The 125,983-nt window shown below is 37.0% G+C and overlaps 7 protein-coding genes across 15 annotated transcripts; 2 read left to right on the plus strand and 5 right to left on the minus strand.

Annotated features, from left to right (window-relative positions):
* Nucleotides 1-32,439: 32,439 nt before the first annotated feature.
* Nucleotides 32,440-38,180, minus strand: LOC143342678 (uncharacterized). Its single transcript, XM_076766801.1, has 7 exons — nucleotides 38,000-38,180; nucleotides 37,568-37,779; nucleotides 37,315-37,488; nucleotides 37,026-37,227; nucleotides 36,650-36,842; nucleotides 35,429-35,514; nucleotides 32,440-35,349 (listed from the first exon to the last, which is right to left on the minus strand). The coding sequence occupies exons 2-7, from the start codon at nucleotides 37,752-37,754 to the stop codon at nucleotides 32,487-32,489; spliced, it is 3,705 nt and encodes a 1,234-aa protein (XP_076622916.1). The 5' UTR covers nucleotides 37,755-37,779; nucleotides 38,000-38,180; the 3' UTR covers nucleotides 32,440-32,486.
* A 327-nt stretch (nucleotides 38,181-38,507) lies between these two features.
* On the minus strand, nucleotides 38,508-58,933 carry Rhogap15b (RhoGAP_ARAP and RA_ARAPs domain-containing protein RhoGAP15B). 3 transcript variants are annotated; one of them, XM_076766738.1, is made up of 15 exons: nucleotides 58,483-58,933; nucleotides 56,924-57,128; nucleotides 55,619-56,077; nucleotides 51,704-52,487; nucleotides 49,364-50,171; nucleotides 48,556-49,021; nucleotides 47,798-47,987; nucleotides 47,228-47,360; nucleotides 45,918-46,157; nucleotides 45,229-45,441; nucleotides 41,006-41,427; nucleotides 40,167-40,406; nucleotides 39,488-39,690; nucleotides 39,367-39,408; nucleotides 38,508-39,289 (listed from the first exon to the last, which is right to left on the minus strand). In XM_076766738.1, exons 3-15 carry the CDS (start codon nucleotides 55,708-55,710, stop codon nucleotides 39,151-39,153), a joined length of 3,972 nt encoding a protein of 1,323 aa, XP_076622853.1. In that variant the 5' UTR covers nucleotides 55,711-56,077; nucleotides 56,924-57,128; nucleotides 58,483-58,933; the 3' UTR covers nucleotides 38,508-39,150. The 3 variants fall into 3 exon arrangements, with proteins under 3 accessions (XP_076622853.1, XP_076622852.1, XP_076622854.1); XM_076766737.1 differs by having other exon boundaries at nucleotides 58,375-58,933; XM_076766739.1 differs by lacking the exon at nucleotides 55,619-56,077 and having other exon boundaries at nucleotides 58,375-58,933.
* A 2,320-nt stretch (nucleotides 58,934-61,253) lies between these two features.
* LOC143342710 (uncharacterized) lies at nucleotides 61,254-83,758 on the minus strand. 3 transcript variants are annotated; one of them, XM_076766862.1, is made up of 7 exons: nucleotides 83,728-83,758; nucleotides 76,358-76,687; nucleotides 75,045-75,188; nucleotides 74,134-74,294; nucleotides 72,741-73,028; nucleotides 72,155-72,395; nucleotides 61,254-71,260 (listed from the first exon to the last, which is right to left on the minus strand). In XM_076766862.1, exons 2-7 carry the CDS (start codon nucleotides 76,685-76,687, stop codon nucleotides 71,018-71,020), a joined length of 1,407 nt encoding a protein of 468 aa, XP_076622977.1. In that variant the 5' UTR covers nucleotides 83,728-83,758; the 3' UTR covers nucleotides 61,254-71,017. The 3 variants fall into 3 exon arrangements, with proteins under 3 accessions (XP_076622977.1, XP_076622978.1, XP_076622976.1); XM_076766863.1 differs by lacking the exon at nucleotides 83,728-83,758 and adding an exon at nucleotides 81,899-83,076 and having other exon boundaries at nucleotides 72,747-73,028; XM_076766861.1 differs by lacking the exon at nucleotides 83,728-83,758 and adding an exon at nucleotides 81,899-83,076.
* Nucleotides 83,508-88,229, plus strand: LOC143342713 (polyisoprenoid diphosphate/phosphate phosphohydrolase PLPP6). 2 transcript variants are annotated; one of them, XM_076766868.1, is made up of 4 exons: nucleotides 83,508-83,698; nucleotides 86,656-86,787; nucleotides 86,931-87,030; nucleotides 87,139-88,229. In XM_076766868.1, exons 1-4 carry the CDS (start codon nucleotides 83,678-83,680, stop codon nucleotides 87,519-87,521), a joined length of 636 nt encoding a protein of 211 aa, XP_076622983.1. In that variant the 5' UTR covers nucleotides 83,508-83,677; the 3' UTR covers nucleotides 87,522-88,229. The 2 variants fall into 2 exon arrangements, with proteins under 2 accessions (XP_076622983.1, XP_076622984.1); XM_076766869.1 differs by lacking the exon at nucleotides 83,508-83,698 and adding an exon at nucleotides 86,064-86,238.
* Nucleotides 84,490-85,793, minus strand: LOC143342712 (uncharacterized). Its single transcript, XM_076766867.1, has 5 exons — nucleotides 85,638-85,793; nucleotides 85,504-85,541; nucleotides 85,107-85,421; nucleotides 84,747-85,014; nucleotides 84,490-84,670 (listed from the first exon to the last, which is right to left on the minus strand). The coding sequence occupies exons 1-5, from the start codon at nucleotides 85,685-85,687 to the stop codon at nucleotides 84,604-84,606; spliced, it is 738 nt and encodes a 245-aa protein (XP_076622982.1). The 5' UTR covers nucleotides 85,688-85,793; the 3' UTR covers nucleotides 84,490-84,603.
* LOC143342711 (alpha-tubulin N-acetyltransferase) lies at nucleotides 88,190-112,642 on the minus strand. Of its 2 annotated transcripts, none has more exons than XM_076766866.1 (8): nucleotides 111,724-112,642; nucleotides 102,292-102,441; nucleotides 99,687-99,858; nucleotides 93,581-93,722; nucleotides 92,548-92,653; nucleotides 92,324-92,411; nucleotides 91,776-91,822; nucleotides 88,190-89,522 (listed from the first exon to the last, which is right to left on the minus strand). In XM_076766866.1, the coding sequence occupies exons 1-8, from the start codon at nucleotides 111,825-111,827 to the stop codon at nucleotides 89,240-89,242; spliced, it is 1,092 nt and encodes a 363-aa protein (XP_076622981.1). In that variant the 5' UTR covers nucleotides 111,828-112,642; the 3' UTR covers nucleotides 88,190-89,239. The 2 variants fall into 2 exon arrangements, with proteins under 2 accessions (XP_076622981.1, XP_076622979.1); XM_076766864.1 differs by having other exon boundaries at nucleotides 88,190-89,534.
* Nucleotides 112,643-114,832: 2,190 nt separating this feature from the next.
* Cyp4aa1 (Probable cytochrome P450 4aa1) lies at nucleotides 114,833-120,914 on the plus strand. Of its 3 annotated transcripts, XM_076766858.1 has the most exons (8): nucleotides 114,862-114,909; nucleotides 115,479-115,539; nucleotides 116,797-116,965; nucleotides 117,139-117,516; nucleotides 118,605-118,680; nucleotides 118,804-119,339; nucleotides 119,540-119,719; nucleotides 119,799-120,914. In XM_076766858.1, exons 2-8 carry the CDS (start codon nucleotides 115,516-115,518, stop codon nucleotides 119,984-119,986), a joined length of 1,551 nt encoding a protein of 516 aa, XP_076622973.1. In that variant the 5' UTR covers nucleotides 114,862-114,909; nucleotides 115,479-115,515; the 3' UTR covers nucleotides 119,987-120,914. The 3 variants fall into 3 exon arrangements, with proteins under 3 accessions (XP_076622974.1, XP_076622973.1, XP_076622975.1); XM_076766859.1 differs by lacking the exon at nucleotides 115,479-115,539 and having other exon boundaries at nucleotides 114,833-114,909; XM_076766860.1 differs by lacking the exons at nucleotides 114,862-114,909; nucleotides 115,479-115,539 and adding an exon at nucleotides 116,560-116,651 and having other exon boundaries at nucleotides 119,799-120,913.
* The last annotated feature ends 5,069 nt before the right edge of the window (nucleotides 120,915-125,983 follow it).

Genomic DNA, 125,983 nt, shown 5'->3' on the forward strand with positions numbered 1-125,983 from the left:
GAGGCACGGGGCTCTTTCATTGCGTGGGCGGTTTATCGATCATTACTTCGCCGAGAGACGAAATGATTTTCCGGTAGTATCGGTTATTGATTGCGTATCGCGATGATTACACGATCGTGAAAGAACTGAAGGCACGCTTTCATAGAGAAAAAAATATTCATCGGCCTCGGCGTGTAATACAGAACTTATTTTACTTCGGCTTTTTACTTAATGAAACCATAATCCACGGCTGTGGTTTTCGTCCATACGGGCAACTTGAAATTAACTACTAAATTCAGCGCGAGCGTGCCCCGCAGCGCCGCGTAATGAACTAAGGCTAAATTACAGTGCGGACATACCAAGTAATTACTTCAAAATAGGTCTATCCCTTTTAACGTGCCACGTCTTGAATTTGAACGATGCGATGTTGCAAGCCGATAGCAAAAGCTACGTGAAAGAAATTTTGAATAATTCTTGAAAGCACTCTTCCGGAAAAATAACTGTGTTTAAACAACACGCTTTGCAGAATTAGTTTTTAAGGGAAGCATGAAGAGACGAGCAATTCAATTTACTCGAAGTTTCTGCCAAAGAGAACTGACATGAAATATATGTTTTAACAAACTTCTATTTTCCAATCTTCATCTAGAAATAAACCGAAGAGCAACGTTACGAATCCAGACCGCGATCGCCTTAGACTTCGTCATCGACAACCATATATCGTTCAGATCTAATTTATGTGCATTGTAATCATGCAATTAACGATGACAAATTCTACAACTGTTTATATTTATTGCCCCATAGGCCGTGTCCCTGTAAAGTAGACGAGTAAAAATCAATTCCGTAATCGAACATCTCTATCTTTCGATACCTTCATTATTGCTTTTCCAACTAATACAGATATCTTTCCGTTCGATAACTCAAATTGTCAGCTATTAAGAACCGAGCCTATTTTGATAATTGAACAACATTATACCTCCGGCTCGCGGTGGTAAAAATCGTAACGCTTGTAATAAAGCTTCTCGCATTAAACCCACTACGCGGACCGAGTTATCTCGATAGTAAAATGAGCGTAACGTTTATCTGCCTACGCCGAGAATTTTGCGTCTTACAGCCACCATTCAAGATGGTTGTTTTATACGACTTCCTGTTATGTCTGCTGTCGTTACGTTCCTCGTTGCACCCTTCCTTACCGCGCGAACATCATCGGATCGTCCATCGTCAATGAAGATCTCCATCTACCGACAAATGGAACCGGATTAAATCATGATACTATCGTGACATCTTCGCTCCGCGGGTAGACTCGTAACATTTAATTGATTTCCACCAGCGATATATATACTCATAATCGTTAATGTGAAATATTGAACGGTTTAGATAAAGCGTCAAAATACTATGTCTAACGTCGGAGTCGCTTAGGTTCTCGAAATCAAACGACACGGAACGGACGACCGTTTAGTGCCTTCCTCGGAGCAAGTCATTGTCGTTACACAACCTGAATTATGAGGAAACATCTTGATAGCTGAATGACCCCGCGGATGAAACGCTCAAGATATATATTACATCTGTGAAAAATGATCCGGTTTGACTTTATGTTGTTTTGAACGCGCCTGGCGAGTTACCTGACCATCGCAAATGTTTCGAGGAAAGATAAACAAGCCGATGGAAACTTCTGAAACGCAATGTCGCTCCTTTAACTATTTTTCAAGACGATAATCTACGGCTATGCGAAATGATATTTTTCCCTCTTCGGTTTATATCTGTACGGTGACTCGAAAGCGGAAGATAATCAAAACATATTCCACGGTTGATTTGTATGTGGTATGTTGAGTACAACTTGCGGCTAAATATAGAACATACGGAACAACGTAACATCCTGGTTACGTTTGTCGTTAGATTGTTTTCAGGAATTTCTCAATAAAATTTTGAACGTTTCGCGAACAATGAAAATAATTAAGGTGGACAAGTTATGTTATGCACTCTATGTACATACAGACAAGCACACGTGTTTCTGGAATCGAGCAAATCCTTGTACACCGGCTGTAAAGCATGCGTTCGACTAGCCAGTGTTAGTGGAAACATGGTCTACGTTTACACGGTTAGAATTTACGCCAAAGTTATAACATGAATAACTGGGGACCATTAGATACTTTCTAGGAAAAGTCAATAACTTCTTCTTCTCGAAAGCGTTTTGGTTGGTGACTTTCTTCTAGAGGACAAGAATTAATGTCCTAGACAAAAGAATGCGAGTTTAATTAATGTCTAAATCCCTACTCTAGTTTAAAATACAATAATTCAACAATGATTAGTCGTGTGACGTGTGCTAGTAAGAACCTATATAGGTGAGGACTATACGAGTATCAGAAGTGGGGTCAGGCTCAGTGAACAGAACTTCCTCTTACGCTATTCTACTAGCCATCTTCTCGAGGATGAACAATACATCGCAATGGCGCACCCATGAGAGAGTACAAAGGAACAATTGCACCTTTTTCATTATAAACATCTATTTCTTAACCTTTAAACGACGAAAGCAGACACTAGTTCACATTTACGTTCGTAAAACATCTAATTATTATATCTCTTGTATAACTACCCGAGTACTTCAGTTAGCAAACAAGTATAGAAATATGTTTAAAGCTTCGATACTATTATAAATCGATAATCCAGAGAATATGGAAGATAAACAAATGAGGGTTGAGCATGATAGCGCCAAAATCAAGAGAAAATCGCCGGCATTCCGGCGCCTATGGCTGCGTGAATGGTATCGCCCACGTAGCCGGCATTACCAAGCGAATGGCAGATTGATGTTAACACTGAAAAATAAGTCTCGTGGGCGAAGAAGTCAGGAGCGGCGCGTTATTTCGTACGAGGCTTGCATTGTGACCGTTTGTACGACCTGGTAAAACCGTGTCTCGTAAGTAACCTACGAAACTGCCGCGGGTTTCAGCCTTCCGTCGCGATACGGATCTGCCATTTTCTCATGAAGCGTACAACATCTCTCGACGTTGCGTGCAACTCCACCCACAAATCCGCGGGTACGAGCGTAATACGAATTGCGAAATTCGTGCCAGGTTTGCGTAACGCGCGGCTCTCCGCGTTCACGCCATTGTTCTAGACCGATTGTCGGCTCGTATCTCGCCAAGTATATTGCTCGGACAGGTAAATGAAGAGGCTTGATATTTATTAGACGTGGCCGTAACGTATTGCCCACACGTACTCGTAAATTCATCTCGCGCCAGTTATGAAACCGGAAGAATAAGGAGCCTTAAAATTTACGATCAATAGATCCACAATAAAGCGTATTTAAATAAGCTGTTACCATTTCTTCTCGTTTCTTCGTGGCCTCTTGCGTATTAGAGCCGACCAACGCTGGTATTATTATAAGCGTTCCTGGGACATTCAGAAGTGATTAATGATTGGCAACGCGGGATCGCATTATACGTTCGCTGAAAAGACACTTCCCTGATTAAATGCGTTCGTTTGTACGGCGTAACGATACTTTCGCTTCTTCCCGCGGCACGCCAACCTAACATAACGCGACTAGTTTGGCTGAATACCAATAACTTCGGCGTACGATATAATTTATCCGCAAGAGAGGCCAGTTTCTGGCTCGCGTGAGCACTTGCCACGTTAACTCGCGCGATTGTTTGATCGTGGGGCCTAAATGCAAGTAATTTATGGAGTTAGAAAAAGTGGAAACGCGAGTGATTAGTTTCAGACGGTTGACTCACGCTGTCCGTCAGCCAACCATCCGTTGACCGTCTATCAAGACGTTCTTCAAAGAGACCGCCGGACAGAACGGTGACGGACAGTGTGAATACCTCCATGCAAAACCCGGCGAAGAATGCCCCGGCGAACGGTCGTCTGATGGATAGTGTGAACGCGCCTTAAAAGTTAAAATACAAGCTGATCCATTAGAGATTTCGTATCGGTTAAATTATGGAATGCAATTGACTCTGACGGAGACGAACGTACTGTTCAGACGGAACATGCGCATCAACGACTGCTAAACGTTTTCAATTTATAATTTCTTGCTACTTATGCACCCACAAATATTCATTTTTTAACCATTACAATCTTGTACCCCACATCTATTCTTCATAAAGAGTACTTGAAAGATATTTCGAAAATAATCCTTGGAATCATTTTACAGAAACTTTGTAACAAAACATTTACGTTATATATCTATGCACTAATATATATCTAACGAAAGCGTTTAAATAAATTTCAGTGAATAATGTATCGTTGTCAGGCGTGAATTTGCAATTAAGCGGCGCTTGGATCGCGTCTCGGGCACAAATCATTCCCGTACGGAAGCTGCACTCTTCTTTTTCGAAGCTTGCTATTTTGCTACCACGCGAACGACTCTCCGGTTTCGCGCGGAGGGCAACGTCTGAAGATGCAAAGCGAGACAGAAAACCGGTCAGCGTGAAATAAGGTTCGCGTTTTAATTCTGCGGCGCTGCGCGGCGTAAGTGAATTTAAAAGTCGCGCCTTATACCTGCATTTACTGCGCAGTAAAAGGATGCGCCGGGCCTCTAATACTACGCGTTCGCCGACTTCCAAGTTCCGAGGCCCGAGCTACACGGCATTTAGGGTTGCGCTAGCAAGTACCCCCAATCAGTCGATAGGATATCTATTAAGGCATATTAGAGCCACCGGGCTCTCTTCGATAAATTGCTGCTTCTTTTGGTGCCCTTCAGCCTCTCTTCTTATCATCTTCACTTCGATCTATTAAGATCGATGCATCCCTTTACCCCTTCACCGCGAGTAGGTAGTTTCTCGTCAGATTTTAGGTACCTTTATTCCCGACTTTAGCCGTTTTCGTCGAAAAGCTGTTTAATATCTTGGATCCTGTTATTATTCTTATCTCGAAGCTATAGTCAGTGAATAATGCATTCGTACACCGTGTTACGTATGTTATATTTCATATGTGTTTCATAATACAGATTTCCATATTCTTTTAATACAAATTTCCTATTTTTATTTCTGTAAGTTATTTATTGGGAATGACTTTTTTTCTATTATTTTCGGTAATCAACGATCTGTTCTGCATCGAATTTCTAATCTAGTTTTCCAACAAAATAATTCTAATAAAAGCGAGATATACAGATAAGACTGATAAAAATATAATTAGAACGATGATTTATAGTATACGAAAACGAACGATTAAGTTCCGCATATAAATTGCCCTATAATCAACTGGTATTCGTGAATCTAATCATAACACTGTTTTTGTATCATTCATAATTTATCTCCCGTTTCGATATTAAATATATTGTTTACAGCGGTTCTTCCACGTTTGCATGTTAATTGAAAATTCTAATACAAAACGTATAAATTAGAGACTTTAAACCTACCGCATAAATTGTTGCGAAATACTAATGAGTTTCATCTGTTGAAGATCGTATCGAAATTTTTATACGCCGCCGCGCACACCTTTATTCGTGTATTAGTAGTTAATTATCAACGCTGTAGAAAAACGATCTGATATCGCGAAATAATATCCTAAAAGGCAGGTGCAGCTGACGAAGGACATCTTCGCTGTGAATCGTAGGATGAACAGCGTTATCTGCGAAACCGCGATCGTCGAACTGGAACAACGTGTACATACGTTCATATTCGTACGATTCGATGTCATCCCGACTCGCGTAGACAATGAATAGAGCACGAAAAGGGTGTCCGGTGTTTAAATGGCGACAAAAAAGTATCAGGGCAATTAATCTCGTATTTTATACGCAGTAATGAATCTAGATAGCTATCGTATACGTAGGATCTTTCAGATTCGTATACAGGAGTAATATAAGACAGAAACGACGCAATTAAGAATGCGACCAACGGAACTCGGGGGCAAGGGGAGACGAGTTAAACGAGAAAACGACCGCGACATGATTTTAGAAAGAAATTTCACGACAACGAACAAGAAGAAAACTCGTACCGACGCTTTATATGCTAATTATAACATCGTAAAATGAGCGATAAAAGCGATCGAGTATAAATTAGCGACGCAAATGAGATACGACTAGGAATGATAACATCATTGACAAAAAAAATGCAAAGATTTTGAGGAAGGAAGCCATAACTCTGACGTGTAACGAAGTCTGCCATAGTCGATACGACGTTTATGCTTTGTTCGGCGTGTCCGGTGTAATAAAAGAATGCAAATCTTAGCCGGACGAGGATTTATCTGGGCGCTGCCTCCTCCACCGGATCCACGGTATTTCCGGTCTCCAATGCCATCGTTTATCGTTTAATTAGGGACCGAGAACATTTTAGGCGTGCGAATTTACAGAACCCGTTCCTACTCTTTTCGAGGGGTTGAACGACCTGTTCAACGATCGCGATGACGGCTTAGATCCACCAAAAATATCGTTTCCTCGCGACCTCCGCCCTCTTTTTATTCAGTTCTAAGAAGGAACAGATGCACGTGATAGGACAGCCGAAGAAGAGGATCCACCCAGGATGAGATACGTTTGACGATAACCGCCATCCGGTTCGTAAAAAATTCATAGGAGGACTCGTTTGGAGCTGTGCTATCGACACCGAATACACGACTCTGACATTCAACAAGAAACTACGCTTCGAATTTTAGGCGACAAATAACATAAATAAATAATGTATAATAAAGGGAACTTTTCTCTCTCGATTTTTTCTAAAGATGACTTACCGATTCCTTTATTACTAACAATGAAACTTTTCATACATAAAATTAATTTTCGTCATCCGTAGGCCGAGCGTTGTTCTAGGTCTCCCTGTAAAAAGCCAGATAACTGTATTCGCTTTATTTAAAAAAATTTACCAAACGTCCGAATGCGTCGCACGAATCAGCTTTTCACGGTAAATACTAGAGAAAGAAGAATAGTTTCTGTTTCCTAATAGCCGTCTAAGAACGTGCCAGTATTGCAAACGCCCCGGGAGAACGTCTCTTCTAAGACGTGTATTTACCGAAAACAATTGGCGAGGTGCATTGCACGGAGTACAACGCTCAGGTAGACGCACGGAAGCGTTTAGCGGCAAAGTGCGAAAGACTCGGTTGCTTTCGCGCGCCTATGGTAAATTAACGTCGACCCCTTGGCAATTAAGGCGGAACTCGTCTCGAAAAGAGCGAATATAACGATTAGCAGGCGTGTTTTACGAGTGCGAAGGGATGGTCGAACCTGTGTTTCTCGGGTGATGTAATTGCAGGTACGATGAATTTATCTGATAGTTATAACACGCCTGGTAAATATCACGAGCCGAACCACCTACATTTTATTGTCAATCTTACTGCCGCTTAAACGTAAAATGTCACACAGCCGCCACAACCGTGCAAATTGTCCTTTCAACCTCTCGATAACACTTAAAGAGCATTGGGTGTGGTGGCATTAACTTTATTATCCGATCTATAGCTTGCTACTTAACTAGTATATCGTGTATAAAAACTATGCGTAACTAGTAAATTCCCCCGTGAAGCATGATGGATTGAAATTAAATTTTCAGTAAATTAAATTTTACAGACTTCGACTTGATTTAGCTAATGTCACTTAATTCGCTGGAAATTTAATAAGAAACGAGGGGACGCGATCTCGCGCATATAGATCATCGTCCGCGTAACGTTTGATTCTTCATTGGTTTTTCATCGAACGGGATGACCCAGTTCCAACGATAGGGTTAACAGGCACGCTATTCCTTGAGGGAATCTCGAGGATAATTGGCAGGCGAAAGCGTCCAATTAAGACACCTTAATTACAGGGTTCCTGCGGACGGCCGTCTTATTCGCTTCTCTTTTTTTCCCCCCTTTTCTCTTCTTTTTTTTTGTCACGACCGAACCTTTTCTTCATTTCTACACTCAGTGGCGACGGTCCTCGGTCTTAATTACTTTCGCAGTCGGTTAATTGCGATTAAGGAACGTGCCCCGGCAGAAGCCGGATTCTTAAAAACGAGGTAGTTGAAACATTCCCTTTCATTACTGTTAATTATGACCACCTTAATTAATTTGCGGCCGCGGCCTGTCGTGAGTTTTGCGGCTGCCGTTCGTTTCGGTGTCTTTACGTCTGGCTTAACAACTCACGCCATTAACTCACTTCCACTCGAATTTCGCGGGAATTCGGCGCCGTACCCCTTTTAAGAATGTTAACCGATCAGGACTATCGAGGGATAAATTCACTGCGTTTTCTGCTGCTGGTCTCCTGATGCTTCGTCTCGCGTTTATTTGTTCGATTCTCATTAATATATCTCATTAGCAGCGAGAACAACAAAAATTAACACAAGGGTTAATAACTTCGTAAATACACTTTGGAAGCAGCAACAACTCGAGTTAGACGAGGTAAATTGCGTTTTCCTACTTGTCAACCAACTCGTATCGATTGTTGTTTGCATAAACATGACACACTAGTCATAACCTATTAGTTCTCATTAGGATACAGTGAGCCAACAGATCATGTTAATGATTCGATACAGTGACGATGTACATAGAGGACACATTGATCCTAATTTTATACTATATATCTTTGAATTTTATTACAAGAATATATATATTTTATTAGACCATTATTCTCAAAATACCAATGAAATGTAACCAGTCACAGAGTGCATAATGCCAAAAGCATTTTAGAAAATAGGGGAAAAGAATGAGTGAAAAATAAGGATTGTCACCAAGTGCAAGTGTGAAACGTTACCAGGTGGTCTTCCAAAGTTCGTGCATACCTATTCAGCGCTCTAAGGAGCAAAACTGACCATTACTACTGTTGAATGAAATCAATGCAAAGGTTATCCAACCCGAAGAACTCACGAAGCGTGGCAAGCAGACCATCTGTTACAAGTTACACCGTTTGACGGCACCACATTAGTAGTGAATTATAGAAAGTGACTCAAAGCAGGCAATGTCAATCTTCGGTTAATTCACCGAGTCTCGTAAGATACGAGCTCTCGGATAGCGTAGAAGTCGCGGCGCGAAACGAGGGCCGACTTAATAAATTATGCATCGCTCGCCCTTCTGACATTAAGCCGACTTTAGGCATTGTCTTCGACGGCCATTGGAAGCGCGCACTTACAACCATTGTCGGCCCGCGAGCCTAACCTTTGTCTTCGGTAATAAATGGCCGTCTCGTACTGGGAACTGGTATCACGTCAGTCGGTGTCTTGCGCCAAATGAAGGAAAAAAGAGCCCTGCTTGTGATTTTGAATAATGCGGATCGTGAAAATCCGTGTTAACGCACGTGGAACAATAAATGAACACGTTCGCTTGAACTTTCCTTGTCGGAATCATGCCTGCACGAACACTTAGATAGGAACGAAAATCCATGTTAAGCGTTACTTTCGCGTGATCGTTCAATTACGTAGCGAGAAAATGATCACCCACTAATCAAATCGAAATGGTTTTGTCGCTTATACTCCTTTTATATCGCTTTGATAAATTATAAAAAGGGATTATAGTAGATTGGCCTTTGCAATGTTTATTCAGTGATTTATTTGTATCGAAATTCCCCTATAAAATGACTTTTTCCTATAACGAATGAGTCTCCGGAGAAAATAGGATCTCTCTATGTATAATAGGATAGCTCGTGGAAACATAATACGACGGAAAAAGGTGCACCGGACGCGTGGATATGCAAATCCACGTGCAAATAAGATTGCGTGCGGCAATAAGCCAAGGTAAATGGTTTTCAATTTCGTGCAGCACGATGTCTTTAGCCGGAAAATTGTTTTGCTCGGACCCATCAAAAAGGCATGATGTCTTCATGCATGCAAAACAGTTTCTTCCCCGCGAGCCGTAGACGAGAGATTTTTTTTTCTCCGTTCGTCGGACGATTTGTAGATGATCGTAAACCGTATATACATCCGTCGAATTTTTTCAGGCTGCCGATTGTGAAAGGGACGTACGAACGACAACGAGCAGCAACCTTAGGCGGCAACGAGCCCAGGAACGAGTTCGCATTTGTTTTACAAATGGACTGCGCACGGCGAGGGCAAGACGCGCGGCAATAAATGCCATCGTGATTTTATGGCACGATCAAATGATTTTTCGCTGCCTCGAACGACACTGCGAAACAGTGAGCTCCGCTTGGACGCGCTTAGAGAACAGCGCCGCAACGTCTCGACTCGCGCGGACGATTCTTCTTTGCGTGCCTCGAAACGACCAACGAAAAACAACTAACAAGTATCGATGCTCGATCTACTTTTTATTTTCAAGACTATTACTAGCCAGGAGCGGAGAAATTTTATTCGCGACTAACGAACAAGAATTTTAAATTCAATGCTTTGCTAATATAACTCATTAATTGTCATAAAATATTTCTATATAAAAACATACGAAGGTAACACTTAGTATTAATAACTCGAGCAACCCAATTAGCCTGTATTTGATCATCGATAATACATACATTGGTGAATGAAATATGTATTTCTATGGCGGATATAATTATTTAACTGAAGCACATTTGTATCATCCTTCGCGGCAATTTTGTTGCCGTTTCTGTAATGGTACAATCGGAAATCTCCCCCAACGATCAGTTTGAACACGTTTCGATGTTCCCGTGCCACTACGATAGCCATTAAGAAAAGTGACAGCTCACGAGTATAACGTGGTAATCGTAAATTTAATAATTTAACGCGTACATATCATATTCAATATATATTTCGCGATAACTCTAATTGGACAGGCATGATTCCGATTACGGAGGAGTCCCTAATTGCCTCCTCGCTCGCGCGCGAATGATAAATGTGTTACGTCGGGTCAGACTTCGGAAAAGTGTGATTCGCGATAATTATGCGCTCGCGTATCAAAAAAATCGCGCGTACTCGTACACGAAAAGTGGCAGTTGACAAAACTCGTTGGTTCGAAACGTTGATGATCTCGAAGAAGATCGCCGATGCTGTACACGCGTGACCCGTTTTAGCCCCGACGATATCGCGATCGATAACAATCGTGACAACAGTTTCGCTCGCGTTCGAACTCAAACGGTTTGTCGTTCGACCGCACTCCGATACCTCTGCTGTCTAATTATGTCCAGTTAGTGTCACCTGCTATGCAGATAGGAAACACCAAATGGCAAACGATCAAAATTTGTATCGTCCTCTACGGCGAATTGAATTTTACCCCATCGAATCGCGTTGTCGGTCACATATTTCTGTCCTGTCGATGTGATCGTGCACGTTGCTGTTCATAAATCACCGGAAATTTTGCTTGTCTTGAAAAATACAAATTAAGATACAGATACAATTTTCTAAAGCAATCTTATTACCTTTCTTTCGTACGTTTCGTTCGTTTCAAAGCTACAACTTTACTATAAATTTTTGATATGTTCTCTATTCTTCAAATAGAGTTACAGTTGATATACTTTGCTCTTTTTTCGATACAAAATAAGAGTGCACATAAAGTATGCACAATTTAGTTATACAATATTACCAAAGTATCAAATGAGGTAAATAAATATATTTGAATTATTTAAGACTCTTCAAAAACACAAAATACTGTCTTATATTCCATACTATTTCTATCGAAACCCATCTCGTTATGTACTATTAAATTTTGCATATAAATTGCAAGATCATATTATTGCGGTATCATGATAAATTCGTTATTAAATGGCCTTTATATACTAAAATGATCAGGAATTGGATTCCTAGCGGTAGTTTTGGGTAGGATAATAAGTTAAAAATAATTTTCAGCTAGAATGGATGAAATTGTAAAACGTTATGGGCCGGATGTCGTATTTACGTCATGTCTGCGCCGACAAGGGACACGTTTGTCTCTGAACAGCCGTGGAAGGTACCGATGCCATAAGGCTATATACGTGCCTGTTCCAACCGGACATGGTAGCACAGGGAGCGTACCGCATTTTATTTCACCTCTAATGATTCCTCAAAACAAGCTTTATGTCCCGGACGACTCGGCCGTATTTGGCGCGGCGCTTTTATCGCAATGTTTTCTGCCTGTTCGTGTCTCGAACAGAACGGCGAAAACCTCCGACAGGTGGCAACTATCGATCCCGTAACACGAAAAAGAAGGACTGATCGTCGTTATGATATTTTTTTCGTCACACCTTTTGTTCGAAACCTGAGAAGACTCGCACCGCGAAGGAATACCAATTCACCTCCGCTCGTTATTTGCAACCTGCGCCGCTAAAAAACGTCCAGAAGGAAACGTTAGAGCGCTCGATACAAGAAAGAAGACACTCACCCGATCGAAATTTCACTCGATACTACATTTACCATATTTATCAACGACCTTACAAAGTAGTAAGTACTAAGTACGTAAAAAGACTGCAAAAGGCCTTGCACGAGACCCATAACAACCCTTTATTATTTATCGACAGTATGTCGATTTTCGGATGTAATTAATGCAACATATCGATTTTAGCTCAGAACTTATACAGATATAAAGAAACGTAATTAAAATTCTATTTACAATCGAAGATCTATTGTTTCATTTTTTACTGTTCTCAAGGTTATATTCTAACGGATACCTATATTTGTATTAATATCTCGTGTGTCTAAAAACGTTGAGGGGGGTATTTATTGTCGTGCGTTTCACGAATAAGGGTGGTCGATCGATCAGATTAGAGAAAGCAACGCGACACGTCAGGAGGACGATCAATTAACGTGATTTTTCGATAATTAATTGCACGTCCAGTTGTCGCGTGCTCTCGAGCACGGCGATAAATACCAGATATTCTGCAAAAGGCGAGAGTCGATTCGTCAACGTCCGATACCGGAGGCCTGGCTTAGAGGAGACAGGCCCTGCTCGTTTGTATAATCAAGCGGCAGGTCGAACGATTCCACGGCTACGGAAAAACCGCGACTCGAAATCGCGGAAAAGGCTAATGTGGTAAAGAAACGAGACGAACCCGTTCCCATCGGATATGGTTCGACAGCGTACAGTAGGGCCCGACCGGGAAAAACACGCACTCTTTGACGGAGAAAAAGTTGATGACAGTCAAAGAGCAACGTCTATCCTTTTTGTCGCGGAACTGCGACAGATGGTAAAGTTTTTCTTGTCGCTTCATTTAAAGTAGTGCCGACTGTCCTTAACGGACGATTGGAATACAGATTGAGTCGCTTCTAATTTTCATTGAAAACACACTAATGACAAGAAGAGCGCAGGTTATAGGAGGACTACATTCATTACTAAGCGACTACATTACGTTTAAAAGGAGCTGACTACCGTTTTTATCCTCTGAGACCTAGCGAACGCATGATTCTTATTTGACGTTTCGTTCCGCAAGAGCGAACGGATATCTGCAATGTAAAAAACAGCGCGCTTCGTTCGTAATTAAATTAGATAAAATACTAAAAAACATCTGGTACGCCCCGACCTTCCATTATGAAAAGAAACAATAGAAAATAAAGTAATTCCTAAGCCATTCTATGAATTCTATTATTCCTATGAAGCCATTTTATTAGCAATGAAAAATATAGAAATATCTTACTAAATTGATAATATAGAAAACTCAGCAATTCTCAATGAAATTTTTAACTCTTACATTAATAAATCACCAATTCGCAACGTACAATGTCAACTACAAAGGACTGACAAAGGAAACTAAAGGACCAATAAATATATGTAGATCTTAATGATACAGAAATCCCAAAGAAAAACGCATAAATATATTTGGTTAGAGAAGCTTTCGAAAAACGAAATTAAAGTATAGTCTAAACAAGACACTAAGTTCATGTACCAAGAAAAGACGAACCTCCCTAATGTACAAATAAAATACTAACAATAAAGCTCACAATAACAGAGTGTCGAGTCTACAGAATCATCCTAAATAAGAGAAACCTACTAAAATATAATTAAAAGGAAAAAGATTATGACATCGCAACAAGGGGAAATTCCTGGCGCGTCTTATTATCGGGAGAAAGAAATGGTGACGCGGAAAGCGGAATCCAAATACGAAGAAGATATTCATTCTTTTTTTTGACTCCGGACAGAGTTCACGAGGTTAATCGAATACTCGTGTCGCGGACGGTTTAGCGCCCGGTCGCCAACCACACGGTCGTTTACTCTCCCAAGTAACATTCCTTTTTTTACCGGAGAATCCCAGCTACCGGCGCATAGACACCGGTGCTCGATGAACAACTCGCTCCCAAGGATGAACGTTGATTCATGAGATAAGCTGAATTGTTTGCCTAGGCCCTGCCGATTCACTTCTTCAGACCATCTTCGGTATACATTCGCCCACGTACACCGCTAAGGAAACTCTTAGATATTTCTCTTCGAACCGCACAACTCTACGGTCTCTTCCAAGACGGAAGAATAATAAAGCGAGGCCTCTATGCAACCGGATGTGCTCGAGCTCGACTATAGGAGACAGCGCGTGGTTGGCTCGCGAAGGAGACGAAAGTCCGGCTGAAGTTTATGCAAGTACATTGATTAAATATTGTTCGACCTACAGAATTATTTCATGTGTCTCTAACGACCATCCAAAATATTTATTTTACGGCAAAAGAAACATTTTCAAGCGAACACTGGCGCGAACGATGGTGCTAGAGGCGAGTGAAAATTCTATCTATTTGCGATGGTTGTAATTCACTTAAACTATGTCAACATCCCGTGAAATGGTCGACGTTACGCTCGACGCGAAATAAAACTAAATACGACTTAGAAATTTTCTCGACTCGGCTAGCTATTTAATTTGATAAACAGAATTCATAAAAATGAGAGTGATATTAATCACTCAAAGCTCAATTGGGCCACTATTTTACACTGTATAAAATTTTAGGCTAAGAAGAATATATATAATATATAATACCATGATTAAAGACGATGTTTCGATTAATATTTACGGCTAAAATGTTTGACCCAATACGGTTTGCAATTCCTTCGAATCCTCAATACATTTGCTTACTGTTATTTTTGTAACAGATTGCAAACATACTTGAAAATTATTTTTAAAGAAGACTAGTCTTAAGTACACCGCCTTAGTTTTAACGTTACTTCACGTTAAACTGCAAATTAAAAGTTCCTTATTTAATGAAACACAGGTTAAGCGATCATTTTATCCTTTGTTCTTAAAGACGAATGCAAAATATTGAAAGACATACTTTGTTGGTTGCATATAGGTGCAAGGGGTAAGGTTGATCGTAAAAGTCCAGATTGGATTCCTGACGCGGGGGAAAAGGGGGGAGTTCGTTAAGATTTAGAAAAATCAGTTGGCTCGACGAAAGGAATGCGATCGCGCGATTTCATTCCCGTGCGAAACGATCTCTCTCCGCGTCTGCGTAATTATTGCGTGTTGCGTAAGTTCGACGGACAAATGTGTAAAGTATATAAGCGACAATAGCGGTGTTCTCGTCGGTCGCCTCTCACGCACCCGCAAACCTCTTGCAACGGGTAGCTCGTTACAGCCGCAAGCTGATCGATTCTCGCATTCACCATGAGAAGCGATACGTCAATAGTTAATTGCCAGCACTGTCGATTAACACCGGTCCCCGGCTTAACGTGGCTCCCGCGAAAATAGAAATCGAGCCGCTGCGGATGCGTTACCGTGGGAGAAAAGAAATTCAACCGGCACCGATGGAATAAATACGTCTCGTGTTTACCATCGTCCAGGACTACGATCCTGTCTCGCCGCCGGGCTCTGGATGGCTCTCGAGAAGGCACAGGAAGGCTGAATGGATCCGGAAGATCATTTAGACGATAATTAACAAGGTACACCGAAGGTCGAGCAGAGCGCGACTAATTAACGCTAACCAGAGCGCTTTGGAGTCAGCGGCTGATCCAGTACGAGCTGGATTCGAGAAAAGCCTCCAACTCTATTAAATAAGCTGCTGGTGGTAATTAGTCTTTAATTACGATACGCTATCAGGGGCGCACGGGGTTAGTCGATGGAACTCGATTCAAAGAACGAACTAAAAGCGCAAGAATGGCGTTTCCGTTATTCGGATGATAAAGATACGCGATTTAACCACCTTGCTTCGTGGAAACGACTACGATAGGGTACATCAGAGGATTCTATCATTGACGTTATTTGATAAGATCTGCTTGTTACTAGTTAAAAAAAAGTAAAAATTTCAATTATGTGATGGAATATTTCACAATCATTACGTAAAAATATAATTGTCCAATTGAATAAACGTCAGGAATAAATTTTGTTATACGTTGATTTTATTGGTCATCTGTTACTTGAATTAATTCTGAGGCAAAATAAGAGAAAAACTGGGATTCGTAAGAAATAGGAAAAATATGTGTACAAGACTACGAAACAACCTGTAGAGGAACGTGTAGATAAACGTATAAGATGCTTTTTAATTAACTTACTACTACTAACTAACCTATCAAGAAGGCTGCACCAGAATAGACGATTCTACTGATTTGTGAAACATATAAATATAGAAAGACGAGCGTAGAACAGGAGAGATCAACTGTAAGACAAATATAAAGAGCAGTGGGCAAGATTGAATAATCAACCTCTATTTAAGAGCAGACTTGTAAAATATAATATTAAAGGTATCTTTCGAGGGATAAGGCTAGTAAAACTTGGCCTTGCTCGCAGGTATACAGGACATTTCTCGACGTTCTTCTGAATGAAATTCAGAGCTGCTGAAAAACGATAAAAATCACGTAGCGCAAGAAAGAGTATGACAGAAAGAAGAATGCTCTAGCCAATCCAATAACATTAACTTCGATTTTCTACGAGCAGAAAAAGTGCAGCAAAAGTGCTTTCTCACGAAGAGTAATGTGATTCATAGACGTCCGCAGAAGAACCAGGCGTATTTGGCATTTAAACTGCCGGCAATAACTTAAAAGCGGCAAGAAAAGGTAAAATCTGGAACAATGAGCAATTTTCCTTTCTTGCGGTTAGCGCGATTCCAAATACGTTCAGATCTAAAAGCGCCGAGCTCGTCAGCATTTACGAGCGCGAAGTCCCAGAGTAGTTCACAGAAAACTTAAGTGTACCGGTCGTAAATTACCGCGGTGCGTAAGTAAGACAAACGCATAATAAACAACCTGCACGGCGATCGCGAGCAACGGAATGGCGCGGTATCCGACGTGGTCGGTGAAGTTAAAGTGAAAACTCGGATCGATGCGCCAGCAATAACTCAGGGAGCAACCTTTCGCTGCGAGAGTCCAGGAATGTTAGCCACGATGCCCGCGTATCTCGTTTCTAGGAAACGATGTATGAGTGTCGTGACATCTGGGAAATATTAGCATCCAAATCTGCACGGATGAAATAGGATCCGGATAATTTTATTCGTGCTTGATGAAGACTTATCGTCGGTCGTTTCGAGTATATTTAACCGAGTATTAACAGTCGAGCGAAACAAACGTTAAAATTGTCGTTAAATCAAGCAACAACCTCTCCATGAAAACGCAAATTTATTCCTCGCAAGAGAACGTCACGAATCCGTAAATTCAGAAAATTTCGAAAAAGTTTGTACGAGTAAATCATCCATGACACAAAACCTTCGTCCAGAATTCCGATTTGAAGCAGCGAGAACATCCCAAAACCTTTTTAAAAAGACATATTTTTTTTTTAATGTCAGAATAAAACGTTACTACGAGATAGAAAATATATCAGCGCCAGTAACGAAGGGTTACTAAAATAATCATATACCCGTGGTGTGAAGCAATTCGGGACATGTTTACACGATAACTCTCCGATGTTTGTCAACGCTGGAAATAGAGTTCTAATAATATAAGACTAGTGAACAGGATTTAACACGAGGGATTTGTCGTCTTGTGTTGCACGCTATGGTGTAACTTGCGTTAATGATGGGATAAATTATGCTGGATGATACCAGAGACTGAGGTGTTAGAATCTACCTTCTAGCAACCATGTTTCTTTGTAAATGCAGCAATATATCTGCAAAGAAATCTTATGTGAACGCGGTACTTGGTGATAAGAGAAACGACAAAGTAAAAGCGACTACAGAGTGTGTTTACTGACTATTCTACGTGCTAAAGCACGATGAAAATCAAGGATGACGAAATCGTATTTGACTAACCTTAATAATATGTTCACACACCGATACTTAATCGCAAATTAGAAGCGAAAAATTCAAAATTCCACACATGCATTTATAAAGTACAATTGCAATTTTTTAAAATCGTACAATTTATTTGTATAAATATAGAGAGACAGAAACGCGATACTCGAGCAAATTTACTTTAAATTGAATGTCCCATATTTTACGTCAATGTTTCGCATTAAATCGAACATACCAACAAACACTGATGCTGCGGATTATTGATATTTATCGATTAAGTTATAGTAAGCATCATCTTTAACGCACGTATAGAGAACGCAGACCGTTAAACAGATTTTACCGTTTTCGATAAATCAAGCGATCATCTTTCTCGCTAGGGACGCGAAAACCAGTCCAACCTCGAAAGTATAAATCTTCCCATGCCCGCTAATAGCTTCACCTCTCACCACGCTTAATTTCGCGTGCTGTCGCCTGCTAATGGATTCGCTCTAAAGTTCTGCAAAGATTTCGGGGAACCGCATCAAAGTACACAGCGCTCGGTAGCGCGCGTCGAGGGAAGAAAAAAGAAAAGGAAACGGGAGTTCACCCTAGCGGCAGCGGCGTCATGAATCTTGCATCTTTGAGGACGAGCTTGCGGCTCGTAATGTCGTGGAAAATTACGCGGCCCTGAAATTATGAGATTATTGTAGAACGAAGAGTACCGAATAAGCCGGCGATCCATCATCGCCTTCTCGCGCCCGGTTCGGCCGGAATTTCCGTCAAAAATTTTACGACGGAGAAACCCGGTCTCCATCTCTTCCTCCATTGTCTCTTCTTGCGCGCCGCGATTTTCCTCGTTTCGCGTGCAATGCCCAAAAGAATCTCAGAGTTACAGCTTCAACTAATACACTACCCGCGAGAGGATGACCGTACATAAACCGATATCGCGGCAAGATTTATCGTACGGGACGCGCTAAAATTGTTGGTCCAAATTTGTTTCAAATTTGTCACGATCGCGATACTCTTGATTCCTCGTAATTGTTATTTTATTTTGGTCCGTAGAATCACTCTCTAAAAGACTATTATTAGTAACCAAACATCCTGTATATGGTTACAGTTGGGAACATTAATTTTGGCGTACCCTATATAGTCGTGCTGGCGTGTTCTACCGCCACCACCGTCGACTATACGCGTGCCTTGCGCCAAACTTGAACGCCTGGACGCGACCCGGTGAATTATGGGAGACTCGGCTCTATCAACGCTTTTAGTTTTCGTATACTCGTCAGCGAGAGACGTTAATGGACAAGAGCGAAGTAAAACTCGACGACTTTTAAAAATACTTCGTTAAGAGGTACGCTATGTTGACAGAATCCATCAATTTTAGAAATGTAAACCCTCTACGGAGGGTGTCAGAATATTTTGGGTCACGTTGTAAAACAACCTTGTTCATTGAATTTACATTTTAGTATTACCTTGGCATTTTGATTTTGTGAATAAAGTCGTTAAATAAGTAAAAAATCTCGTTCGTATCATCTTGCGAGTACGGGACGACGCAAAACGTATCGTATCCGATTATTTCGACGGATATTTCGGACAACGACGATGGTTGCGCGATACCATCGAAACACGTGCGCGCGCTCTTAATAAAATGATGAGAAGGCGTAATTTAATCGCAACGAAAATTGATTTTAACTCGCAGAAACGTTCCAAGAAAAGAGGAAAAAACGCGTCCGGGCGTGCCGATTCACAGGCACGGGAATAATTTCGAGCGACACGCTTACGAAGTTTGGTGCTCGGGACTGATTACGGTAGGAGTTAACGAGATACGCGATACACACCAGGAAATTATGAATTTACAATTTGGCCGGTATCTTTCTTCCTGCGATCCGATCGGAGATCGAAAAAAGAAAAGAAGAGAAAACGGAGAAAAAAAAAAAGAGCACGATCACCGGGCCTCGGGGCCGATCTTATCCCCGGCGTCGTCCCATCGGCTGCCTACGCACGAACGTCCCCCGTCTTGACGGACGTCTGAATGTGCATGCGCGCAGCTGCATTTCACGCGAGACACCCACCGGCAATTATGCGCATGGTGAAACGCACGAGGGTGAAAAAGAAATCGCTAAAGCCCATGGCGGGAGCGTATAACCGCGCCAGAAGGCTCGGACTCGGTATACGTGGAAAAGACCACGACGACTATTTGTCAACGGCTGAGAGACGGCAGCAGATCTTACCCACGGACTCCACTCTTCCCGTGGAACGGAGAAAAAGCGGTGGAAAGAGAGATAGGAGGAGCGGAGGCCTCTTCCCTTCGCCAGGCCAAGAGAACGGGGCACGTTCTTCTTACGTGGATCGTGGGTACAAATCGTCGCGGTAAGATCAAAAACCGCCGTGTGTTCGCTTTCAGTGGCCGCGCCGACAACGAGCCGAGCAGATAATCCGCCGTATAATTTCGTCGTCCGAGAACACTGGTCGTATTTGAAAACCCTTTAGGTCACTGGAAACATCGATCCCCGTGTAAATGTTCCGAACGCGACCAAAATATGAACCGGGACACAGTGGGATACATTTCCCCGAACGTGGTCAAACGTGATCAAATGTGGTCAAACGTTTGGTAGAGTTTGACTCTGTTAAACTCCAGTCGACAAACATTGCTGTGTGACTAATAAATGTGGACTAGGAAACATCTATCCCCGTGTAAATGTTGCGAACGCGATCAAAATATGAATCGAGATACAGTGAGACACATTTCCCCAAACGTGGTCAAACGTCTGGTGGAGTTTGACAGAACCCAGTCTTTTAACCCTTCATCGTTTAAAATTATTTAATAATCATACAACGAACTACAAATTAATTTAATAGAGTGCTATTATGAGTATAAAATTATCCAGTAATGAATGTTTTTTAATTAAATTAAAGTCTTTATACAGTATGCAATTGCAAAAACTTACAGTGATCTTTCAAAAATTTACACACGATGAAATTTAGCATAACTCATAGCTACCAAACAGGCCAATGCAGAAACTGAAATCCAACGTAAAGGAATTGGAAATAATTCAGTGTACTTGCATACCAAGAATTAAATTTTTATCTCGATAAACAAGGTTAAAAACTCTGGTACCGAATTGCTTTATCATCGATACGTAATCGTGTAGGTCCGATCATTATCATGGTCCTCGCCCCATCGCGAAGGAACGTAAAAAACGGGGCTTGTCTCCCTCCTTTGGCCGCTTGACCAATCGAACGCAGCGAATTTTCTCTCCTGTCTCGTATACCGCGCTAGTGGGAAGCGATTTTTCTCGCGGGAGTTTAAATAACCGTTCTCCGCGTGGGTATATTGACGCGGTATCAGCCTTGCAAGGCTGCTTCTGACAAAACGACCTCGCTCCAAGTCAGACAGTAAACTCGTTGTAACGCGACATTCCTGAACGCGCATTCAACGAATCGCGGTGTCCAGCCGGGCATGAGGATATTTTGTCGTAATTTTTATCAGGATCGAATATAGAGTCGCAGTCAAGCATTACGATCTGAATGATACAATCATTCAGAGGCCCGAACCACGCAGCGAAAGATATACGAATATAATCTCTTTGATTTCGATCTGCTCTAATACCAACGTAATCTATTGACAATAAATGCTCCAGGAAAACGATAGTGTTCATACGATTGTCTTCGTATTTCAATCGCGTATAGCTTCGCTTTAAATGTGCCGGAATGGCACAGATAATCGGTACAGGAAGTATGCGGTAGTAAGCGATGAAACTTTGTTCTGTATTTCGTACTTTTCCACGGAATCGATACATAAGTAGCGGCGATCAATGGTTTAAAATACACAATTTTACGAGTCGCAGCCTGGAAAGCCGGAGAGACAAGATGTCTGTTTATATATCGGACCATTCCACTAGCGATATCTGTGCGTAAAAAGTACGCCAGTGGATGGTTAATACGATTCACTTGTTTCGTACCACCTGGTGCCGTGCAATATCTCAACGTGTGGTATGTCCTGCAGTCTACTATGCATGCATAGGCCATGATACACAACAGAACCGATGGTTTTTAAGATCTTGTAACGTTGGAGAAAATATTGTTTATCAATCAAAATATGATCAGTTAAAATTTTACTTTAGTATTTCAAAATAGCAAAATCAATAGAAATTAATATTGGCATTATAAATGCAATTACCTCGCATCAAAAACAAGGTCATTCTTTACAGTTGATAGGAATTACCCTATTTTGTTATTTATTACAACTTTCATCAAGGCAATTCCGACCACTCACTATCTCTTTTTAAATTTAACCCAACATATTTTTGTTACTTTTAGTACGTTGTTTTTTAATTTTGTACGTAGTGATTAAATTTTAATTTTTAAACAAATTCGTCTGAATTAGCAAAACCACCCTACCTCGAAGAATTATTGAAAATTGCATCGGTTAAACATACTGTTGATAGCTCGGTGCGCTATACATCATTCTTATTTATACCCGTTCCGCAATTATATCCTTTCCGCGACTGCAATTACAACGGTTGCCCATTCCGTGCAGCATTTTCTTTTCGATATGGTATCCCTCTCGTATTCGCCGAGATATCATTCACACCATAAACACAACTTAATTCTGCACACTACACTTCAGGGACAGATGTACATATTTACCGTCCGTCACGATCGCAATCCCCATCACCATCATCATCATCATCATCATCATCCAGATCAGACCTCCCGGCTATACACATATCTCTGTTCAAGAATCTAAAAACGACTCATGCGAACGTATGTAATACCGAGAATCGAATGTAATTGGGGGAGGAAACGCGAGGCCACTTGTGCAATGCTCGTGGCAACGCAGACTTATACATTATTGTTCGCATTAAATGTATCTGTAATTTCTTCGTCTTGCATTTACGAAAGTTTCGTGCAGCGCGTACAGTACCTTACTTAACTAACATCTGCTTGGGCACCGAAAGATCAAGCGCCCCTTTGCCCGTGCATGCATATCCAGGCATAATTATTTTTTACATTTTGAAGTACAGACATCCGCGCTTCCTGCGTATTTTTGTCCACGTATAATTGGACACGAAAGACCGTAGCGTCTCCTTATTACATGCTTCGTAAAAGATGATAAAATAAAAGACATTTCTTTCGGCTCCCTTTGAATTCGCACGAATGTACAAATTGATAATATATCAACTGTCGTTGATTCCCGTGACGGTACGCGTTAAAAGACATTTTCTTCCGGCATTAAAATTTCCTTAAACATTGCGTGATTCTTAACGCACGAAGTTGACGCCCGAATAAAATGTAATTCTTTTAAAACTTTCAGATTTTAGTTAATGAAACCGATTCCATTCTGTTTTTGTTCGATTCAACATTTTTACAGACGAGTTTGCAATCCAATTGCTCCGCGCTTTCGAGGATTCATTCTCGTTGTTTGTGCCCTTCGTTAGGCGCAAGTGAAAAGTGTATGCTAATTATTATAAGTTGCAGATGAGTAGTAATTAATTCGAGTATGCGATCGAAATAGGCCCGATTGTTCGCCGTAACGAGCGAAAGTTGCATAACTCATCGAAACTATAGTCGACAGGCACTCCCCCATTATGAAATTCCAGCTTAATAGGCTTCCGGCCAAGCGTGCGTGCCTGATCGGACCCAGCGGCCTAAATTCCATCCGAACCTGCTCTAATTGTCATTCAAGTTGCCGCGCTGTAAAGTTTTTCCCGTCGTGTTTTTCAACCGTAATCTCGCAACGAGACAGCCTAGGCATGCGCGTACTTGCTAAATACTGAAGGAACAAGACCGAGAAGTCCGGCTGACAAACAATGTTAGAACTTCCAGTATAATTATCCTGCCTACATCGATCTACGAATTTATCATTCGAACCGTACGCGATGCTAATCATAGTCATTCAAAAACGTTTGAATATTACACCCTGAGACGTAACTTGAGCGTGAAATTGTACGTCGAATCGTGACAGAGTTTTACACAAAATATTTATTTCACACTTTGAGTGTTTCCTTCAGGCCTAACAGAGATAACAATCGACAGTTTCCAATACCTCCCTCGATAACGTTCGCGAGCCAGCTACATTCAAAATCATAAGTTCTTATTTTGGAAATATAAATGAACGTAGAATTTCGATGAGAACGTTAAACAATTTTGAACGAAATATGAAATACCCGATCATAGACACGAGAGTTTAGTTTTAGATACCGAATCCATCCAAAATGTGGTCAATTTCTACCACTATGTTTTATTTATTTGCATACGTACGAATGTGTTACGATAAAATTGTTCCTTCGGGATAGCAACTGTAATTAAACGAGTTCGCGACACCCGATTAACTCTGTTAGGAAGATCTCACGTGTCGTCCGATCGAGAACGTTCCGAACAACAGATTCGCGTCGGTGTTACGTAGCAAATAATCAATTAGGAGCGAACCAGGACGAATCAATCGGCCGAGAAACAAGAGCGGGAGGACGCGGAGAAGGGGATGGAGGATCGCGATCGAGGACCCGATCACCGCGAGGTCGATGTTAATTCTTCGGGGTCGAATCGTGCCGCGACCGAGCTCGCGATTGGTCCACGCCGATGGCGGCCCCTTTTGTTCTTTTCGCTAAGAACCGCCGATATGTGTAGAGCAACCTGACGACGATCGTGATATGCCAACTGGCGCCCACGCTCCTGGGACTTGAGACGTGTTCTTGTGCCACCTTCCCGGCCCTGACCTGCCACCACCTCGGGCACTCTTTAAAGCTACACCCTTTTATTCCCCCGGTACTGATTACGTCGCCCCCGCAGTAGAATAGGTGTTACCAATTCGACCCGTTGCCCTTACATTTCTCAAAATATACTTGTACACTTTCATCTGGGAGCGTTAATGATGATGAATGGTTTGAGTGATGGAAACAGATACCAACTGCTATGGGAAATAATTGGAATCAGATAGGCAACTGGATGCGGCGATACGCCTGATCGCTGAGCCATTAAATCTGAACCGTATCGATTTCTGCAATAAGGAAGTGATAATTTCCGCGAAACCAACCGATACATAGGACGTGCCGTGGAAGGCGATAAGAAAAATGGAAACTGGTGATCTAGCGCAGAATTTTTCAAAGTATACTTCTCTGAGCCCTGATGGTTCGTAAGACCCCTGTTATAACGAATATTGCAGTGACGATCGATATAATTGTTTTATATAAGCAAAGTTTTAATAAAATATTGTTACAATACTTGCATCTTTTGCAAATCTATCTCCAGACTCAATGCAATAGATGAAGCTTGTAATGGGAAATCGAAATGTTTTGATGGCTGACTATTGCATTCACCATCTACTGTAATTTCCCCCACTTCGGTGCAGCCAATCCTGTTACTTTGATACCAGGTGGGCCACCTCTTCCTGGAAAGTGTACTATCGTCGACTATTGGATGCCACGGAATTCAAGGCTACCAATTGGACGACACCAACCTCTAACGTTCACCTAGGAATCTTGCGACCTCACGGAACGAATTCACCGCGCGGCACACGCGATGCACGTGCAGATGTAGACTGATGCAGCCGCGATGCATTATCGGCTCGAATCTGCGTCGTCACACCTTCGGGTTGCACGAAGCATTTATGTTGATTGCGAGTGATCCACGTTGAAATTGATAGCATCGAGTCAGCTGTAGAAAAACTGGTCGATCTATCTCGCAACGTTAGACACGAGAATAAAATAAAATCACCAGTTTTATGTAATCGTGTAATGTAAGTACCTATATTGTTTGAATGCATGAAATAGGATTAATTCCCGTGGCAAAAATTGACTGAAAGTTCGAAAACTAATAAACGAGAGCACAAGATGCATCGCGTGTACTATTCAACATTGCATAAAACATCCAACTGCAATGATATACACGCAACGAATATTTCAACACAAGGTAGCCGTAAAACCAAAAAAGCTGCGGCAACCCTCGTGGAAAATCTAATTAAAATTAATTTCCCGTGTCAATTTAATGGTTTCCGCCAGCAATTATCTAAGTTTAAAATACGTGTAAACTGTAAATAATTCTGCAGTAGGGGCCGTAACGCGACAAGGACAGACGCTCAAATAGCGAAGAGCAATTTGTGCTCTACAACCCGTGAACTTTCCTCTGGCGTTTCTGATGCGGCGATAAACGTTCCGCGAGGGAAAAAAAGCAGGAAATATGTATAAGCCGCGCTTACATTACCAGGAACAAGTTATGCGATTAAGACACCGGGTGAAAATCTCGACGTGCTCCTACCATACCGGTATTCAAAGAACCGGGACACGAGTCGAATCTCAGCCATGGCAGGTATTTACTACTTGGTATGGGGAGACATTACGCCGATCGCGTATTTCGTGACATCGACGCCGTTTTTTCCCAGAAATTCGAAGAATGCTCAGGATCTCTAGACTCGGTACCGGACATAAAAAGAGAAAGGGTCCATTACGTAAGTGCTTTCGCGCGAATCGCGTTCCAAACATTCCGAAAACCATCGTTATCGTGCGCTTTCAACGATCTTTTACGCGAACGTAGACAGCTCCTCAAACGGGAAAAGCTTGTGGCTGAAAAAAGTGTCAGGAAACTTTCCCTTCTGACACAAAATAGTGAAGGAATTTTGAATTCTAAACTTCCACTTTTAAATTACCTATTCAGTGAATTTAACGATGGAAAAATATTATACAAGATGTTTAATAAATGCTTAATACTTGCGTAAGCAGCTTCCTTGAATAGAATTTATTTAAACAAAAATATGGAAAAACGTATTAATTTTTTTTGTTATTATTTACTGTAATTTGTGCTGTCGTTTTTACAAACTGTTGTAGCAATAAAATATAACCTGAATTGGTTGGTTTAGAATTGGTCGTACTTCCGTGTACAATTCGTCATGGTCTCCTGCCTCCAAAAAAAAGCTGAGACCGTTTCGCGTCATTGCAGATGTTATGCACAATTGTACACCTCTTGCCGTTGAACATTGAGCAAAAAGGACGCGCGTTGATCGAATAACTGTACCCAGATACAAAATAGCGAAGGTCAAGTCATTCTACGGAACACAGGGAACTTCCTTACTCGACACTTTCGCATAAGTAGGTGATTCAGATTCTTGCGTTCGCATAACCACGAAACGTGAAATACGGAGCAGAAGAGCAAGCCGCGGGACGAAGGGAGGGGCACGCAAGGAAGCCGAGTTTACGAGATGATTGTCCTAGGGGCCCTATTCATTCGGCATGGAATCTCCAAGCGGATCTCTATTGTAGATTATTGCGCCATTGTCCATTGTCGCGATCCCCCACAACTGAGCTTCTTGGACCTTTCCTTGACGACGAAAAAGAGAGTCACCGACGTATGAAGCCGACGAAAAATCAAAAACGCGTCGAAACGATAAAAAAAACACCGCGCAAATTTAATCGTATACCCTTCTCACTCGATAGGACAAAGTAAAGTAATTCCTGTCACGAGTTGTTTACGACTATGTACCTCCATTTATTTCGATACCCTAAAAAATATTACTGACCTTATATGTAATCTACGTAGAATAGTTGATGATGGCTTTGCAAATTCACGTTTCTAATTACAAAAAATATATTTTCAAAATAAGGAAATTAAAAGGTAATTGACACGATCGTTCCATGTCTTCGAGTTTTAATCGATAGGGATATCAGTGACGAGGCGCACTAAATTACATTAGGAACGAGTAGGTACGTCTCAAATACATTAAACCCACTGCAAGTTAGTGAATCCAGTAATTACCTACGCTACGTATAAAAACCATTCAATTCCAAGTCCGAGTTGGTGCTCTTGTCGGAATTCACACATTGACTTTAAAAGGCAACGGCTCCGAACGTTAGTCCCCAGTGTATGGTTCAATAAAAACATATTCATCCTAGCGCTTTAATGGCGTGGTCTTTGCTCTCTTTGCGGCGGTTTCTCGGCAAAGGACGGTGGTTATGCGGATCGGTAGCGTTAAGTCATTAAAAAGAAGACGCGCAGAGCATACAAAACGCCAAGGAATAACGAAAGTCCTGCATCCTGCGGGCTCCGACGATGCAAATCGATCGTTCACGATCGGCACCTGCGCGTGGGTACACGCGATTACGTATGTATAACTTCGACGAAAAACGGTTGATGCCATCATATTTTAGATCTTATCACGGCGATATTCTACTCACGGTACCCGATCATGCGGCTGAGCAATTATTAGTAATTGGCAAATTTTTGTCTCCGTCGTAATTCACTTTAATGGTTACGTATAGTTAATGTTCCAAGATTCTAGCAAACATTCTGTTCAATAATAGCAAGATAGATAACTTTAACCCTTACGTGGACTCTCAATCTCAACTGAATTATTTTAACAGAGGAAATAAATTGTATTTATATGAGGCTAGTTGCGACAACTACAAACATCGATGGTTTTTTAGAAACTTTTAATTGAAACCTTTGCATCGAAACAAGTCACTGGCTAATCGTTAATAAAGTAATCGCCCAGAGTTGCAAAATACTCGTCGTTGAATATTTCTACGACTGTAAGTTCTCGTTCGAATATTGAAACGTTCTAGATTGAAACGTTTTGCATGTTTCTGGACGCATCTAAAGTTCTAAGCGATTGATTGTAATCAAAATATGCGTTCGTCGAATGAGGAATTAGCGGGAGCCATAAGTGCACAGAGAAGTCTTGACAACGGCATAATTCGCGTGCTTCACTCACGGTACACGGACATATATCCACGGTAATTTGAGAAACATAACTCAAGTCCCGGCGGAGCGCTACATCACGGCCACCAGTTTCTTGGCAGATATCGCCGCGACGCACCGTGTCGGCTTCCCTTTGCTACTTTACCAGCCTTTTTCCTTTTAACCCCTCTTACTCCACCCCGCGCACCCTCGTCTTGTCTACCAAGTCCTACCCCTTCCACGTAGATTAACCGACTGTGACAACTTTTCATCGCTGCGCGTGTACCATCCTCCAGCCGTGTAAACTGATATTCAAGATGTCCGCGGTGGTCAATAAGGGAGCCGAAAGTCTATACTCGTTTCGACAACAAGTTCATAGAAGCGAAAAGAAACACGTGGTTGTCGAGATTTTAAGTCAGTGGTTTCTAAACTTTTTGCAAGATGTTCCCCCACCCTAAAAAAAAGAGAATCTATGGTCCCGAGATTCATAAACAATGCATTTTCGTTATGTTATATTTCAATCGTGGTCGAACCTTGGTGTGAGCCACAAAGAATTATAATTACAAAGAAGCACTATATTTTTCAAATAAAGCAAACAAAATTCTTCTACGTCACGAATTGTCACAGTTCTTGTACCCTCCCCCACCCCTAAAAACGTGGCCTAATTTGCGAACCCTAATAGAACAGTAACGCGTTATAGTCGGAATATAATCGTATCGTAATCAAATTATAAAATATGATATTATACCATTATTTTCGCAACTTAATACATACATCGAGTTTAAATGTCTACATCAGACCTTACGTTCATAATGGAAGAGCAGTCATTCATATCGTCGAGTGACGCACATACAAAGTACCATGACAGAACAATAAAACCCGTATACGTCGTGAATCATGTTCAAACGTTGTGGTACGTTATGTACATTACACTTGCACGATGCGGTGTTATGACTTTCAATACTTCGTTGTTGTATCGTACACCCTTTGTGTTGCATGCAATGATATTGCACGACTTTTATCGTTGCAAAGGTCCGATTTCAGTGCTTGTACAACGCTCAATAATGCGGTTGCAACAACGCGTAACAATGATAAACAATTCTGCGTAAGATGTATTAAACAACCCATTAACACCGCTTGCCGCTGTATTTGAAATGAGAAACACGTTACAAACGCCTACAGTTGCATCTAACCAACTTATGGGGTAATCTTAGACCTTGAATCTCTGATTCTGTTGTTACAAGTCCTTGGATCTACAGAATCACAACATAATCAGCTATTCCTTTGGATTATGTTTCATTTATTTATATTTATTTGCAGAACTATATTTCTAAGTTTTGTCTCAATGAATACTATTACATACATTTATATACATTTCAACGTCTGGTAACTCACTTTGTGTAGGGGGACGTTGCTGATAATGACGTTTCAATTAATTGCATCGTTTTATTTCCCACAAAAGAATTGTCATGTGAATTGAGATCACGCAACGGCGAAAGTGAGATGCAACTCTTGGTACCAAAGCTGGTACCACCTGTCACCAATTTTCTGATGCTTGTCTCGGTACGGGAGGACACATGTAACGTTGCGCTACGGCTATCCCAAATGTACACCAAGTGGCGTGTTCGTGTATGCTAATCGCCGCGAGAGCAGACACTTCGCTCCTGCTCTTTTCGCGAGTGAAAAATAATTCTCGGTTTAAACGCCCTGCAGCGTCAGCACACGGTTTATCCATAGCTCTATCTTCATGTAATGTACGAATTGCAAACTACGTATTATACACGCATAGGACGCATCTTATAATTAAAGAAGATCGTACGGGCTCGCTTTCAAAGACATAATTCTTCCGGTATTTTTATACACGGTCTCGTACAATACAAAAACATTACAACTCACACCCTATCACCTAATTGTATTCTCGTGAAAAAATTTATTTTAACAAGTATTTGGATTTCTGACCATAAGCAACAAGAACATATAATTAAAAGATTATTTAATGGTACGTCTATAATTATGTGTTCAGTCTGACAGATGGTGAAAATAAAATAATGCGTTTTTGAACTTACCTTATTTGACCGCTGCCTTATGCTTGCCAATAAAGAAGATTGTCACGCTATCGTCCATTTGATTCACCCTCGGTACAACACGGATCAAGTGCATAAAGTGGCCAACGTGCGCTACTGGGAAAATCCAATTCTCCATACTAATTTCACTACAACAAGAACGTGCGATTTGATGTCTTTAAAATTATATTATTTACATAAAAGAATACTACTGTCACAGAAATAATTGAGATACAATCATAATCATAAATTTTTTATACTGATAATAACTGTCTACGTAATCAGATTACATTTTGTCTAACTCTATTCAAAAGATATTAGACTTTATTATTTTATGAACAGTAGTATCTTGGAAACTAGCTGAAGTTTAGGACCGAATCTGACAAATTAAAGTACGTTCACAGACGAGATATACGAGTAGACCTTACACCTTACGGGCTTTCGTGGCCCAATTTCACTACCATATCGACCTGACAATTCGGAGGTGATTTTAGCGTTCTCTTTTCATGGATAGTGATAAAAAACAAATTTTAAAGAAAACTCTACAGGGGTTAAGTGCAACAATTTTTCGGTAAAATTAAAAAATTTCAAATCATTCTGAAAAAATTATTTTTGGTTGAGGGGGTCAATTACGATCATTTTTTGTGAATAAACATACCTCCAAAATCCTACGTACTTTCAAGAAAAAAATTCAGGAAGGTGGGCAAATTTTTCGACAAAATTAAAAAATTTCAAGTCGTTCTGGAAAAATTATTTTCGGTTGCGGGGATCAATTGCAATCATTTTTGGTGAATACACATACCTTCGAAATCCTACGTATCCTTGGATGTTTAACATAACCTGTATCATTAAAAGTACTAATAACCAATAAATTTTTCTTAAAACATCGTAATAGTATCACTGCTAATAATCAATATACATATAGAAATTACATACTACCTAACATTTTATATTACATCTACTGCATATAATAAATAAATGTAAATAAAATTATATGTATTTTTTAATGTATTTAATAAATTATAATTACCTGAACAGCTGACTTTTATCCCGTACTCCGTCCGCTGGCATTGTTTTAGGTTTAAACATATCTTGATGAGAATCTAAATGTCCGAACCTATTTTCTTTAACCGAAAGACGTTTCGATCCGAGATAACGATACACAAATAATAAAACCTAACGAAATAATATAAATTACACAAAAACTTCGAAACTTTCAAACGCACTTGACTACAAAATCTTTCGATTCTAATTTCAATGGCTTCAATCACGTGACCAACGTCATTGGTAGTTCAAACGCTTACAGCGCCTCTAGCATACAAGAGTAGAAGTTGTGGCAGTATAAGTTACAATTTAAACAAACTAGAATGTACCGAACATTCAAAAGCTTACTTTTTTGTATTATTGTATTACACAAGTCGAGGCCCTCTTAAAATATTTTCTATAGAATAACATAAGTTTACCGTGTACCGTTACGTATAAGTTTTACGGGCAAACGTAATTTGCAGAGTGAAAAAGTGATAGATTTGATAATTAACACAGTGACGATACTCGCGAACGCGATCAAGAGACTCCTTCACTCGATAGCATGTGGTGACCAACTGAAGTATAGTAGGTGGGTTGCTCAAACGATTATTTTGCGAATAAAGGACGGACACAACAAGCGCGTACCCCAAATTCTCACGAGACGAGTTTCGTAAGGTGTTTTTTTGCCTCCCCCCCTTAAAGAAACGCCTTAGAAATCCGATTCCCCTAACTCACAGCCGGCGGATAACATTCAAATAAATAAAATCATTTAACGTTAAAATGTAACGTATAATAGTCCAGTATATTATTTTACATATAAATTTTTATTACAAAATAGCTATTGTTTCTATATACAATTAATAATTTAACCATGAAGCATTTGCAATTTGTACAGTTTTAAATGCAATTCGTCAGTTTCAACTCTTAGGGATGATAAAAATTGTTCAATATGTTTTTCATATTCTGTAATATTTTTGTTTGATGAATGATCAAAATTATTTTTATCTTTTGACAAATTATGATTCAAGCTATCAGAAAAATAGGTACAATTTTCTGCTTGAGGAATATGAGTCACATTGTGTGCATTATTAGACAAAGGAATATGATGTTGTCTATGTTTAGACTGTCTTTCATGTTCATATTGTTGTAAATCCTCATTAAGGTGCCTCTGTAATGCATCATTTTCATCTACATTAGGTTCAGAAGATTCATTATTTATGCATGAATTTTGAAAATTATGTGCATGTTGGATATTTTGTTGTACATTATTTATATGTGAATTTAATTTTGTATTTAGCAAACACGTCTTGAAGTAATCACTTGTTGTAGATTGTAATAATGCATCTGGCTGAATTTCTGATTTAGATTGCTTTTCAAATATGCCAGAAACATTAGATAGTACACTATCCTGATTATGTGAAATACTATACTTGGGAGTTGTTGTTGTATATTGTTTATTGTATGTCTCTTGTATAGACATATTATTATTTTGTTTCTTTTTCTTCTTCAACCTATGAAATTTACTTTTAACGAGTACTTTGCTATTAGGCATAACATGTTTAAAATCGTCACCTTCACTTGATAAACTACATGATGAGTTACTTCGTAAATTATGATTTTCATGACATACAAAGTCTTGAATGTTAATAGAATCAGCCCTAACAGATTCTGTTGACACTGAACTAGTAGAATTATTAGAAGAATTATATTTGCTACTTATTTTTTCCAAATTATTTTCATATGTAATTATGTTTCTTTCCTCAGTAGTATCTTCTATACTTTGAATGTCAGCAGGCTTGTTATGCAAAATATAATCTCTGGAATGAGTAGCATTTTTTACGTGATTTACATCGTTAATATGATCTGATGAATTAATTTTTAGCTCCATGCATTTATTTTCATCCGATTCATTGCCTAGCACTTTACCTTGTATTACTGTTAATAATTCATCAAACGACCTGCCTCTTTGACCCTTCAATTTTTCCATCAACTGAAGTTTTTTGTTTTCGCTAATAAACGCTACAAAATCTATTATTTGCAACAACTTTTCTCTAGGATGAGGATTTGATTTCAAATATCTCAATGCATTACGATAACTTTCTATATCTTCTTTTGAGATCATAAGACCTGGCATATATGAATCTTCTTTAATGGGATATGGAAAATATGCATCAAATTTTTGTCCATTTATTCTATGTAATGTTTTAAAATCTTCTATTTCTTTGTATAATTCTAATAAATTTTCATTTACAGCACATCCAGAATACAAATATGTGTCATTTATTTCATCATCATTCCGTATTTCTGGGTAAGTACACATGACAGCTTGTTTTTGCACATTATAAAATATTTTGAGCATTTGTAAGTGTTCATAATATATTAATTTTTGAACAGATTCTTTCATGTATTGCATTAAAGAATTTAATAATGTAATTTCAAAATTAAGTTTTTCTTTCCAAATGACTGCTTGTTTTATTAAGTTCTCTTCATTTAACAATAAATTATTATCACATTTACTAAAATCTGTCATATATTCGGAGATACGTCCGATCAATTCTTTTATAATCGAAGCATCTGTAAAATCATGTATTTCATCTGAAACTACTCTAGAATCGGAAATTACATTATTATCATCTATAAGATGAATCTCCTGTGCTGATGCTATTAATTCGTCTGTTCTGTCAATCTCTCTAAAAATAGTATTTGCAGAACATAAATCGATATTTTCAGAATTACAACATGCAGAATTTTCTTCTAAACTCTTTTTATGAGGGTTGTATCTCAAATAGTCTATGATATCCTCGGTGTTGGAAACAGATAAATCATCTCCTTGAATATCTGTTAAATCGACTTTAAATTCAACATTTTCATTAGCTTTTTGCCATTTGGATAGATTATCTGATAAACGGTTTAATTTAAATTTATGTATAATTTTTGGTTTCAACGAACTATATGACCTTGTAACTATTGCTTCTGCCTTACTTTTTTTAGTATTTTGAAGTTCGTATGTGGTATCAGTGTTTTCCACAAATATAGAACTAATTTTTATTTTATTACTTATATTAAACGAATTTTTTATCCCGGGAAAATCTTTATAGAAATTATCAACATTTGTAATTCTGTTATTTTTTACACCTTCTACCTCAGAAATTTGTGTATTATTTACAGTTTCGTTATTTACATTGTCTGATGACAAATTATTCTCTAAATTTACATTATTCTGTAAGTCTACGTCTGCAACTGTTATAGCTGAATCATTTGTGACTTTAATATCATTGTCAATTTCAATTTGGTTTTCGTTAAAAATATTAGATTTTGCATACAATTTTTCAAACTTTGTACTGGAAGTACTCCAAATGTCATCTGGATAATTTGAAAGTTTCAAAACGTGAAAACGTGAACCCCCGACAGAATCTAATAATTGTTGGAATATTTCAAGTTCGTTTTCTGCAATTATTGTTATAGAAATACCATAAGATCCATAACGTCCAGCTCTTCCTATTCTATGTAAATATGTTGCTGCATCTACAGGCACATCTAGATTAACAACTAAATTTACATTCTCTGCATCTATACCTCTTGCAGTTAAATCAGTTGTTAACATTATTCTACATTTACAAGTTTTTAACTTATTTATTGTCTCAAGTCTTTTTGCCATGTCTTGATTTCCAGCAATGTATGTTGCTTTAAAACCCATAGAATTAATTTTATTACACACTGATTGAGCTCTATAATTCAAAAAAATTTTAATTTTGGATATAAATTTTGTATACTATTAGCTAAATTTAAATACACAAGTATATTTACCTTGATTGGTAATTTGAAAAAACCAAACTTTGTTTGAATGGAATTTTATTAAATATTTTAATTAATTCATCTACTTTTATTTGAACCTAAAATATAAGGTACATATAAAGATCTTGTAATTCAAAAATATTTAGGTAAATAAGTTTTGAATATTCTTCCGAATGACACCCGCGACCAATCAACATAAAATTTGAAGGCGAGGAGGAGGAGAAAGAATAGATGCTAAATATACAATTTTAAATTCGGGAATTAAATAGTTTCCAAGACATTAATAAAAAAATGTTATATATTAATAAAAGAACGCAACCAATCAACATGAAATTTAGAGGCGGGGAGGTGATGAAAGAATAGATGCTAAATATATAATTTTAAATTCGGGAATTAAATAGTTTCCAAGATATTAATGAAAAAAATGTTAAGAATTATATGTATATGCCGCCACCTCGCGTCATCATCAATCAGATTCTCGCTAGTACGGTTCGAATTAGGGCGGTATTTAACCTCTAACTTCCGTTCTTAGTTAATGAAAACATTTTTGGCAAATGCTTTCGCTTCTGTCCGTCTTGCGACGATAAAGACATACAGTAATGCCTCAGATATTGGCCAGTGTTGGGGATTAAAAGTGACCAAAGTTGAAAGGACATAGATCTTTCAGGAAATTCCGAGTCTCTTTTTAGAAAATGTGAGTGAGATAAAGTTGCATAATACGGTACATCGAAATCTCATAGATTTATAAATATAAACATATTTTGCCATCGAGGCAAGCGGGAAACCAATTCGATGAATTGGTAGAGATAGCAATCAGCCAATTTTCAAGACATTGCTGTATGTACATTGTACAATGTTTCAGCGGCGGTACGATTTTTACTTTCGAACAAGTCTATAAAGTATTCCAAGGAAAATGAGCTCTCGCTTTTTACATTAAATTCTAATTTTAATGTCCGGAAAAGGTTAGTTTGCGATATATTATACTAATCCAATCTAAATATGTATAGTATCAGACCATTTTCGAGCCGCGAACGGTTCTCTGCTCCGCGACGAAATAAAAAATACTTAAACCTAATTAAGTATCTCAGAAACTATTAAATTACTGAAGATAAAATTGTATGGTTGGCATCAATTCTGCATTCTCTTTAACCCCTTCAAATTTCATATTGGTTGGCTATAAGTGCCATTTGGAAGTACAACCTAGGTTTTAATGAAACAAAGGCCAAATCTTACCTGTTTCATGGCATTTGGATGAGAAGTAGTAACTGTTACAAACTGTCGTAGTCCAACAAGTAGTGGTCCATCATCTGGGGATGCTAAAATTGGCGAACACATGTATCTTGATAAAAATGTTTCTAAGTCCCCTGGATAAGTTGCACTTGATGCTATAACTTGTTTATTTAATGCCAATTTTGAAAAGATATAACTGGAAATTTAAATATATTATATATAATATGGTTATATCTTTAATAACATCCATATACAATTTTCTGTTAAGTTGTCACCTTGCAATAGCAACAAGCAAATTACACATAAAAGTAGAAAAGATAATCATGTAACAACTTTTCAGAAAATACTATAATGATGTAATTATTATTATTATACTAACTTGATGTCTTTCTGAAAACTAGTTTCCAATAATTTGTCTGCTTCATCAAGTACAAATAACCTAACATTTTCAACTTTTAAAAACCCCTTGTCAATTAAATGCTTAATTCTGCCTGGGGCTCCAACAGCTATATGACAACCATTAATTTTTTTTTTATCATCATCTATAGCCATCCCTCCAATAAATACTTCAACTTTTAATCCTAAAATAATAAAATAATTTTATTTATAGCATAATTATAACAATTCAGGAGACAAGAATATTTTATTAAATATTTTAAAGAAATTACCTTTTATTTCACAACCTATAGATGAACAAACTTGTGAAATTTGTACAGCTATTTCTCTAGTAGGTGCCATTATTAATACTTGTACAGATGATATTAGTACATCAATCATTTCAAGTGCAATTACACAAAACACTAAAGTTTTACCAGTTCCTGACTTAGCACGCATTATTAAGTCTATAATCAACATATGCAATTATAAATTTAAGCTGTTAAAGCTATCTTAAACATAATATAAATCTGAAATTGTACATACCAAGTCCACATCGTCCTAATGGAATAGCCTTTAACTGTATTGGTGAAGGCTTTTGAAAACCACAAAATGCTAATCCATCTAAAATCTTTTGACTAACACCCATTTGAAAAAATGTGACATCTTCTTGTATTTTGATGTCTTCTGTACGAGGTTTTTTATATATATCATGTGCCTTAATGTGAGACATCCTTTTTTTAAGAAAGATTACATATCTGTAACAGAATTAAAAAATACCGTTTAAATTGAAAGATACTGTTAATATTAAACAGAATCAACATCACGATTATCCTCGTGAAAACGCATTAAAGTAATCTTTATCATTCAGTTTATAATTATTATAATATATTAGTCAAATTTGTACTTTTTTGAGTTAATATAGAATTATGCAAACCGAATATACCTACATACACAATAAAACACGTGTATACTCACCTTCAAATTATAAGGTACACAATTAATCGCCCGGCGTTTTTGTTTTTAATTGAACAACGTCATACCTAATGTCTTGTTTTCATGTGAAATCCCATTTTATACACATAAAAATTCAGATTCTGAGTCTCGGAATATAATACATTTTCTCAATACATGATGCATAAATAATAATTACCATAGATAGGTATCTTTTGAAGTTTAAGGGGATGTAGGGACTTTAACTTTTTTCACTATGTTTTTAGTTACATATTGTTGGTGCATCCACATGAAACCTCAGCGACACAAAAATTAGAAGAGTGTACCAACTGTATAAACTGTGACGATGGTGTTATGATTATTTATACAGGGTGGGGCATTTAAAACAGATCACTGAAACAGATTATTTTATTTTAATGTTCAAAAAATTTCAAAATAGACGTTTTTATAATGTTCATTATTATTTGTAGACAATTATAATGTCACTAAGGAGGAACTATTATTATAGTTTCGCGTTAATTAAGATTTATTCTGGGTATTTATTTAAAAATAGAAATGACAAATTTCATTTACAATTAATTTGTTATTTTACACGTCAACATTTGCATAAAATATAATACGTACAAAACTATTATATAAAGTTTATTTAAATGTACAACTTATCTGAAATTAGTTTTTTTCGTCGAAAATTGATTAAGTTATTTGAACCATTGAAATGTTCGAGCAAGTTTTAACATTATATTCGTTTGCTTTAAGAATTTTCTCAATGACATCGTTTATTTTGATACACGTACATAGATTACGATTTAACAGTGTTATAATCGTGTTCGTCTTAAGGCAAGCATGGGCACTAAACAAAGGACAAAATCGTTTAATATGTAATACAAAAATATTATATATAAGAATTAAGCCGTATTTTATTGTTACTACTTTTTGACTTTAGAATAGAAACCATCTCTTATATCAGAATCACATGTTTCACCCACGCTTACATAATTTTTAAATTTACAAGAAATGTTTCCAATAAAAATAGAACCCCTTTTAAAGTCAGAAATTAGTAGCAATAAAATAATAAGTCGTAGTTCTTAGATTTGACCTACATTTGTGTAAAGTTTCATTAAAATCGGCGTCTAATGGTTCGTATTGTACTCCTGTGAGACAAATACGTTAGTCATTTATGGATCCATAAGATTAATTGCGGAAGGACGGAGATTTTGTTGATATTCTCCAAAGATCATAGCTGCTAACCATTTGTATTGATCGTCCTTTAATGTTCCCGCCAATGTGTTTCCAAAAAATGGGCTTTCTTTACACCTAAAACGTAATTTTAATTTGAAAGATTTAAGTTTGATATATCAATGGGAATCTCTTAAACTTTATTTCAATGTTACCTTGTTGGTTTTTTATTTTTTGGTAAGAACGTGATGGACCATCTGAAACAAGGAATGTACATACATTTCGTAACATTACGAACAAAATTTGTTCAATACAAATAGAGAATAAAACGCTTACCCAGTTTGCGGATTTCGCTTTGGTTCGTGGCCCAAATACCAAATGATTTCTTCTATTTTCCATTCATACAATTTATTAGAACAGACTTTGTCTTTGTAACAGCAAAGCTTCGCTTGACTAAGTTCGAAGAGGTAGGTTTTGAAATGTTTAGTCTTTCTATCCGCAAATTTAAGTTCACCGGATGGTGTTAATGGCGGTTTTATCTAAAACAAAAATTTCTTTAATGAAAACGTATATACATAATGGGACGAGTATGTTTAATGTATAACGTAAATAGTTATATAAAACGAAGAAGCTAAGGAGAGAATAATATGGTCATTTTTATGAACCAATTTTTACATTAGCAATGTGAAGTGAAAACAACGACCGCGATCAAGTCCAATTAAATTACATCCTGTTTTTGTGTCGGGCAAATATGCATTTATCTTTCCCTTCTGACTCACGCAATCTGATCCGCGCCGGGCAGATCGCTATGGAAAATAGTTTCAAACATGTACAACCTTGAACCCGTCTAACACAAAGAATATTACGTATTCAGGTCGTGTTAAATGAGACGTAAAGTAAATTTACAGACTTATAATTTTATAATAAATTAATCATTTATTCGTTGACAACGGGACGTTCGTTTTCATCTGGAAAATTATAATTTGATTTTGATCTAACATCGTAATATATTTACCAGTGGTACTATATCCTTGTACAGTTGATCTTTTTTAAGAATGAGGACGTTGTCCTTCCTATCCTCGGGATCCCAGTATCCCCACCTTGCCACTGTTTCGAGGACACGCTCGGCATGATGCAGTGGTCGTTCCAATGCACCAGACAACGTATATTCTTCTAAACATAATTCATGTGCCGGCAAATCCGTTTTATCGGAGAGTTCCTGGCAAATGTCGAACGCGGTCTTTTGTGGCCCAATCTATGACAAATATTTCTGTATTACATTTCCTATTATTAAATATATTACGCGTATGGTATTATTATACATATATTATGATCTCGAATTCCGTTACAAAAAAAATAGAAAATCCCTTTAAAAAATTCAAGTTGACCATCAAATCTATTAAATGCCTTAAAGTTAGGTGTCTGAATCTATTTGCTAAATATTAAGAGATAAAAGGAAATGTAAAATAAAGAAATATTCACTCCCTGACTTTCAAGGTCACTTCAAGATTAATTTCTGCCTTTTTAATGGAATTCTATAGAATTTTTGAACGAAAACATATTCTTGGTTTGAGAACGTGAAGATACATAAACGAAAAAAAAATTCAACAAACTTGTTTTATAGGAACGCGTTTAACGTCATTCTAAAAATAAATCAAGGTGACGGCGAAGCAGAAGTTGCTATAACACACGAGAATCGAAATGTCCGTTGCTTTTTATACAATCAATCGGTCAAGAGATCACAATTACGTTTAAAAGAAATCTGATTCTCAAATTTCTATAACGCTGAAGTGTAGATTGTCATTGATTGAATAATTCTTCAAATTTAGAATAGAACTAAGGAATGATTCTCACGGTCACATTGACGCATTCTCCGTCTATCGAGAAAATGTATATCCACATTTTCAGATCGCCCGATGGCGCTCCCCGTAGTCCATTGTTCGACACGTGATGCTTCTCGAGGACCTCCAAAATTTTCGCCTCTTTCTCTAGATCGGCAGCTGTTACTTGATAGAGCTTCGGATAAAGCCTTATTAGATCACCGACAACTCTGGTCTCGGCTCTGTTCCATTCCTCCGCACTGTTTTCACCGGCATGCATCAATGTCGGTCCCCAAATCGCGGATAGATTTTCGACAGTCATCAGGTTCCTGGAACACTGCTGACTCAAGCAGTGAAGGTGAGCAAGAATCCTCCTGAGTGTCGCCGCAGGCACAGGACTCAACGGAGCTAACAGTTTTCTGTACGTCGAGACTTTATCGTTCTCATTATTGTTCTCTGAAAAGCAAAATACAACTATATAAGTATCTCACTTTTATGGAAGCAATTTGGTATTTTGTAATTTGTTGACATCTGGATTCTTTGTCATTTTTTTTTCTATGTGGAAGAACAATGTTACTAGTTTATTATAGTTCATCTGCTTCAGAGGCATATAATAAACCTTCTTCAGTAAAGCCTCTTTTACTAGCAAGTTTCTTTAACGATCGTGTCTTGCGCGTCAATTTTCGCACTTTGAAATCGCCTGTAGTGATTCGGTGGAGTTCTTCAATGTCGTAGTATTTTACAGCCATTTGTCCAATTTTAACAGTTAATCCTTGTATAATGAGTACTGCAGACCTTGTTCTATCATTAAATATGTAAGTAGCTAGGTAAATTGCGATTTCTGCAAGAGTATCGTTCGACGTCGTTTTTGAAGCGAATTTTCACATAGGAATGTTCAAAGTTTTGCTGTTATTATTATTAAAACTGCGAAGATAATGGTGATATAAACGTTAATTGTCAACAATTAACTTTATTTGTGAAGATACATTGCAAAAATTTGAATTTAATCATTCAAACATGATATCTTGCACTTAAATATTATTGAATTCATGGTTACTATTATCAATTCATTATTATTTTACTTAATTAATGTATTCCTTCAATTGTGCCTGAATGTGATCGCAATATATTTGAAATATTGCTGCAATGCCATAGGAATACTACACAAATAGCAGGCATAGAAAAATTATTACAGGGTGTTCGGCCACCCGTGGGAAAAATTTTAATAGAGGATTCTAGAGGCCAAAATAAGACGAAAATCAAGAATACCAATTTGTTGATGGAGGCTTCGTTAAAAAGTTATTAACAATTAAATTCAAAAATTTCAAATCGTTCTGGAAAAATTATTTTCGGTTGCAGGGGTCAATTAGAATCATTTTTGGTCATTAGACATACCGTCGAAATCCTACTCACTTTCGAGAAAAAAATTCGAGCAAGTACTGAAAGTTTCGGTAAAAAAAAAGACTTTCGAATCGTCTTGGAAAAATTATTTTTAGTTGCAGGAGCCAATTGCAAGCATTTTTGGTCAACAGAAATACCCCCGAATTCCTACTCAGTTTCGAGAAAAAAATTCCTTACCGAAAATATAATCTGAGGGCTGAAATGTCTGCCCGAATTTTCATGCGAATCTTCAAAACGTCATAACTTCTGAACGGATTGGATGATTTTAATGTTTAAAAAAGTAAACTGCGCGTATTTTGATGGAGAATATATACAAATTGCAAAAATATTCGAAAAGTTGGTCCTTGACACCGTAAAATGAGAAAAATCCAATAAAAATGGTCCAATTTTCAAACAGCCATAACTCCTACAATAGTGAATATATTTCAATGAAACTTTTTTCTGGAATAGAGCTCATGGGTACCTACAAAAAAGTATTAGACAACTTTTCTGCAGGGCGTCAAATAAAATTACTAAAAATGAAAAAGTAATTTTTAAGAAAAATCGACAGGGGGTAGGTGCCTAAATTTTTCGGCGAAAAAAGAAATTTTTAATTAATTCTAAAAAAATTATTTTCGGTTGCAGGGGTCAATTACAATCATTTTTGGTGAACAGACATACCCCCGAAATCGTTCGCATTTTCTAGAAAAAAATTCAGTACTGTCGGAACTTTAAACGTTAATAACTGTTTAACGAAGCCTTCATCAGCAAATTGATATTCTTGATTTTCGTCTTATTTTGGCCTCTAGAATCCCCCATTAAAATTTTTCCCTGGGGTGGCCGAACACCCTGTATATTGTTTTAGAAATATTTCAATTTTGCAAGGCAATATTTCATACCCGTCTCAGCAATTGTGTCACCACTGAAATTTATATCAGAGCTATCGAACGCATAATGTTATCAGGGTCGTTCAAAAGTATGCGATATCGTATAAGCAATAACAATTTGATAACTCCCCCCTTCCCATACTAATAATAAGATTATTATTTTTTAGATTTAGAATTATTTATTAGTATTATCATTTATTGATATCTTTGGATTTGCACTCTTTACGAACTTCTGAAAAAAAATGGTATTACTAAATATTTAATTAATAAGTAAACTGATTTAATTTTTATTTTTGTTGATTCTATAACACATATTTAAACGTTAGTATAGTTATGATTTTATCGTCATTAATGAATAAATAAATTGGTTCGAATGACCCTACATTTTTATATTATAAAAAAATATTTAATTGTAGCGGCACTTTTGTAGTTTGAATGTTAGGAATTTTTAATATTTATTTATTCTGTTTCTAAATTTTCGACTCGTGTACTGAAATTAATACGAGCCGTACAAAAAGTGTGAGTTCGATTTGGCCTATATCTTCAGTCTGATCTTTATTAATCCCAAAATCCGCGTCGCTTCTTTAAGATATCATTATCGGTGAGACAAAAAAATCACGTGCGGTTTTTATTGGAGATGCACGTACCTGTATGTACGCACACCGTTGCTTTCGCTAACATGAGACGTACGATAGCTCCTTATGAAAAACCATGATTCATCGACGACCTCCGTGCGATTCTCACGCAACATTCCGCCGTAAGTAGATTGAAAATCTACTGCAAACATCGAATAAATTCGAGTTCAACGTTCCCTCGTTATTATCATACTGGGATCTCGTTTCATTTTCAAAGTTTTAAAAACGATTTCAAATTCTACTAACATTGAAAAGATATGCAAGCATTACAGGATCTTTTTCCTGCATTGTCTTGAAAATTAATATTCATTGTGGAGAATTCTGATGAAATTGGAAAAATATGCAGGTGTTACAGGACTTTTTTTCCTGCATTTTCGTCAAGGTTGAAGTTTTGAGAACATTTATAAAGTGCTCTACATCATAAATGTGTGAAATATGTTCCGTATATTTTGTATCGCGTATTGCGCGAAGATGGCTAGTGTACTAATACCGCAACTACATTAAAATGCAGTATGTGCAATCGATTTGTATGTAGCAAACATTCTACAAATAATATACCATGTTTTTCCTATTTATAAACACTGATAATGAAAATATTTATTATCCCACAATGTTTATTTTATTCGTTTAAATAAATATTTTGCATCTATTTGACACGCAAGTTAAAATTTTAATAACACCGGAAACAGTTAGCAATAACACCGGAAATTGAATGATATGCTTCCTGATGAAAGGGGACCACAGTATGTGAAAGTGTACGTGGGAGTAAATACGGGTCAATTTGACATTATTCCTGATTTATTTGCACGTATTAACCGAGGGGTCGGTCGAGCGCTTGTGAGAGTGCGACCCTTTTGGTGGCGAATATGGGAGGCGGCGCCACAAACATAAGTTTTAACTTCTGTGTTAATGTGACAGACGGCTTGAGAAACCATTTTTAAAGTAGGCAAGTTAGCATTGTTTTGACGTGCTCCAATATGCATTATGTCAGATCCAGGATGAGCAAAATTTATTCAAAAAATAAATAACAAATTGTATTTCTATAGAATTATAGTTTTGCTTCCAATAATGGCACAAAAGCATGAAATATTCTCTCTGAAGCGTCTGTTTAATTTTCAAAGTAACAGTTTTCACTGAATTATTCTCGAAAGGTGATGATAAATCGATCGTCTGATCATAAGAGGATTAAATCGTTTATAAATGTAGTATTGAATAGTATTTTTCGTTCGTTAACGTTCCGTCGAATTCAGTTATTCGCGTTTAACTAGTAGCATTCAAGCGGTTTCATTGTCAAAGCGTGGTGTTAGTAGATTGAGACCGTGCGCGGCGAATCAAGGACAGTGAATGCTCCTTACCTGAGTTCAGACAAAGCCGATCGTGTATCTTGACGGGAAACAATGGATTCGGTAGATCACGGAGAAACCTTCTGAGAATCGTGGCGACATCGTGCTCTGTATACGCGCTTTTTGTAATTTGCGTCGCCCATGCGTCCCGACGAAAGGCCTGCAGCAATCGAACAACGGCGCTGTTGGATCCACTTTGGCGATAAATGCCCTCCGACATAATACCTTCAATGTGACATTAATATTCTCAAAGTAACGTATTTTCAAATATCGTCCATCGTAGCTACTCAACAACCGCATAATTAATATCCTTTTACATAAATATACATTAACATTCATGATCTGTTACTTCTATAATTTTTGTAAGTTTGTAGTTACATTATCTGTTTAAAATTCGATTTATATAGTAATTGCATTTTGTATCAAGTAATTTATGTGTTGATTTAATAAATTGAATAAGTATACGGGAGCCGTAGCAAGGGTACCGAACCGAAAGGGTAAAGAACCGCACGTGGGTTACGAGCTAGGGTTCACCAACATTTCGACCGTTTTTCGTGGTCCTCTCGACGTCTATTATTCAAAATAGTATTTGAATATTTTTTTTTTTTAATTGACTCAGCTCTGAAGAAAGACAGGACACGGAGATATCTTTATTAGTTTATCAATTGTGATAGTGTACAATCACATACTGAAAAATTTACCGTGTACATATATAAAATTGATGCATTTGTCGAGGATCACAGGTACGTCGTCCTGCGTGAGTTGCTGCTGTTCCAAAGCAGGGCCGCAGGTGGTAGCTGCTTGGTATAGCGCGTGCCTCCATGCAGATCCTTCGTGTGTACCTGGTGCAGCCATGTGTAATGCACCACTGCCACCTGTGTCCACGACCACCACTGGAACGGAACCGGCACCGGAATTCGGCCCTTCCTGTTCTCGTAAAACTGTAACACAACGTACGAAACTCTCCAAACCTACTACTGCTGCAATAACTCTCCAAACAGGTACTAACTACTCATATTGTATGTTTTATACAGGGTGTTCGGCCAACTCTGGGAAAAAATTTTATGGAAAATTCTAGAAATAAGACGAAAATCAAGAATATCAATTTCTTGACTGAGGCTTCGTTAAAAAGTTATTAAAAAATTTCAAATTATTCTGAAAAAATTATTTTTGGCTGCAGGGGTCAATTACAGTCATTTTTGGTGAATAGACATACCCCCGAAATTCTGCGCATTTTCGAGAAAAAAATTCAGTACGGGCGGAACTTTAAACGTTAATAACTTTTTAACAAAGCCTTCATCAACAAATTGGTATTCTTGATTTTCGTCCTAGTTTGGCATCTAGAATCTCCCATTACAATTTTTCCCAAGGGTAGCTGAACACCCTGTATATCGTGTCAAAGAAATATAAAAATACACGTAGAATTCCTGGTAATGTATCGTTACTTTTTCCTGAGACTGTAAATTAAAAGATAATGCTTCTTTTAAGTCAGCCAAACGAGCAATTAGCGTAACAATAATTCGACTGTTTCGTAACGAGTATGTTGATACGTTTTTAATTTGATGTTAAAATACATATTAATCGCGGAGAACAAAATATTAATTGCATCTCTGGTCAGTTTCAATGAGAAATGCTACGAAATAAGTTTCATGATTTACACTCCCATTGTCTGTCCCCTTTCGGTTTGCAAATACGTTAATTCTTTTATTTACTGGGATGTATTACTAATATAACCAGTGACGTCATTACATGGTAGATCAAAATATTGTTTCGACTGTAAATTTGATTAAATACCGTCTGCTGATGCGCAGTTTAACGAAGTCAATGCTTGTCATTTGCAGTCGGAAAACATACACTTACAATTAATTATACGTGACTACAATCTTGTATCATAAGGAAGCAACGAGTCCTTCCGACAGGCATTCAGAAAATGTCTTTAACGATAATTATAATTTGAATAAACAGTTCCTCTATGGAACTGTAATTTTTTTTTATAATAAAGATAACATACCAATGCAACGCGCTTTTCGAAGGTCGAGTTCTCCAAAAGTTATAGCCATGAGAGGATCCAGCGATTTCGTGTAAATTAGAGTTCTTTGGTGCAGGAGAACCCAAGCTGGAAACCATGTACCTGTTATACCTTCCTGAAACATGCATTAATTAATGTTAATTTCATCATAATCAAAACGTTACGGTGAACGTGCATTTAATTTAATAATATTCTTAGTGAATATATAAGTTATGGAATATGACAGACAATAATTATTTTGACTGTCAGGTTGATTCTTAACTCAGTGATGAATAAATAGATGGGTGATCCTATTTAGAATAGTGTTTGTTTGTGCTTGATATCTTTTCAATAAATATTGCAAAAAATTCATTGTATACAATAGAATGCTTCGATGCTCATTCGAGAAAGGTTTCCAGAAACTACGTATGTGCAAGTTAGGTATTCAGCAATGTAAGTACGTACTTTAAGTTGATGATATAGATGCTCGTGAGCTTGGGAATTTTAAAGATTTATTGAATTGTTAGATTTTAAAAATTAGAATTTCGATATAGCGCTATGGAACTTTTGTACCTTTAAGTAGGCCCATCCTGCTCTCGTTAGTTCGGCTGTATATTTCGTGAGAAAGACTGGAGTAACGGCCTCCAAGATTCTTTGAGCCCACACTCTTCGTTCAGCGATGCCCTTCGCGTAGAATACGTGAACGCTTGGCCTTCCTTCCACGCTAATTGCTATGCAATGTACTGTTTCGCCATCGACTACCCTGAACATTTTAAATCGCCTTCGTTATCCTCCTTTTCCTTCAACATTTAATCTCATTATATGTAAAGTACGCTTCTTTTTGCAAAATGCTGGGAATAGGCAGGTTTAATTGCGAAGAGTCACGAACTGGATTTAACAAATGTATTTAAAAATAATTTAAACCATGAAGTATCAGTATTTTATGTATTTCTTTTACTAGCATTATTCGACTATCATATTATATTTAATATGGATTCAGTAAGGATATTTAAATCGATAGAATTATTTAAATATTTATCAAATTCAGTACAGTTAAATTTTACATATCAAAATTCTTATGGGATTTAAAATATTATTATACAAGTATCTCCACTTTGGAGGTAGTTTTACACAAAATGTTTCTCCACATTTATCTTCGCTTCGAAAAGTGGTGACCTTCATTCTTTTTCGGAGATTCACGATGCAAAGATCAAAATAGAAACTTTGTTATTCTCGATCAGACTTTATGCATTTCTGGATCTCGCTTCTGCGTGGATCTAACATCATTATCTCAAGACGTGTTCTTTTATCGTACGAAACAGTGGACTCACTTTACATCCTGCAGAAGATGAATGCTGTATACTGTATCAAGGTGAATGACCTCCTTCAGAGTAGACATGCCCTTATCGGTGTAAAACGAGAGTTTCTGGTCAGCCAACACTGTCGCCCTCGCCACGAGGTCCTTAGCCCTTTCGATCCCAACGCCAGTCCTGTAAACAACTCCCCTGTGCGTCGCAGAATTCTGCGGTACGTTGACCTTTGGCCTTTCCAGTTTCGTCGATTTAGAGCTCGACACTCCGCCGTGGTCACGATTTCTGGACAACAGTTTGCTCCCGCTCTTCACAAAACTGATCATGTTCGGTCTGATACCGTGGCTGGTGGATTCGTGCCTGAGTTTTTTTAGTTTCTGTATCATGCCTATGCGTCGATGCTCCTCCGTGGTTTTTCCTTTCGAGGGACTGGTCACAGTTTCTTCGGTGCTTTTCGCCGTCGAGGTGGCGGTTGCCGTCGTTGTGACTGGAATATGCGAAAGAGACGAGCACTTGAAAAAATACGTTTGTCGCCAAAACGTGATGCCGCAACTAATTGAGAGTGAAGTACACTCCGGTCCGTAAGTCATCAGCCATTTGTTAGTAGGTAAATAAAATTAGCGTTTCTCATCCTATTAATACGATTTTAATAACCGAGGCATTCAATTTTTTAACGTGCTTGCAGAATTGTATATTATTCTTCTAATAAATTCAAGTTAGGAATTATATTCGTAGACTTGAAATATAATTTCCCGAAAATGTAGGTTTTGGTAGGTTTTAGAAGTATATTATAGGGACCACTGTATAAAGAAAAAAGGCAATTGTTTACCTGGTGAGGTGCCATCACTGGTGGTCGCTGTCGCATTTGTTGGCGTATCGTTGGCGCGAATTTTCGAAGTTAATTTTCTAGGTGGCACGGCGGGTTGTTTCCGGGTCACCAGGTGCGCCAATTTCGGCAACAGTGCCGGATTTTTGGCTATAGAGGTCTTGTCTGGCACCGAGGTGGTATCCGCGATCCCGTCGTAGTCGCTTTTTGGCAAGGAATCGAATCTTTTCGGCGGTTCCGGCGGCACTGCGGAAATTTGCGGATGCAGCATATCTTCGTCGTCCGCTTCGTCCTGCTCTTCCTCATTATCAACGGTTTCCTGGTAATCGAGAATGCTTCCAGCACTGCTACGCGAATCATTCGTGGCGAGCAGAGTCTCAAGCAACATCAGATCGTTGTTTTCGAAATTGCTGTAAACATTCTCGTCGGAGGTTCGCGCGAATGGATCGAATTCGAACAATAGCGACCTGCTGTTTAACTGTCTGGTCTCTGAGCTGGAGGACGTTGGCTGTTTCTCTTCTGGAACAGCTTTTTGGGGCGATAGATTTTCGTACAACGAATTTTGCACGGACGCTTGACTCTCGTTCGAAGTTGTGGATGTCCTGTCCAAAATGGGCACCTCTTTGTCCAGAATATCTTCCTCCGCGCTGGATATCCTGTCCAGCTCGTCGATCCCGTCGGACTTGCCAGCTGACGCGGTGTCGTAAAATATCCAAGAATCGGATCTGGATAGCCTTCTTGTATCGGTTTTGTCGTGGGGCAGGGTTACGTTAACATCCGACAAATTTAAGCTTTGATCAGAATCGCTGGCCTGATAACAAAGTGAAGGGAATTCGTCCATAAGTACAGAAAAATTTGACATTGCGTATGTCATATTTTTTATAAAATTCAATAAAAATATATTAATCTTTATTAACCCTGAACCTAATAATTAACGAGATATGTTTCTCGATAATTTGTTCCGTGTATCGTCAAGTTGGAGGTCAATGTCGTCAAAGATTTCGGTAAGACAACTTCCATATCTTCGACACTGATTGTGAATGACAAACGTAACAGGCGATTAGAGTGACGTAATATTACTTGCTTCGATAAACACTTTCAAGAAACTACCGCTGATATTGAATCTCTAATTTGATGTTACGCGAAGCAAATCGTCGAGAAATAAAAAGGTTAATATATTTTTACTCAGATGTGACATCCTTTCGATTTCTACTACGATATTTCGTTAAAAGAAATATGGTTGGCTATCAAATCTTCTAGCCTATGTAATGCATTATAAAAGCTCTCTTAATAAACAACGAAATTAAACAAAATATAAAGAATAAACATCGCATAAAGGCCATGTACATATACACGACTATGACATACATTTAACTATTCTGATAAATGAAACTAACTATTCTGAATGAAACATTTTGCATTTACTCAACCATTGAATATGAAATGCTAATGTATTCGGCATTCACTGACCAAGCAATTACAAGATATACGTGTTTCCTGTATTAGAGAGTGAAACTGAGTATAACAAGCGAATACTCGTAAGCATTAAATTTCGAATAGAGTACAAATTTGTAAATATTTGTCGTTCGAGTATTTTTTTAAATTCATTTTGCCCATCCCCGTTTGAAGCATAATTTACGAAAATACACTCCCGTCCATAAGTCACCTGACACTTAACGAAGCAATGTAAATTATAAAATAAAACTAACATTTATTCTTTACGTTATAAAGGAATTTTACCAAAATGTTAGCGACCAATTCAAAATCTTCGTTTTATAAATCAACCTCATATTTAATCTGGTAGAATTTTATCAAGAATTTTTTAGTATCTGTTTCATTAATACCATTCCAACCTTTATGTAATATTGTCTACAAGTCCTCCTTCAATTTTAAACACGTTTTCATATTTATTTGAATTCCATACAAGTTTTATAAAATTTATAATAAAGTGGTAACTTAACCCTTTGTATTCTGAGAGTCTCTATTAATATGAACAGCTAGTAATAACAATTGCAATTTTGTAATGTAACCTCTAAAAACAAAAAAATATTCCCTTTTCAACAAAAATGTATAAATACCTAGAATTTAAATTTTATTCATATATTTCCTAAATTCAATTTGTGTTATCATAAAAGAAACTTGAATCGAGCTATAGTACGTATTATGTTTACCGCCATCGAGGCGCCAATGAGTGCAAAGGGTTAAATGACTAAATTGTAAGAAAGTCGAGATAACAAAGTAGCTTCAGAAAATTGTATCTGTACCTTAATTTGCATTATCTAAGACTCACGGACGGTAGCTCAGGCGAAATGAAATCAAATGTTAAAGGAATAGAATTTTTACCTGATTGAGGGCGAAACTGAGAAGATTAAACGATTCTGGGAAGTCCCTCTCGATTTTGTCAGAGATGGTCGAGCTGATCGTGTCGTACCGACTGCTACCCGATGTGACGGACTGCAGCTCGTTGTAGATAAACTCGTCAGGATGCGGAGGAGGAGGATAAACTGGAGGCGGTGGACTGGGTCGCGTACCGGATAGGTCTTCCTCGTTTCTGACGCTCCTCAGATTACTGTTCAAGGGACTGTAGAACGAGATACTGCTGAAAATATCGTCGGCGGGCATCGACACGCATCTCTCGTCCTCCGCGGGATCCTTGAATTTTTTGATACCGTCGGAACCATCGCGGAAAAGCTCGTCCTGATTTAAAGACGACAATCGTCTGGTTAGGAGGTTCTTCACCGACTTTTCCAGCCGGATGCTGACGTTTCTCGTGCTAGAGATTACCGCGCGGCCCTTGGTCGTCACCTTCTCCGAAATCTCGTCTTTCAGTTGTCGGGAGCTGGTGCTCAGGTTGCGAAAAAATTCATTGTTCCCGGTCCGTGTCTCCGGTATCGATTTCGAGTCGTCGCTTTTCTCCGATTGACTCGAATCGCTGTGACTGCTGAGTCTAGCCGCTGGAACGACCAACGGTAATCTTCTTGGCGCTGGTACCGGTCGATCCGTCACCGACGTTCTAGGTTTCGGGATTGGTTTCACCTCCATCTCGATAGGAAATTTCTCCGCCTCGGCGCTCTCTTTCAACCGTACGATCCAGGAACGTAGAAGCTGCGCCACATGCTTCGACCCCCTGAACAATATTTGTACGTTTTAAACAAATTTTTTCCTACGAGAGCGCTTTTTTGGTGATAATTTTTGTAAAACGTAACGATAAATGGTAAAATTTGGGAGATAGATTGACTTCGTTTTTGTTACAACTTGTAGATTTCGATGAGAAGAATGAAAAAGATGTGGTTTCACTTTAGGATTGATAATTTACACAGAATATTATATGTTTCGTTGTTAGTTGATTTTATACAATTTGGCATGAAGGGTTTATGATAAGTTATGATAAGACGAATGAAGTGGGAGCTTTATAGAAGGTTGTCTTAACTCTTGAATATAAGGACTCGTATTTTATTTTAAATCATTCTTTTTTTTTTATACGTTTACGTTCGTACTGTTTAGTAGCTGGAGTTATATTGTATGGAATAGAAGTGTGTAGAAGTATCTAAGATGATGTATTCAAGATGTATAATCTTAGAAAAAGAAGAAAAAAGGTGACAAAAAAGAGAAAAAGTTTAAATGAGAGCATTAAGATTCGGGAAAATAAAAAATGTAGAAGGTAAAGAGTTGGTTAAGAAACGTCTAAAAGAAAAAGAACGAATCGTCGAGACCCAGAAACAGAGGGGGAAGAATATCTAATGAGAAACAGATTAAGTCAAGCAGGAATAGACGAATTAAGAACGGAGGAAATGAACATAATAGAAATGCTAATAGAAAGACGCAGAGAAGTAGAAAAACAAGTACGATTTGATAGAAGAGAAGCGAGCCACGAGAAAAGATATAAATATGAAATGAAACACTATACTGGGAAACTGTATATTTCAATCATGAATACAAGTAAAAGTAGAGTTTAAATGATTGAAAAAAATACTGTTATTAACATGAACAAGTCACGAATATCAGACGAAAATCACGATAGTCCGTTGAACCTTTCTGTAGTGGGTTTTGAATGAAAGTATTTGCACTGTCCATTGTTTGGTCGAAGAATGTGCTTACGGATGATCGATGAATTTGCTTTGCTTGATAAATGGTTAAATTAGCTTCTATTCGGATATCCGTAATATCGTACAGACCTGACAAATAAATCTTCTATAGTAGATTAAAGGTGTTAAATAATTTTTGAAGTTTCTAACAACCCTTTAAAAATTATTGTATGCTCATATTATTATTATTATTCATTTATCAACGGGAAAACCCCTTTAGTACAAAAAGAAGTAATATGTAAGAAACAACAAAATAAAGATTATACAAAGAAAATATTATTACTTATCAAATTTTGTAAAGTAATTAATGTAGACTGCAAAGCTAGTGTTAGATTTCCTTCAGATTGCCTGTACATTTATAGGTATATCTTGCCTTACATGGCGATCTACTAGACTAATCCTTACTTAGTAACCGGTCCTGAGCGAGTTAACCCGCTTTTCCTAGAATTTAAGAACCGTTGTCTCGTGGTTAGTAGGAATTGCAGTAACCTTTTTTGAATAGGCAGGTTTGGATTAATGTTAGATGGCTGTTAAACTCCCTAGTTTCTTACTTAAACATAAAATCGGCAAGGAGGCGGTGGCATTGTGTCCCAATCAAGGTTATTTCAGAGAGAAATTCCCATCGTGGAGGCAGGGGTTCAAGTTCACTTCAAACCTTGGTCTAAACAGGTCACAAAGGAATCAGAAGCAAAGGATTTTATGCCTGGTTTATGACACGGCAATCGTTATTCTTTGAAAGGTGTGGTAGAAATTTAGAAAATCGGTAACAATAGATTCACTTCTATGGTCTGAGATTTGAAATTTGTTTAACAAACAATATTCCGTTACGTAGTCACGTTATGTTTTTTCTCTTTAATATTTCTTCTGTTCTTCGAATACATCTTATTAACTTATGAAGAATTAAACAAAATAGAAGGTATCATATCTTTCGTATCACCGATGTAATAAGTAATAGTTACGACAAAGAAATTTTATTAGTGCTGTTTGCAATTCATTTTGACTGTATTTATGTTACAACTTTCGTTTATGCACCAAACTATGCAGGCTGCTCCAAGATATGCAAATCAGTAATAGCGCCAAAGAAAATGGCCATGGGGGCTTGAGCCCACCCCCATTGATAAAAAAATCAAGCTACGAGTGATTTCTTTATTCGTTGACAAATGTTAGCATCAAAACTTTAATATTCCTATTTTTACGAAATTTTCTCAACGATTTTTCCTTAAAATCTTGAACCACCAGCACGAATATTAAATAAAACTATTCGTAAATACTAAATAATATTTATGTTAATGTAAAGCCATTCACAGACTTCATTAATTTACTTTCTGAATCGATGTGATCATTCTCTGCGAACGTAATTATCAATTATTCCAGTGTTATCGTCAACCTGTCGCATAGAATGACTTGATAGTTGATACTGTCGCGTTCAGTGAAATTTGAGACGCAAAGTAAGTCATATGCGTTAAGGTGAGACAGACAACTAACCAAGTGTTTTAATTTAATAATTTCTTAATTCACTGTTCTTTACTCTTAACAACCACTCGCGTTTAATGAACAACAGTCTGTTGAAATTGAAGATTACTTTTAATGGTGTCGCGTCATTCAGTGTTATAAACACGTGAGTGTTGTGACTATTAAATTACATGGAATTCTGTCTCTGTCACGAAGAAATTAGAGAACTTATTACGAATAGCTTCCGGATCAATACGCGAATCGAAACGCCTTTAATCAACTCTGAATTACTATTTAAAAATTTCCCGATACATTAGTTTCAACCAACAAAAAACGTTGACTTGTTCATAGTGCTGTAGCAAAGTAGTGAAAGTACGGTAAACTCGTTGAGTAAACAGAACTCATACCTGCTCTTGCAACATACACGCGCAGCATACTGATTTTTTAAACGACTTCAAAAATACATAAATCAATGTCCTGCTTAATGAATTAAATTTAAAATTAACACCCAGTAACGTGTTGGCGGAGAAGAACATAGAATGTTGATTTGCGCAAACACGTTAATGGTATACGGAAAATGTTATTAAAAAGACTAGTATAAGAAAAAGTCCAACGATTAGTATGATTCGACGGTTAAGAAAGGTTATGTGTGCTTGGGAACAAATTGTTAGACACAGAGTAGGTGGAAGTTATATAAAAATGAGTACAGAATTAAGCATACTTTGCAAGACTCGAGGACGGTCCTTCAGTTTGGGTATCTCGATGAAGCGTCGAACACGTACACGAAGAATTATTAACACTTGCTTCGTACATTCCACCAACGACAGTTACTTTAGTAATAAAGACAGCTCAGCGCGAAGCACTTCTGTGCGGTTGAATCACCGCATCCGAGTCACGTGATTAGCAATGAGCAGTTGGAATAAATCATGTTTTATAATTTCAATTGCTCTAAATTATCGTTTCTGTACTTAATTTTTCCAAGGTGCTGCGATCTTTTAATAGACGAATCTCTGGCAAATCTAAACGATTCGTAAATTTATATTTATATATTTTTTTTTCAACGATCTTGTCAACAAGGGTAAGATACCCAACCCGGAACTTCAGAATATTATGAAACCTTGAGGATGCGTAGAGCAATTTGTTTGCTGCCCAATTCACTCCAAGGGGTTGAAACGAGCCCCTGAAAAATAGGGGTTAAATTAATAATAATTTTCACGAGTTAATTTCAACCCCTTAGGGGTTAATTTGTGCAGCAAAAATAATTGTATATTAATGCATATACTCTATGTATCTTTGTAAATTTTCTAAATTTCCGGTCCAGGAATCTCCCTCGATAGGCATATCGATATTATTTAGAAAGCAAATATTTTGCTTTCTAAGCGTGCGAATTATCAAAATTATTTCATTCAAAGCCCAGTTTGCACGTTTCGCGTGTAACGTAGTAAACATGAAAATGAAGGTGCATAATTAAGGAAATATTTGAATAGTAATTGTGCGCGTACATTGCGTTTAATATTCCGAGCACAAGTGCTAACGATGTCATCGTACTCTTAACTGGAATCATTAACACCTTTAAGGTCACGAATAGATCGAAAACGATTCCCAATTAAGACGTTTGTTTAACGCCTTATTGCTAGACTCCTAAGATACATGCAATTAGCGACAAAAATTTGGGTTAGGAAACCGCGCGCGTATTTCGAATTCAAAATGGCCGATCGTAAATCACAATTCGACGACTTATTTGATATTAGGATGACAAAAAATATCTGGTAATCGTAGGCATAGCACGTATACCTTAATGTGTATGTATAACTGCAAATGAGTTTACGTTCCGAGAGAGAACAAACGACTGTTAACGTATGGCGTCTCTGGCGCGTTTGAATCATCGTATCCGAGTCACGTGACAGAAGCTGAAGTCTCGGAACGTAAAAAAAGCCTTAAATTGACATGACAATTGTTTTGTACCCGTGAATCACCGTTTGGAAATTCGATACAGACGCATCGAGTTTCCGGTTTCTGCACTAACCGACATTTACGTCACGACGACGTTTCCATGGTTCCTCGGTTCCGATCCGGGGATCGACGACTGGATCTAGTTTCCCATATTCCTCATTGTCGGACAAAGGAAAACGGTTCGTTGTTACTTCTGCTCAATCCAGGACGGCACGTGAATCATAGTTAACTCGCGTTAGCAGATCTATCAGAGTTTCTAAAATTAACTGATAGCCCCGCTGAAAATGATAAGTATTACTCGTTATCCTCCAAACACTCGGAACGTCCTTCTACGATATTAAGAAGCAAGCAAACTTTTATTCTGACGTTGAAATCACTGAGAAGTACACTTTACCATTTAACACAGTTTCAGAAAACGTTAATCTCTAATCTTGGTACATTAGTCTTTTCTTCTTTCAATATTTATTAAAATATTGTCAAACAACAAGGTCAAATAGGGCAATTTTAAAAAGAAAATTTACAAATTGGAAGATATAGAAAAAGATATACATATAATAAAATAAAAATGCTCCAATACAAGTAAAAATGAAATTACAGTAGTCTTGGATGTAATAACAGCATTGATGTTAATTATTTAAAGTTTCTAACTACAGTAAAATGTCTTTGTTTATACACAATCCGTTCCAAATTCCAAATGAACGATACTCAACAAAGCAACGTTACCAAACTCAAATTATTTAAAATTTTCATTATTATTTCATCTGTATCATCGGAGCAAATAATATATTTAAAATTTGTAATTAAAAGATAAATTACGCGCGGAGTTACTTTGCCACTATCATCTGCTCCATTTCGAATAATTTGCAAGAGCGTCGTATTATTTTTACCAGAGTTTAAACAGGGAAGAAAGATGATGCCATGCGATCATTAATCATGCAACATTAATGCCCTTTCTCATAAATGTTATAATACCGATGCATCGTGCACGAGATAATCGGTTCAACAGTACGATTCTTTGTTCGACCCCAGTAACGAGTAAAAATATAGGCAACGCGAATAGTCAATAATAAAGCCGCTCCAATTACTCCTATCAACCGGGTGGCACACTTGGCAACTGTTCATTAACGAGGCAAATATTTGCCAAAACGTCAATGGGCTCTTGCGTTTTGTATAGACACATCGTCGTTGCTCGCGTAACGCGTCTACTTATACACGGCTTCGAGTATCGAAAGATGACATCTGCTTCCGATAACCTTTTTTCGACGTATCTGCGAGTTATCGTTCGAATCTCCTAAAACTGTGCCGTCCACTTTTCACTGTACATACAGTAAAAATTGAGCAGTTATAAAATTTCGGTTACTTCGAATTATCGATAGCTCGCCAACGTTTATCACCGATATGCACACGATCTCCGTTGCATCGAGTTAAACTAGTTTCGATACGCACACATCGTGAACAACTTGTTGATTCTCGGGTATCGTCGGGGAGAAAAACACGATGAGAGAGAACAACGGACACACGTACCTCGAAGTGCTATTTCAAGTCGGACTCCGCGAAACGATTCCACGATGTTTGAACGTTCTTCGCGCAGTGGCGCAGAATAATCCCGTAAAATACTGTTTAAACCCGGACCTGTTTATCGTGTCCGGTGGGGTCAGAGACCCACTTGGTCAATGGTCGTTGCCACAGTCATGATCTCTCTCCGCGTCCTCTTCTCTGTTCACCTTTGAAAAGGTACACTGGCAAGTCCCACGGCACGCACACTAACGAGAAATAGTTTAGAGGCACACACGGGCAAGTCACTCACGCACAACGTGGCAGCACACACTCGTAGAATTCACTGTTCACGATCGAGCTTCTCCTTTCTCTTCGCATTCTTTGACATCTGCGCTGAGGCCTTGTCCCTTGGCAAGTAAAAGCCTGGTCCGCCGTCGCGAGAGACGCACGTTTCACGGAAACGGTGCTTTCTAATGGTATTTGGTCGACGATAGAACGCGATACGATAAGATAATGGTTAAAAAACGCTGGCACAAATTCACTTCGACGACTCCGATCGCACGTCCGCCGACGAACGCTTACTTCCTACGCGAGACGCGCGGCTGGTTCTGCCACACGATGCATCCCTTCTCTCGCTACTGTCCTCCTCCACCTCCACCACGGACACTCCGATTTACAGACAATACATGCACATCATATACAAGGTGGGGCATTTAAACTCGGATGATCGCGTGTGTCTGTTGCGTTAAAAAGACAGCGTTAAAAACAGACGAACTTTTCAAGTGATCAGGAAACAAACAAGGTACTTATGAAAGACACTGTAAACGCCAAAATTGAAAAATTCGATTTGTTTTTTTTATAGTCTGCGTGTCAAGTATTGTAATATACAGTATAAGTTTGGCCAATAAGTAATGTTGAACTTGAAAATATATTCTGAAAGTCAATACTTCCACATTTGAGACCTTGTTTTAAAATGAATGATGGCATACAAGGCGTTCGGCCACTCCTGGGAAAAATTTTAATGGAAGATTCTAGAGGCCAAAATAAGACGAAAATCAAGAATATTAATTTGTTGATTGAGGCTTCGTTAAAAAGTTGTTAAAAAATTAAATTAAAAAATTTCAAATCATTCTAGAAAAATTATTTTCGGTTGCGGGGGTCAATTACAATCATTTTTGGTGAATAGACATACCCCCGAAATCTTACCCATTTTCAAGAAAAAAATTCAGTATTGGCGGAACTTTAAACGTTAATAACTTCTTAACGAAGACTCCATAAACAAATTGGTATTCTTGATTTTCGTCTTATTTTAGCCTCTAGAATCTCCCATTAAAATTTTTCCCAGGGGTGGCCGAACACCCTGTATATCCATACACGTTTGGTGCTATAAACGAAAGAATGACTCAAAATGATTTACAATGTTGCGTGATGAAGATTTTTATCTGATGATAATCGCTCAAGTAGATTTACTAAGATTGATAACGACTAAGGATCCCTTTTAATTAAAAATAATCAACGTTTTACAACAAGGAAGATGTTTGAGAAGTCCATTATGAAAAATGATATAATTTATAATATAAATTGGTAACGTTGAGAAATAGGACACAAATAGAAATCCTAAGGGCAGAGTACACTGGGTTTTATAAATGGATAATATTTCAGCACACGATTTAGTATTGTAGTAAGCGAGATAATGTTTTATTGCATTGTATGCATTCAGTGTTTACTCTTTCAACTGCTTTTATTAACTACTGTGCTGTATGAGTTCGACATACACATTTGCATAGGGAGAAACGCGTTGTTCATGTGCTAATTTCCCAGCTCGTTTTGTAACGTAGGATTTTCGAACTTCTATTTTTTATAAGTCTTCAAATACCGAGTGTTGTTGCGTCCCCTTCGAGTTCCATATACGAATGTGAATGGAGTAAAATTGCCTGATCATACGGGTCATGAATGAGTCACACTATTGTCAGTCTTGCTGGCGAGTCGATAATTTTTATCAACTGTAACACAATTGGATACGATTATGTGTATAGAAGATAAGGATGGTTTCTGTTTTAAAAGCTGGTCGTTAACTGCATACTTCATTCTGCCATCAATTAGACGCAACTATAGATTTGGAATCAATGAGGTTCAGTGTGATAATCATTATTCACAATTCATGGAAGCTGTGTTAGCTATTTGATCGAAAGACTCTAATGCATAATATGAAAAATACTTTCAATGTGAATTACTATAATTTCAAATTGAACGTTTTTGTAATTCGAATAGTGAGACCATTCAAGGAACTTATTACTGATAACAGATTATTGCGCAATAAGTATTAAACAAACTTATTTCAATGACAGTTTTCAAGACATTCTGCACTGTTGATTAGTTACATACAAGGTACATTTTTCACGTACGCATATATTTATTATATTCCTCGAATAATAATGGAGCAAAATTCTATTTATAGAGTCTGAAATTAGATGATTAATTCCATGATAATTCACAACATTATATAACCAAAGTGAAACATGTAATCAATCGTCATGGATGAATAGAAATTATGATTTTATCTTTGCGATTGATAAGATACCAAAATATTTGCGAAACTTACTACTTGTACATTCTGCAATCTCTTAAATAGAGTGTACAAGATTCACATAACAACAACAAGAAATTAAAATCAAATAATGTAATACATATGGTTTGTAATAAAGCACCAATTCTTGTTTTTATACAAATACTCCTGAGTGGTTTGAGCGTTTATAAACTATTTGTTATATAATATTTTAGTCTTATTTTGACTCGTAGAACGCACTGTCGACGCTCGAACGGGAAAAAGTGGGAAAGCTTATATAAAACGCTAAAAAATCTCACTCGATGAAAACACGGGAACGCCGGCTGAGTATTTTAATGAAACCTTTATTAAGACTTTATCGCGCCAAAGTCAAATAGTGACTTTGGCAATACAAACAGGTAAACGTTGCCCCGAGAGTCCTCGATGCAGATGCATACCCGACGATCTGTTTTCCGTCAAACGAATGTACATATAATCATGAAGCGTTGGTTCAGCGAATCGCAAATAATATCGGTATCAAGAAATAGAAGTCGTATGAATGAACGACCGAGGCCCGAACAAGCGCTATTAACGATGATTACGGAGCAGTCAATATGAATTGGCCACTTTGTCGTAAATTATAAATAAACAGGCCACGCTCGCCGGTTAGATCTGCATATTGAGCGACACAACGCAGGGCGGATTCTACTACCTTAAATCACAATGGCGACGACAAGTTTATTCATTTACTTTGTTTTTTTTTTTAATAATATCCTTAAGATTGATCGTTACGTACATCAGAAGGCGAGACCGCGACACGCGCGTGCACGGGCTTCGAAATCCGTATACGTGTGTGTATGTGCATCGCGACGAGAAATTCTTGTTAACCCGCGTGTAAAATAAGCCAAACGTGTCTTCGACGGGGGGAATTTTCGTCAATTTAAGGACAACGTTGAAGAAATCGTTATTTGAAAGTTGGCGATTATCTAAATTGTATTAAGGTAATTGTTGGATCAAAGAAAACCGTGGTACAGGTTCAAATTACGAAAAACACAATGTTTACACATGTATGACACACTGTTTGACTCGAAACATTTATGTTGTTAAAAAGCGTTTTCGGCTTAAAAGAAAATTTATTTTAGAAGGTTCTTTATAATGAAAGCGAAACAAAAGACAAACCGAATGCAATTGATAGTTTCAAAGATACAAATTCATTTAAATAGCCCGTTTTACGTCTGAAATTAACTTTGAAGATTAAAAGAAAAAGTTTCTTTCTTCAAAAATATCTAAATTTTGTGTTTCTCTATAATTTCAAATACATGGGAGCCATTTCTACATAATACGACTCACCCTGTACGTTCTTCTCCGATCATTTCAAAGCAGTGCTAATATACACGTCTGAAATTGACGTTAACTCATCCTGTACAGTTTTCTAGGAATCATAATTACTCAATTAATATTTGCACCGAATAAGTAAATGTGACTCTGTCGTTACGAAAGGATTTCTCAAACAGTGATCGTTAACATTTTCGGCTCATTGTACAATCGCGGAGAGGAGCGTCCGACGAGCGCGTTTCAATGTTATTAATCTAGAATACGATAGAACAGTCGACAAACTTTGGGACGGTGTTAAGGATGAGCGTCGCGGCGTTCCTCGTCGAATTGCGTTTCGCGCGTTGATCGTTGACGACCGGATGCACAGAAAGAGGTGGTTGATTTTGGCGGCAAGCGTCCCCGGTGTGTGTCGTTTTAAAATTCTTACCGTTGTAATGTTCGTTCGCGGATTAAAATATGCAGAGCCCGATAAAATGTCACGTCTCTCGCTGTCCGTTCGAACCGTAAAAAAATATGTAATCGTACGAACTTCAGGCCGTCGTACGCGTCGTTCGTTAGCCAATATCTCGTTGCCGTTACGCGATCGTAGACGCTTAGAGAAATTGGAAAACGCGTCGTACATACTTTCGTATACTGTCGCCGATGAGATCGCTTGACGCCGTCTATGCAAATAAATAATGCGCCGTGCACACGCGTCGTTTCGTCGCGACTGCATCTATCAAGAGGAACGATCGATGGAATATATATTTATATATATTATAGGTACAACCGGAACACAGAGAGACAATTGTTAAACAACGCAGTCGATCCTTGACTGACGATACTTTCTATACAATTCGTATCCTATTCGCTAAACGAGGTCTAATTAATTAATATCAGATAATTGTCGCTTCTTTACTGTGAACGGGAAACTAACACCGAAGAGGGTCTATAATTACTACGGTAGAACCTTCTTTATCCTAATTCTCCACTATCAAAACACTTTTGAATATGAGACATTAAATAATTTATACTTGACAAAGTTTAACGCAACCTTTGGTTTTTAATTTGAGTAATATAAAAAGTTACGTCGATGGCAAATTAAAATATTAAATGGGAAATGTAAGTCGAACGAAGATTCAATTCAATATCTGTTCTTGTACTGTGATACAAATACTGCAAACAAGTTAATTTTTAAACGAAAGTGCATTGGATCTATGTATATAAAACTTATTCTCCTTATTTTTATTCACGGAACATACAGACACAGTGATTAAAAAGGTCTAAGAAATTATTCCCTTATATTACAATTTAATTTATTCAATTTTACTCGAAATATAGAGTGGTAGATTTCGGAAAAATTAGTATTTTACTTTTCAAAAGTTCTCATTTCCGGACAAACTAACTAATATTATAGACACCAGATATAAAATAATTCAAAAATTGGAAAGCATCATAATATTAGCAATTGAAAGCTACTAATATTAAATCAGTATCCATCTGTACCCACGTGTTCTATGAATAAAAATAAATTAGAAATGTCATACAAACGTAGATTCAAAACAGCCCTTCCGTAAATCATTTTCTTCTGTTATTTTTTCCGGTGTCTGAAATTTATATCTATATTGTTGTACTTGATCCACAAAATGATCGATTTGAGACAGATTTTAGCTTTCTAATGATACAGATAATGGAGGTGCTACTGTTGATAAGAAAAAGTAAAAGAAAGATTTAAATCGATCGACATCGAATCGAAGTGAATTCTAGATTGACGAAGCTCGACGCGATCGTCTCGTCGGTCAAGGATCGATCGGAGCGATCCGCTCTCTTCCCGTTTCCCCCAAAAATTGCCTACAATCGGGACACGCGGCAGAGAGCAGAAGGCGTGAAGACGGTAAATATAGAGTGAAAGAGATAGTCCGAAGAGAAAATCTTTAGGCACACCCACACACATACACATACATTTATATATATAATATATATATAATATATATATGCGTAGAGCGCAAGAGTTCTTCTTTTTTCTTTTTTCGTTTTTTTTCCATTTTCGTTTTAATTTTTATACTTAATACGATGAAGCAAATCGTAAATCCGGACTTAGATTTGCCAGCGCGTACTAGAAAACGGGAACGCGGTTCAAGGCGACGGCGACGCGACGCGGCTCGTTCGTCCGTACAAATTTCCAATTGTGTTTCGTCGACGCGCCCGAAAGGCCATTCGAACGGGCGCGGTCGCGCGATAAAATTTTCTTTCCTCTCGTGATCGGTTTCTTCTCGTTTACGATAATCAAAAAATAAGTTATCAGAGTACTTTGTACTTGTCAAAAAGCCGATCGATGGTCGTAGAAGCTCTTGCACGTGATCCGGTTCGGAGCAAAGGAAAAAGCGCGATCCCGTCGATCGCCTTGCCGCGTACCGTTCGTCGCTATTCTCCTCGTGTAAGACGGACTCCTTAAAATTGCTCGCTTCTCCCGTACGATTCGCGCGTCGTTAATAATTATAATGTAATTAATTACGTCGTAATTCAATAGCAAATATATTATCACATTTAGATTGTATTAATGTTTAAGACGTTCGGCCGGACGTCCTTCGACAAATTCAGACACCTGTCTCCCATTTGTCCATCTCGGAATATTCGAATCTCCGTCGAATCTCGCGAGATTCGTTGCACGTTCTAACATCGTTAATTAGTTAGGCGTCGATTCCTCGAAGGTTTCCAGAATCGACCAACCCCGACGGCTTCGCGTGGAAAATCGTCGTCGACGGCGTATCTAAATCGATTCGAAACATTCTTGAAAATTCGCGCGGCGATCATTAAGGATATAATTCGTAGCCCGTGAAATATTGCTTAACGAGAGCATCACCGATCGGACGATGATCGACGAAAGCCGGCGGTTGATCGTTCGAGTACGTAAATCTAAGAAACATTAATATAGAATATATTATCGTGTAGTTTATATAAGGTATACGTTAAGACACTTACCATCTACTGCAAAAATTCAACAGTTAAAAGATTGTAACAACTAGTTCGTGTTTCGTACGAGACGAACTCGCTCGATCAGCATTACGGCCCGACATTTTTACAAGATCCATTGGCGCGTCTCTAATTAACCGACTAACGAAAGGAAGAAACAAACTGCAATGCTCGATCGTGCGATTTCGCTCGTCGCAGCCTCCGTCTCTCTATTCTCTCATTCTCCTAAAACGCTATTCTCTTCCTCCCCATCTGTTGCTTGGCGTCGTATCTGTTTTCTTCCGATTTTTTTTTTCTTCTTTTGGCACGCATTATCTCTTATTATTGGCACGACATTTACGAACAATGAGCTTGCTAGAATTAATTCGAATAAATCTTCGGACGCACCTGAGATCGATCGTTCGGACGATACGATATAATAAAAAGACCTTTATTACACGCATATGCATCGTATACTAAATACTGAATGCCAATAAATCGTCATTCGGCTCGAGGAGGCTCTACGTCCATTCACGAAAGGCAATTCCTTAAAGCAACGATCGATTACCTATGCTCGTGCGTCTCACATCGTCTCGAATATAGTGATGGGATTCTGACGTATTTTGACACCGTCGACGATACATCTGCGTTCGAAATTTAGACGCTTGTATCGAGTTAAAGTATTTTTACTTATCAATAACGTCAATCGATTCGCAACTCATCTAAAATTAGAAAAACGATGTCTACTGCCGACAGTCGATTTCAACGTCAAGTATAACTTTTTGAGATTGGAATCCAATGTGCTTTCTACAATTCATCGTGCTGAATTTATCGAATATAGGAGGAAGTAATAAAAAGTATACAAAAATAACAGTAATAATTGTAAAAAACGGTAACAAGCTCACCTTAACTATATCGATGACAACTAAATTCAATATTTAACGCTTCAATTTGAATTAGCCCAGAGATGGACAGAATTTGATTCGAATAAAAACTTTATACAATGATTCACTCGAATGCGAAACATAATTTGACTGAACCAATAACGGAACAAGGATTGTTTATCTTTTATTCGTTTTACGAAATTCGTCGCTCGGACGATAATTTTGTCCATCTCTGACTTTTCCCATCACTATTCGAAGAGTGTCCCGGCGCCCGTGACGTTTCCCCGTGAAAAGATCGTCCTCGTGCGAGCTTTTTTATGCAACGTCAACGAAAGGAAAGCGATGACGCGCGCGGCGTGTCGAATACGTTCGCGAAATCTTAAAGGCTAGAAATTATCTAAACGCGGCCGTGGACCAATCGTTCTAAATGGAATAATCAATCGAGCGGTTATCAAAAATAGAATATCGTTATCGTGTACGATACACAACGCATCAGTATATACCAACAATCAACAATCGTCGTTCCGCGATATCATCCACCGCGATATCGCGGCGCGTCCGGTACCAAAAATATTACATCTCACGTAGGAGAGCATCGCATCCGCGTGCATTACGAAAGTCCGAAAAAACGAAAGAGACGACGATCCTCCTCAGCTCTGCCTCCCTCCCCAGCCCCCTAATCTACGCGTTAACAAGGGAAGTCCGCTAGCACACACATGTAAAATCATGCATATAAAAAGTGTCGCGAACACGCTACATATGCCGCCTGGAATAAATCCATCACAAATATAAAGTATCATTTAAATACAATATACATATATCAAAAGCAAGAAAGTATACGGGACCATGGCGTAATTCGTGGCACAATCGATCGAACGAGGCCACTTCCCCGGTAAAAGGTCGGTGGAAAGCGCGGAATTGATTTTCTTTCGCACGAGGCATGGTTTTCGAGATAATTCGCCTGTTAAATTTGTCGGTTGCGCACGCAGTTTATTGTTGTCGACACAGTCGTTTCCGACAAAATTGAAAAGCATTCTCTCGAGGCCATTGGAAAGCCACCCCCACCATTCGCGGCTTACGGATGGATGCTGCGACTAATTTTGGTAAATCATCTATCCTGGAAACCACGAACGCTAATACTAAAACTTTGAATTTCAGTCAACGCGATTCTTCGTTCGAATCTGAATCTTGCTATAAATTACTTCGTCTTGCGCTTGTATTTATAAACATTGTCAAACGACATGCTTTGTATTCTATCATTCTTAATATTTTATTTGATTCGTAGTTGGTGGAATAATCGAAACTATATGGACGTGTCTTCTGGTAGCTTTGGACCCCATGATTGCTATATCTCTTCGCACGATTCTTATTTATGAGCTCGTATTAATCTCTTTAAGAATACTGATATTCTAAGTTATTTTTAACATTGTAAAATAGATGCGTTACACAATAGTGTAACATAATAACATCGTTACAAGATTGATCAATCATTGATTATATAAAAGAAAATAATTCTTTTCCGAAGAGATTAATGAATTAATTCGTACAATAGATTAGAAGACAGAATTGTATAGACCTTTTGACAATGCAACTTATTAAGCCAAATTATTAAACTCGTTCAGAGTTTATCATAACGTGGCCAATATTTATAAATACATTTTCAATGAGAATTTTCTCGAAGCCTAGATCTTCGTGCAAAGAAAATATGTTCCACATTTCGGATTTATTTTTATACGTGGAGTCACTCCCTTTCCGGTTGTATCACAATTTACGTCACACCCTATATATACTGTACACGTACGCGTACAGAGAAAAGTGCGTATAGTTCTCTTTAGTAATTTTTGCGATTACCATTACGATTGATCGAATTTTAGAAATGTTATTGTAACTGATAGGTTACCTGAAACATACTAGAACATAAACAGTAGTGATTACTTTACATACGATGGTTCCCTCTACATACAAACACGGTGCTGCCTCATTTTCTATGAATATTTGTTTTAAAGGTGGACTATATGTAGCATACAAATCATAAATGGGTTAACAGGTCAGTATTTTTATCAAACGTTTCATTTGTATTTCTATTAAAATTTAATTTGGCTGGTCAGTGACTCGATTCTAATTGTTCTGATTATTCGGTTTGGGCTAAAGCACAGGAAAGATAATTGATTAGAAATTAATATTGCATAATTAAAATAAATATATAAATTTGTTTCAGTAAGTAAACTCCGTAATTATTCTGAGCAGTGTAATACTACTTCCTGTTTAGCGCGTCGAGCATTCAAATTGTTAAACCTATTTTATCAAAAATTGGTTATATTAAATTCCAATCGTAGTTTGTATAGTATTTTTACGTAGAAGCGTTTCGTACGCGATTCGATCAATCGTAACTGTGATCCTTGCAGTAATTCAGTCGCTTCGGGGACCGATCTTGGTTTTCTGAATGCGAATACAGGCGTCTTGGACGAGAAAAAACGTAGCGTACAATCGCGGCCGTAACGTTGCGCATCGAGGAGCATAGATCCTCTTCCCGTGCCTTGTTATCTTCCCCATAAAATTCGTTACCGACTAGAACGTAGTTATGATACATTAAAAATTGACACACATTTATGTTATATGGATCGGCTTCTGCCTTATCGCCTCCTCCCCCACTTTCTTTTTTTTTTAGCAGAAAATGTACGGTAGAGTCGTTGGGGACGGTCTTCGATCCTAAAGAGGAAAAAACTTGCCATTTATTAATTTCTATCCGACGTTAAGTGAGGATAGAGTAAAGCCAGTGCGCGCATCGGGAATTCGCTTGCAGACAATCATACAATTCGCTGGCTTACACTTTCGACTTAAAAGTTACTTGAGACACATAAAAAGTTACTATTCGTTGGAAAATCCTGCATTCTGTATTATTATTATTATTATTTTTTTCTTCGTATAGTTGTACCATCATTCTAATGGTTAATATAAAAACGTTAAATAATATTACTTGAAAGTATTGTATCGTTTCACATAATTTAGGCGGTTATACTTATTGACCACAGCAGAAAACTTTCGAACCTCTTATCGCTATCTCTATGAAATTTGATAAAATTCTCTCGACTACTCTTCCCTCAGTTAACGAACATATGGTACGCTACACCTGTTGCGATCGCAATACTCCCGTAAGAATAGTACCACGTTTTCGTTACACGCTAAACAGTAATAATAGCAATGATAATAATAGCAATAATAACAATGTATATCGTTATCGATAATACGGTATCAACAATCATAGTTACAGATCGGATAATTATAATACGGATAGAGCTAAATACAGGAGGATGAGAGAGTAAAATTATGTTTGCAAAATAGCACCTTTCACATAGCCCAGAGATCTCGTGCTATCGTCAAATTTTAATATCGTGCCAGTACGTTAAATCAACTCTGTGACTGGTAAAATTCAACAAGTATTACAGTAAAAATTAACTGTAGTCAACGTTAAACGATATTAAATCGATTATTCATTATAAGCGATCCGCTTTGACGTTTTAGAAATTTCGCAATAAGCAATTAAAACTATTTTGAGGCACGAGCGTCTCTTGGCCATTAATACAGGATAGCAGTCTTTAATAATCGCTGATTCTCTTCGAATAAACGGCGATCGACGCAAAGAGAAACAAAAGACGATGACACGCCGTAAAGCGTTCCTACTTTCAGTCTTCCACTTAGAGCTGTTCGAGAACTCGATTGTACCGAGCAGTTCGTTTTTTCCGAACAACTCGAATACAAAACAAGCGACTCGGTTGCTTTCGAAGCGCACGATTGCGTTTCGAAACGCTCGAACATTTCGAGCAATTCCAATGCTTCAAACAGCTTAAATATTTCGAGTAGCACGAAAAAATTCGACTTGTTCGAATATATTTATTCTAAATTCTATTTCTCTTTATGCGAAGGGAAAATCCCGTAATACAAATAAAAAAGAAAGCTCAACAAATTGAAACGAGAACAATACATTGGAATTGTTTTCCCGCGTATAGACCATGAGTTAAAATACTTGGAAATATCGGAACATATTATTAGATCTGTGTGTTTAATTCGCAGTAAAAAGAATAGAGAAATATATTAAATATATAGAACTCATTTTAAGTAGAAATTTCGTTTTGCAAAGTGAATTTGTATTTAATAAAAGCAAAACAAAAGAAATTCCTCTATAAATTCCAGTCTACGATTCTAGCACCATTGCGCAGCTTTATTCTCGTTCATCATCGTCTGATCAACGAATGAATTCCGATAATTAAATCGACTAATATAAGATCTCGTTAGAATTTGAAGATTAGATTAAATTATCGATGTTCGCATGCAATTCTCTATATGTTTCCTATTTACTATGGGCAAACCTTATCGTTAGTAGTCAGAAGTTGCACTCTTTTTCTTCGTTACTTTCATCCGTGTCTTCCATCATGCTTCATTTCGCGTCATTAGAATTATATACAAATCGTAACCGCGACAAAGCAATATTTCAAACGTTTCCAAACAGCGGTGAAAAGATAAATTTCTAAAATATTTATTGAAATCATATGGACGATACTGTTCAAGAATCGCGAATCGTCAACTTCTGACCATTGCGGCCGTCACTGATCCCCCAAACTGACACAGACAACAAATTCTGTTCGCACGTTTGCACACCATTCGCAGAAATCGATGGCATAATAATTACTTTCATCTTAAAGAGATTAGGAATATAATTGGAATATAATTGAAACATTTACAAACGTAATGTCTCCTGGTATCGATTATTGGGAACCTCTATGTAGCGTGGATTTTTCGATAAAGACGTCGATCTCCAGAATAGCTTAAACGGTGACGGCACGATTGGTTTTGCCGATGTAAAACCTCATCCGCGATTCTAACACCTAAGTCGGAAATATTGACAAAGTTAGGACGTGTGAGGCGACGACTATCCGCTCGAATCGTTCATGTTTGCTTCTATCGACGAGTTACTTCGCTAGTTAGTGGATTCCGTGTTGGAGGACGGCGATGGTTCCGGACTCTGCACGAGAGGAGTATCTCTTCCGATCGTAGGTGTTAATAACATACCGCGTGGACTGAACGTGTCGCAATAGAGATTCTCCTTTTTGTGGACTCGTCTTACGTGGCTTCGTAGGTTGTCGCGACGGGCACTTCTGTACGCGCAGTGAGGACAAAGATGAGGTTTCTCGCCCGTGTGCATCCGACGATGTTGAATGAGCTAAAACAAAACAGGGAATCTTAATAACTCGTCGTTGGCTAATCGACGATCATACAAGGGACTCCTCCGACTCGTACACCTACGAATCTTCGACTTTATATCAACTTAGTCCACGTATTTCGAATAATAAATTGCGTGATTATCATGTTTTACAATTTTAATCGTAGTTTCTTTATGTATATTAGAAATGTAGCTCGATTCTACCACAAGTTCTTTTGCAAGAAAGTGACTCCACCTTCCCCATTCTGTGGCCAGATCCTTCAAGATAAAATCGTTGTTCTTCAACAGTGTAACTTTGGGTCACCTGCCTCTTCTAAATATGCATTCTTTTCAACAAACTATCCTTCAAAGTTCGGTAGCTACATACGTGATCTCAAGTCACTAACTACCTTCAAAACTACTCCAGAACACATCGACGCTAACATGTAAACATTACCTCGGAAGAAAATAATATTTTCGTATCCTAATTAAAAATTATTTAAAAAGAAATAAATTACAATATAATTACACTTTTTCCAAAACTGGACTTGTATATTAGTTTTAAAAAAAGCAAGCTCAATTGTAAGGGAATACTCTTTTGGACCACTACATATTGATCGTGAATACATTCGAGGATCACTGACACGATCGTGTAGTATTTACATAAAGCTATACTTTTGATTAAAAGGCAGAATAGAATGTATCCCAGGTATTCTATAAAATTGAAAGGGTCTGGCAGGGTATCGTTGGATTTACGATCGACTGGGGATTATACGGCTGTCTCGCGGATAAAAATCTAAAAACAATCCGAGTCCATAGATTTCGTTCGCTGTCGTGTTTTGAAATTCTACCCGTTGCTCGAGTGCAGAGCTTCAATGCTCCGAGCTACCCTTTCAACGGCGGGAGAAATATTACCTTTTTCAGTTGGACCGTGCGAAAAATGCAAATGTCGCAGCAGAAATACCGGTCGTCGCGATGCCTTCTCATGTGTCTGCTGAGATCGACTTCGGAAGATCGGTCGGCGCCGCAAACCGCGCAGCTCACCCTGGTCTCTGGCGCTGTGCCCTTCGCGTGGGCCCTTAAATGCCTCTGAAACGCCTTCTCGATGGTGCAGGCGTACGAGCACAGCGAGCAACGGTACTCTTCCCTTTCGTATCTGCGCACGAGAAAGCACAATAAGTCGGAATTACCTGGCATTTCCGTTATCCAAACCTCGATTCGGTATTTTCACTTTATAAGATCGTGCATCGAAGCTTTTAAACTTCAATGCATTGGGTGTAAAATCAATTTTTCTTCTCATTAACATCCTCAGATATACTGAGTCATCCTCAACATTTATTCAAATTATTATGTCAATATTAGAAACATCTTACTGACAAAGGAGACGAGTCATCACTGAGAACTTTGTTTTTCATTACTAATTTTTCGATTCGAGCTTCGAGTACTCGCGAATAATAAACGAACAGGCATCGGTAGAATGTTACAGAAAAATTTTGAGTACCTGTACCTGACGCGTTGCAATGCCAGGCTTCGTTTCTTCCCTGTCGGTGTCATTCCTTGTGCCACGTGCGCGGCCACGTGGGTCTCCATTTCGCACCTGCTGCTCGTTATGAAGTCACAGCCCGAGGACGGACAACTTTTCGTTTCTCCTGTTTCCGTGCTGGAGACAGGTGGATGGCAATCGACAATGTGTTTCCTTAGCGCCGGTCTCGTTGGTGCAACCACTTCACAGGAACCGCAGGAGTAACCGCGATGAGCATTGCTCACGTTTGGACTGCTACCTCGCGACCTGGAAATCGGTTAAAACGATGCAAAATTCGGCGTACATTGCGTTGCAAATCGATTGAGCAAATTATATAAAAGACTCTGACGATTCAGGTTCAGTTACATCGTCTACAAAACATTGTGTGGCAACTTTCGGTTTCAAATGACAATATGGAACCATCCCCACTACGTTTGTATATATTTAGATGGAGTTTAATTATTGATGAACCTTGTCTATTTACTTTTTTTGTGTTCTTTTCTTTTTTCTCTTTTTTACGTATCTTGGTTTATTAAAATAAATAGATAGCGGTCAAGACCTTTCTTCTTGCAATATAATCGGGTCTAACAAATGTCAGTGTTTTCCATTTCAAACAACGTTGGAAAATTCAGACAGTATTCAATATTCCGCAACAAGAAAAGAATAAGGGTATCAAAGGATTAAAATGCATTTGAAATTTTGGAATCGGTACGCGCGAAACGCCCATAACTCAATATCGGTCAATATCCTTTGAAGCTTTTGATTTACGATATCATTTATCTGGGATGTTTCAGATATCTGAAACGCCCACGTGTCGTTGAATAGAAAGGACCATTTGCTTTCTAGTTCAATGGATTCGTTGGTTTCGTTTTATCGATTTCGTAGCACCCTAAATAAAACCTCGCGTTTGAACGTCATTCGTCCGATTTCAGTAAGAACTACACATGGCAATCTGTAAATAAAATAGAATATCTAAACCAAAGGTTAAGACATTTTCGATCTTTTCAACCTGATGTCATTGGTTGTTCCTTTTATACCTGACTGATTCTTAATAATTTTATTTATTTTTTAAAATAAATGACAACTTTTCATTTCTGTACCGTTGTTATTCTCCATTTATTGAACACTTTTCTACGTTTAATTCTCACTGAAATCATTCGTTTATTTTATGTCGTATTACGAAGACTTCTAGCCCATTATGCGTCCAGTTTTGCCCTGAAAGAGGTCCGTGTCTTTACGCAGCCATGTAGCTTATCTGACCCGCCAGGATAAAGAAAAATTTAAACGCCTCGTGTGCCGGCCACGGCATTAAGTAGGTTCTTATGTAAACCACTCTGACTGGAAAGGGTTGGCAACTGGCGAGGATGCATACTTCTCGGTGTAAGACGAATGTTCGCTCTCGGAGTCGCTGTCGGAGGGAATGTTTGGGATCTCTGTAGCTTCGAGGGCCGCCGTCGCCGCAGATAGTCTTCCAAGCATGGCGGTGTATGCTCCGAGGACCCAGCCATTTAGAACCGGTGTGACCGTTCCTTCCTATTATAAGATCGAAATATTAATACGATTGCGCGACTCGTTTTATTTTAGGCGAACACCTCTAATACAGTGGTTTAAAAATGATAGAAGTTCCAAATAAAACTTTCGAATAACGAATGAAAAATAAGCAATTGTTCGTCCGTCACTCGTTAAGTAAAAATAAAAGTTTCGATAGTAGAATAAAATTATTTCACAACATGCAAACAAAAATTTTACTGTGCTATCGAATAATAGTTTATCTATTAGATCCTGCATTGGACGCGGCGCTATTAATCGTTTAAACAGTTTCCACTTGCTCGATAGTTTATTAGCACATAATTAATTTGAACAGATTATACAAACGACTAACCACGTAATTGCTGTGACCCGAGTTAACTCGAACAACATAGTCGCCAGATAAACAAGCGAAATCATACTGAGAAAATAATGAAGAGCAAAATAAAAGGAGGAATATAAAATTAAGATTAGAGTCGCTCAATTCTCGAGTCAAGACTCGAGTAATTTAATTCGCAACATTACAAAGCTTCAACCATAAAATCGATCCTTGCTGTGACCGGTCAAATCCCGAAATGGTACTTGAATTAAGTGTTCTTCGCCATTGGTCCATTCTGACCGATTGTTTTGCTAATCGATAATCTCCTATTTCAGCCGCATTCGTTACTCCTTTTCTCTTTTTCTTGAATTACCTACTTTTACGTTTATTGCAATTCGAAGAAATTTAATTTACGAAATCAATCGAATTCGACGTACCTTATCGAAAGCAAGGTAAGCCATCGGATCGAGCAGCTTCGTCGAAAGATTATTGTTGGCCGAGCGATGGGAACTGTTTGTACTTCCGCTGTCGCTTTCCTCCCCAGCGTCTTCGTTGTCGTTGGTTTCTTTTGGTACGGACGTCTGTACAATCAAAAAGAAACTAATTGCGTCGTCCAATTTTATTTTAATTTACACGGTGACGTCAATGCAACAAATATGTAACTATACTAAACGTTTTAACCGAATTTGATTAACAAATTCTAATTTGTGTGAAATTTATGGCTAATAATGTGAAACGTCTCGAATTAAAAACACAAGAACGTTTTAAGAAATTCAAAATTTTTGAAAAATAAATTTATGTAGATTTATAGTTTAGTATATGTACTTGCAGATAATAGATAAATATTCGATATAACTGCATAGACGTTCACAACAGAAATTACCAGAGACTATCTTATATTTTAGCCTGTTTTATCTTTAAATCTCTGGGACTTTCTGCAGTTGATATTATCTAAGAAACGTCGGATGTAACTCATGGTCCATTTGGTAAGAATAGCTGTTTTCAACCGGGATTTAGAAGTAGACTGATACTGATAATCAGTATCCTACGATGAAGCTAGCAATACTACTGGCGAAATGCCATGAACGTTTTCCAAAAGGACACGATTTTCTTTCCGCCGGGAACGACATTAACTGCAAAAATCGGAGTCGTGAATACGTTAAGGTTTTCAGTTGCTATTTCCATCGAATATAAAAGTAACGTATCAGCGTACAGCAATTTCGATCTTTATATAAAACATTCCAAGTGTCGTTTCTCGACAAACATAATTGACATTGAATTATTAAATAAATCAAGCATGTTACATTTAATAATAATTTTACTACATAAATAAATTTAATATTTCAAGCAAAATTCTGTATGTTGCGAAAAACTGGTAAAGTTACATAAACCAACGTTTATATAATTTTGTTCATCCATGAAGGGAGGAAAATACGATGTCAAAGTTTGACGATCCATTTCTGAAATACCGTCTGTTACTTGCAAAGACCATTAACACTAGAATTACCGATAATTATAATGTATTTATTTGTAATTGATAGGCGAAGAAATGTATAATGCAATGAAAATAAGTATTTATTTATTCTCTCATAGAAAATTACGGTAAATTTTCAGAAGTTCAGTCGAGTAAATTTTTGAGTAATTTTATTAGAAATTACGAATGGGTCATTTTGTCTGTTTTGGTAGTTCTAGTGTTGATATAATATCTAATAAAAAAGTTTGACGACTCCCTAGGTGGCATAGGGTATACCTGATTATCATTCTCGTCTGGTATTTCGATGTTTCCTTCGTTGTCGTCGCGTGGTTGCTGATCATTGTCCTGCTCAGCATCCTTTTTCTCGACGTCGCCCTCGCTGGAGGCGACGGATGGTTTTGTGACCAGTTCCATGGGTCCGTACGGTGGTCCGGGCGACGTCAGCGGTAACGGCACCATGTCTGGCCGATGAAGGGCGCTCAGGGCGAAGGCTGCCCTCGGGAGCAGCTGCGTCGCGCTTGGCGGCAGAATCGGGTGCCTTCGGGCGAGACGCGGGTCACCCCAAAGTTCACCCGCGGCGTGAAGACTCCAGATCCCATATTCCATCTGGAACCGTTCGCAACTGGGTCAGCGAGGCACCGTCAGTGATCCTTACTGGCGTCTGGACGTTCGAGTCGCGGACAGACAGAGATTCGAAACGCCCGTGCGACTCGTTTCGCGGCGTCTATTTAAAACGGCCCGCCGATACGATTAAAACGAAACCGAAAATAGTATAACCGTTTAATGGAAAAGGCGATATTCCCTTGTTCGTCAAATTATTCCGCCGCTGTAACCGTTACCCTGGCTAGACGAATTTTAGGGATGAAAGATAGATGAGATCACGTACCGAAAGACTGGAATAGAGTAGCCATTAATAAAGGATAAGGTTCTTCATCTAGCGAGACATCGATCGTTCAACGATCACTGGAAATAGGCGGATTCTGATCAAATAGGTTCTCCGGAGCTACAACTTTGCGACAAATTGTTAAAACGAATAAATAACCGGAAATATTCGTTAGTTATTGAACTGATTCAGAATTAAGTTCATTTAAAATATCATTTAAAGAAAGTTTCTTCATCTATACTGTATTCAACGTGTATTCTAAGTTTACACGACAATCATATGAACTAACAAATCCTCATGCATTTATTCAAACAAATCACCAACATCGATTTTCGTTAAATGTTTGAACGAGTATTATGGAAGACCGCCTCATTGATTTTGAAGTATGGACTTCCAAGTCGGCTTTTAGACGCTGCTAATCTCAACCTCTTGTTGAATACATTACCTAGGATCTTAGAAGATATACCTTTCGTTGAAAGATTATGATGATAAGGGATCAGCTCAATTTGAACGATTTGAACACAGGTCAAAGGTGGTTTTAACGTGGTGTATAGAGATTATCAATTCATCATAACGGCGTAAGAACGTCTATACTGGTAGATGTTACGGCAAAAGTGTCCGCAACCAGTGATAATACACGAGGATGAACATTAAGCACTACCCAAACCTAATTTAGGAGTCATCACAGCAACTTATCGTAGTTAACTATAATCACTTGATCATGAAACAAAAGACCAAGAGATGATTCTACGTAAAAAAATATTGAATACTTTCGCCTGTATAATCGCTTCCTAAAATATTTACGAACAATAGGCAGACTTGGTTTCAAAATTATTATATTTGAAAGACACCTTATTTTTCAAATCATCACTCTGTCGCGCTCTCTTAATGATCGAATTGCTAACCAGAGACCGAAACGTCGAACGTGGATTATCAATAACTGATGAAAATAATTCAAAGCTGTACAATAGAGACGTAATTATCGCGCGCGCATTAATGCGTTTGCTTTCACGGCGATTCCTCCAATACGGTACTTAATGAATTAATGAAGATAATTTTCATAAAATGAAAATGGCCTGTGAGCACGCCGCGATGGAGATTACAACGGATTTTCGTAACGAGGCATGGAAATGCGTGTACAATTTCACGAAGAATTCCACGTCAAACGGAATTACAAGATCAAAGTTAAAAACAGAATTTTGTTCGATCGTATACGAATTACAGCTAGAATTTCTTGACAAATTATTTATTTATCAAATATGAAAATGCTTTGGTGATTCGAATATTTGTCGAATGAAATACGACTACTATTCAGATATTCGACTATTCAAATATTATTTGGCTGTTTGAGTATTATTCGAATATTATTTAAATAATGTATATTATTTTGATGCCTAACTACTCCAATACTTAACTACGAAGAGAATCCAAATTATTGCAAATATTGTGCCAACGTATTTGAATAACAATATTGAAATATTGTTCATCTAATGAGAAGGTGAACTCTAGTAATACTCCCACGCGACTTGCGAAAATGTCGCTCCACTGCATTCTGCCCAGGATTATATTGTAGATTCGACGTATGATTAATCGAAATGTGAAAAAATTGATCAGACGATTGAAAAACCGATAGTGAAGCTTTCATTAAAAAAATATTAATGCAAATATTAATTCCAGAAATCTAGAACAAATGTATTCAATATAAGGAAACAAAAGTTGAAAAAATGATGTGTTGAACAATCATCAAAAAACAATTAATTTATATCTATTTAGGACCAAAAACAATTAATAAATTATGTACTACTATATTCAGAAAATTCTTCTGTATCTTTTAAAATCAATTAGTACCTTCCAATATTTTTACTTTTCACGTAATACCTCATTTTTGTCAAAAAACTCGTATTTTTCAAAATCTGGGGGTGGTACAACAATTCGACATCCAGTTTCTTGTTTTCCGGCTCTACAAGGATCACTCAGTGGTTATTGAAGGACAGAGAAGAAGTTTGAATTTGTGGGACAGTGTAATCTATAGGTACGTCTCGACCATAGTACGAACCGGAAGTCCTCCGAGAGACAAATCCCGTGGTTCGATCGCGACAAAATTTTCATCCGCAACTTAGACCGTTACTAATTGTCGCTTACAGCCCAACGTTCACATTTATTTTTACGCGAAATAGGGAGTAGCGCTTATTTAATATTTGTTTCCGCGTAACAAAACGAAGCTTCGCAGAATTTTCACGAGCAGAAACGCCGCGTAATTGCTGCGCGTTTTGTAATGTTTAATAAGCGGGCCCCGCAATGGACAAACTCTGAACTCATTATTTACAAAACTTCGTCTGCGCTCATTACTCGTAAAACTGTCCGGGGAAGCGGTAATCATTTTAATGACCATTTCGCGTTTAAAAATTTTCCAAACGAACTAAAGGACTTTTGATTGCGGAAGTTTCGCGACACGTTTTCGTTTATCCGAGCGGGTCTGCGTAAAAATAACGCAACAAATGTCTCGACTAATAAATCCATTGATCCGGTCGTTTTGCGAAACGTACAGTCCGCGGGATGAAAATTTCGTACGTTAAATTTGTACGATGGTTATGCAATGAATGCGTTCACATACAGCTGGTCGATACCATTGTAAATTTAACGAAACTAACAATTTTCGGAATCGTGGAAACGGTGAATATTAAAGCACTCCGCGAAAATAGGTACACGTCTCCTTATCACTTAAGGAATTTATCAGTTTCTTGACTTGTTTCTTTGACTTGAAGTCTTATCAAGACTTGTCTGACGAACAAAAATATACCGTCAAAAAAACTACTATGCTTAATTATTGCTGATATTTGCAACTGAGACTAAACGATAATAGTGCAAATTGTGTAGCAAAATTACTTTTATTCAATTTTCTGTGTTTCCTGTTATCATAGTCCCAAATTAATATTTGCGAGGAATAAGGAATAAAAACTATTAGATGTTCAAACGAATTATTTGTTTATGTGTTTAGGCAGTAGAAAAAATAAGTTTAAATCAGTAGCAGGGTTCGTGAATAGAATAAAGGAAAACAAATTTGATAGTCTTAAATAATTTTCAATTGCGTTGTGATTCTCCAGTTTGAGACTATCTTCAGACGCATAAAAAAGAATCCAAGAACAGAACGATTATAAACGTAAATCGAAGCTCAAGCTTTTTATATGATGATTTTATGCAAAACAAAAAATAAACTCTACAATACTGCGCACACACGACCACACGAAATTCGATTCACGTGAGTGGAAGAAGACCATCAGAGTCAGACCAGCTGGTTCCACTAATCGTGAAGTGAAACACCTAAAGACAACTCGATAAAATAATGAATTTCGCAAAAGCAACTTTTTTTCACCGCTTTCTTCTCAACATTTTTCACGAAGTAGATGCACTTATTCCCCATTGACGATCGTTTAAGCATGCAAATACGCTTCAGCAACTTGACCGTGGAGAAACAAGCAAAGAAAAAAAAAGGGTGAAATGCAAAACTGTAACAAACCACCCTTAAGCGATTTAACCATAGCGACAGGTTGAAAAGTATGGCAATCTTTGGAGATTTTCGTCGACGTACGATGTACGTTTTTATACTATATTTCAGGTGATTTGATAATTAGATACTTGTCCATTAGTGCTGCAAAATTGACTCCGCGTAAATCGATAATTCAGGGTTATCAAGATTTCTCGAAATGTGATGTACATATTTACTTCAAATTTTAATAGTACTTTTTAAAATATATCGTTTATCGTTTTAACGTGATTCTTTCTTATTATTTCATTTGTTTTTATTTTATATTAAGAAGACTGTGAAAATTTACGAGAAAAATGAAATGTTTGAATCATAGATTTAAAGAAAATTTATTTTCTCTCTAGAAATCATAAACGATTATCGATTTCTGATATATGTATTGTATGTAATCTTAGGAGCAAATATTTTTGAGTTTAACTTTAATTATTATCTTATAATTACCCGCAGCTTCGTTTACGTTTAACTTCCTTCAGTTATGTGTATGTCAAAAATATGTACATAACAAAAAAGTTTTTAAATTTAATTTCCAACAAATGATATCATAAATGCCTTTGCTGTGAAAGCACGTATAAGCTCAGAGCACGTCATACATTTTATAGTTGATATTCCCGGCCCCCCACTACCAGCAAGAATTTTGCGATGTTATATAGCCAATATTTTAAGTCAGTTTACTATGGGGATACAGTTTTTTCGCAATACAGTAAGAAATAGACAGACAAAACTAAATTTTATTTGCAATAACAATTTCGCTCACTCCTCACCCTCATTTTATCGTAAGGTAACGATATATAACCTATGTGACTCGGGAATAAGTGAGATTTTAAGTTCAGTAGTTTGTGATATTACATAAAACAAACTTTACTCTGTACCATATTGGTATAGATTATTTGATAAAAAGCCACGATCGGACGGTAGTAACACAACTCGAAGTCAATATGTAATAAAAATTTTTTCTTTCAAACATTTTAAACAAATAAAAACTTGACAACCACAGAATAATGAGTTCTCCGAACAACAAGTAAAATTAAACAACCTCAATATTATTTAATCATTTTTTTTTAATTTTACTCTCAGTTTAATGAATGTTTAGTACGTTGATAAAATAAAAAAAAAAGTAATAAATTACCCAATTAATAAATAAATTACAAAGATGACCTTACTTTTCGGTCTGGCACCTTGGTTATTCCCCTTAAAATGAATCGACGGCAACGGTCGTTAGCGGGTCTGCATTGCGAGAGGTTCTTTGGCGGATGTAGGAAGCGAGCAAGCAAGCTTATCAAAAATCGCTAAAGGAAAATATAAAAAAGAAAGAAGAAAAAGAAGAAGTAAATGTTAACCGAAACGTGTCCTCGGTACGAGTAGAAAAAATGTAATAAAAGATTCCTCTTACGGATGCCCGTCCGGTGGCCTACCGCAATTCAGGCCGATCGTCATTACGGTAAATCATCCCCCGGTTACGGTGGCCCGCTACGAGCAAGAAGCAGCCGATCTCTCCACGTTACCGGTCGACCGGAAGTTACGCAGTAGCACCGCGGCTACGAGTGACGTGCACGCGGGCCGCGAGTCGCGCCGAGAGAAATACGTCCGGATACGTGCTGCCGCAGAACGAACTCGCGAGATTCCTGACCATTGGACCGACCCTCGTGCATGCATACTTTAGCATAACGTTCTCTATACAATATCCAGAAAGAGGGACGAGGGGAACGAGAGGAAAAGAGAGACAGCGACGAAGGGAGCGCGGGCCAGAGACAGACAGAGATATACAACAACCCCTCCCCCGTCACAGCCGCGTCGTCCTACCTCGCTGACCCCTTCCCATTGCCCTCGCGAATCGATTTGTTATTGTTTTTGTGTCTGCGGTCGTCGCGGCGAGCGGAGCGAGCGGGGTGCATATCGGTGGGTGGCAGCCCGGAGACCGGGTTCGCGGGAAGAAGGGTGGATTGGGGAGAGAGGAGAGGGTGGGTGCCAGTCGCAGCTTCAAAGGCTCGGTTTTCGGGCCGGCAGAGAGGCGACCAGGAAGGGCGAACGGGGCTGCTACACCACCCTGGACAAAAGGGGAAAGGCGGTGCGGTAAGGGTGCACTTTGGTAGCTCGAAAGAGATGAACGAACAGTTACACGTTCCTGGCCAGTGGTGTAGCCCTTGTGACCGTTTGCGTTATCGAATTCTCGACGAACGCTGCGGTTCCTGCAAAGAACCCGAATGGAATACCTCTTGTCACGAATTTCTTTCTTTTTTTCTCCATTAAAGTATATCATTCCTCCTGTGTACGAGGGTACATCCCTTCCGAGTATATAGAGCGCTATATCGTTTACTGGCCGATGTCATGTCCCTTGACGAACAAAATGCTCTCCTCGACGATGGAGAAATCCTGGCTACGCCACTGGGCTTCACTGCTAAAAAGAGCGAGAGAAAATGGGTGGGAAAGGATGGAAGCTGGCACACTGATGAGAGAGCAAGATGAGGAAACGAGGAGGAGAGGGAGCCCAGGGGGAGGAGAAGGTGGGTGGTGAACGGAAGAAACGACAGGGTGAGAGGGAGGAACCGCGAGGGTTAAGCGTAGAGGGGGTTAGTTGCTGCTGGTACTCCACGGTGAAGAGAGGGAGGGTTAAGGGGAGGAGGGGAGGGAAATAGATCGGATTGCGTGGTCGACACGAGGGTTGGTTGGTATGAGTGCAACGGGATAAAAGAGGGAGCAAAAGTGAGAAAGCGGGAGACAGAGATGCTGATAGTGGCGCGTGTATGAGAGAAAGAAAGGGTGCAAGACGTGGATTGGTCGGAGGGAAAGAGAAACTCGAGGTAAGACGAGGGATACGACGGTTTGACAGGTGACAACCGATCGGACCACTGACGTCACAGATCACTCGCTCGGCCGTTTGCTCGCACGCACAAACACGATTTACCGCACACACGGGCGTACGTAGGAGACGACGCGCGCGCGCGTGATGTGTCGTGTATCACGCCGTTACTCGCGTTCCGTGCACAGCTACGTCGTACATAAGTTTCCACGCCGTGAGAAAAAAAAAGGGTACCGCACGAGAGGGCGAGACAGAGTGAGAGAGCGAGCACGGGACAAGAGAGATGGAAAATTGAGAAAGAAGAAAAAAATATAGGACGGCGCGATAAAGAGACAGGGAGAAACGGAAAGGGAAAAAGATCGAGAGTGGGAGATGAGAAATTTTTCGGCGGAAGTAAGTAGTAACGTATTTACGATGCTAACCGGCTGATAGCCTCGCGCGACGCCTCTATCTGGTTACCATTACACTCGGATGTATGAAATGCGCCAGCAGCATACACCATCCCCCCACAATAGCCCTATTTATGATTGGGCAAAATTGCTTTCCATGCGCAGAATAAAATCGCGCGCGGCCGAGGAAAAATCCGCGGGGGTTGGATGCACGCGAGTATCGCGACCTGCGCCGCGCTCCTCTCGACGTGATTCTTTCGAAATGTCGAAATCGACAACATTTTGTGCCCGCGTCCGAATTACACGAATCAATCGCCGGCTCGAGGACGATCTTTGTTCGTCTGATTTTCTTTGCGGTACGCGCTTGCAAAATTTGGGGAAAAATTAAATATGGCGAGAGGCCGCGGTCATGCGTAGACGACGCTTCCAACCCCATCTTCCAGTTCGCCAATCACCGAATACAAGCTGATTTCAAAGAAATTCCACCAGCGTCGCTGTCCTCGTTCGGGGGTGCAACGCGCATTTCAGAAAATTGGTCGAGATAACCTTTTGTTGAATGTTTCTGAACGAAAGAGTGTTTTCAAAAAGTTTCTTTTGTTACGCCGACATTTGTTTTCTTCCGTTTTGTTCGAACGAATGCAAACATTGTTCTAGTAGACAACAATCGCGATCGTTAATTAAAGTGTTTGTCATATCAATTTCAAAAATATGGCGTCGTTTGCTTCAGTTGTTTACGAAATAATTTCGCTATGAGTGTGGTTCGAATCGTCTGGTATGTTATTTTAAAAATTATAGTAAACTTTGCAATTAAATTTTATTTCAAATTATATATTATAAAATATTATAAAAATATGAAAATATTATCACAGCGTTAAACATTTTTTAATACTTTTTTAGTTATAAGTAGATTTATGCTAAAGCTAAAGATGCAATTTTCAATGCAAGAACTTGTAACTCGCCAATTTCTTTTCCTAACCTAAAAAAATAAAAAAAATTAATTTCGAAACAATATCCAATTAACATATTAAAAGTTACATCCACAAGTACTGTACCTTTTGTGAAGATTTTCAATAGTGTTATGAATATTTAAGAAATTTGTAATACCATCATTAACACTTTTATATGTATCAGTTTTTGTGTCAATTATAGACACACTAGACTTCAAAGTATCACTACAAGATCTTAATGTTTGGATTGCTTCCTTCCATTCTTCAGGTGTTTCAGGAAGAATTATATTGCTATATTGAAGTACATCGAAACGTTGCAGAAAAGAATGTAATTGAGATAAAGTATTTTCCAGCTTTTCAATATATTCCCTTTCTGTAATTAAAACAATTATCCTTGAAAATACACCTCATGATGTGTAGTATTCTTAGTATTTTCAAGATATAAGTACTTATTGTTAAACTTACTTATAGACGTTTTTGCATTTGCAATTTGTTTGTCTATATCATTCTGCAACTTAGTTAAATTTATTATATCTCTCTCTCTAGTTTCTAGTTTAAATAATTTTTCTTCAACATGATCAAGTTCTTTAGCAATTTTTGCAAGCTGCAAGGAAAATGACTTCTTCTTCTTCTGTGCTTTCTTTTCTAAGATATTTTCTATCATTATTCTTTGTAAATATTCATCATAAAGGAGTTGTAATTCTGTATTGTTGCAATCAGTATCAACTGACTGAGTAGAAAATACAGATAATCTATCCAATAGTACTTTTCTTGGACCAACTAAATCAATAAACCAAAAAGCATGTCATGTATCACTGAGTTAATTTTATTGAGAAGTTAAAACAAAATATTTTATTCTTACCATTTTGTGGAACAGCAAAGTCAAATGCAGCCATTGTTCTGCGAAATATAGCAACCTGTTATGTTATTCTTTGTGAACTTATTAAATAATATTGAGAAGTTTTAAGAAGAAGCAGAAAATCTTGTTTATTTTACCTCCTATCATGACGCCGATTTGACGTTCCCACAATACTTTTATTCTGCATCTTTTGTTAAGATTTTATATCGCAACACTCCTAATTGAAAATAGCAGTTAAGACTGTTCAAATTATTTCTCGTAATTTGAGGTAGCTAAGCTATTTTGACTTAACCTGGGTAAAGAACTCTTAAGGTTTAACTGGTCCCTGTACAGCACCACAAGCGGAGTACCTCAAAACTAAATACGTTGAGAGGATGACCTTAGACCTTGATGCTCCCTCATTGGTTGCAATCTTGGGGGAAAAACCATCATACCACAACAATAACAGCAAAAGTTCTAGAAGTGACATCTTGTGTTTAGAAAGCAAAGCAATTGTCTAACTAGAATTTAGAACCAAGAATTTATCTATTTATAGTATCACCATTGATGTTATTTATTTAAATGACTTAAATTTGCTGATAACGTTGATTAGTGATTATTTGATACGTGGACTAATCATAAAGGACATGATAAGAAAATATGTTTCTTGTCAATAATTTTATCAGTGTACTATAGAATAAATTACTTTTAAAAAGTTGATCATTGAAGAACAATTTTTACTAAGAATTCATAATCATGGTTAGTTTATGTTACTCAAGTGAATTGTTAGCTTAATTTTCTTAGAAGGCTATGTTTTTTGTTCCAAAGAAATAGATAAGTAAAGTACACATTTTTACTCATACAATAATTGATCTTTAATAACACATTTTATTTTGAAAGTAGGTTATATAGAATTACATGGGGTATTTTGATGGTCTATCAATTACATTTGCTTTATTTATAATTAATATTGTACTCTATTATTTTGTTTAATAAATTGTATAAAATAAAACCAATTATACAAGGAAGTCGTTGCTCTTTATTTTTTGATAGTATATTTTGTTGTTCCCCATGATACTAGTTTTGTTTTGAGAATATATGACAACATTTAAGGATTAAAATAAATTTGACTCTGTCTTGAATTCTATTAATTTAGAAGAAATATTTCTTTAACAGGATAAGAGAGACATTTCTCCAATCCTAAAGAATATATTGTCTCTTGACATTCGATTAACAAACAGTTTTGTGAAATATATGAGCAAATTCATGCCTATGAAGCAATTAAAAGTACATTATTCAGCATTGGAGGTAAGTTTAAAAATGTATTTATAGCTATTAATTAACAAATAGTTTGATTTTAAAAATTAACTATAATAATGATAATAAGTTCTCTGAGATCATAGTTGTATAAACTAACTTCTATTTCTTAATATTTTTCATTACTTGTGTAGATATCATGTAATGGCCTAGTATGGTTTGGATCAATATTGGCTCTGGTTTGGATTCTTCATAATAAAGATTTATATCAAATGCAAGTCAATTTATTATTAGGTAAGTATATTTTAGTAATAAATATAATGTCTATACTAGTAACACTAAGAATGTAATATTTTGTAAAACCAGCCTTTATAGTAATTAATAAAGTCATTATACTTTCAGGCTTGCTGTTGGACGTTATTTTTATTGGTGTATTGAAAGCAATCACACGACGAAGACGACCTACATCTGCCGCAGTTCCTTTAGCAATAGGACCTGATAAATATTCGTTTCCATCTGGTCATGCTTCTCGAGCTATGTTTTTACTTTATTTCTTTAACTATTTATGGCCTGTATCTGTGATTTTCTTACCTCCATTAGTAGCATGGGTTAGTGCTATAGCTTTGTCTAGAGTCATGATGGGAAGACACCATATTCTTGATATTATCGCAGGCTTACTTTTAGGTTATGTTGAAGGTCTACTCATGAGTTTTTTGTACTTAGAACCACAAACTTGTTTGTATTTAGTATCTTTCATGACTGATGAAAAAGTGGGTGATACGTAATACAATGTTTAGGTTTTGGTTATGTTATTAAGTGTGTTATATTTTAATATGTTTTTAAATAGTGACAAATTATGCATTATGACTCTATGTGGACTGTGTATAAAATAATCACGTTTTTAATTTTTGCAAGTATTTTACAATTTCTACTTCAGATGCAATTATTTAATTTTAATTGTTTTAAAGTATTTTATAATATTCACGATGATGCCAGATGTTGTGTGTACATTACTTCATCCGCGGATGCGGTACGAGAATTTGAGCACTAGGTTTTGATGTTATTATGAATAATTGATGACGTATATTATTATTTTATTTACTTTTTAATGTAAATAAAAGAATACTTAATAAATTACACCCTAAATTTATGAAAGATCAGGTCGCTTTATGTGTACCTAGTGTACGAGGTGAGCTTCCGGTGGATGACGTGAATGTGTTAATTTGGACTGGATACATCAAACTTTGGAAGTACCAAATTACGAGAAATATTAGCTATGATATTATTAATGTTACAGTACAATTGTAAAATTTAAGAAATAAATATTGTAATTATAAATTTTGAAATATCTAACCTTGAAGAAAGTGAATACCAGAGAAAAGTACATACATAAATTTGAAATACAAAGGAATATATGGGGAATGTTTTATATAATTATATTTAATAATTTGGTTACCATGTTATTAAATAAATTATAGTATTTTGTACTTTAATCATTTATTCTCTTGTCACGTGATATAGTTTTTTCGACAACGATTCCATTTTTATACATACTTAGGTATTATCCCGTTATCTTAAATTCATAGATTTCTACGAATTTAGTACTAGAAGGTACAAAATTTTCAAGGCGTGATTGATAAATATGGTCTGTACGAAAAGTTTCTTTTGTTTTAATGGAGTATCGAACGCGACAAGATTTAAACTGAATAATAATAAATCTAATTATAGTGCACTATTATAAAAAGAAGGAATGATAAGTTCATTTATATAATGAACTTATATATGACTACATTTGCGGTATATGCGAAACGTCTTGTACGTTTTCGTATAAGTATAAAATTACAAGCCAGCTTACATATGGATTCTACACGATTATTGTTAGTCATGTACTACGATTTGAACTCATTTTTTAAATGCAAAGTTACTAACAATTTCAATGTCATAATTAATCATTGAAATACATTCGTTAGATATTTATACTAGTACAAATACCTTTTTTGTAATCATATTCAAGAGAAGTCTAATTAGAACTTTAGAAATTACTTTATAATGAAAGCATTATTTAAAACGATACAAAAAATAGTAATAAAGTACATTAAGCGAGAAATAACTTCCAAAATTTTAATTACCGTGATCTGATACTAAACAGTTTCTAGGTCTCACTTTACATTCACTAACTTTCAGTGCAGTTTCATAATAATACATAATTAAATAAAGATCAATGTTAATATGTTAAATGTTTATATTGACCGAAAAGTAAAGAAAAACTATTTTTGTCAACTGATATAGAGGTTTTTTGGATCTGTTTGATAATTGTTTAATCACCATCAAACTTATTAGTAATTATCTTTTCATAAGAATCTTATTACCGAAGGTAAAGTTTTACGACATTGTCACGTATGCAAGTAATAACATTTTTAAACGTAAATTTCTTCAAGACAACTAACAAATAAAAAATAATTCTATCCAGAGAAATATTAATTTTTCATTTCTTTTAGTTGTATTACCATAAAGGTGAATGGTAAAATTTAAGATCCAATCGAGTGTGTTGGTTGGTACCAGCTACTTCTTGACTACACGAGGGAGATGGTTTTATGTTCTTTTCAATTTTCTCCGTTTCCCGTAATATGGTAGCGAGGGGAGTTGGTTGATGGTCAGGTAAAGCAGGTGTTGGTACCGTGGACAGTTCGTTTGTGCGTTGTTTCTGTTCCTCTTCAGAGTAAAGACTTAATGAGCGTGGTCGGTCTGGTTTCAATTGCATAGCAGTAGATGTCCTTGAGTTTTCACTGTAAAAATAACTTTCCATGAAATTATAAGGAAACCTCTGTATAAAATACTGACATGCATTTCACGATCATAATTCCTTTGTCACGTATACTTTGGTATTGTTAAATTACTATGATTCTTTGGAGTCCTAATAATTGTAACAGGACTGCATTCATTGGGTAAGTGCAAAGTTTTGTTCCAGGTATGATTTTCTCATCTCTTAAACTTACATTACTTACTGCTTTTCAGAATGTTTTACAATTTTCTGATTATAAAAATTGTATTAACATATCGAGATAAGCAATAACAGACAAAAATTTTACACTCACCTATTAGAATTGGAACAAGAAATTTGTGGTTCTATTAATCAACGAATTATTACGAAAAACTTATTTTTCATGTATACAGGGTGTTCGGTCACCCCTGGGAAAAATTTTAATAGAGGATTCTAGAGGCTAGAATAAGACGAAAATCAAGAATACCAATTTGTTGGTGGAGGCTTCGTTAAAAAGTTATTAACAATTAAATTAAAAAATTTCAAATCGTTCTGGAAAAATTATTTTCGGTTGCGGGGGTCAATTACAATTATTTTTGGTGAATACACATACTTCCGAAATCCTACCCACATTCGAGAAAAAAATCGAATAAGTGCTGAAAGTTTTGGGTGGAAAAAAAGATTTTCGAATCGTCTTGGAAAAATTATTTTTAGTTGCAGGGGTCAATTGCAAACATTTTTGGTCAACAGACATACCCCCGAAATCCTACTCAGTTTCGAGAAAAAAATTCAGAACGAGCGGAACTTTAAACGTTAATAACTGTTTAACAAAGCCTTCATCAACAAATTGGTATTCTTGATTTTCGTCTTATTTTGGCCTCTAGAATCTCCCATTAAAATTTTTCCCAGGGGTGGCCGAACACCCTGTATACATAGAAAAATCCTTGTGATTTTAATTATTTAGGTTTTTTATATTTTATTTTTCGTTTTATACTTTTGCAATTACAAAATAAGATAATGCATTGTGTTTGTGACATTATAACAGAAAATAGACCATGCAGGGATCACAATTTTTGCAAGTAATGCGCAAGAAATTACTTACTCTCCAAATAAGAGTGAAAGGGACATGTTGCCAGTGTGCAGAGGATTTTGGGAATATTGAACTTGTACTTTCATGGGAGTGGAATCATTTAATATCTGCCAATAAAAAGGAAATAAATGTAAATCCATGCTGAGCATTCAATGCAACTGTTTTAATAATATGGTGCAAATGATGATTCAAAATAATAGTATACATATCACAATAAATAAATATAATGAACATACATTGATACATGCGCAAAATTAATTTAACGTGAAATATGATTTTAATAAACCAAGTATCTGTGCGTTAAAGAAGTGTTGCTGAAACAAAACGATCGAACGATATTTGCTTCTCGTGTTTATCTTTTAAGAATTAAATCCTTTATAGCATTTTCATTTTTATATAAGTTCATTTAATAATAATTTAAATGATTTCCATAAATTTCTACAGCTAATGTTTACATTATTTTCACTTACATTAAATACTGTAAGTATCATTTCAGTCACTGTACAACTGGATTTTATAGCATCTTTAAATACAATACAGAACCGTGACACGTCGAAAAACGCAAATTCATTGTCCTATAGTTAGATGAGTAAATAAATATTAAAATAAAAGGGCTAATCGTCGAGATTCTAATTGACAATATAAAATAGATTTTTACATTATCATTGTTCGAAAATTTACAGTCATACTATTAAGTCTGTACGACCGCAAACAAAAATTTAATAATTAGGTAAGAAAAGGTCAAGAAATATCCGTCGCGCGTATTAACGTGCGTTGGCAAGAGGTAGCGTGTACACACGGTGTAAAAATAGTGAAAGCCGCTTCTGTTGCGTATTACCGTGTTATTTATTTTTCTTTTAACCCTTTAGCGACCAGACGAAATATTTCGACTCCTCGATAAACGTTTATCTCACTAGCAAGTTAAATTTGTAATAACATCGATTAAGCATCCCCGTCGATTATTGTACATTTAAGTTACTGACGGTGCAATAATGTACACAGTTCAAAATGTTATTTGTTTAAGACAAACGATCTGGGCGTCGAAGGATTAATTAAAGCTCCAACGTTAAACGATCGATAGAGGCCTCGCCTCTCCACGTTTCGAACATTGAATTTCACAACTAATTTATTTAAGCAGCTTGCGTAAATTGTCTACGATCTGGATGACTATCTTTCGATTTTACTCACTCAGTACGTTCGGCGGATGGACCAAGCACAGCAGTGTTATGGATTATCTAGAAAAAAGCGTTAATGCGTCCTTAGTAGCATTACACCGTACCATAAGAGTTAGAATTTGCATTATTTATGGCTTTACGCAATTATTAATTGGCAAATTTTCATGGTGAAAAATGACTAAAATTATGAGGATATTTAATAATGTAAATGTAATGTATATTCCAAAGTCCGCGTTATTTTCTAGGGCGTCGCACTGGTGTAACTCTTTAAATAGTTATCTGTATCTCGAACAGTTTATCGACCTATACTATCTCAGCTGTGTCTCGTTAAAGAAACATATTTCTATGTTTGGCCATCTTCTTGCGATTGATAAAGTTCTGCAAGTAATCTTCTAACTAGTTTGCGCAGATAATAATAAAAGAACATTCAACTGCAAATACCTTTAGTATCTGTTTCTATTACGCCATTTACAAGAAGCCTAGATATTGTAGTAAAATTTAGTAATAATTTATTACACTGATTCGTTGGCGGGTTCAGATGTTTCATGGTGTTGTACTTACATTCGCCATGGAACACGGCGGTCGTGCTGCGGCGTATCTGCCGAACGAATTGCGCCCAACAAATGGAGAATACTGGACGCCATTCATACTGAAAAAATAATTTTCTTCATTTTCTTCTCTTCTTCATCTTCTTGTAAAATGTATGTAGAATATCACAAGGATATTACCGCAATGTTGGAGTTATATATCGTGTTAAAAATATTTAAAATGTTTTACACACGTACCTAGAGTTACTTTTCCCAATATTGTTATGAATGTTATTTGCTCCACCGATATCGACAGAGAGTTTAGGGGACAAGCTATATCTATTTGATCTGACATCCTGGCGCTCTGCAAAATATAAAATAAGTATGTTAAAAGGGCATAGATTTAATTATGATATTTTTAATCGAAGGAATTATAAATAGAAAAATTTGTCGTTAGACGTTGTCACAAACTACGATTAAGAGCAATCAATTTTCAGCTATATTAAACCATGAAAACTAGAACTGCTCATTTATAATCGACAGAAACAGCGTGACAGGGAGTGTATCGTTTGAGGACAGCTTCGAATCGATCAAAGGAATCGCATAATGAGGTCATTAATCGTAGATAGGATGACATTGACCGCGATTCATACCTTCCCAAGTAAGAAATACCGATTTAGGGCACGAGGTAGCGAAGGACAGATTATAAGACGACCTTCGTTCCACCATTCTTGTACCTTTAACTTGAAACCAGATCGACAATGGATTCATGAACAGCCCTGTACTTTTACGGTGGTACCTTGAAGACGAGACGCATCGTTCGGTCTGTTCGATCTTTAAGTAATCAGGAATGATAATGCAACGCCTCAAAAATAATATTCTTCTGACTTTTGGTCCGACTTTCCATTAAATTCATTTGTTAATATTACTTATACATGGAATAATATTTCATATTCCTTCTGTGTACGGTCATCGTACATCAATTTTTACATCTGTACGATAGGGTAAACTATGGCAGATTTATTTTGCTAGTTAATCATGTGCCTCTTTTTTACCAAAACTGATCTATCAGAATCTTCTCTTGCGTTAATTTGGGCATGATTTTTTTATTATATTCGTAGAATTGAATATGAAAAATATATTAAAGAAAACTAAAATTATTACCTTTTTCTGAGTACATATCACTGAGTATACATATGTACTGGGTACATATGTTGTATAGTATAGTTGATAAACTAGGAACTTCTTTTAATTAGTTTTAAATTACATTTGCGTAAAGGAGAATGCGTACCATCGTCGAAGAATCCTTGAAAGACCACGAATTTATTATTCTGTGGAATTATTTTCGAGAGGCCGTAGTACTTGTCCAGAAAGGCTAAGAACTTCCCCGAAGGTCTATCGATCGCCAGCTTCACCGGCTTAATGTTTTCCTCCTGAAAATTGAAAGCAACATTAAGTATTAACGGGCTTGTAATGAAAGTGTTCAACTGGAAGATGAATCGGCATTCTCGTGAATGGAATGGGGGAAGAACCCAGGCGTCACGTTAAGACTGTAGGATTTCTATGAGGAGAACTAATGATAACAATGACTTTTGCACTTTTCTCCTTGTAAATTCTGCAAGCATAATATCTAATATTTTTGTTCGCAAATGCAACAACCAGTATTTATTTATTAACGACGCATATTTATTATAAAATATAGTAACTTTATTTTGTTTTTATTAAAAGTTTTTACCCAATGAGAGGCATTCACTGTAGCTTTTTTGATTGTGAGATAGTGTTCATAAAGTTTTTGTATTTCAGATTATGTATTTTATACTCTACGTAATTTTATTTATGAAACTAGTCCCTCTTTCAGTCAGCGCCTATTTTCTAATGTATATCAGACCACGAATATCAGTTTTCTAAAATTTATTTGAATCGATAAAATGTTAGATTGTGCATTTTTTACATTTGACCTTCCAATACACGTTTTCTGGTAAAAGAAACTACCGAGATCTTGGAAAAGATAATGTTGGCGAAGTATAAAAGGCGATAATGTTGGCTTAGAGAGTATGAAAGGCGAGAAAGAACCTCCCACGCTCGATTCAAAATTGTTTACTGCATAATTTCTGTAGCAAGGTCTTGGAAAAAATATGAACAGCACCGATTAGAATGGAAGAAGTAGCATGTCGCTATTTCAGTACCGTTACGACTCACGTCAAAACGAAGGATTTCTTAGTTTTCCGGGCAGTCCGAACGACATAGACCGGAACGTACGGTTGAACATAAAGTCAGACGTTAAAGAGAGTAATGACTGGTTTTTTCGACTTCCCTCCGGCCAACGTCTTGCGCACTCAGCGATCAATACTCATTTTTTTTCGTTTTCCATAATGCTATCTGACCCCGTTGACATCTCCACGTCAGGGGATTTAACTTTATAAACGGAATCATACATCGTATACGATCTTCTAATCGCCATTTCCCACGTAACTGTACATATAACTGTCCTTTATTGCACGCTATTCGATGCAACATTTGTAGCGTGAGATCTTCTCAATTCACCGCGTATTTGCCACCTCGAGTTCGGAATAAAATATTTAACAAAAAGCAATATTTAGATACTAAGCCAGTTTAAATAAAATTATTAATTTAACCCATCTATTTATTGTGTGAAATAAATTAAATAAGCTATAAAAAATCGATGGATCTTTCTTGGTCTATCTACTAATTGCTTTTTCCATGTTAAATATGTTTCTACAGCAAATAATTCATTTATTCGTTCTACCGTTAAAGTCGTCCTACAGTCAAGGTTCCTATCAGAAATCATTGATTATAATTAACTTTTTATAAAAATTACTGGTTTTCTTTACAGCAATTCTACGATAAACACGCTAACCACAAAGAAAAATAATTGTTTTCCAAGAATGTTGGTTTCGTGACTCATACTCGATAAGAAAAAGCAACGTTCAGGCTTACGGTGGCAAATTAGCGAATGATCTTAAATAGGAGCGTGACAAAAGGTCGTTACGCGTGGGTGTTGCGGTCGAAGGTAACCCAAAAGGTGACTGAACTTGTTCAAACTGCTTGTTTCGGTTCGAAAAATTCACTTAAGCCGACTACACACGCTGACAGATCGCCTGGATGCCTATTAAACATTCACACGCTCCTGTTTTCCTCAGTTTTCTGAGTGACAATAAATAATATCGATAGATGCTTTGTTATTTTTCTGAATTAGATAGTATCCGTTGACAATAATATTTTCGAGGACATATACTTTCAGAAAATGAAATAAAAAAAGAAATCGATTTTGTAAGGTTTTAGAGTAGAATTATTCGAAGTTCCTATATCCATAGAGATCTTTAAATAGAATTTATGGAATTAATATATTGATCATGGATTTTCGAGGATCTCCCTCACAAATCTTTTATTTTTCACAATAAAATGTCCTTTTAAAATATCATATTCAATGTTACTGTAAATCGTTTAGTAGTATTTGCTACTGTACTTTATTTCACACTCGAGAACCCAGTAAATGCACGAATACTTTCCTTTTTCTCTAACATAACTTACAAGTTGACGTTTATGAAATTTTGCTCATGCTCAAGAATTCAGCAATTTCACGAATAGACTTTCCTTTCTCTTTGACATAAATCACGAGTTCACGTTTATGAAAACCAGTTCTTTTTCTTTACGCGATTTAACGAAGAATATTTGTTTGTTACTCGAATGTAAATAATATTACTGATACGTGTAAAATGTTTCAATATTATTGCAATCCGAAAACTAGACGTTTTATTAAAAATACTAAAATACAAATATAAAAGTTAGCAATTGTATATCAGTAAATGCTTCTTCCTTAAGTCACAAATAGGGAAAGTTGTAGTACGATCTCGTAAAAACTAAAAAAAACATGTACAGGAGCGAAGACGATAATATCGTCGAGCGTAGGATGTCAATGGTTCAGGAATGACCTCGAGTGATCCCTTTTTGGGCACTAGAGTTTGAAGGGCTAGGTACACGCCCTACGGCTGGCACGCATTGCTGGCAGAAATCAGATATGCCATATTGTATTACGTTTTAGATTCTCTTCAGAAAATGTTCTGTATTCGTACTAAGAACATTAATAAAGAACTAACAGATTGGCAATGTTGTTTTTTCTGATCAAAAATTAACAGGTGTTGATAAACGATAATTCAGATTAGTAAATTAAAAGATATCATCAACATTTTGACTGCCACGTATGGATGACAAGACTTATCACTTTGGAACTAAAATAATTAATTCTCAAGCTGAAATGTTAAAGGAAATAAATTTGAATAGGATTCATGAATTTTAGCGTGGTTACGAAAATAAATACTAAGACAAAGCCTTTAATTGAAAACTAAAACGATTGCACAGAGTGACCAAGTCGTGTTTAAGCCGACGTCTGCTACTGTTCTTTAATTAGAATCGCCTTCACAGTTTTTATACATTAGTGATGTCTGTAATTCCTGATTTCTTAAAGAACCTACATAATTGTTCACGGCACCAATGCTATTTCTTGCAGAACTAAGGAAAAAGATACAAATTAAAACGGATTATCCGTGTCCGGAGATTATAATGTTAATTAAGAACAAAAAAATAATGCTAAAAATACGCTGCAAATGTACAACGTTTACTTAATTTATTTAATTTCTTTGATCGTTTTTAATCATTAATAGCAATTTTTTGTGAAAGACAGTTTGACACGCGCTGCATTAGCGAACGAGAACTCCAGTGATTCAATATACTGATAAGTATGTAAACATTATTGACATTGCTCGAACACGATAGCGAAACTTACACGTACGTATACACAATTACAGATATCGAATAACGTTAACAGTGATAGCGTCGGTTCGAGACGTGCTCAACAAGACGATGCTACGAAGCTTGTCTTATTGCTCAAGGTAGCAATAAAATTTGAAATTTGGCACAGATGTTTATCGAGGCGTACTATCGAACATGTAAAAAGTCCTGTAAGATCAAAAGTGTGGCTTTATTTTTTTCTGTAGATACTTTGTAGACTGTTGATTGTACAAAGAAAAGAGATATTGTTAAAATTAATGGCCATAATTTTTTCTACAAGAAAGGTTTTATTTATATTTTTAATAACTTTAATACAAATAAAATAATATGTTAATAAAACTGTTTCAAACAAATCTTGCTTAGTTTCTTTGTAGGTGGAGGTGTAAAACCTGACAAATTTTTTTTAACGAAATTATCAGTTTCTTATTTCTAATTCTACTGTACCTTTTATATGCTCAATAGTACGTTTTAATAAATATCTCTATCAACTTTTAAAACTTTCCTATTTAATCTTTTTATTTGGAATTCGTTAACTGGATAGAGAAATTCACTTCGAATAGTTCCTATGATATTTTGTCATCGACGAGACGATTAGAGTACGACGAAGGTAATGCTTGACCAAACAATTTAGGAATACAGTGTACACACCGAACGATTTTATTTTGAGCAAAAAAGGTATTGACGAAGAGAGGACCAAACGTGGAAAGACGGTATTGTAATAAACGTCGTTGAGGAGTTATGTATACCAGACACTTTGAAAAATTCAATTTCCGCTTTTTTTGCATATTTTTAAAGTATAAAGTTTCAGGAACACGTTCCTAAAATATTACGTTAAACTCTGTGTAATTAACCAAGTAATAGAATTTTACAATCGCGTTTTTCTTAAAAATAAGCGAATTCTTTTTAGTATTTACCATCTGCCAACACTAAAATTTCGTGTCCATCGTTTCTTGAACATCAAATTCAAATAATTTGCGTAGGTCTATTTAAGATTGGTAAAAAGGTTTTACAGAGTTTTGAATAAATGGGTTATTATGTCCAAAAAAAGGCCCGGCGACTTGTGTGCGAGGCCAAAGAGAAATTTTAAAAAGTACGAGGAAATTCATATTCTGGTAGTGGCTCGTATCCTAGATTTTTGTGCCCCATTGTGTTATGGTCGGTGCACTGTTGTCGGAATCACAGCAAGTGCTGTCGGCTTAGCGACACGTGAATTTACATCATGGTCTCATGCACTAGGCTATTACGATTGCCAGCTTGTACGGTACTTTTTCGTAATTAATGCTTATTAGCCGCATTTCGCGATATTTTATAGAGTTTACAATTAACGCTCGATGTGTGCGTGCTTCTTGTGCGCCTGGTGAAAAAAATTTGAGTCAAGAGAAATTGCAAAAAATTGTACGAATCAACAGAAATCATGAAACTCGTGATGCACAGCAACTCTGAGGAAATCGCATTGCAGAATTCTTCAGCGATAGCTGGGGCATGTTCTGAGTTGGACTATTTTCATGACGTGTATTATAGACAAAATGATTTTTCTTCTCAGGAAATAATTAGTGATACTTCGTTGATATTGAGATTTCTTTGTTCACTGTTAAATTTCGTTCCCTTGCGATCGTTTGCGAAATGGCTGAGTTTCGCAATGTCCATACGGGCAGGAACGTGGTAACAGCCTCGTTTTGTACAACGTTTCCAGAGAAGTAGTTTAGATCACGATCGCACGACGTCTTTCTGCTTTTACTCGGGATGTAATTACGACTCGTTTGCACCGTAAACGCGACTATCCTGCGCGGGCGGATAGCAACTTTGTGTACCGGACGCGATCCGTTTCGCGACGATGTTCCTCGCGTGATTATGGTCGAGGCAAAATCAGTTGACCGTTCAAGGCCATTTCCTCAATCGCGATCACGCCAATCGCGAAGAAAGTGGGAAAAAGGGAACCGGTCGAGTCAAAGATACTTTCTTTTCAAGATTGAAGTTTTCAAGATTTTCCAGTCAAACAAGTATTTTTTTTTATGGAATCCCTTAAATGGGATGAAATAAGGTGATAACGTCGGATGAGGCACATGAATGCTTTATTGGAAAGTTAGAACAAAAATATAAAATGTGGAAGCAACGATAAAAGTCTTACTATGCGATGTGAAACTGTTTTATTGTGTTATTTACTCGTTGCTAAGTGATAGTGCAACAAACGGGGTTCTCGTATGAGCAATTATCGCGGTTCTACTGGATGAAACAGATGGCATAACACTTCAAATTGTGATAAAGCTTATTTATAAAATATTATGCCCCAAATTATTTGATAATAATTTCAGATTCCGATACAACCATATCACTAGTCAATTACAAATGAAACGAATAATTAATTTATATATAAGCAATCTCAGATTCTGATGACAAACCCTGTATATTTATTCACATATTCATATATTTCCTAGTATCTTACTGCCCCTTTGTGCTTCTCGTATCCCACGTATGCTGAGAGGTTCGGAGGTGCATAATAATTGTATTATCATAAAAATAGAGGGGAACTTAATAGTCAATCGGTATACCCTGACTCAGTGAATACGTGTAAAGCCCTAATTACTTACGGACAACATGTACTCGTAGAGAATATTCCCGAGACCCATGCGTTGCCGAGACTCATGAACGTAAAAGTCCAAAACGCACCTAGGCTTCAGCTGGTAATGAGTTCCTGTCTCGTCGAACATGAAGAGATTCTTCGATCCAGTCTTGAGCAAACCCACCACGCAGCCCAGTCCGCTGTAAAATCGAAGCAAGGTTGTAACATTACACGATGATGATTCACGATTGCGGTCCACCGTTCGAGGCTCGCCGTCATTAGACGTAGATAGAAGTGGTTCACGGATGATGCTTGGGTGCATCTGTGCACGGCTGAGTGAGTCAAAGTACTTAATAACAGCTAAGAACTGGATCGCTTTCGTCGTCGTGACATTTTCATGGCGAATAACTCGATATTTGCTATTCTCGTTTAGCACTGCCTCTGCGACGATCTTTCACCGAGGAATCGTCAAACAGAGGATGATATGGAAATTTAACCCTTTGTAGGCGGTGTATATATACGCTAAACAGCATTATTTTAACATTTTGGACGTACAGCAGGAATTTCTTTAGAAACCTAGTATCACAAGTTGCCAAAAATTATTTCCTTAATACCTACGTTACAATTAATTAAATTAAAATAAAATTTATACAGTTGATAAAGTAATTCCCGGATAAAAGTTAATTTTCTGCGTTTCCATAACGTTCGTGTTCGATTCAGGGCGATTAATCTATTAAAATTGCATTTAGAAAGAAACAAACTAGAAGTTTGAGTTATCGAAGAACTATTGAATTACCGAGGGAATTCTTGCAAAATGTTAGTCATATTTACTAAAAGAATATTAGACGTGAATTTATTTATTGACTAATAGCATGAAGACATTTTCATTTAAACCTTGTAATTGTACATCTAAAACAAAACATTCCATCGATGAGTATTGTATGTTCTCGAAGTTTCACCTCAACTTTTACAACGTCCTGAAATAATGAAATATCTCGTGTAATACAAACTTTTTATTCGCCAAGATACCTATCAGCTCGTATATATTTCCCAGAATGACGAAGTACTTTAAAGGCTGACATAAAAAACTATTTGCTTTTAAATTAATAGGATCTTTTGATCGTGTTCTCCACACTTTCTTAACCAGTCGCTTTTCTCTAAGAAAGTTGTTGAAAATTCCAAATGCATACATAGTAATCCGCAAGAGCGGAGTTCAGTGAGCAAGACGAAGAAAAGAAAAACGTAGTCGTCGAAACAAATTTCTTTGTGGGCATCTTCCAATAAAGAACGTGTATTTCAATTCTTAAGAAAGAATAGTAGAAAATGTTTCTTTCGGGCTGTCAAATAACACTTCTGACTTATCAGCTTCGAAATAAATACTACAAATTTTGTTGATACAACAGTCCACGTATTATAATCTCTGTAATAGAATTAAAAGAGCAGAGTACAATCGTTACCTGAAGAAAATCAACCATATTGCTAAAACTAAACTTCAATAACTGGTAAAAAATCGAGTATAAAACATTTATAGACGCCTTTTACTCGTCAGGGCTGTGTTTATATATGAGTTACCCTAGTTCTGGAAGGTGTGACTAACAATAATTCGTACCTGGACGAGATCGATAGATTTGAGAATTTTACGAGCGAAACACGCTATCTGACTTCCTAATCTATCGGCAATATCCAAGATTGACCGTTATAATGCAGCGTGTAACGCAAGATAGCCGATTGTATCTCGAATGAACCCGCTTCGTCATGAAGACGCCGATTATACGAGAGTCTACTTTCAGTAATTAATTGCGTGCATCGTTAATGGCCGCGCGAGTAACTTTATGACCCAGTCATTATTACAGAACGTGGTACGCATGTATGTGATTATCAATTTTCCCATCGAAAACGGCCGTGGAGCGAGAAGCAGCCTAGAACAAATATGAAACTACGGGTTGGCAACATCCATCGCGAAAGGATTCTGCGAGGACGCGAACGGTGGGTTTCTGTAGCCAAGGCGACACCAGACACGACATATCGATCCACCGACCATTTTGCACGCCACGAAACCCCTTATCCTGGGAAATACAGCTTCCTTTCTGCTCACCGGCTAGCTTCGAGTTACGTTTTTTAAAGGGGACTTCGTTTCAGCACCGACGGTTTACCTACGGTTTTGTGGAAGCAATTAAATCAAGCATTTAATTCGAGTATAGACGCGCTCAGAATTCTTTCGTTTTGAAGAGAAGATCCTTTTGCTTGTTCTATATTTTATCACAAGGTAGAACCTCATTTTGATCGAATTATAATTATAGTGCCATTTAATTAGGGCCGATCGATGATTGATTTCATTCGAATACGAACATTTTAAAGAATTCTTTCGTTTAGAAGTAGATTAATTAATTGAGTACTATTTTACTGCAAAGATAAAATGTTCAGTTTTTAGAATGAAAAGTTGAAGAACACGATAACGACGCTCTTGATAGAGATTTATAATTAAAATACATTTTATTGTTTCTGTAACAGAAATTTGAGATACTCGATGTAAGAATTGTTTTTTTATAATATTATGATTTATTAATTTTAAATCTAAGGGTTATTATTACAGTAACAACGAGTTTACTGTACGAAATGTTTGAAAAACTCACTTGTTAGCTTCATTGTCCACTAATAAGTAAACCAAATGGTCCGTGTCTCGAAGTTTTAGGGAGCTGGTTATTGGTTTGTTCAAGCCCTGAGCCCTCGCTGAAGCCTCGCCCATATCGTCGAGGACTCTGCCCAATTGTCTTTGACATTCGCTAGAATAAAAAGTTTTTGAAATTTACGTACATTTTTTAGTACAACGATAAGCTCAATTAACGTATGAAAGGAACCAGTTGCCTTAAATAACAGTTATTATAATTCTATTTCTTATATGTATAGGAAGTAATATAAGTATATAATTTTCATAAATTTTGAAGCTATACATTCACAAAATATTATACATATACAAAGTGATCCTAAAATACGCTGTGAAAATTTAGGAATAAATAAATAAAGCATAAAGAAGTATCACATAAATGTGAGATGAATGTTTATGCTAAAATAAGGGTGTTATACAAATAGAATTCTCACACTTTATCATACTATTTTTCGCTGTAACTATTGTTCATCTCAAACTCGATCTTATCTAATTTTAATTCGATAGTTCCTCATTACTTAATGTATGTTTTTTGCTCTCTTTTGCATTAAGTCTACCAGAAAGTTCTGGCCGTTACCGTACAATTATTTCAGCTAGGAAAAAAGTGTTTTATGAAAAGTGTATTGTTTTGCCATCAAGATAGGAAAAAGCTGTTAACATTAATGAAAATTACATTGTAAATTAAATATTAATGAGCGACTAAAAATGCATTATTTTCTTCCAATTAAAAAGCGGCTAGAATTGTCTGGTAATCTTAATCATTCTCCTTTGGTATTTCTAATGATAATTACAAACTCGTAAAACGTTGAATAGAGATGATAAATTGCTTGTTATGATTACAATCAAATTTATTAATTCCAATGCAACAAGATTTGCGTCTAATAATCTGGTTGGTTTTTATCGAAGACGCAGTAGAAACGATAGCGTCAGTTCGCATTCAATTGTCTGTTGGTTCCCATAAGCCTTTTCTACCGAACACGGTGATTGGTAAATCGATTACACAATCTGATTATACGCCGACGCTTCGAAATTAGCGTATGACTCAGCGACGCGACACAGCGTTGTGTGTTTTCTAATTCCGCATACCTGAAACCGAAGAAACTAAGAATCGCGTTAAAGACGGACGATATGTGTAAGGTGCGGATTGACGCAAATAGGACGTTTTAAAATGGTAACGATACATCGCGTCTGTCCATGGACGTTAAACACTGTACACAGACTGTATTCTATTTTTTTTTTTCGCCTTACACCAGTTCTCGCTTACAAAATCGATCATACCATAAGTTAATGCGTTGTAAGGACCGACCCAATTTCAGAACTGGATCCGAGCCAATCGGCCACTTTACAATGCAAATTGTGATGGATTATCCGTGCACTGTAATGTTTTCATGAGACATTGAAACAGTGGCGAACGATGATGGATCATCAGGCACTACATAATCGTTTAACTCCATTTTGAAGTTTCACGTGACGCAAGGGCATACGATAGTTTATTTACATATATAGACTAGGGTAAGGTGAAGTAATTCTGACCACGAAATATCGTGATCGTTTACCCCTACTCTGAATTATCACGTGTCGCAAGGGCGTACGATAGTTTAGTTACACGTACAGACTAGGGTGAAAATAGGGTAATTATATTACCCTCAATATAAGACAAAATAGTATATATTACATTCTACTAACAGCACATTTATGCTTTGTGTTGAAGCGAAAAGATTTTTAGAAATCTTGTTTAATAAATTTGATTCTATCTGTTGTATTTTTTCTGTGATCACAACTGTTTTTGAAAAGGTCTAATCTAATCTACTATTCTAAGTTATCATTTTTTACAAGATAAGCAATCAAAGAATTCTTTACGAATATCGTCTATTTTTTGTTTTTATTCAACAAGATAATTTGGATCACCGAATAATAACTTACACCGTAAGGACAATATTGTTCCTATCAACATAATACATCTAGTTGGTTATTATATTCCTGCAGTTGGTCGAAATTATCCTATTTTTTGCTTATTACAATTTTCACTGGAGAAATTCCAAACACCTATTTGTCTCTTTTTAAATTTAATCCAACACTTTTTATCTTTATTATATTGTTCCATTATATTGTTTCTTTCTTATTAAATACTATAAATTTCGGAAGGAATGTTGCTTCACAAATTTTTTAATACTCTTTTCGAGCATGTTAAATGATTCATCTTGTACACAGAAGAGATACACATCACACAAACGTCTCATAAACCCAACAAATTATATGCATCAATATCTCTTATTTACTTATCTGAAGTTGTGAAATCCATTAAAATATTCCACGGTAAATAAAACTTAACAACTCCTGCGATAACGTTCATTCCAAGTAATATACTGGGTGGGGCACTTAAAATAGATAACCCAGATAATTCGTTTATTTTTAAAAACTATATCAAACCGTTCCAAAGCATGTACTGCTATTTCGAACACGTCGATTACAATTTTGAATATAAACGTGCATATTCTTAAATTGTTACACTCGGTGTACTTTTTATGTTTTGTTTCGTTGCAATTATTAGAAGGTAAATAAATCAAACAACTTCTACGTCAAAAATTTTTTTCCGTGTTTAAAAATGAAGAAGCTATCCAGGTGATATGTTTTAAATGCTCCACCCTGTATATTCGATACTCATTGACGGTGCTAAACGCTGTCACGCTTTAAATTCCGCATCGCCGTTTTATCAGCAATATTTCATCTCATCAAATGCAAGAGTCTCGGCAAACTTGTATTAATTAGCGTTAATCCGACGGTCGAACGTCATTGGTAACCAGCAAAACGTGAAACACGCGGAGCAATTCGAAAAAAAAAGATCGAGACACGAGATTTAATGTATCATGATGCTTTCACGAGAAAAAAAAAAGAAATTCGTTTTCATGAATATGTATCGCAATCGTAAATTATTATGACGCTGGATGGTGAAATCATCGCACTCGTTTTCTAAAATGTCTACGAACCTAGAGGAAACTGTTTTCGACGGTTTCACCGATGTGTTTTAAAGATTCGTGAATTGTGTAAATAATCGTGATCATCTGAATGCAAAATTCTAAACACGGAACACGATCATTCCGCTAGCATTTTATTATGAATGAGAATAGTTTCATTACGCGAGGCTCCATAAATAATTTCCGCTCGAGCAACAACCCGCGAACGTAAGTACCTATTACTTTGCTGACATAACATACTTTGTTCTAACAATACAACCGAGATTTAAATTGGCACGATAATGTAGCATGCGATAATGGAGAGATTGCTATACTGATAGTTTGAACACGTGGGACTGCATCATGCGAAATTAGAGGGAGACACTCATTGTTTGATCTTCTTTCCAGTTGATTAATTTTACAAAAAATGTGCAAGAAATATTACTTTATCGTAGAATAATTGTTAAAATAGGTGCGAGTCGGTCTGGTGGGGGGTTTTCTCCCCTGACCCGATCTCTCACCCTTTAACGGGGTGTCCGAATTTCGAGGGATTGGAATTGTGTGGGAAAGTGAATTGTACATTTAAAAATTTCCTTCGCCTGGTCCACCGGACACAGGCCGTTTATTTAAACAAAATAAAATTGAAAATAAACTAAAAAAATGAAGGAAAATAAAAATTGAAATTAAATTTATTTATTATTTAAAAAAGTTGCAGGAAAAAACCCCGAGCTGATGGCTCGGGGAAAAAACCTGCGCCGCCGTTGGCCCCTACGGCTCTCGTCTCGGTCTTCTGTAATCAAAAGAAATACCGAAATCCGGCGGTTAATACCTGACAACGCTCGGTGCGTTGTCTGACTCGCTCTAATCCACACGCTCCTTCTTCCGTTTACGGTAAACAGGAGCGGGATTCTTACACAGCGATACACAACTGTGTTAGTGGACTGTATTATTATTTCAACGTTTCAGATTTTGGAAACGTTGAATTGCAGATGGGGAAGACGAGATTCTAATCTCGATCTTCCCACTGCTGCAGGCTTAGTTTTTGCAGGAGAGGACAACAAGTGGAGGTTGTAAGGCTCCAAAGGTTGTCAACTCCGCGGTCCCTCGCCGTTCCCTGGTCCGTACGGGACCGGTGTGATGCAGAGCCTTAACTGCGCAGAAGCGACTGATTATTAAGGTTCTAACACCACGGTGCCCTTTGAACGTAGTTCTACGTCGAGTGTCCGTACCCACTGACGATCTGGAACCCACGCTCGAGCAGGTCGAAACCAGCCGAGATATTTACCCAGGGAATACCAAATAAGGCCCCTATCGGGTGTTATCCCAAACTTTTGTTTCGACCCTGGAAAACGACGAACCCAACCCAGGGAGAATGCAACAAAGTTGCCCTATAGATTGGGTTTTTGAACCGTGCAATAGCCAAGCAGAGAATCAAGAAATTCTCTCGGTTCTCGAACACGACCACTGATTACAGCAATCCGTGTTCTTCGTCGCAACGGTGGCGATAATCAAGCACTATTTTAGTGTAAATTTGATTATGCTCAGCCACCGATTGCGGGTTAAATCTTTGGAAAGATAATCACGCTGATTTTGATTCATTTCCACTTCTACACGACCACTGATTACAGCAATACGTGTTTATTCAGCACCGATGGCGGTAACCAATCACTATAAAAGTGTAAATTTGGTACTTTTTAGCCATCGGTTGCTTTTTGAGCGAAGTGGAAAGAAAATCAGTTGGATTTTGTTTCTTTCCAAAATGGTTCGTTCGTCGCGGTGACCGATTTCTGCATGTGAACGTATGGCCGGAATATTTTGACTCAAGGGCAGGTTTATTTAAATCCGCTGCAGTCTCAATTCCGAGCAACTTTGTTCACATGATTCTACGACAGGTTAGACAAAACTAACTTGTCGAGAATCGGTCTCCGACTTCAGACGAGGTCGACGATGAGGTCCGCTCTCGTCGAGAACCAAATAGCGAGTCCACCTGAGACATACCTGCTTAACCGTGGCCACGAGGGAGGGGAAATTTTCATCTCGTGGCGCTGTTTGGTCTAAGCTGTCTGTCTCTTATTAATTTCGAATCCTCTCTTCGTTTCGGCGTAGTAACACCTGTTCTCTTGGAACCGTTACTGGGCCGATCGCGGAACTGTTATCGAATGTAAATACGGAGTTTTTCTATGCGGTATTGTTCCCGTAACGTATAACGCCTCAGAGAAGCCTCTGGAATGTCGCGTAAACAAGGAACAACACCGTACAAGAAATGGTCCATTTTTCTCTCGATCACGCGATGGTTTAACCGACGTTTTTCGATTGTCGAATTAACGCGATATTTAAACAATAATAATTATGTAATCTGTGAAACATAAAATATTTATGGGGTGTTAAAAAAGATTTTATTCTGTACATATTACTTATTTTTGGAGGAGGAAGCAGTTTTTGGTTGTACTATAAATTGTAGAATACATATTTGCAATAATAATACTATGTACAATTGCAACTATAGTTGTGATAGAAGCATATTATGCATAATAGAGCAAAGTAAAACAATGTAAGAAGTAGGAGATTATGCAAAAAATAAAGGATGGTTAATCGAACAGTAAAACGGTCACGTTAAAGTTTACCGCGTTTACTTTTCACGTTCTACGGAGTATGTGTATCAAGCTATGTGGGTTAATGTTATGGGTGATCTTCACTCGGGAAATATTACGTACAAGTTCGATGAAGGATCAAGGTGATCGAGGAAGTAGATTTATCGATCGTTCTCGTTCGACGGAATGCGTGGATGGTTACTTGCTCTCGTTAGTGTAATAAATCGACGCGAATCAGAAATAGTTTCCAAAGAATTTCGAAAGTATTCTATATATTAGTTTTGCCAACAAGTTGTACTTTCCAGTCCGTTGCATATTGATCGATAAGGAAACTGCATTCCTTTGTACCAATTTATCAATGAAAAACAAATATTTATTCTTAAACGATGTCTTAACATTGAAGATCAAGTAAATGTAACTACAGAAAATTAGTGTTTATAACCAGCAATTATATTAATTCTTGCTCTATTATTTATCCAATGAAAATTGTAATTTTTGCTCCAGTTTTCCTACTGTAGAGTGTTTGTAAGATTCTTGGCTATAGCATTGGAATATTGTGGGGCTTTATAATGATAAATTTTGGATTTCTTTAATATAGGAACGAATCTGGTTTGCTTAGTATTTATAGTATTGGTTCTCACAATTTCTGGATTGTACAGAACGTGGTCCCACGATCGCGAGGGCCTCTGTGTCTGGTCCCACGATCCTGAAATCATTTGTGTCAGATCTCACGAATTCAAAGTCCGTCGAGTGTTGGATCCCATGATTCCTGGTATATCTGTATCGGGTCTCACGATTGTCGTCTATTTCTGGTCCCACGATTTCGAAATCATTTTTTAGAATCCCAACTAAGGCTGGGATAATTCGAATAGACTACTATTCTGATATTGGACAAATACTCGAACGTTACTATTACTAAAGTGTATCAATTTACAACAGCTCTGTTAAAGAAACAAGAAAAATGGATTATTATTGAGAATTACAGAGATTCTTAGCCTGAAAAAGTTAAATCAAGGAATACGAACGAAGAAGCCAGTGTAGTCGGCGGAAGGTAAGGTGAAATTAGAGTGGGAGGCGAAGAATCAGCCAGCCGTGGCTTACATTCGGTTGCATTTGACCGACGAACAGGCTTTGCAGCGAAGGAAGACGCACAGCAATTGTGGAATAAGATAAAAATGACCTACGCAGGACCAGAAAATTGACATTGAAAACGATCTGAGGCGATAAAAGTGTTGGGTCCCCTGATTTCTGGGTCGTACGTATCGAGTCTCACGGAGTGCTAGATCGCTTGCATTGGGTCCCACCATTCCAGGGTCGTGTCCGTCGGGTTCTGTAAGTCCTTGATCGCTTGTGTGGGATCTCACGAGTCCGTAATCGCCCGTGTCGCGTCCCACAAATCCGAGGTCGCTCGTGTCGTGTCTCACAAATCCAGGGTCGCCTGTGTCGGGCCCTACGAGTCCAGGGTCATCCTTTTCAAACTGTATTAGCCTTAAGACGTCTATGTTGTCTCCTATAAATGGAAGGTATCCACGCTTCTCATTCCTAGACGTTAATGACTTCTCCTGATTGAGATTTTTCATTGTTAAGATACCGCGTTCGAAGGTTGACATCATCGGTGTTACAAGACTCGAAGACTACGCAATCGAGATTCCATAATTAAAAATTTATTCAATCAGCTGTCTGTAGTGATCAGATAATTTCAGAGAAGATAACGATTGCGATTCTAAATCTCGATGATAACGCGGACGTAATCTTTTCAGAAGCGTGAATTCGAAGCATTCTTCAAGTATGATTTTTTTATTGCGCCCGAGGTATATGAGCCAGAAAAGATATATCGCGCGAGAAAAGCGATAATTATTATCTTTATCGTCGCGATCGAATAGCTGGTGAATAGGGCGAATAACCGCGGCACAATTTCATCACAGACTTCCGCGAGCGTTGCGAGTCATCGCTGAAGAATTTACGAACGTACGAAGTTAGTTTCCTAGCTTGCGAAATAGAGGTGCAACGCGATATAAAAGGCTCTAATATCGCGTGAACAATTAAGGAGGTAAATACAAGTTGTGTAAAATTAATTTCTCTCGATGCTCGCGGGACAAACGAATCACGAAGAACCAAGTGCTAAGTTGTTTTGGAGTGCATTATTTTCAGCCCACTAGTCTCGTTCTGTACGCCCACGTTACGAAAGAACAAAATGATTAAAGGTACGCGGACTTACAAGGGACATACAAGATTCAAATTTATTGTATTTTATAGTAAAATAATTTTTTGCTCTTCTCTTTATCAATCTTCTGATGGCAACGAAAGTGAATGTAGCATTATTTTTGATATTTTGTTATTTAGAATAGGATCGAAAACTGTATTCGTAACTTCATAAAAATTTATTCAAATATTCGTCGTATATCGTTTTGTACGTTTTTAATAGTATATGGACGAAAACAGTAAGAAATATATTATTATAAGGTAAAGTTATTCACTATTTATACCAAGGAATAATTCAAATTATTAATAAAAAATGTACATATCAATGCACGCTGGTCAACAGAATCTTATTTAGTCGGGCATGTGCAGTGACCGAGCAACTTCAGATTTGAAATGGTAGCGTTGTTAGGGGCTAATCAGGAGGAAACTAGCCGGTTTTCTGAACTGAATACTAGATAAACGAGTAATACACATATACCAACGCGTCAGCGTTACGTATTTCGCGTTGATCCTGTTCTCAACAGGTGTAACAAGTTTTATTCACTTTTTAGTTAGTTCGTTAGACAAATAAAATTTTATTGAACATGCCATGAGTTATTTATACTATTAATTATTTTTCCAGATATTAATGATGCGCATGTTATTCGTTATTTGTATTATTCTTCCTTCGTAGTATTTGTTATTAATTGCTCACGCTGCCGTTTGCATATTATTTGTTCCTTATGTTATTCGTACTGATAAGAATTTTAATTAGAACTGACTTCGTAAGTCCAAATTATGAAATATGCAAGATAAATTACAATGCAACGCGTACATGTTATATAATAAACATCGAGTAATGTATATCGATTGTGAGTACAGTTGGATTATTACTCTACATCTACATAATAGATGTTGGGAATGTTATTTAGCTACTTCTTAAACAACTATCGTTACTAAATTATGTACAGTTTAAGCAGAAAATTTGTACTATGTGCGCAGCTTATTAATAATTATTAATACGTCACACGAGTTACACGAATCATAAACATTCTCAGAAGCACAGCTGGAAGAGGAGATTATTTTTATCAAGATGGATAGATGCTGAGCTTTACAATAAATATCAACCATATTGCAAAAAATTTTCCACAGAAATGTCTTCAATGAATTCGAGCTAACGCCAACGCGTGTATCTGTTTCATTGACATTTACTTTCGCCATCGATTTACCGACAATATCGGCCAATGCGACGGTGTCAATGTGCTAGAACGTGTCGGATGCAGTTTATTTATGTCGCAGCAGGGAGAACCGATTATGTTCCGGGAAGTCATCGAGACGCAAGAATGACTCCAAATGACCATGCTTGTGTCATCGACGCAAAGTGAAAGTTTCGTGCATGTTCCATATTACAAGATAACCTTGAAGATGACGACCATGATAAACAACACCTCTTACGGCGTATTGGTTCCTCGTATCGCATTATTTAACATTCATTTCTCGCGAATAATTTCCAAAAATTTTAGACACGGACGATATTCGTATGAGTAAATATTTACAGTTTGCTCTGCACGATTTTGTCGCGATTGGAATAATAAATTTAAGAAAAGAAGCTCGACCATGATAATTGAGAAAAATAATAGTTAAATATCGGGGCGATAATGAAGTGGCGCTTACTGTAATTCACGACGATCGCCTTTGAAGTCTTCCGGGATGAGAGTATGCGTGACCTTGTTGATCTTCCTGGGTAAGAGTTTATTTACGTTGAACTTGAACTCCATTTCGACGACGGATTTTCCACTATGCTCGTTTCGTCGATTCTACGTTTTACGGCGACTGTACGTTCGAGAAAACCGATTCTTAACCTTTCGACGCCCGTGTCACCGACGTACCACCTTCCGAGGTTTTTCGAAACTCTGGGCTCGAACGATTGTCCTGAATATGGCGGTCAATGGCACCCACCGAGACAACTTCACTGCGCGTTTTCCGGCGAAACCGACTGTTTTCTTTTATTACTGTTCCTCCGTATCATTCGTGTCACAGCAAAGTGCGTCGAATTGTCAAACGATTTAACTGTTTGCAGCGTGTCACGCTCGCTGTCACATGAATTGTCGCCCTGTCACGTGGCTCTGCGCGATGACATCTATTTTCGTTTCTTGATGTCACCAGCCCGAGTGTACTCTACGCATCGTACGCGAGACAAAATCTACAAAATCCTCTAAAACGGTGTTAAAACAATCAGCGTTTTCGAGACAACGTCGTACGCTATGCGCGAGACAACACACGGTTGTTCAGATCGATCAGGCTTCCATGACTCTGTCCTCCTTCACGGCTCGTAGCCGACTGATATCCATCCGATGTTGCTTTTCCACTACCACGGTACGGTTGCAAGAGAAGTTAGGTGACATGCATTGCAGTGTCTCCGACAATCTGACAGCTAACCGATACGGTTGTAAAATGCTCCGAAATCGTGAATGTCAAAAAAAGTAACGCCTCTCGGTGAACGGCACGGATCCCAGAGAAAGAAATTTTATGACGCGATTAACAAATAAAATTTAACGTTGACACAGAGTTTCACCTGACGAATCGCTGGAAGTCTCACAGTTTACTGGCGAGCGGTACGTTCAATTTTTTCCTGAAAGCCGCGAGTCGCGCCGTGATGCGCGCGCAACCGATGGTCGTGGACCATGACGCCGCGCCATAGTGCGACGCGTCAAAATTTGTCGTCCTTTCAAAATAATTCAAATTCTTTAATGAAAATAACATACTGATAACTGCTAATAATACCATACTGTGTAGTATGAAATGAAAGTATGCACGAGATATACAGTTGCCCGTATAAGCTAATAAATAGCTATTAAAAAGCTATTAAAATGATGTTGTACTTACTAATTAACAATTGTTTGCTGCTATAACTAAAACCATAACTTTAAATTAATACGAGTTTGTCTCGAATTAGTTATCCGTTATTTTACTACATATGTGATTCCATTTCCGAACACCAGATGTCGATAAAACACAGCTCAGTATCCCTTCCATAGTCAACTCACATATATTTACGCACACACTACAGCTGTTTGCCTATCAATACTAATTCAGTGAATAGTTTCTCAACTGACCGCCATCTATGAGAAGAGGACGCTAAAATCATCTGCGAATTTTCAGGTCGGTATGGCAGTAGATTGGGCCACGAAAGTACATAAGACGAATGGTCTACTCGTATACCTCGTCTGTGATTGCACACTTCAACTAAGGGGTACATACTTTTTTCAAAAATTTCTAATAATAGCTAATGCAAAATTATAGACATAATAGTTGATCTGTCTTTTAATTCAGAAACAATATTCCACAGAGATTTGGAAACATTAAAATACAATTAATTGAACTCAAGTACAAAATAACACTATAATGATAATTATAAAGTATAAAGCTGATGTTAATAAAAATTGTATCTATTTTAATTTGATTATTAACAATTCCATTGAATATATTGGCCCAACATTGAACAATCACGCCAAGTAAATGTTAACACTATTGAAGGCATGTTTTTCTCCATACCCTTTAAATAGAATTCTTTTCTTATGATCCAGGTATGGCAAGCCTAGTTTCAACAGACTATTGGCTTCTTTGACTTTCTATGGAAGTTGCATGAGCGTTACCTAATCTAATCGTTCAACAAGCAGATGTATCATCTAAAATTTGTGCGCGCATCCATGGGGAATATAAAGTTGGACATAGTGGGATAACGATGTGTAAATAAAGAACCTGGAGAAAGTAAAGTTCGACACGCATAAATTTACGTTGTCCAAATACTTTATGTATCCGAAAAATATTTAACCAATTCGAATATTTTGAATAGAGTTTGAACGTTTGTACATCTTTCCCGGTACCAGAAGGACACCGATTTGACGTAGATAGTTATTCACAGTTCGCATCAATTTCATTTCAAACAACAACTTTGACGCGGTATGCAACAAAAAAAAACGCAATAAGAACAAATTGCAAGGATAACAGTCGCATAATAAAATACTTGGCACGCTTTCAAGTCGAATCGTAAGATCGCAGACTGATACACACCGGGTATTCTGTAAACCGCAGTTAATTGTATTCGACAGCCAATTTGCATATTATAAAGAACTGCAAGAGGAAGAGGTTTCTACAACACAAACATGATACAACATACATTCCAAGGTTTTCCTATTTTGCGTAGCTCAATCAAGCTACTTTTCACGTAAAAAATATATCAAATATATATACCATTAAGTTTAAAAAAAAAATTTAAAAAACACATAATTATTAATGAAGTTATACATATGCCTTTGATACCCCTCGAGAAATAACGTGTAAAATGCTACGTGATTATAGTGACTTTTTAATAATAATGTAATCATTACTTAATGACAAACTTGTTTTAAACTGTGACTTAAGTTTATAGTTACGGTGTGAATGATATTATTTCGTGCGACAATTCTTTCCTGTCAAAATGTCGTCTATCAATTACTAACAAAGGCAGCGCGATAAGTTATTCTATGGGCAAAGTTTTTCGAGGTTCTTTTCTCCCGGGGCGACCCTGACAGGAAGGATGCGCGGCAAAGCATCATCTTTGGTGATCGCCTCCCAGGAGCTGAGCGAGAACGATATTTTATAAAGCACGCCTGCACATATCGATGATACGTGATTTGCTTGTGAACTGCTTGTTAATAGGCATCGTAAGACACCTCATACTCCACCATTACACCTATATAAACAACTACAAGCCATCAGTGAGGGTTTAGTTGACCGATCACTCCAATCGCGAGTGCAGAGGTGTTTGTTACGCTTTGTGATATAAAGGGCTATGGTATTCCTATGGTGTTCATCAAGGTGAGATAAAATTGGTGAATCCCCGGTAACATTCGAATAGAAATAGTACTTCGTTGATATACGCAAAAGCTAGACGGTATTAGCGAGACAACATTTTATAATTCTTTTCAAACGATTTTAATGAATCTTCGTTAATTAAAACCGACGAATGTGAATTTTGAACGCGTATTTTATGACTGAATGGCAGAGTTTTTCTTGGAAGTTTCTACGACGTCAACAAACAAAGTCAATTCATTAACGATTCGTTCGATTACTCGTGCGTTTTACAAATATTGTTGTTGTTTTTCTTAATCACTTGCGAGAATCGTCGAAAATATAAAGAATCGGTGTATTAACAATCGTTGACGCGACGCGGTTAGTAAGTGATAAAGTTTACAGTTAGTTTGAAAAATTTTTACGTGGCTCACGATGGTCAAGGTGTGACGTATTCTAAGTACTTACGGACTTCGAACAAATCTTGAGTGGTCCACGCGTATCTGGTGGGAGCAGACGCTTAAATAGCCTGAATCTCTATGGGTACGCCGAAGTTCCATGTCGCGGCTCTAAACATTTTGTCAAATGTGTTCCAGTGTAATGAAATTCTAAAGAAACGTATATTGTGGGAATATGGTCGTTACAGCACAGCAAATTGTAAGTGATTCAAAATCATCTGATTGCACATTTAATAGAAACAATTCACGTAAAACAATCGTCACGATTATTTATGGTTGAAATTTAATTTTTTTACCATCCTAAATGAAACTTATGCTATTTTGTAACGGTCTAGTATTTTGTCACGTTGTCATTATTATTATTATCGAAATTCGTTTTTGGTCGACGAACCTTCTTCTCTGTTATGAGAAATTATTATTCGATCGGCATGTATGCATACCGATAACACGTCTGAATAAGCCAGTTAATAAAGGATCCAGCTAGAATAGTTAATGCGTCGAAATGAATGTCTCTTACAGACACATGCTAGTCAAATAAATTTCTATTTTACATATTTTTTAAGACAGTTAATTCAATCACACAAACGTTGAGAATGCGTACTCGTTTCATTTCTAAATACAAATTGTTCGTATCTTAATTTAGACAGTAATGTGTCGAAATAATCGAACATTAAAATAGCACTACCTTGACTTTTATTAGCATCGTATTACTATTTTTTATTTTAAGTACATTCCAAACACGCGATGCCCAGACACACTAACGATCATAAAAGAAATTTTTCTAGCAAAACGAGAGGTCCGATAATAACAATGTAGATGTATACACGTTTCCAAGACCCTGATTAATCGTGTTAACTTATTTTTCTTTTGTCCGCAAACAGGGAAACAAACGTCGAAATGATTAACCGAGGCGTGATAATAAAAGTGTCAACAGTAACGGCGGGAAAACAATTAATGTGTCAGTGATCTTTGAAAAAGTTACGAAAATAATTTGTGCATTGAAAATTTATTTTGGTTGTATTTGGAATTTATCAAAGTTTACAGTTCAAAACTTATTTATTCCATCGTTGGCTTCTTTTCCATAATAACAATTTAATATTTTCTAGTAAATAATATTAAAGGTTCCTTGCGTAAATATTAAAATAACGATACTGGTATGGTGCAATTCGAAAATATAACAACTTGTTTTCTCTTCTCGATGTTGCAGGAAAAGTTATTTATATTTATATAAATATAGAATATATTTACAAATTAGAAATGAATAAAAGTGGAAACAAATGGAATTTCAAAGATAAATAGGTCAGAACAGAAGTAAGTTTTGACAGATGGAATCAACGAATCTTCGAAATTATCTCGATAAACGTTATTTGTGCACGCATTCGATCGAGTACAAATTTTATAAAAATTTATTACGAAGCATCATTGTGTTTATCCAAACATTTTCTTGCTTCTTTAGTGGGACCAAGCACCAGGTGAGCTGTGGGCTTACCTCGTCATTTTGGCCAGTATCTATATTCTGTACATTCTGAAAAATTACATTCGAACCATCATCTTTGTTTCGAGTCTTAATGGTCCGAAGACCGTACCGTTCCTCGGGAATGCAAAGTGTGCTCTCAAAGATAATCGTAAGTGGAAAATAGAATTAAGATGCGTAATTGTTTTCTATAATGAACTACACTACGTCCACACAATTATAAAAAATCTTCTGAATTTTTGAATTCAAAATGTTCCCTTGCTAACAATAAAACATTATCAAAATAGCGACGAACACCTGAAAAAGGGTTAAATATCGTTCCAGTACTTCATAGATTGGCACACGAGAATCAAACTTATGGCCGTATCATCAGGATATGGCTGACAGGACTCCCGTACGTAATGCTTTTCGAACCAGAGGACATGCAAGCGGTTCTCAGCAGTATGAAGCACACGCACAAGATATTTTTCTACAAACTACTTGACAATTTCCTCGGAAAAGGCTTAATCACGAGGGACGTGCCAACCTGGCGAACTCACCGGAAGTTCCTGCAGCCAGCTTTTCATCTTCATATTCTCGAGAGATTCACAAGTACCTTCGCCGAATGCGCGACTAACTTAATGAACGACTTTCTCGAAAAAGACAACCAGGAAATTAATATCACTCCTTTCATCAACGATTCCGTGTATGACATTCTGAGTGGTAAATATTGACACATTTTTTCTACTAAGAAGAATATTCTACAGATTATTAACCTGTTAACCGGCATAGACGAGACAACTCTGCATGCCTACAAATCTTTGTCTCTATTTTCATTATAATACTTGGATTTCTTTATTGCATTCGAATTTGTTGTAATTGTGATTAATAGAAGAATTTTTTCTCAAATTAACTTTGTTGTTCTTCGTTCGATCGGTTGAAAAATGTCTTTCTCTCGTGTCGTAATGAAGAAATATTCTTTGATCGCGAAACTTTTAAGCGTACAATTTATATTCGCAGCACAAAGGCTTATATCACAGGTGTTGGGCACACTCTGAATTATTTGCATTCTTTCTGCTTTTTCATTTTTCATTATTTGCGAATTAATTATTCAAAGGCACGCGGCGTACATTAATAAAAGGTGCAGCTTCTGTGAAGTTACTTGTGCCACGTATGATTTGCAATATTGCACGTAAATGCACTTAGGGTATGAGTAAGTGTCAATATTTTCCTCGTCGAAGAATCCGATCTTTTGCAATTCATTTATCGTAATCGGCAAACAATTCCTGACAACATGTTGAAATGTTGCATCACTTTTACTCGTTACGTGATTTTACGTCAAACTAGACAGGTATCCAATATTTTTGAAGATTAATAATACGTTTCAATCGATATTCTGTCGATATCTGTCGCAGACTACGGTTTCTATATGTATGAAAAGTGGTGACATCCTAACTATGCGGTTTCGCTAACGTGTCAATAATATGTATGTGTTGTCGGAGACCCGTTTTACCATTAAAAGTGCACAATGAATTTGGTATTCATCGTGGTATCCTGAAATCTAGTCAGGTTTCAAACAGCCAATGTATGCTAACTGTTTCATCAGGTTGCAAAGATGCCTTGCTTTCAATATCAATTAGCATATGAATCAAAATTAAATACACAATGACCGTGTGTGCATCGTGAGCTTTTATCGAAATGAAAAGTCTGCTTAGCATAGCGAAAATATTCGAAGAAGTGTATTTTGGGCATTGCACTTCACTACCGTGGGTAGTTAAACGATGTTTGAAGTCGTCAGTGATTGTTTACAGAAACTGTTTTGGGAATAAATCGAACGAGTCGACGCTCATCCGGCGCAGCAACGGACGATGATCTTCCTTTCAGAAAGTGAGAATCCAAATACGGTTCCGTAGTATTTCGTACGGCGAATAACATCCTCGTTGTGATAATTAGAAAGACAAACGGCCAAAGTTCCACGCGACAAAATGAATATTCGAAATTTTCTTACAGAGGGCAAATCATGTTTTTGTATCGTTTGGTGAGACCTTGGCTGTTGATCGAATGGATTTATCGATTGACCAAACACGGCAAACAAGAGGAGAAGCAACGAAGAGATCTCTTCGATACCTGCTTCAAAATGATGAAAGATAAACGCCAGCAATTGAAGAGTAAAGACGTCAATGATAGTGATGAAACGAAGAAAAGTCAGAGAATGTCTCTGCTCGAGTATATGGTGGAGATGAACGAGAAAAATCCTTGCTTCACCGACGAAGATATCGTCGAAGAGTGTTGCACATTCATGCTAGCCGGCCAGGATTCAGTCGGTACTGCAACAGCGATGACGATCTTTCTCCTGGCCAATCATCCTGAATGGCAAGAGAAGTGCATAGAAGAGCTTGACAATATTTTTGACGGTGACTCAAGACTGCCTACGATGAAGGATTTGAAGGAAATGAGATGCTTGGAAATGTGTATCAAAGAGTCACTCAGATTGTACCCCAGTGTGCCGATTATAGCGAGGATACTTGGCGAAGATGTCAAAATAGGTATGTCATCGATGTTTATTTCAATATAACAAAGCCTCTGAATTCGATTCTGTTTGGATCACGATTACCACAGATTATCGAGATTACGTTATACTATAAAATTTATTAGTTTTCGCCAAATGTTGTCTCGTGTTCGATTCATTCATGAATATTGATTTTAGTTTGAAATTATTATATAAAAGAAAAATGAAAACTTATAGGGAAACACGTGATACCTGCGGGTTGTGGTGTGCTCATATCCCCTTTCAGCACGCATCGTTTGCCACACCATTTTCCCGACCCAGAAGCGTTCAAACCCGAACGTTTCAGTCCAGAAAATTCTGAAAAAAGGCACCCATACGCTTACTTACCCTTCAGCGCTGGACCGAGGAACTGCATCGGTAAACTAGTGTTTAAAATAAATTTTTATCTCCACAGTTTCAGCAACGCCTTTCTTGACCGTTGTCGAATGTTTTTTAGGGTACAAGTTCGCAATGCTCGAAATGAAATCCATGATCAGCGCGATCCTTAGGAAATGTCGGTTACTATCGGTCCCTGGAAAAGAGAAAGTGAGAGCGAAATTTAGAATGACGATCAGAGCACAAGGTGGACTCTGGGTTAAAGTAGTGGCACGTGATCGGGTATCGAAAACCGGTTTAGACAATTAATTTGGTGTTTCTTAATGACCCGTTTGTAGTACGCCAGTTATAGTTCTGATAAAAAAAGAATCGAACTGATCGTACGATTTGTAAACTGTAAATTATTCGATCTTTTATTAAGTAAAAAGCATTTTTTTTAATTGACGATACCTTAGTACAAACAATACGATATTGAAGATATCCTTGAATGGTTCCTTGCTAAGAAATCGGGACGTAGAACGGCACTGAGTGATGTAAAAAACAATTTTTGTTATGTTAAGGTGTGATTGAATGTCGAATACGGACACGAATAAATGATTAACGAGTGTATGTCGAAATAAATAATTTTATAACGATTGAATGTATACTTCATCTGAAACTTTTACGAGGCTTTATTATATAATAAATAGAGTAAAACTTTGCTGTATAGAAATTGTTTTTTTTTATGATTTTTTGAAAATTATGAAAACGAAATAAATATTCATATTTGTGACTCATTATTAGGTAGAGTCCTGAAAGGAATGTAAGATCTATTGTTCCACATGTCGACTCTCTTTTCTTAACACGTGTGAATACGCAAGTTTTAGAAAATGTTATTTAGCGGTCGGTGTTGAATACATAATCCTTTCTAATACTTTTGTCTGCGACACCATAGCGAACAAAAATGATGTACTGGACCGTCAATAGAACTTTCGGTCCATTTACCCTGGAGGCACTAGAGTAGGGGTGAGGAAACTTTCTCCAAGAAGGACCGGATATTAAATATTTAGGCATTATTGGTCAGGAGATAAAATTAAGAAATGTATCCATGTAATATAGAAATGAATATTTACAAAATACAAAACACAATATAATTTGATAAGTTAAGAAACACCAGTTCGTTGAACCTCATCTTTTCACCTTGCTTTCTTTAATGATGTTTATTATGTTTTTATTCACTTGACTTTGTATAGCTCTTCTTTATTACGATGAATAAAATTATTTAAATTAGAAACGACCTCATCAATCTCAATGGTTGCACGTATAAAACCTATCTACTTAAATATTAATTATTCCCATCTGAACGCGTTGACATAATACTTCTTTTTACAAAGTACCGGCCTGTACTGGCAACTAACGAGGTAAATTCCCTGCTTGTGAATCTCATTTTTTATCGAGCTTCTGTATAATGATAGTACTTGAAATATTGGAATCAATTATATATGATAATACATAACATTAAAGTTAAAAATTTTCTTTTGATGCTTCTGCCTGACAGGAAAGTTTCATTCTGAGATATGATTTGACAAGTTTTTTTTCGTTATTTATTCCATTTATGTTTCATACTTTCGAGCAGACCACTACAGCATCAACTTAATAAAGTTCTTTTTCAATAGTTTCAACTGTTATGGTCATTATAATTCTGTTAGAATCACAGATAAAAATTTTGTATAGTCAACGTATACAAAATCACAATCAAAAAGTTAATGAATTGTCAGATCGATGTTGAATACTCACATTTTACGTTACAATTACTTCTTCCAAACTTTCTCTCTTTCAATTCATTATGTAGCTGTAGTACGCAGTAGACTTGGCATTGGCATCAATGCATATTATTACATTCTATTTTAGTACATGAATGGCAGCTTCTAATTCAATTAGCTACTTTTAAATGGTACGTGAAAATTTAGAGTACAAGGATATGTAATTAAAGTTATTAGGGTTCCTCTACGAATCCATACCATATATTAATAATTATACTTGTGTTTAGATATTTTATATACTCCTAACCTAGACCTGTGGCGTGTGTAATATAATTATTAATTATATGACAAATAACATGAACAAATTAGCTGCGATCTTTCTCATATAATTTAGCATAAATATTACGTTTCCACCAGATCCAAATCTTGCCACGTTTAATTTCAATTCTCATAATTGATAACACAGTCAAGATATACAAGTAGATCTTACATTCAATGTATTTTTAGGGCCCCATTTCTCTGGGGTTCTAAAGTCCCATTACCATTTTCGAATCATTTGCAGCATTACCAACAGGCTACAGAAAACAACCATAGCGCCTATTATGGTAGGAAATTAAATTTAAATGAAATTACAGAAATTCTTTTATTTTTTAACGGAATGAAAACAAGGGCACAGACAAGATATATTTTAGGCCGCACAACGCGTAAATAATTTTTCATTAAAACTTCTGTCGATATCGCATTACCGACGCCGATGAACGGGTTAAATATGATTCTTATAGTCGTTGTTCTTAAATACAGAGCGCGCTGTGAAACAACTGATTTTTTACTTGGTCAGTATTCCGATTCGTTAGAACAACCTCTTATTCAATCAATGGTGTAAACAATACTTAATTGGTGATTGAACTAGTGTTTATAGAAGATATATTCATTCCAAAACGTGTAATATAGATATGGTGAGTGCTACGAGATGGGAAGGAAAATTTCATTTTATGAAATTTATTCGTTTTGTTAGGAGAACAAAAGTTCTTCGATCGGTAATCGAATAATTCGTCGTCTCACGTACGCACTCTATGCGTAAGAAATGTGACTTTGTGGAACTCAAGGATCTCGTCATCTGCTACTGTAAATCGACAAAAATGTGAGTTATATTTAATTTATATATTATATTCTGAAACCAGGATATTATTTAATTCCGCGAATTAACGATGCCTCGAAAACGTGGTTCAACCTTCCTGTCCGAAATACAAGCTTCGCGAGACATCGGAGCTCCCCCCTACCGCGAGCGTTACTAGACACAGCGAAGGGTCGTCATTCGTACTCTGTAAATCAACGTAGCAAGACGTGTCGGCGTTTCGCGACCAGCGAGGTGCGTCTTTCTAACTTATTCGTATTTCCTCGTTCTTATTACTCGTGTTTATTCTCTAACGGTGCTTTAGTTTGGAATTAATACATTTCTACCTCAAATCGAATCGGTATTATGAAAAACTGAATCGTATTTAGCATGTTTTCTTTGATATTTGACCGGCGTCGATTCATTGTATCTCTTTAAACGAAATTACGTTTCTTGTACATATTACATATTTCAAGTTCAATTATTCTTTAATTATTATTAGATACGCTTGCTGTAATGCATTTGACTTTAATCTGCATTTTAATTCTGTTGCAGTCTCTGATTGAAATTCGATGCCATGGAAAGTTTTACTGGCGCGTAAACGACACCATGACAGATGGCAGGCAACTCGACAAATTTTGGAGGGAATATTGGTAACGTTTAAACAATTGTAACAAAAATTAACGGGCATATTAATATTTATATATTTTTATTTCTTTATCAAATCATTCATTGCAAGCATGATTATAATTTTTTAATCGGCCATTGTTAAGATAAAATATGAAAATCGTTAACAAACTTTTTATCCACTTCGATATATATCGAAGTATACACAAATGGCGTCGGTAGATATCAACGATAAATTGGAATAATTTATATTCAACTGTATTCTGATCGCGATTGAATATTTCCGAGCGTTATTTATTTAATTGATTGTTTATATTCCTTTCTTTATGAATTGTTGTAATTGCAATTTCCATATATATTTCGATACAAGTTTCAATAAACGTAGTAACTGCGGAGTTGGAATATGCTATTCAAGCATAAATAACCAACGAACTTTAATTGTTGCAAATTTCGGAATATTTATAAAAATTACGGGATATTCTAACGTCCGATAAAGTAAACATAATCATGCTTACAACTCTAACTATGAAACTTAGTGATATAATATTTATAAATTGAATAATTGCTTGCACTTAATTATTTTCGTAAATAATATTTTATCGTTGAAATTCTCATTGATTGAGAATATTTCGCTTTCGTGGCATTGAACTTTTACGTGACAAACTATATATACAGTAGTACTAAGTAAAGCAGTATTTCTGTTGACGAACTCTTGTAAGAAGAAGAAAAAAGAAAACCGTAGGCAAAGCACTGGTGTGCTTGTTGTATTTTTTCCATCCTGTTCCTTTCTTTTCAGCTCTTTTTTTCCAGGAAATTTGTTGGCCGCGTGCAATGCGACCGGTAGATTCAGTGATTGTGCGTAGCAACAAATTTGTTTCTCGGGGCAAAGTGACCCCAACGTACGTTGTCGTTTACGGTGTTAGGCAAACGCGAGGATAGAAGCAGTGTTTACTACGCAGTATTAAATTATTTCTAGAGCATCGTGGCTCTCCTTTTTTTCTGAATCGCGATAATAGAGTCATTTGTTCGCCGATTTCAATCTTCGGTCGCGGTAATCTAATTTAATACTTCTTAATCAAATTAATTATTTCCTCAATTTGATATTTAAACTCCTCGTTACCGGAATTAGAGTCAGTGCATCACTAAAGACGATTATTGGGCGATGTTCCACGAGCGAACAATGTAAGTATAAATTTATACTTTGAAATTTTTAATTAAAAATTTCTATAATTTTAACAACAGATTCTAATTGTTTTCTTGCAGTCTTCTTACAGTCTCATCCTGGAAACCAGCAGGACCATGCTGACTTCGCTGATGACTTCAAGTGATCAACATCGTCATCGGAGCATTTACATTCTACGATTGAGTGAGTTGCATGCATTCATGTTCCTCTGGCCCCCAACCATGTTGTAGGATGAAAGATCCGAATCAACACGGGTGACCAGTTGTATACTTAGTTTCTTTCACGAGTTAAGTGACCGCGGGTATGAAAAATACCAGTGAGTAGTAACATCAACTGTTATATTTTTTAGAGCAGGTTTTAGGGTCTTCTTGCACTCGCGTTTCTTAATGGTACAAATAAATATGTATTATACAAATAAATATAACACAATTTTTATAAAATATATAAAATATTTTTATTAACTTTATATGAATTATATGATTGAGAAGAAAATGAATTAATATAACGTGTAAACATTATATTTATCACAGGATCGAGTAGAACATTAATATAAATTATTAAATACTGATCGTTTACTTATTTAATACATCGTATGATTTATTTAATGTGCAAGAAGGCATTTCGCGACAGGTTGATTTTTGAGTCAAAGTAACATGCATTTTATACTAGTTACATATTTTAAAAATTTACTTTGACAACAGAATCGACTTTGAATTTTTTAAATAATTATTTATTAAATTTGTTTCGATAATGAATTTCAATTCTCAAAGTAAATTATCATAAAATCTTAATAAAGTCTTTCATTTTAAATAATTAAATTTAAATAATAACAGTTTTCTTGAATAATAATACTTTTCAATATTAGCTTCTTTTGTTGTTGATATATCAGACATAACAAACTGAGTCACATTTTAATTAAAAATTAAATATGAAATACCGTTTAGCTATTAACCAATTTTTCTAGTTAGGATCTTCAGACTAATTTTTCCGTGTTCGTTGCCTAAACTCATGCACGTGCCCAGGTGTTACTTGCATGAGCGAAGGCAATGGGCACGATGATTTAGTTTGTAAGAATTTCTAATAACATTTAGCGGCTGACATTGGTTAGTGAACTATGCACGACGTACTTTTCACATGTGTGTGTGTGGTTAGGATGTGGAAGTGCGTCGTTTTAAAATTCATTATAATTTACAAATGATATTGTATTTCATAACATTACATTTTTATGAAATGTAATAAGAATATAAAACTTTCGTTTGTTATTTTTATAATAATTCTTGAATACTTAATAATATTAGCTTTTGAATTTTACGTAAGTAAATTAATAATATCGATAATAGTAATCGTTAAAATAGTAGAGGATCAAGAAATTGACGACACAATTGAGATGGGTACAAGAAATTGTAGACAAATACATAAGAGCATATATAAAATATATTTTATCAACTAGTATATTATATCAACGCGTCTATATAAACGTTTACGTATAAAATATAAAAACGCAATAGTCATTAACGTTTGTCAGCTGATTTCAGAAATTGGTACGTACATTAGAGTGTGAATGTTTGCAATGTTCGGGTGTCGGAGGAACCCCGGGGAGTCCTCTCTAGTTTAGGTCGCGCCCGGACATTCAGAATGAG

The sequence above is a fragment of the Colletes latitarsis genome, chromosome 6 (genome assembly GCF_051014445.1).
Source record: "Colletes latitarsis isolate SP2378_abdomen chromosome 6, iyColLati1, whole genome shotgun sequence".
NCBI classification, from domain to species: domain Eukaryota; kingdom Metazoa; phylum Arthropoda; class Insecta; order Hymenoptera; family Colletidae; genus Colletes; species Colletes latitarsis.

Bases quoted from the DNA above. Each gene is read 5' to 3' on its own strand.
- LOC143342678 (XM_076766801.1), bottom strand. From the start codon at position 37,754: ATGTCTCACATTAAGGCACATGATATATATAAAAAACCTCGTACAGAA. The intron at 36,843-37,025 runs GTTAGTATAATA...TTAAATTTCCAG, and splicing joins AGTTTTCAGAAAGACATCAA to TTATATCTTTTCAAAATTGG. The intron at 35,350-35,428 runs GTAAATATACTT...TTTGAATTATAG, and splicing joins TTTTCAAATTACCAATCAAG to AGCTCAATCAGTGTGTAATA.
- Rhogap15b (XM_076766738.1), bottom strand. From the start codon at position 55,710: ATGTACGAAGCAAGTGTTAATAATTCTTCGTGTACGTGTTCGACGCTT. The intron at 50,172-51,703 runs GTAAAAATTCTA...CTTTGTTATCAG, and splicing joins TCAGTTTCGCCCTCAATCAG to GCCAGCGATTCTGATCAAAG. The intron at 39,691-40,166 runs GTAAATATATTA...TTTTTGTTTTAG, and splicing joins ACAAGGATATAGTACCACTG to ATAAAACCGCCATTAACACC.
- LOC143342710 (XM_076766862.1), bottom strand. From the start codon at position 76,687: ATGGAATATGGGATCTGGAGTCTTCACGCCGCGGGTGAACTTTGGGGT. The intron at 74,295-75,044 runs GTACGTCGAATT...ATCTTATAATAG, and splicing joins CTTACCTTGCTTTCGATAAG to GAAGGAACGGTCACACCGGT. The intron at 72,396-72,740 runs GTACTCAAAATT...TCTCGTGCGCAG, and splicing joins TTGCAACGCGTCAGGTACAG to ATACGAAAGGGAAGAGTACC.
- LOC143342713 (XM_076766868.1), top strand. From the start codon at position 83,678: ATGAGAAATTTTTCGGCGGAA. The intron at 86,788-86,930 runs GTAAGTTTAAAA...TTACTTGTGTAG, and splicing joins TACATTATTCAGCATTGGAG to ATATCATGTAATGGCCTAGT. The intron at 87,031-87,138 runs GTAAGTATATTT...TTATACTTTCAG, and splicing joins GCAAGTCAATTTATTATTAG to GCTTGCTGTTGGACGTTATT.
- LOC143342712 (XM_076766867.1), bottom strand. From the start codon at position 85,687: ATGCAGAATAAAAGTATTGTGGGAACGTCAAATCGGCGTCATGATAGG. The intron at 85,542-85,637 runs GTAAAATAAACA...TATATTTCGCAG, and splicing joins AATCGGCGTCATGATAGGAG to AACAATGGCTGCATTTGACT. The intron at 85,422-85,503 runs GTAAGAATAAAA...TTATTGATTTAG, and splicing joins CTTTGCTGTTCCACAAAATG to TTGGTCCAAGAAAAGTACTA.
- LOC143342711 (XM_076766864.1), bottom strand. From the start codon at position 111,827: ATGGAGTTCAAGTTCAACGTAAATAAACTCTTACCCAGGAAGATCAAC. The intron at 102,442-111,723 runs GTAAGCGCCACT...TTTTTATTCTAG, and splicing joins GGCGATCGTCGTGAATTACA to CGAATGTCAAAGACAATTGG. The intron at 92,654-93,580 runs GTACGCATTCTC...TATATTTTGCAG, and splicing joins TCAAGGATTCTTCGACGATG to AGCGCCAGGATGTCAGATCA.
- Cyp4aa1 (XM_076766858.1), top strand. From the start codon at position 115,516: ATGGTCGTTACAGCACAGCAAATT. The intron at 118,681-118,803 runs GTGAGAATCCAA...ATTTTCTTACAG, and splicing joins GATGATCTTCCTTTCAGAAA to AGGGCAAATCATGTTTTTGT. The intron at 119,340-119,539 runs GTATGTCATCGA...GAAAACTTATAG, and splicing joins TGGCGAAGATGTCAAAATAG to GGAAACACGTGATACCTGCG.